Source organism: Nelumbo nucifera, chromosome 1 (genome assembly GCF_055504915.1).
Source record: "Nelumbo nucifera cultivar China Antique chromosome 1, China Antique-T2T, whole genome shotgun sequence".
NCBI classification, from domain to species: domain Eukaryota; kingdom Viridiplantae; phylum Streptophyta; class Magnoliopsida; order Proteales; family Nelumbonaceae; genus Nelumbo; species Nelumbo nucifera.
Genome location: NC_142649.1, coordinates 78998968 through 79143146, shown reverse-complemented (window position 1 = coordinate 79143146; position 144179 = coordinate 78998968). Strand labels below are relative to the sequence as shown.

General features: G+C 40.3%; 4 protein-coding genes and 1 long non-coding RNA gene across 12 annotated transcripts in view; 2 read left to right on the top strand and 3 right to left on the bottom strand.

Annotated features, from left to right (window-relative positions):
- The window catches only part of LOC104605643 (3',5'-bisphosphate nucleotidase AHL-like), a 5421-nt gene extending 3836 nt beyond the window's left edge, over window positions 1–1585 (bottom strand). For 2 of the 3 annotated variants that reach the window (XR_016070751.1, XM_088886740.1), the window contains exon 1: window positions 760–1577. Coding sequence is in view for 2 of the 3 variants with exons in the window: in XM_088886740.1 (XP_088742866.1) it covers window positions 760–1162 (403 nt within the window). In the remaining variant the exon portion in view is untranslated. Of the gene's footprint in view, window positions 1–759 lie in introns of all 3 variants that reach the window. The other variant, XM_010270487.3, reaches the window with a different exon arrangement.
- Window positions 1586–53649: 52064 nt separating this feature from the next.
- LOC104605644 (internal alternative NAD(P)H-ubiquinone oxidoreductase A2, mitochondrial-like) lies at window positions 53650–63439 on the bottom strand. 4 transcript variants are annotated; one of them, XM_088886737.1, is made up of 10 exons: window positions 63260–63409; window positions 59149–62705; window positions 58285–58949; window positions 57183–57396; window positions 55547–55707; window positions 55366–55431; window positions 55097–55260; window positions 54899–55013; window positions 54525–54704; window positions 53650–53986 (listed from the first exon to the last, which is right to left on the bottom strand). In XM_088886737.1, the coding sequence occupies exons 3-10, from the start codon at window positions 58867–58869 to the stop codon at window positions 53828–53830; spliced, it is 1644 nt and encodes a 547-aa protein (XP_088742863.1). In that variant the 5' UTR covers window positions 58870–58949; window positions 59149–62705; window positions 63260–63409; the 3' UTR covers window positions 53650–53827. The 4 variants fall into 4 exon arrangements, with proteins under 4 accessions (XP_088742863.1, XP_019054708.1, XP_088742864.1 ...); XM_019199163.2 differs by lacking the exon at window positions 59149–62705 and having other exon boundaries at window positions 63260–63439; XM_088886738.1 differs by lacking the exon at window positions 59149–62705 and having other exon boundaries at window positions 63325–63378.
- An 18776-nt stretch (window positions 63440–82215) lies between these two features.
- LOC104605645 (uncharacterized) lies at window positions 82216–87797 on the top strand. 3 transcript variants are annotated; one of them, XR_016070685.1, is made up of 4 exons: window positions 82216–82755; window positions 82990–83097; window positions 86364–86539; window positions 86682–87797. It is a non-coding gene; the product is annotated as an uncharacterized LOC104605645 (long non-coding RNA). The 3 variants fall into 3 exon arrangements; XR_016070679.1 differs by having other exon boundaries at window positions 82279–82755; window positions 86452–86539; XR_736657.2 differs by having other exon boundaries at window positions 82279–82755; window positions 86402–86539.
- Window positions 87798–90957: 3160 nt separating this feature from the next.
- LOC104605646 (Pentatricopeptide repeat (PPR-like) superfamily protein) lies at window positions 90958–97734 on the bottom strand. Its single transcript, XM_010270489.3, has one exon. It carries the CDS (start codon window positions 97439–97441, stop codon window positions 95486–95488), a length of 1956 nt encoding a protein of 651 aa, XP_010268791.1. The 5' UTR covers window positions 97442–97734; the 3' UTR covers window positions 90958–95485.
- Window positions 97735–123686: 25952 nt separating this feature from the next.
- On the top strand, window positions 123687–124211 carry LOC104605647 (uncharacterized). The gene has a single exon (XM_010270490.3). It carries the CDS (start codon window positions 123797–123799, stop codon window positions 124001–124003), a length of 207 nt encoding a protein of 68 aa, XP_010268792.1. The 5' UTR covers window positions 123687–123796; the 3' UTR covers window positions 124004–124211.
- Window positions 124212–144179: the final 19968 nt, after the last annotated feature.

The following is a 144179-nucleotide window of genomic DNA, read 5'->3' as shown; positions in this document are numbered from 1 at the left end:
AATTGTAATACATACATGATACAACAAATGCATAAGATTATTTCTGCTTATAGAAAGAAAATGGGTATATGTAGACTTTTGTGCCCATTCTTTATGTGATAAAGAAAAATAAAGGATACTAGAATATGAGAGACACAGAAGTTCCTCTCATCACCAGAAAAGGGTGAAGTCATCCCTGTTTCATCCAAAGACTTGTCAAGATTCACATTCTTAATTCACACCTAGGTTCTCCTTCATTGGATGAGACATTAGCTACATAAAAACAGTACCAGAAATCAACAGAGCATTATAAGCCAATTAGTCACCTCCCAGAGAATCAACCGACCAAACCCAAAACCAATCAGCAAATTCGTGATGGTAACCACTTGAAATGAAACGAAACCCACAACCCCAGAGAACATGGAAAGTTTCATGTTTTGGCATCATATGTACAAGAATTGTACAGCACTACCGAATCTTTATGTTTTAGCATCATCTCAGCAATCATTTTCCAAATAAAATCCCAATAAAGCAAACAATTCGACGCCAATCAACTAACTGACGAAAAAAAAAAAAACACCCGCCAAAACCAAAGAAAAAAAATGGTGAGAAGGCTAAAAGAACAGAGATCCCATTAACCACAACTGTAATAGGCAAAAGGAACATCCCGTTTCCCCATTTAGATGCATCTCAAATGCAAGCCAACACTAACCCAAAAACATACAGTCAAACATAATCACCAAAAAGAAATTGTATTGGAGAAAGATTTGATCTAATTACCTGCAACTGTGACAGGAGAATCATCATCCTTGGATTTAACCTGATTGATGCCCTTGGTAATCAAGCTCTCTTGCACCCTCTGACAGAGAGAGCAAGCCATTTGGACGACTCTAACAGCAACATCCAACTCTTTTGAATATCTCTCTGATTCAGGGGATCTAAGCCCCAACTTCGCATCCTCCATGATCGATGAAGATGAATGATGATACCCAGAACGAGAAAAAGCGTTCTCTTGAGAGACCGACCTTCCTAAAACATGATAAGCAGCATTTACTACTGGAAACAGAGCTCCTACGTACTTGGATAGTTGGATGTCAGATTCTTCCTTCCTTCTATATGGGAGTTGTTGCCTAACTTGTGTTGTGTGGCCAGTAAGTTGCAACCCTCCACAGAACAACGGCATTAACTCGTCTCAATTTAATATCGTTTTTGCCTAGTACAAAAAAAGTCTAAATTGTTTTCGCTAATAGATGATTTTATCCTTGGTTGATTATGTGGGTCTTGTGATTTGTGAACAATTAAAAAAACAATTGAAGATCAGAGTGCCACATCTCTCTCCCTATCTTATATGGCATATGCCCTTCACTACAAGGATGGACCAACACTTGATTAACGTGACATTTATGACTAATTCATGCACGGAGAGAGTGGGGATGAATGGGGAGATTAATTTTTATTATCACCGTGTAAGAACATGGAGATCTCTCCCAAAAAAGTGTAAGAACAAAGAGAGGGGGAGGAAGGACGAATAGACCGAAGTTTTTTATTGCAACCATGTAAGACATAGATTACAAAGAGGATAATTTAAGCTAGGATGTATGAAATGCATGTAGAAAGAATTCCTTTTGGGCATTGTATATGGTGTTGGGTTGCCGTGCTGTTTGGTTCAGGGCAGTGTTTGGAATATTCTCTTCTAATTTTGGCATCTTGTCTCGATCCTTTCCCCCTTTGAAAGGAGTGCCAACAAACAGATTTTATTCTTAAGGGGTGTTCTATTTTTTTTTTTTTTGGATTTTGAGAGAAAGAAAGTTGGTCAATAGGATTTTGGTTCCCATTAACTAAGAATTTTTTGTTTTTTTTTTCAGATTAATGTGAGAATTAGGAAAAGTTTATTTTCCTATGCATCACTTATCCAGGTAAGTGAAACTCATCTCTTAGGTAGATAAATAGATTTTCCACTTAGGGGGAAAGTTGCCAATACAATGATACAAAAATACCCATTTTAATAATAGATTTACATAACTAAAATGATCATTACCTTTTTTATTTGGGAAATAAAAAAACATACGTAAATACACATACCCAATAAATATTTTCTAAGAAAAATTTACTCAGATAATTCCATTTACTCGGTCATTTTATGATCAGTTTTCTTTATATCATATGAACGGATAATTACAGAAAACCCCGTTTCAGTTGACTGGTAGGGAGACATCAAAATTCAACCCAACTTTGGTACTCCAAATTGCACAAGAAAAACATTCATACCAAAACACTGATAGTCATTGTGCCATTGTGTATCTTGTGCACTAGAATCTGATGATGACTATTGTTGAAATTAAGATTGAAGATTATATAAGATTTCTTGCATTTAGAAAATGATGATGACCACAAATAATCAATTAGTTATTTGGTAATTGATGGGATTCAGTGTTGCTGTTGACGATTGTTAAAGAAAGAGAATGAAATTTGAAAGTAAAACCTCCTGTAATAAATTAATCAAGTCTTGTGATTAATCAATAGCTTGGAGACACACGTAGGCTTCCTGGAAATACCCTAAAGTGTTCCAAATTGGAGATTTTTAACTGAATTTAAACATTGAGATGGGCAAAAGCCTTTGCACCACTTTCTCCCTACTGAGATCTTAGATTCTTAGGATCCTGGGTCCTGTTCAAAAATCAATTTTATGCCAACTTTACCTTGTAAGCAAACCAATGGTTGGCCTAGTATTTGGAAGGTGGGCTAGTATCCTCTATACTAGTTATTTCACCTCTATATAGCTGAAGTGGGTGAACTGAATGTTTTATTGTTTTTGTCTTTTCAGTTAAGTAATCATACAATAAGGGAAAGGAGTGTCAATTAGATTAGATTTGGTTCAACCCGATCCAGTCTAATATGCGTCCATTATATATGGATCAGGTCTAAATGTCCAATCCAATCTGATGAATACTCTGGACCATTTTGGACCAGTTTAATTCAATGTCTAGATCATCCAATCTGTTCAAATTGGTTTTAATTTAGATTGGTTCCAACCCTAACCTGGTCCATTGACACTTGCATTCTTATCTTTTATCAATGGACTGGATATTTATTCAATCTAACCCAATCTAATATAAATCCATTACGGATGGACCAGGTCCAATCCAATCCAATAAATACTTTAGACCGCATTAAGTCTGAACAGATCCAATTCAATGTCTTGTTGGTCTGTCTAATCCATCTAAATTTATTTTGATTTGGATGAATCCAACCCAATACCGGTCCAACATGCTATTCAGCCATTAAAAAACAAATTTACAAGTCATTCAGTTCACAGCTTCTTCATACTTTAACAATTATCAAACGCCCTCTTAATTTGCACAACTCAAAAATTTAGGATCCGTTTGGCGTGTCATTCCGTTCAGTCTTTTTTCCGTTTAGTACGTGGAAGATCTAGCCGCCAAAAGACAAGATGCCAAAAAGATGTGAGAAGCCCATTTTGGGCTGATTTCGAGAAGCTCCAAAAGAAGCTTCTCGCGTCTTTCGCATTTTAATCTCATGCGGAAAGACGCGAAACGATGCACAAAAAGATGTACATCTACCAAATGATCTTTAGGCTGCTCAGATCTTTATGCATCTACCAGACGTGCATCTTCTCAAAAAGACTTGCCAAACGGATGCAACAATAAATAAGAGCAAGAACAAGATGAGAAAGTAGATGGGTCCGACCACTAAATATATATATTAATTAGTAGCAACGTGTCATCTATGATATTAAAATATTTTTTGTTCTAATTAAAGGTTAGTTTGTATCTCCATTCTTTCTGGTTCTTCCTTACCCATTTATCTTTGTTGTTCTATCGTGTTTGTGTCTCTTTCTTGGAGATACTTTTTAGCTAATTCAGTTATATTTATAATTACAGGCTTAACATGACTGAATATTTATTGATGGCCAAACATCCTCCTTATCTGTAATCAATCAGTGGAGACAATTTTTTTTTTTATGTAGTGGAGACTATTGCACTAGTTCTATTTTACTCGTATATGATCAATCAGGGTCAAGGGTTAAAGTATCGATATGATACACTCGATATGAGGTGTATTGTATATGTATTCATGTTCATCGATACATGATATGTTATAACTCTATGTATATCATCTCAGTCATGTGTATTGGTACGATGTCATTGTATCGGTGCGTATCACACTGTATCGGTAGATACGGCCCGATGCTCACTAATACAGAAACATATCGAATCTTAATTTGATGACATATTTAAATTTTGATTTAAGATTTTATTTTTTCCAAAAAATTAAATAAGAACTGAAAATTATAAAGTTAATTTATTTTATTTATCTTAAACGATTTATATATTTTACTTTACATATAATTTATATGTTAAAAATGAAAACATATTTATTATTTGAAAAATAGAGTTATTTTTATATAAAAATTCTAAATAAATAAATTTTCCCAAAAAATTAATAAAAATGGTAAGTTATAATTATAAAAACTTAACTAAGTAATTTAATTTAATTTTCCCAAAAGAATAATAAAAACTAAAAATTATAAAAATAATTTATTTTATCTATCTTAAATGATTTACATGTTTTATTTTAAAATTATATGTAAAATAAAAAATTGTATGTTAAATGTAAAAATATATTTATTATTTTAAAAATATAGGTTAGTTATATAAAAATACTAAATAAAAAGTTTTCCCAAAAAATTAATAAAAACTGAAAATTATAATTACAAAAACTGAAATGGAGTGATAATTATTGTATGATATGTACATCTTCTAGAGTCCCGATATTGTTGATTGTAATGTTTCTCTTTATATTAAAGTGTGCATTTCTCATGTATTGATATGCCATTCATAGTACTTCCGTTGGTTTCTCTCCCTTTGATTTTAGGGTTAGGGTTTTCGTTAGAGGCGCTCTCACGGGGATTCCTTTGGGGGTGGCTCCCTTCAAGCCTGAGGGGAGCCGCCCATCTGGGCTCTCCTTCCCCTTCCTCCTTCTAGTTTCTCTCCCTTTCTCTGTGTTTTGAGAGAGCCTTCCTCTTGGGGGCGGCTCCCTTCAAGCCTGAGGGGAGCCGCCCATCTGGGCTCTCCTTCCCCTTCCTCCTTCTAGTTTCTCTCCCTTTCTCTGTGTTTTGAGAGAGCCTTCCTCTTGAATTTTCTCGAGACTTCATCTTGAGTTTTCTCATGCTTTTGGGTGATTGTTATTGGTGGATGTGGCTTCATGATTGTTGTCTTTGTTTGAATTTGTTCGCGGTTCTCCGGCAGATGCTGTTCAAGGTGAGTTTCGTTCGTAGTTCCTCTAACAATGGCAGTCGTTTGGATTTCTACTAGAAGATTTGCTCGCCGTATGTGGTGGATTGGAGATGTGTTTTTCTACTTCTGTTGGTGATGTTTATTCACCTTTATTTGGTTGCAGAAGTTCTTTATGTTCTTCTTCATCCATTTCTATATTTTGTTCTCTTGAGAAATTGTTTCTGGGTTTTTCTGATGGGCTTTTTGGCATTTTTGTATCAATTTCTTGATTGAATGAAATATGAAGCCTATTAGCGGTTAAAAAAAATATGCCATTCATAGTTAATTCAACTTTAGAGTTAGTGTTATAACATATTTATGTGATTTGTATGCATTTCCCTACCGTATGCAAGCATTTTTTTTATATCTTTTGTTCATATCCATATTCATATCCGAGCCATCTAATATGATATTTGATACTGATACTTTAATTCCTGCTCAAGGTGTAATTTATCTTTAACTCAATTCTTTCCTTTAGATTTCAATTATTTGTTCTTTGATACTATATGCAAGCATTTTTTTTATATCTTTTGTTCATATCCATATTCATATCCGAACTATCTAGTATGATATTCGATACCGATACTTTAATTCCTACTCTGGGTGCAATTTATCTTTAACTCAATTCTTTCCTTTAGATTTCAATTATTTGTTCTTTGATAAAGTCTGGATAATGTATATATAATTTTCCTCTAAAAAAATGAAGTATCTACGTGATGTTAACACACTCCAAAAGGAATATCTTTTTTCGTAATAGCCAAAAGGAATATCTAAAAACTATTAAAAATGAGCAGAAACAATTTCACCAAAAGCAAGATGACAAAAGGATAGATGGGTTCAGATTTATTATCAAGTCTTTCTTGTACAATATTTCTATTGTTTTCCTATACAAATAAATAGGGGGTCTCTCTGTCTTCTTATGGACATGATTAACTTGTTAAAAGGAGAAGGGTTTACCCAAAATAAATAAATAAATAAATAAAAGAAGAAGGGATGTGCCCAAATCACTTTTCATATAATTGTTAGACAATTTTGTATGCCCTTAGCTTCAATCGGAATGATGTACTTTATGAGTTTATTGTAAATGAATAAAAGTGCATATTTGATTCATGTTACCTTGGTATGTTTTTGTGTAATACCCTTAAACTGGACACTTAATGAGACTCGTGTTAGTTTAGAATGTTCACAGCCAGTGGATCGGTCTAGGGAGATCTATCCTGACAAGGCTGACACTGTGGTGCCACCAAGTCGGTTGGGGTGGCCTGTCTTAGCTGCCAGGGTGAGACCCCAGGCACATACAGTGTAGGATTAATTGAATCTTTGAACTGGACCAGATTTCCAGTATTGCCTTGGACCTTGGAGATTGATGGGCAAAACTGGAAAGTTACACCCGACCCCAAGACTCGATTATGATACTGCACTAGGTGTCGGATTGGGCTGTCTTTAATGTACCAATCAATGAGATCATTAGCGGGGGTCAAAACCTGGGTATGTTGGGACAGTCCGAGAATTCATCTGAGTGGGTGATCATAGTGATAGGATCAGCCCCTTTGTCGGACAAAAGTAATGATCGGGGATGCACTCTCATTGATGGAAACCAAGACTGCCGGCAGCCGATTTCAACCGTTGAGATTTGTTTTGCAAAGTATATTTTATATGAGATATAAAAGTATATATATATTATGGTTTCTAAAATGTTTGCAAGAAGGTTTTAATTCCCAGGATCCATATAAGTAGAAAGTGCAACACTGTTCCTTGCAGTCGAGGGAAATGTCCTCTTTTGTCGGGCAGTGTATGATCATTATGGGCTGAGAGGTTAAGTGTAAGACCATTAAGAATAATACCTGATGGGCTAATATTGCATCTGCCCACAGTCCCTAGGTGTTACAAGGTGGCTTGGCCCAGGGACCATTTAGGGTAAGTGATGGGCCCATAGAGCCCATTTGATGGGTTTCAGGGGGTGCACTGTCCTTAACAGTGTATTCGGCCAGGCCTTGTAACAAAGCCTGGGCCGAACCCATGTGGCTGATGTGTAGATCAATGCTTGGTTCCCACGCCATACAAGGAAGCCCAACTGGGCAGCAGTTAGGAAGGTTAAGTGAGCACATAAGCTTAATGGGCCTAAAGCCCATTTCGAGCTGGGTTATTTTATTAGTTAATAATGGGGCGAATTCTGAGATGGATTTGCAGATAGGATAGGGTCTTGACCCTATCCACTCATAGAGTCCAGATCTGAATGTGATTCAGATCTAGAAACCTCCTAATGAGATTAGGAGAAAGCTAATCCAATCTGCAGGTAAGATAAGGGTTTATTCCTATCACCTAAAAGGAGTCTTATCCAAATATGATTTGGATAAGCAGCTCCTAATTGGATTAGTAGCTGATCTTTTAGGTTAACAAAAGAAGGAGGGGGCGGCAGCCTTTAGAAGACACACAATCAGATTTTCTTCAGTGTTGAAATCACAAGTAGGAAGAATTAAGCATCCCTGCAGAATTCTTTCTTGCCGCCTCCCTGTTCTTGCCGCCCAGTTTGCTAGTTCGATCTCCAGTTGTGGGAGAAGTCAAGATTTGATCTTGACATCAGTTCTTGGAAGAAGAATTGATAGGAAGTTGTGCTCACGTACCATCCTGCTGTTTCTTGCAAATGGCAGAGTTCTTGGAGAAGAACACTGCTGATTCTGCTCCATCCTGCACTGCGCCATCTTCAGTGGGAGCAGTCTTTGGATCCTTCCTTGGGCGTGAACACCTTCGTTGGGGGATACTGTTTCTCTGTATCAGGTATAATCCTCTCCTACTCCTTTTGATTCAGATCTGGTCCAGTTTATGGTTCAAGAATGATCATTGAAAATATGATTTTCTAAAATAGGGAATGCGATTCTCAATTGAAGGGAGAAAAAATTTTTTGAAATTCGCCCCCTTATTCCGCAATCTTAGGGCGTCCATACGATGGATCTCTCATCCCTTCAATAATAATATAATTCTTTGATTCTTAACTTTTTATTATATTTTATTGTTAATTGAATTCACTATTTATTATTAACTCATTAATTATGCATTCTCTTAATCGGTTTTGTGTCACTTTCCTCTATGTTTCTAATTTTATTCTTAATTATAGCAGGGCAGGTTAGACCAGCCACCTCACATTCTCAGTGTCACGATGTGTTAATTATATTTATAAGGGTAAAATGCTAAAACCTCCCTTGAAGTTGGGTAATTGCAATTACCCCTTTTGAACTTTCTAAAATAATTGTAAGTAGCCTCTTTGTTAGAATCCTCCAAAAAAGGGCAAGAAAATGTCTAAAATACCCATGTAGTAACTTTTAATCAACACTTTTATTTTCTAAATTTTCTCCTCATATGGATGGCTAGTCCAAACCCTTCCAATCTCTTTTTTTTCTTGAAAAAGATTTGTTTTCCAAATTTACCTTTCGTATCAGTTGCTCAAAGGTAAAGCTACAACTTGAAATTCTTTTTTTTTTTATAAAGTTTGTATTGTTTTTTGGGAAAATCTTGGATTAGTATCCTGTACTTTGGGTCTAGTGCCACTTTGGTCCACAAACTTTAAAATGTGATAATTCAATACCCGAACTTTCAAAACATGCCAATCCATTACCTGCTATTAACTAGTTGTTAACGAGCCATTAAGTGGTCGGCATTTGAAAAAAACACAAATGCCCTTCCAGTGTCATCTAATTTTCTTTATCAACCATCCAAACATTGACAAAAAATTAACAGTCTCAAATCCTTGCCTCTTCTATTTAAGAAAGTTGGGGTCACTAGAATGCCCGCTCGAACGTGACCCCAACTTTCTTGAATGGAAAAGGCAAAGATTTGGGACTGTTAATTTTTTGTCAACGCTTAGATGGTTGATAAAGAAAATTAAATAACACTTGAAGGACATTTGTGTCTTTTTCAAATGTCACTTAACAACTGGTTAACAGCTAGTTAACAGCAAATACTGGATTGTCACATTTTAAAAGACTAATAAACATGTATGCATTTGCACGTGGCAGTATCTCAAAGACAAAACTATTTACAATTCATGGATAGTTTTTGAACAATTAGTTATAAGTGGACAGTTTTTGAACAGTTATAAGTGGTCAGTTTTTTGTGTGAGAGTAAATGACATATATGCCCTTTATTTATGCCCGTTGTATGTTACTTAGATAAGGGGTAAAAATGTCTAATGAAAAGTCCAGAAAATGGGGCTATTTGCTCTTTTATTAGTAGTATAGATTGGGTACTGAGTTGTCGCATTTTAAAATTTGGGGACCAAAATGGCACTAGACCCAAAGTACAAGGTACTAATCGGGAATTTTCCCTTGTTTTTTTTCTTATGTAGAAACCAACCTCAATAGTAGTTGCATGGATATTTTGGATATTTTTGTCTTTTATTAGAGAGTTGTAATAGAAGGGACCTACTTGCAACTGTGTCAAAAAAATCAGAAAAAGTGATTGCAATTACCAAGCTTTAAGAAAGATTTTAGCAATGGACAAAAGTTTGAAGGGAGGTTTCAGCCATTTACCCTACTTATAATTAAGAAGAAAATGGAAAAACGTTGTGCACGCTGTTTCTCGCCATGGAATGCGGTGGCTCACTCAATTCAGCTTCCTAGCAGAAGAAGAAAGAAAATGATTAATTTGACATTGTTGGGACATTTATTAAGATGGTTTTTCGTATCATGCTCGTTTTCTCACAATCCGTTTGTACTTGACCGGGTGAGTGGTATCATGGTCATTTTCTCACAACCCGTTTGTGCTTGACCGTTAGACTTATTCATGGGTCGGGTAGCTCGATGGCCTGGCCCGCACACCGGTCGGGCTTGGTCATGTAATTAGGCCCACGGGCCTGACCTCGGGCCTAACACAGTAAGCCCGACTGTGTTTCGGGTTGGGCTCGGGATTTGCAAAAAAGCCCGGCCCGACTCAACATTATATATTTTATAAAATATATAATATGTATTTTATATATTATATAAAATATATAAATAATATAATATTTATTAAAATATATATTTATAATTTAATATATACATTTTTTATTCTTTTCTTTATAATTTCTCTCTCTCTCTCTCTCTCTCTCTCTCTCTATTCAGCCGCTTCAGCAGTAGTAACAGTTAGACCTATTCATGGGCTGGGTAACCCGATGGCCCAGCTTGGCACGGCCCGCACCCCGATTGGGCTTGGTCATGTAATTAGGCCTGCGGGACTGACCTCGGGCCTAACATAGTAAGCCCGACTGTGTTTCGGGCTGGGCTCGGGATTTGTCAAAACAACCGGGCTCGGCTCGATTCAGCATTATATATTTTATAAAATACATAATGTGTATTTTATATATTATATAAAATATATAAATAAATATAATATTTATTGAAATATATATTTATATTTTAATATATATATATATATATATTTTTTTTTTCTTTATAATTTCTCTCTCTACTCAGCCGCTTCAGCAATAGTAACAGAATGGGCTAAATTTCGGACTCAGGCCCAGGCCCGGACTTTGGGCTTTTTATGAGAATGAAAGCCCGGCCCGGCCATGAACAGGTCTATTGACCGGGTGAGTTGCTGGATTGTGCATATAATCTAAACGTAATTTGTCTATTGTTGTTTATTCCAGCTAAGACACCACACTGCAGGATAAAAAGCTGAAAATGCTCCCTAGCTTGATATAAGCAATACGAAAAAAAAGTTGTTTTCACTTGAAGTTATTTTCACAAAATTCGAGGCACAATTATAAATTTATAGTTTTGCTTAAAATAACCCAACCAAACAAAACATAATTCTAGATAAGATTAAAAGTCTACCAATATGGCGCTGATGTGATGCAGTAGTACAAATAAGTCGTGAGGAAACAAACACAGTACCAAACACCGCAGCCCAAAAAAGGAGAGTCAAAAGATTGTAGCAAACATATTAATTAAAGTAATAATAGAATATTAATATATTCATTATTAAATAATAAATTAATCTTAAAATAATAAAACAAAAATAATAGGATATTAATAAATTAATAAGAAAATATAAATTATTAATAAAATATAATAACAAAAACATTATTAAATTAATAATAAAAAATAGATTAATATAGAATTGAAAGTTTTTAGTTAATTCCAATTTCAACTCCAAATGAACGAAACTGCAATAATAGAAATCCGAATCCAATTCCCAATTAAACCAAACAGATATAAGGAATAGATGATTTTAATTCTAATTCTGATCCTGTCCACAAACCAAATAGACCCTAATTTTAAAATCTCCATTCTCCTTAATTTTAAGCGTTGTTGTATTGTTTTCAAGGTATAGTATTCTTTTTATATATCCGCATTTTTTTTTTTTTATATTTTAAAAAGTCTTAAAATTTTAGCGTTCTCTTATTTGTTACTATTTCCTCTTCAGTCAAGGATTTTGGCATTGATCATGACTTGACTTATTTCAGTCTTCTATTATCTGAACTTTTAAACTGCCACGCCATTCTAGTGGAAGAAGTAAAAAATAAAAAGTTATTTCTCTTATCGGGTCAAGTAGGAAACTTCTCTACACGAATAATATGGCTTTATAAACCTTTGATGTTTTAATATTTAATATAAAAGTTAGCAAGCTACCTTCAAAATTAGCTACTTTAGATGACACTCAGCAATGTTTTTTTTTTTAGAAAAAACCAAATTTGATTTATTTATATCAAAATTCAAATCAAACCTTATCCATAGGATTTTTGTCAGACTGGAATTGAATTTGGATTTCCATAGAATATTGAAATAGTATAAATAAATCAAACCATAAATAATGAAAATATTATGCATTATCAACAAAATGAGTTAAAAAATATCTTTGATATTCTACTTCGTAGACAATAAAATAAATTGAAAATTATTTGTATGAAACTTAAGCTTATTGATAATTTAGTAAAAACATCACATTCAAACTAATTGTGTTGGATTATAATGGATCAGATGATTTATAAACGTATCAAATTTGAATCACTTTTAAATTTTAATATGATGGAATTTAATTCGAATTCGGATAATCGGATACCATAAATTGGTTTTGGAAAATGCCACGCTTATTGAGTTCATGTAAGGGTGTTGCTTATTTTGAGACCATCCACACATGACACATGGCTCTCTGATCCATAAAATATCATCCATTTTCGTCAATGGAAAAATATCGTGGTTTCGTCTATGGGTACCCATAGATTAGATGATCATGAAACAAGTCATAAGAAGTAGCATAATTCAATTCCAACCTTGTAATTTGATTTCAATTACATCAACAATGGAGCCCAGTATATTCAACCATTATCATCACGTCCTATAAGATGATGCCACAGTGACCAACACCCGTTGTTGTTTTGAGAAAACAGTGTCACATCAGAATTAAATGTATCATATTTTGAGAAAATAATAAAAAAATGCATTGGCATATGCTGTTTGGTTAGCTGCTTTCTCATTAATAAATAGTTAAATAAAACATTTTACCGTTTTATCAAAAAAAACATTTTTGCTGTTTTTTTCTTTCCAAAAGTGTTTTAAGGTTTGATGGCTGGTGTAACATCATTTTTTCAGAAAATAGCAATAATACCAAACAGCACCAAAATCATAAAGAAAACATAATGGGAAAATTGCAATGGTCCCAAACGCCCCCTGCGATTTCAATTCTTGGCACTGCTTTTTGCAAGAAAACAAAAAGGTGAACGTATTTGTTGGGAGGAGATCTCAACTCATAGCTTTCACATATCAAAATACCGGCCCGATAAATCAGAAAATGTCCGGTGGCCATCATAAACCAAATCCAATTATCTATCATTAGCATTTGTTAAGTTGTAAAGGGCCAAACAGACGAATTGATATCTCCTCCAAATAATCCCTCATAAAGCCCTCGACCCATATGGGTACCCAAATTCTTTCTTTCAAAATTATTGAAATTGTGTGGGACCCAGTGTAGTAGGGGGTGTAGACATGTGAATTTTAAGCCAAACAAATGGGCTTAATTTACATGACATCTAAATAATATGGGTCTCCACGGGCCCAAGGCCCAAGTTTACATAAATATGTCTTGATGGCCTAAGGATCGAAGTGTATCAAGTCCAATTTCGCTCATCTCCTATTGTAATAGGGTGGTCTTATTGGCAAGACCATTAACCCCTACATAATAGTGCATGCATAGGAGTTAATCCTAACCCAACACCCCACTCACATGGGTTGGTTAGCTAAGTGGGCTGAAGTGGCAGCCTTAATCCTTGGCTATAAATAGCTTTGCCTAGGAAGAAAAAGGGGTCATTTTTCTTCCTTTTGAGAGAATCACACTGTAAGAAGCTCTCATACATCAACATTGAAGATTGCAAGCAACCACAAGTTCCTACAAACTCCAATAACTACAAGATCAAGAGAGAAGAAAGAAGGGAAAAGCTTCTTCTTCTCTACAATGCACTTGGATTCAAGCTCTCCAAAGAAGATCAAGCCACCACAAAAGGGCCCTTCTTAGAGAAGCATCCTTCACAGCCGATCAAGTGTGAAGCCTGGAGTGAAGAAATCTACACCAAACCTCTCAAAGCACCAAAATCAAGGAAATCTACATCAACACTTCAAGAAGTACGAGAAACACACCAACGGCCCTCGTCTTCACCAAATTCAACCGTCAATCAGAGGTTGCTCATGTCATCGAACAAAAATTAAAGAGAGTTCATTCCCTTGTTTATTTTTCTTTATTAGAATTTTATTTTTGTAATTTGTCTCCATATTTTGTGCTAATTGGAATACATGAAATTTGTGTCGACAAATTTCTAGCATGCCCGTGGGATGCTCTCTTCCTCTCACCTTTCGAGTCGACATCTGCAACAATCAGCCAATGGCTACCAAGAAGGCTGCAACCTCCTTTAACAAGTCCTCTGGCCTTTTTGGTTCTTCCTACAACCGTCCTGTCACACGTGCCATGGAAAAATCCAACAAAGCGCAGCTACCATCTCCAACAGAGCTTCCTATACGGAAAATCACCAAGGTGACTACTCTACAGAAGGAAAGCCTCCTCAACTCTCCACACACTGATGTGAAGGAAAAAAAAGCATTTTCTCCCAGATGACCAATCCAGTACTATGTCGAGGATGGAGTCTCACTCCACTCCATCACACAACTCCTACTCTACTTCTAGTGGCGTCATACTAGTGATGACGACAAAAGCCGTGACGATGGAAGAACGACTCCAGAAGATGGCTGAAGCCATTGACAACCTCAAGAGCTCCAATGCTGAGAAGGATCTCCAGATTGCCTTCCTGATGAACAAATTGAAGATACAAAAACGCCAAGCAGAGTCCAGTCAAGGACCTTCTCACCCTCCAGGATTAACTCCTCCAATGGCTCCTAACCTCCAAGAGCAGTAGAAGCAGCAACAAGAGGAGCATGATCAGGTTATAGTGCAGAACATGATGCAAGACACCACCCAAGGGCTCAATATGGAGGAATTCCACAAACCTCTCTAGTGTATGCCAAACCATACACTCGCTGCATTGATGAGATGCGCATGCTAATCGGCTACTAACCTCCTAAGTTTCAACAGTTCGACAGGAAGGGCAATCCGAAGTAGCACATAGCCCACTTCATTGAGACTTGCAACAACGTGGGAACCTACGACGACCAAATGGTGAAACAATTTGTTCGCTCCCTCAAGTTTACAGCGTTTGATTAGTACATTGACCTCCAGCCCATCTCCATCGACAGTTGGGACCAGCTTGAGAGAGAATTCCTCACTCGCTTTTACTGTACACGACAAACTATTGGACTTCCAAAACTCTACACTACAAGGCAAAGAAAGGATGAGTCCGTCATTGACTACATCGAGCAGTGGAGGAACCTCGCCCTTTAGTGCAAGGAACAAATCGGCCAATCCTCTTCCATAAACACATGCGTCCAAGGGATGCATTGGGGACTAATCTACAACCTCAAAGGGAACATGCCTACCACTTTCAAAAATTTAGCTACTCGAGCTCATGACTTGGAGATCCAGATAGCCAAGCATGGGAATCCTCAACTAAGTGACCCTTGTGAAAAGAAGGAAGGTAAGAAGGAAGCCAAGAAGGACCTCAAGACCTCCTCCTCTAAAGGAAAGGAAGTCGTGAACATTACCACTGCACCAGTTAAGATCTCCGGCAAGAAGAAGAAGACAGAGATCAAAGTGAAATCTTTTGTAAATCAAGGCCAAGAGAAGTCTAGGCCTACTCTAAAGGAACTAGAAGAGGAGTATCCATTCCTTGACTTCGATGTTCCAGAAATGCTCAACCAGCTACTCCAATCAAAGTTGATTGAGCTTCCACCGCCCAAGCGACCTAAAGAGCAAGAACACATGACTGACCCCAAGTATTGCCAGTACCATCGGATGATAAGTCATCCAACTGAAAAGTGTTTTGTCTTGAATGACAAAATACTCCATCTCGCAGAACAAGGAAAGATTGAGATAGATCTTGGTGAAAATTTTGCTGCTACTAACGTCACCATAGTGACTTTTGGGTCTTTAGAACCAGTACTACTGTAACCCTCTATAGGTTCTTCCTCTTCTATTCAAGCTACAGTGAGTGTCCAGACCTCAAGGAACTTTGCACCCGCAAAAGGGAAGTCAGCACCACAACACAACTTAGCAGATTCTCCTAAAATTATGGAGACTGGGGGCAAGGTAGTTGGACCCCCAATGACGTTTTTTCCTACAGTATCCCTCCCAGAGGGGGCAATTCCTGTCCAGTTTATTGTTGATCAAGAGGTGACCACGGTTCGGGAATCCCGACATGCCAAGGCTTGGGAATCCCGACATCCTAACTCTCTATGAGCTAATGACTGATGACTTGGACTATTGGGAAGAGTCGTCTGTTTCAGAAGATGAAATAGAAGATGGGTGGTCCACCTTCACCAACAAGAAACCCAAAGAGAAGATACGACACCAACCCAAAGGAATCATTTTGAGTGGGGGCAAGACTATCTTCGTCTACTCTAGTGACTCAGAAACACCTCCTCTAGACAAGATCGGATGGATTATCGTCTCTCGACGTAAGAACAAGGCTCCTCCTCCAAGAAGAATAAATTGCCAAAGAAGAAAGCACCTTAGGTGCCCCTAGCTAGTGAGGAGGAAGTGCTTCAACAGCCCCATCTATCTCCAATAGCCCTTTGGGAGTTCATGCCTAGAGAACTTTTCCTAGAGGAGTGTGTAGCAACATACATGGTAACTATTGATAAAGAGGAAACATCACCATCAGTAGAAGAAGCTTCATCTGACGAGGACAAAGACATGACAATGCCTTTTCAAGAGCACCCCATGTGTGACGAAGAAGTAGCAAAGCAACTAGAGGAAGTGCCATCCCAATTGAGCCTTACCCAAGTGCTATAACTACCGCAGAAGGTTCACTTTGCAATGGCGAAGACCCAGATCCTCCCCAACAACTACCAAAGCAAAGAACCAAAATGAAACAACTGCAATGATTGCATGGCGACAATTACCTTCACAGATGAGGATTTACAACTTGGGTTACGTCCACATAACAGACCCTTGTATGTTGTTGGATATGTTCGTGAGAAAAAGATGTCACGCATCCTCATTGATTGTGGATCTGTCGTCAACATCATGCCAGTCTCCACTATGAAACATTTGGGATTGACAAGGACGAATTGCTAAAGAGAAAGTTGACAATCCAAGGCTTTAATCAAAAGGGACAACATGTCATGGGCATGGTGCGTCTCGAGATAGAAATAGGGGACTTAACATCTTCGGCCCTTCTACATGTCATCGACGCCAAGACATCCTACCAACTACTTTTGGGATGTCCTTAGTTGCATGAGACAGGAGTGGTTCCTTCAACGTGGCACCAATGCTTCAAATACTATCGTAATGGAACACAGAAGAAGTAGTTATTGAGCTAGAGCCTTTCAACAAAGATGAACCACATTTTGCTGACACAAAGTTCTATGCTGACAAGGTCATTTCAGAAGCTCTTTCGGTCTTTGTGCCAAAATCTTACACAATGAAGGTTTGGAAAGAAAAGGAAGACACAACACATGAAGAAGAAAATGCATCTTCAAGTGGTGACAAGAAGCATCTATAAAACCAACATGCATCTGCTACCTTACCAACAACTCTACCTTCGACTTCCTCTTCTTGTAACCAATCAGCCCCCGTGCTTCGTTACACACCAAAGTCAAGGAGAAGGGAAGGGAAACTACCTTTTGAGGTCATGACTGCACCAAGTACTACACCGATTTCAAGGAGTGACATTGAAGTTCTTGAGAAGGATCTTGTGTTTCCAATCTCCACAGCATCAAAGTCAGTGATTTCTAAACCTTCACTAAAGGGATTTGTTAGAGCTTCATCAACCAGTAAAGTAGGGCAACATCAAGAAGAGTGGTTTGACCCCAACGTTGATAAGCTCCTCAAGAAGGTTGGTCACAGAGAAGGTGAAAATCATCAGTTAGGGGACCTTGAGTCAGTCCTTACAAGTGGACAAGCCTATGGCTTAACAAAGACGCAAAAAGCTTTACAAAGTAGAGGCTCCCACATCCCTCAGCAAAATGTTGGCTTAGGATGCCATCAAAATCCACCAACTCAAATTTCAGAAAGGAAAGCACCGCCCAACCATATCACTGTGGAAGTGGTGGACAAGAAGGAAAAGAAACATAGACAATGGAGCTCAGTCTTCGATTGCATAGGAGAACCAAGAGAAAGACAATCAGTGTTCGATAGGCTTGAAGGATAAGATGTTGCTCCAACGTCATCTGCTCAACCACAAAGCACTTCGGTACTCTCCTGCATAGGACCCAAGGGTACCAATATGAAGAAAAAGGGCCGACAACAAAGTCAAAGCCTACAATGTGCCATCGCTACAAAGGAAAAGTTAGAGCCTCGGAGTGTTGTTCCTTCTCGTATGAAGAGGGTGGCGAATTTGGAAGCTTCCTTTAATGAGACATTGACAGTTAGACAACAAACTATTTTCATCACATCTCCATCATCTTCTCAATCAAAGTTCAACCTCCAACTAGGACAAGACATGGAAGAACAAAGTGAAGGGCTAACCAAGGATGAAGACATTGTCTCAGTTAATCACATCATCATTGAGGAGAAGGAGGACGAAGATCTGTCAAGCACTTCTTCAGATGAAGAACTTGAGCATGCTCCACCTACCTTTGAAGAAGGAGGCTAAGCAACAGTTGATGTCCTGAAGGAGTTGAGCCTTTACACTAAAGAGGAACCTAGACCCATCTACATCAGTGCACTCCTTAGCCTTGAAGAAGAAGCCAAATACTTCAAACTGGTTCCGGAGCACAAGGATGTCTTTGCTTGGACATATAAGGAAATGCCTGGGTTATATCCAAAGGTTGTTGCCCACCACCTCTCTATTAGGCACGGGGTATGACCAATCAAGCAAGCACAACGTCGACTCTAACCCGAGTTGATTCCACAAATTGAAGTAGAAATCAACAAGCTCATTGAAGTTGGTTTCATTCGGAAGGTGAAGTATCCAACTTGGATTGTAAACATTGTCTTGTGAGGAAGAAGAATGGTCAAATTCGGGTCTGTGTTGACTTTCGAGACCTAAATCAAGCTTGCCTAAAAGACGACTTTCCTTTTCCTATCACTGAACTCATGGTAGATGTAACTACAAGCCACGAGGCATTATCCTTCATGGACAGTCCATCTAAGTACAATCAAATTCACATGGCGCCCAAGGATGAAAAACTCATGGCCTTCCGAACATCAGAGGGAACCTATTGTTACAAAGTGATGCCTTTTGGGCTTAAGAATGCCAGTGCTACGTACTAGCGCGTGATGCAATGGATCTTCGATGACATTCTTCACAAGGTTGAGTGCTACATTGATGACTGGGTTGTCAAGTCTAAGAAGAGAGAAGACCATCTCGATGATTTGTGTAACATCTTCAATCGGCTAAGGAAATATCAACTAAAGATGAACCCTCTCAAGTGTGCATTTGGAGTCACCTCAGGAAAGTTCCTCAGGTTCATTGTTCGCCGTCGAGGGATTGAAATTGATCAATCAAAGATTGATGCCATTCAAAACATGACAGAGCTGCGGAACTTACAAGAGTTGAAGAGTCTCCAAGGATGACTGGCTTACATTTGACGATTCATCTTCAACCTGGTAGGACGTTGTCAACCATTCAACAAACTAGTGAAAAAGGACGTCCCATTTGAATGGGATGAGACCTACAAAAATGCCTTAGAGAGCATAAAGAAATACCTTCTCAAACCCCCAGTACTTGTCGCACCAATCCCTAAGAAGCCGCTCATTTTATACATCGCTGCACAAGACCAGTCATTGGGATCCTTATTGGCACAAGTCAATGAGGAAGGGAAAGAGAATGCACTCTACTACCTCAGTCAGACACTAATAGGAGCCGAGTTGAATTATTCACCCATAGGGAAGACTTGTCTTATTCTCATCTTTGCCACGAAAAAGTTACGGCATTACATGTTGGCATATACTGTACACCTCATCTCAAGGGCAGACCCCCTCAAGTACATCATGACACGACATGTACTTTCAGGGAGATTGGATAAATGGGCTCTCATCTTGTTAGAATTTGACATCACATATGTCCCATAGAAGGTTGTGAAAGGACAGGCACTAGCAGACTTCCTTGCAAATCACCCTATTCCAACAAGTTGGGAACTCTCTGAAAACATTCCTGATGAAGAAGTTTTCTACATAGACATCTTACCAGCACAGATAATATTTTTCGATGGTGTAGCACGCAATGATGGTGCGGGTGCCGGTGTGGTATTTGTCTCGCCACAAAGAAAAATCCTCACATACTCATTTGTCTTAACTAAGATTTGCTCTAACAACATGGCAGAGTACGAAGCTTTAATCATTGGCTTAGAAATTGCTCTTGACTTGGAAATTCATTACCTCACAATCTATGGGGATTCAAAATTAGTAATCAACCAGTTGAAGATAGAGTATGAGGTACGCAAGGATGACCTAGTTCCCTATCACCATTATGTAATCTAATTACGGAAAGAGTTCAAGCATGCTACCATTGAACAAGTACCCAGAAGCGAAAACAAGCAAGCAGATGCCCCTATCAATCTACCAACAGTGTTAGCATTTACGGGTGATGAAGCAACAACAATACCCATTTGTGCAAAATGGGTTCTCCCCCCTAAGTCACCTCAAGAAAAGATAGAGAAAGAAAACAATGTGGCTTTTGTATTCACTATAGATGTTGAGAACTGGAAACAACCCTTCATCGACTACTTGCAACATGGGAAGTTGCCCGAAGATCCTAAGCATAGAGCTAAGATACGGTGTTGAGCACTCCATTTCCTATATTGCAATGATAACCTCTACAAATGCTCATTCAATGATGCCTACATGAGGTGTATCCACGGTGACAAAGTCCAAAGTGCATTTGACCAAGCACACTCTGGAGTTTGTGGTACTCATCAATCAGGACCTAAGCTCCAAGATCATTTTAAGCGAAAGGGATTCTATTAGCCAACAATGGTACAGGATTCAATTGAATATGCCAAAAGATGTCAGGCATATCAAATTATGGGGATTTTATTCACCAACCACCAGAACCTCTACATCCTACAATTGCATCATGGCCATTTGATGCATGGGGACTTGATGTGATTGGTCCCTTGCCTAAGTCTTCTCGCTAGCACCTCTTCATCCTGGCAGCAACGGATTACTTTTCCAAATGGGCTGAAGCAATTCCTCTTTGAGAAGTAAAGAAAGAAGATGTTGTCAACTTTTTCCGGACTCACATTGTCTATCGCTACGGTGTTCAACGTTACATAATCACAGATAACGGGAAGCCATTCTCAGCAGCATTGGTGACACAGTTTTGCAAAACTTTTGGCATTAAACAGAGGTTTTCAACCATGTACAATGTAGCGGCCAATGGACTTGTAGAGGCCTTTAACAAAACTCTCTATAAGTTACTTGAGAAGATTGTGTCCAAGTCCAAGAAAGATTGGCATGAACGCTTGGATGAGGCCTTATAGGCTTATCGAACATCTTACTGCACCGCTACAAATGCAACTCATTTTGCTTTAGTATATGGTCTATAAGTTGTACTTCCCCTAGAGAGACAAATGAACTCCTTAAGGATGACTATCTAGGAGAGAATTACAAAAGATGAGAATGCAAAGCTACGACTAGCTAAGCTCGAAGCACTAGATGAGAAGAAATTGGAAGCTCAACAAAGAATAGAGTGCTACCAAGCTCGTTTGGCTCATTCGTTCAACAAGAAGGTTCATCTTTGATCATTTCAGAAAGAAGATCTTGTCCTTGTTGTTCGACGACCTATTGTTTTCTCACACCGTTCAGGGAGGAAATTTGACCCTAAATGAGATGAGCTTCACGTGGTGGAAGAAGTCTACACTAATGGTGCTTATCTCCTTGTTGCGCTAGAGGGTCTACATCTTAGGCCCATTAATGGAAAGTACCTTAAGAGGTACTATCCTTAGTCTTTTTCATTGTAACGCTTCTGGCCCGAATGAGCCTAAACTGTGAATGGCAAAAAAAAAAGTTTTTTTCATTGTAATGCTCCTGGCCCGGATGAGCCTAAACTATGAACGATTTAAAATAAATGTCAAACATAAAGGTTTCTTCTTTCTTTTTAAAGATAGAAACGAGAACTTTAACTTTATTGCTCAAATACATCATGTACAATGCAAAAAAAAAAAAAATGAAAGTGGAAAATTGTCTCTCCAAAACATTCTATTGCTTAGAACCTTGGTGAATCCAATCGGCTTCCGAGAGAGCCTTGAATGCTTCTAGAAGTTCAACCATCATTTGTCTATGCCCTACACTTCTTCTTTGTTTGCAACCTTCACTTGCCTTAGCTCATCATATTGAGCCTTTGCAGTTGCAAATGCCACCTCAGCCTCTCGCTGGTCCTAGGCAAGAACACTATCTTGAGATAATAAGGAAGAATGTTTCTCATCTATTTTTTGCCTTTCATCCTCAAGTGCTTGAAACTTTGCCTCGATTTGACATCGTGCATCTTCAACAATGGCAAGATTTGCTTTAATTTGATTCCTTTGACTACTGATAAAAGATGTGTTCTTCACATGTGTAGCTACCCTTGTGGATAAATTTGATAATTCCTTCTCCTTTTGCTTTTCAGTTGGAGCATTCTTAATGATATCTCTCTGAGCAAGGTAATCATCTACGTGTGATAACAATGAATTAACTTTTTGAATTAAGAGAGAAGTATCAAGGTGGAAAACATCCTCAAGGGCCTCTACAATCGAAGGAAACTTGGTTGTCCGCCAACCCTTCATGTAATTGAAACATTTCTTGCTTACAGGCTCTAACTCATCCTTCATGAAGCTTTTTATTCCTTTCATGTTAAGGAAACGTGCACGTGCTGCTCCAATAGGACTAGCAGACCTCTTGGAATAACTTGAAAACTTTGGCACTGCTTGATTTGTGAAAGGACCTCTTGAACAAGGAGATGAAGAATTATGAGAATTGGAAGATATGGCACTATGAGAATGGTGGGATGGAAGGGATTGTGATTCCTCAGTGTACTCTCTGCTTTGCATATTAGAAGATGCATGCCCAAGTGCTTCATCGTCAAGAAGAGAAAAGTCGTTGATGCTATCTTCCAATACATCCACTATATTCTCTATGACATCTATGCCGATAGTGTCGTCATGAGGTATCTCTGGGAATGACTCCAAGTGATGATCATATGGCACAGGCGGGAAGGCTGCAAGATAGAGAGGCTACACTAGTGACAAAAACTAAGGAAATGGAAACAAGATTAAAATATAAAGTATAGATCTTGCCACTAGCAATGATACGAGGCGATAGATCAAAGGAAGGAGCTGAAATTAAAGAAGGTGGACTAATCACTGATGATCGGTTAGTTACCAAATCAACTGCTACTTCAGTCTCCTTGTCATGGGTCACTAGTGGAGGAAGATCTTCTCTACTTCCTAGATTCTGAGAAGCATCAACATATGTGACTATATGTTGTTGGGATGTTCTTGAAGTTGGTACCTCTTTGGGATCGCCACCCAACTCAACTACATTTTGGGACTGTGAGAATGGTGCCTTAGGTTCATGTATCTTCACTAACTTCCGGCGAGGATGCTCACTGTTGGAAAGAGAAGTGGCAATAGGGTTATCATCATGACCACTCTTTAAAGGAGGACCTGCAGGCTGCTTGCTTGAATTCACTGCCTTTCCTTTCCCTGTGATCTTTTTAGGAACCTGTACAACTTTACTTTGATCTTTGTCCCACTTAATTCACTCAAATATAAGGTCCTCACAACGATGTCTTCTAACACTTTTCCTGCACCTTACATCCACCAACTCAAATAACTAGGGTCACATTGGCGATCAATATGTCCAACAAGCTCTGGAATATAAAATGTAGCACCAGTATTCACCTGAGTAAGGGATAACCGCAAGCTATAGAGTTGGTGACGACCGGCCTTATAAAATAAGTGCTTCGGAGACCCCAGAAGTCTTTGATAGAAACCTTGCTAACGAGCAAACTTATGTGGGCTATACATTTCCAAGCAACATTGAGACCCTTGACACAACATCACATAGCCAGGGCGAATGCTGAACATAAATTCCCTAGACTCTGTGGAGCGAGTCTCTAGGATTCTCCCGGCAACATTTATGCTGAACATAATTTTGAACATTATACTACAGTATAATGTTTTGGACATTATACTACAGTATAATGTTTTGGACATTATACTGAACATTATGCTGAACATAAATTCCCTAGACTCTCTAGGATTCTGAACATTATACTGTAGTTTTTTGGGTCTCCAACTAAAATCGTCATCTAACATGGCTCCACGAAGGAGGTCTCGAGCTGACTTGGCTTCTACTTCATAGAAGAAGTTGGCATTCAAGAGCCCTTGGAACATCTCAATGAGAGGTCATCCGTAAAACAACAGAACATCAGTGAATACACCTCTGACAAAGTATAGTCCAGCCCAAGCATACAAGTAATGTCCAAGAAATGTGAGCGTTGATGCCCCAAGGAAGTTAGATGATCCCTTTACTTGTGCATATGTGTTGGAAAGACCCTGATAAATGCTTGCTAGCACAAGAGGAACCAAGCTATATGTAATGCCATGAGCCATTCGTGATGCTGCTTTGAATGTTCCAGGACAAAGAATGTTATGGTCATTTGAGGGCAAGACAAAGCGACACAACCACAAAGCTAAGTAGGCTGCTATCTAGGCTTCATTCTTAACTACTTGATCCCTAAGAAATCCTAACCTAACAAATGGATTTTCTTTGCACCTCTTAGAGTTGACATGCTTTCTTCTCATTTGCAAAGGCCTATTGATTTTCCTGATTGCATAATATTCCTTGGTCTTCTTGTTGAAATCATATCCAAACTTGGCGTCTTTGTAATCCTGGAGAAAGTGAGGATTCGAAATCCTTTCATTTGTTGTAAACCAGAACTCGAGCCAATCTGCATGAGTAACTCGGTCAGATCCTTTTTCGAAGGCAAGCTGAGCATAGGATTTGAACAAATACTGGCATGAACGAGGCAAACCATCTGGACTAGAAGACATTAGATCCTCTAAGCTGGGAATTACTTCCTCATACCAATGGAAAGGCTTGAGACCTGTCGAATGTCCCAAAGAGATATTTCGATTTCACCTCGACTGGTCACAAAGGTGTTCGTTTCAGGGCATCAAACCTCAGATAGGGTTCTATAAATGTTGTCGGGCCGACTATACACACAAGTAGCTGCATGGACCGCTCGACTCAACTCTCTCTTGTTCCCTGATGGTTGAATACTTCATGACCCCAATCCCAAAATCCACTAAGATATTGAATCTCTCCTCTTGGGTTCAAATTAAAACCCCATTTCATGGACGTTTGTTGTATCTTCTCTGCAATATAGGGAAATGGATGATTGTTTGTAGTGGTATGCTGGAAGGGATGTTTTAAGCATGGTTGCCTAGGCGTAGTAATATGATCCCCTTGGTGCATTTTATGGCTCCTGGGGTACCAATTAATCTCTGTCATCCTCGAAAGCGGTTCTGGTTCAACTCCACTTCGACCATAAGGACCTGTCATCGAATCATCAACGACAAGTACGAGTTCTGTGTGATGAGCACTCATCGACCCATGAGTTTTTACCAATACTCTAGGAAAGCAAAGGAACTATCCCTTCAATGTAGGATCCACATGCTCCATCACCCACCCATCTTGAGGCAAACTCCTTAGTAGAAAAGGTGTAGGAGAAGATGAAGAGATATCGTGACAAGGTGAACCAGAGGAATCCATTACCTGCATAAGCAAAAATAAGAGTGTCAGTACCATATGAAATATTCATTTTAAACTAAAGAAACAAGATATTTATGGTACTCTTTGGCGAAGAAGCTCTATACAAGCTAATCTCTAAACCCAAGAGACTTCAAGCTCAAAAGCCTACGAAGCTTTGGACCCAGGGACCCCGGACCATTGAAGATCTGCGAGGGCCCGCTACTAATGAAGCTCCACATGTTGTAACTCTCTGATGAAGAAGCTCTGTGCTAGCTAATCCTTAAGCCCAAGAGACTTCAAGCTCAAAAGCCTACGAAGCTCTGGACCCAGGGACCCCGGACCATTGAAGGTCTGCAAGGGCCTACTGCTAATGAAGCTCGGCATGTTGTAATTCTCTGGTGAAGAATCTCTATGCAAGTTAATCCCTAAGTCCAAGAGACCTCAAACCCGAAAGCCAACGAAGCTCTAGACCTAGAGACCTCAGACCATTAAAGTTTGTGAGGGCTTGTTGCTGATGAAGTTCTGCATGTTGTGACTCTCTGGTGAAGAATCTCTATGCATGCTAATCCCTAAATCCAAGAGACCTCAAACTCAAAAGCCAGCAAAGCTCTGGATCTAGGGACCCCGGATGGCCGGACCATTGAAGGTCTACGAGGGCCTGCTGCTGATGTGCCAATTGGTGAAGTTCTAACTCGTCAAGTCTTATAGAAATGAAACAGTCGATGGCACTTTGACAGCAAATGACCCACAGTTGACGTATCAAAGTTGTAGTCCTGCATGAACAAGATTACAGGTCATAAGACTTCACGTCATTGAAAGGAAACAAAGTCATGTGTTGGTCTACTACAGACATCAATGCTTGAAAGTGTCGACATGTATAAAAGCCTAGTTAGGTTAATAAAAGGAAAGAAAGGGGGCGATCATTTCATTCAGTTTCAAATCATGACTACAAGGCCATAAAACGAGAAGGTTTGCCCAACTCCAAGATTGTCAAATCTACTAATGCATGAGATGCGACAATGCAGTTCAATAGGTTTCTTGCAAAGGAAACTTACAGATCTAAGTGAGGGAATACATGCCAAAACAAACGAAGTGTAGTCGGTCAGTTCTCCTTGTATCACTCTCGGTTACTCAGTCAAGAAAAAGTAATTATGTGAAGAACATTATCAAACTGCCAACACTAAATTCCTAAATGCATAAGTGAGAAAATTCGAATATATAGACCTTCGATAAATGAAGATTCAGTGCAAGTCTGAAATGTTTAAGCATCAAAAGGGAAAAGTAGACACATGGGTCAAGTGAGCACAATGACATAGGTTGATAGCATCGGATTCATGTTCTACTACATGGATGGGTCAAGTGAGCACAATGCGCAGATTTGCATGAATTGAAAATTTCAGATGAGAAGGTGTGCTATGATTACTGTGTACAATCCAGCATCAAGGGCTCACCGTACCGACCAAACCATTGGGTTCATCGTGATCACTGTATATGCAAGAAAAAAAAGTGTTTAATGGGGAAGACCAAATATTTTGATAGCTAATCAGTATGACAAATTAATGACAATCCCATTATAGGAGTTAATGCTAATCCAATACCTCACTCACATGGGTTGGTTAGCTAAGTGGGTTGAGGTGGTAGCCTTAATCCTTGGCTATAAAGAGTCTTGCCTGGGAAGAAAGAGGGTTTTTTTTCTTCTTTTTGAAAGAATCACACTGGAAGAAACTTTCAGACATCAAGACTAAAGATTGCAAGCAACCACAAGCTTATACAAACTCCAGCAACTACAAGATCAAGAGAGAAGAAAGAAGGTAAAAGTTTCTTCATTCTTTACAATGCACTTGGATTCTAACTCTCCAAAGAAGATCAAGCCACCATAATAGGGCCCTTCTTAGAGAAACATCATTCATAGCCGATCAAGCGTGAAGCCTGGAGTGAAGAAATCTACACCATATCTCCTAAAACACCAAAATCAAGGAAATCTACATCAACACTTCAAGAAGTACGAGAAATATGCCAACAACCCTCGTATTCACCAAATTCCACCGTTAATTAGAGGTTGCTCACGTCATCGAGCAGAAATTAAAGAGAGTTCATTCTCTCATTTATTTTTCTTTATTACAAATTTATTTTTGTAATTTGTCTCCATATTTTGTGCTAATTGAAATACACAAAATTTGTGTCGACAATGGGCAGTGAAGGAATTTTTTCAAAAAGGCACTCTCCACAAGGACCTAAACAAAACATTCATAGCCTTAATACCCAAGTGCAAAAATCCTGAACTTTCTTCCCAATTCAGACCAATAAGTTTGTACAATTCCATTTATAAAATCATAGTAAAAGTCCTAGTGAATAGATTGAAACCTTACTTGTCAAAAGCTGTCAGTCTAAATTAGAATGCCTTTGTTCCAGGTATAATGATATTTGATAATGTTTTAATTGCACATGAAATAATTCATTTTATAAAAACTACAAAATAAAAGCAAAATTTTATGGCAATCAAATTGGATATGAGCAAAACTTACGATAGGATTGAATGGTCTTTTGTCAAAAATGTTCTGAATAGATTGGGTTTCGGTGATTCTTTTATTAATTGGATCATGGAATGTACATCCTCTGTATCTTTTTAAATCGTTGTGAATGGAAGCCCAAGTGTAAGTTTCTCCCCTTCTAGAGGCTTGAGGCAGGGGGACCCTCTCTCCCCTTACCTCTTCTTACTCTGCTCTGAAGTCCTCTCATTGATACTTCATAAGATGTTTCTAACTAGTGAAATCTCTGGCATTAAAATGAATCAATCTTGTCCTGCAATCACTTATTATTTCTTTGCAGATGATTCATACATTTTCTCCAAAGCAAATGTGGAAGAAGGGAAGATAGTAGAAGACCTAAAGAAGTATGAAGAAGTTTTCGGGACAAAAGGTGAATTTATCCAAATCTGAAATATATTTTAGCCCTAACATGCATCCAAAACTGAAAAAAAAAAAAATTGTCTATAAAATCATGGGCATCAAGAATGTAGTTCACCCCATAACCTATCTTGGCCTCCCATCCTCCTTTGGAAAATCAAAGAAAGTATTCTTCAGATACCTTTGTGAAAGGATGGACTCTAGGGCAAATGGATGGAAATCCACCATTCTTTCTTCGACTGGAAAAGAGGTGATGATCAAGTCGATTTTAACCTCCATGCCTACATACACTATGTCATGCTTTCTAGTCCCAAAAGGAGTTAGTGCACAGTTGCTAAAACCCAAAAAAAGTTCATGTGGGGAGATTCAAGTTCCCAAAAAAAGGTTCATTGGGTTAGGTGGCAAAAGGTTTGTAAGAGCAAATTCAGTGGGGGGGTTGGGTTTTAGAGACCCTCATGTCTTTAGTCTTGCTTTGCTATCAAAACTATCATGGAGATTCCTTACAAATAAGGAAAGCATTTGGGTCAAGGTGATTAAAGGGAGATATCTAAAAAGGAAAAGTTTTTTGTCCACTAGGGTTCCCTTCAATTGCTCTTGGGGTTTTAGAAGCCTTCTTGCAGGTAGAGAAATATTGAAAGAATGTGTTGTTTGGTGTGTAGCAAAAGGGGAGAATATTAGCATTTGGGACGACCCGTGGATAAATGGTTTGACTGGTTTTAAGCCTATGGGCCAGAGGCCAAATTCATGCCATGTTAGAATGATAAGCGATTTGATTGACCAACAAACACATGAACGGAATTCAAGGGTAATCCATGACAATTTTGACAGCATAACAAAATACTGTCAATAGACCTTCCAAGAGCGGGTGGTAGGGGTGTTCATGGGTCGGGTTGGGTTGGTTTGAATCATTTTCTTCAATTGATTGATCTCCGGGCTCAAAAGGTAGATTTTCAATTAAATCTGCGTACTAATTGGTAAATAGGTTGAAGTTGACCCCAGAAAATGAGAGAACCATGGGCACAATGGAAGAAAATTTGGGCTCTTAAAGTCCCATCAAAGATAAAACACTTCATCTTTGTGGTGGTTCCAGTGAAAGTATCAACATTCATGCTCTTTTAGATTGTAGTCATGCCAGAGCTGCCTGGTTTGGTGGTGCACTCAACAGTAAATTTACAAATTTAAATTCGTTTTCATCCTCTGCAGAATGATGGTGCTGGTGGACATCTCAATTAGATTCCCACCTGTCCTTTGTTACATATGCGTTGGATTACTCAGCAATCATGCTTTGGTCGATTTGAAAAGGAAGGAATGATTTTGTTTTCAACTGTGTCAGAGCCCTAATGTTGTTTATACAATTTTGTGTGCCAACAGGTTGACGAAGGAAGTGCAGAAAGCTTCCCAGCAAGAATTAGCAAGTTCTTTGCATCTTAATCCTCCTCTAGATCAAGCTACTGCTCCCCGCTTTTTTGGATCTTTTTGTAAGCATTTACAGATGGAAGTTTTTCGAATCTGAGTTGGAGTGGTTTTGGCTATGTAGTTAGAGAAGCTTCTGGCTCTTTTTTGTTTGCTGGTGATGGGCCATGTAAAGCTAAATCAGCAGCCTATGCATCAAGTGTGTGCTATCAGAGAATGCTGCTACTCTGCTACTGAAAGGGGTGTTCAAAACCTTTTGATCAATAGTGACTCAAAAACTTTAGTTAAATCTATTAATGAGAAGTCCTTTAAATGCTCTCTCTCCAGAGACTTGGCCGATTCTGATTGACATTTATAATATAGCGGATCTGAACTTTAAGCTTACTTGGATTAATAAAATGTTCAACAGGTCAACTCATCTCATTGCAGCTCAAGGAAAAGAAGGTGTGGTCTCTTTTTGGGACTCCCCCCTGACTGGTTAATTAGTCCTCTCACTGAAGACTTTGATGGCAGCTTGGTTTCTTGTTTTCTCTGTTTGTTGTTTCTGTTTTCTCTTGTCATGTTGCCTGATGATTTTAAAAAAACAAACGAATTGAGATCTTGGCCATCACAAACGTGGGACCCATCATGTATGAGATGTGCAGTATAAGATCAGGTTGGTATACGGGTGAAACGTATTTTGTTGGCAGGTGATCTCGACTGGCTAAAATCACACTCCTAGTCGATTCCTTGATTTTTTAGTAAAACCGATTCATTGTCTATCTTTCCTCTCTCTTTAGATTTTTTTTTTTTGTTTTTTTCAAAAACAAAGAGGAGCTTCATTCAACAAAATTACAGAAGTTCCAGGGCATCCCCTGTTCAGTGTTCACATACTATATGGTTATATTTACAGGGACTATATGCTAGTTCGTGGGCTTTCAAATTCAATGTTCTGTTGATATGGTTTATACACCGCTTGGGGTTGGGCTTCGGGCCAGGTTCATTAAGCCCGAACCCGGCCCATAACCATGTCTAATAATTATGTTGGCGTAGGCTTTTCTTTTTCACGGTTCTTTGGCATTTGTGGAGCCAGACAGTCTTTTAAATCCAATTTGGTCTACCAAATGCCAATTCTGCGATGAACTTCTGCTTCATTTTCTTCGATGCATATTAGGCACGTAGGACCTAAATATTCCACCGCTTCCTGCTTAATCTGTCTTACATAGATATTCTAGATCTCCATAATTAGCATCCATAAAATATATATATATATATATATATATGGGTTGTATATCGAATTTTGGTATAAACTTTTTCTGACGGGGGAAGGGGGTGATGAATGTTAATTTGCAAGACTCCAGGTTGCCGTTTTAATGGAGAATTCTCCATTGGGATTATGTTCACAACATAATTTATCTTTAATGCGATTGCTTGGGATGCATATGCTTTTTAGAATAAATAGGGATGAGTGGGTGACAAATTTTCCTAATTTTCCGATATCTGCGGGGATGAGAAAATTTTCCTATCTGTTAATAGGGATGGAGAAAACACTGGGGCGGGAATGGGAAAATTTCCCCGCCCCGTCCCGTTGCTATTCCTAAAAGCATATAAGAAAGAATAAGTGAATAACATTTAATTTGATCTATGAGAATGGTTTATTTTCTTTTCTTTTTTTTTTTATGTGGAACCAAATGGAGCCTCCCATCACCTCAATATTACATAAGAATCAGATATCACAAGACCCAATTCTTACAAAATTAATTTTCGGTGTGAAAGTTACAATATCAACTTCAGTACATAACTTTCTCCAAAGCAGCCAAACATGGGATGGACAGAAAGACCAAACCATAGAATAGTGTGGACCTGGACAGTTGAAGACTAGGAAGCTGTCGAAGCTTACGACTGCAGCATGAACTTTGACGGGAAATCTGCTGAGGAGAGTCGGTCGTCGTCTCGTCCCAAAGCTTCCTCAAAGGAAAATTGGAGGCCTCATTACCTTTCACCAAGACCAATTCACTCTCCTGTGGGGCAGTTGGGAAAGCAACTGAGATTAAGGCCCACATGGACATGGTGGGACTGGTATCTGTTGAGTGTTGTGTTGACCCACATGATCTACCAGTAGAAATTGGACTGGACTGATCATTGATCAATGACCAAACTTCTGAACCGGCCGGCTGCTTTTCTAATGGGCATATGGGCCACTTCTCATAACTATGTTCACACAGTAAGTGATGGGTTTTGTTGGATGGATCAGTGGATGTCATAATCTATCGCTTTGAAATTAAAGGTTAAATAAAGCAGCTAGGTAGGTCGAAATCCAATTGGATACGAATCAATCCCTCTTTAGTCTTTAGTCTTTACGAAACCAACAAAATCTCTGTTTTAATTTACTTCACCTAATGTCACGTTTTTTATCCCACCCTAGGTGCATTGCATATATCCATTTTGAGTTTTCAAAATTATTGGTCAGTCAGTAGAGAAAGCCACTGACTCAAGAGTCAATACTACTTACTGGCTGCTACAGCTAACTATATTAAATAGATACAACAACAGTCACGTACGCCAGTAATTAATAGTGCCTCTGGCTGACTGGCTCTGGTCTATTTCAATTTTTTCTTTGATGGGGACAGGATACTGAGGGTCGCTTTTGGCTTCAAGCTGAATTCCCAATTTGCCATACGGAAGATAAGATTCTTTGGTTTTAGACTCCTTTCACTAGGTCATCCTTCGTCAAGCTAGCAGTGAGATCATCTGTGAAATTATCATCATCGTCATATCTGAACTTAAGCTTATCCCAACAATATGGAGTCAGCTATTTGAATCATGCACGAACCTTAAATCATTTATTATTGTTGCTGGTAGGGCTGCTATTATTGCATGTTTAAGCAGCTGTTGCTTGGTAACAGATAACTCAATGACCTTTTGTTTCGTATTTTAGTGAGAATATATTAAGGAAGTGGTGAGCTACATGTATAATGGTAGAAAGTGAAGCTGATGGGTTGCTTATCATATATTTGAATATTTTATCTGTTTAATTATTCATCAATCAACATCAAAAGGAAATTGAAAAGAAACCCAAAATATATGCACATTTCCTTACTCTCTCTCAATCAACCTTGCCCAAAAGCTTAAGCAAAACAGAACAATGGAAAACGAAAGCAATAAAAGTAGAAGCCATTAGTCAATTCACCAAACAGAGATCTTCACATAGTCTATAGTCTTCCCTCAAGAGATTCCTGAGGTGCCTCTGAAAATCCTGAACTGAGTTAAATACCTGAAATCTCTTTTGAGATATGTCCACGTTAGCTAAGAAATCAACACATCTATTACCAAACTTAACTTTCTTAGATTTACACTTATTCCTTTATATCTCTTAAAACCCAAGTAATATGGAGAAGAAACCTTCTCGAGAATGTCAGAATGATACCAATTAAACTCTTTATCACTTAAAATTTCAACCTCTACTTTTGGTGAGTCCATTATGGTTAATCGGATTGATCCATTCAACACTCTGATCGAACCATTTTCGACAAGGTTATTACTTGTCAGGTGTAAATCCAACAGGGTTTTCGTTGTTATAAATTTATAACTGGAGTGTTGGGTTGGGACCCCAGAATCACTGAGAATTAAAGAGGGATGGTTATCGCTAATTGGATTGAGAAAAGTTAATTGATAAAAAAAAAAAAAGGAAGAGGAGGAGGAATCCACTAAACTGCTAAAGGCTCCTCATGTCATGCCAACTCACCATCTCCAATAAATTCCAAAACACCACGTGATCCATATGAACCACGAAACCCATCTTTGCTTTACTTCTCCAAATAAACTTTGCTTTTGCAATCACATTTACTAAATTGCCCTTTTCTTCATTCTTCCACAGATTGGCTGAATGACAAAACCACCCCTTCATCTTAACTCTTGACCCAACCGTTTTTCTTTTCAAAGTCAGTCTAATCTAACATTTCTTTTGTTTCGACATCTTAGGTACCTCGTTTTAGCTCTCGTCAGTCGTCAAATGTGGGTTGCACAAGCTCTGCCCTCTGGGTTGCTCAAGCTCAAGGTCAAATGTGGCCCCATGTCCAACACAAACCAATAAATTATATTAATTGATTCCTGCTGCTTGCAATCGATCCTAGCGTCCATTACCAGCTGGCAATTTCTGTGGGTCCCATCCAGCAAAGGGATGTAAAGGACGGTTGGAGTTTTACTTTTCCCCTTGGCAATTCATGGGAAACCTATTGGCTTATGGGTTTGGTATTCTGGTGGCTGGTGGTGTCTAGGGCTGTAAGAAGATCCAATCCGACCAAACCGATCCAATCTGAGTCGACCGGGTTTTCTTTAATATCGGTTGGTTTCGAGTTATAAAAAATCATAAATTGATGATTCGATTCAGTTTCGATTTTTATATATGAAAATCGAAACTGACCTAAATCAAACCGACTTAATAGTTAGTTTCTAGTTAGTAGTTATAACCTACTTAGTTCCTACTTAACTAAGTTGTCTTTATTCTAATGTATAATAATTAAGTCACCACTAAGTAGAACTTAAACCAATCAGATCGATTTTACTTAATACTGGATCGATTTCAGTTTCAATTTTAGATATCCCAATCAGGTCGAATCAGTTGAAAAAATATCAATAAATCGACTCAATCCGACCCATGAAAAGCCCTAGTGGAGTCAAAGTATCAATATCATCTGGAATACAAATAAATTAAGAAATACAGAATAAGCTACAGCCTACAGACGCCGTTTTAACTTTTTAAGGGGTTGCCCTTGTTAGACGAATCTAGCAGTAGCAAAGTTGGAGACCAATGGAATCTCTGCACGTGGCAACTTACGTGGAACCCATCATCCACCAAAGAAATCTGGATGACTAATTGAGTAATGGGAGTTCTTTTTTCTGACATAAATCAAATGGTATAGCTTTTTATTTTTTTGGTTTTTGAAGCCAGAAGTATCTAGAAGACTAGAAGTATAGCAATTTGAATTGAACATTTCCTTATTTTTTTATTCCTTGGGGAGGCAAGTTCCAGAAACAATCCGAATGATAATCTGAATATTTTCACTGGTCAGCTCAGCTGGGTCCAATGAAGCAGGTGTACGCACATCTTCTCCAGCTGGCTGGTTATATTGATAACTGAAGTGGGCCCTAGCAGATCGTCAATCTGATGCATTTTGGGTGGGTGGGATCACATCAGATATAAGATAAGGGTCCACCGAGACGAGGGTCTAAGATGGAATGGGACATGCGAGAGAGCCAACCATAATTAGATATATATATATATATTACAATCTCAATCTCTCTAATATCCACTATGAAGGGTAGTATGGTCAATATGGATGTCCCAATGAGTCCAAATCTAGGGGTATGCCGTATTGGGGCCGAGGTTGAGATTAAAAATAATTCAAAGGGCAATTTGATACGGGCTCATCTATATAAAGCAGCACTCTTCACTCACAACCACAACACACCCAATTCAATCGATCCATCTCGTTGGTTTCCACTCCGGTTCCACATCCACTGTTGCCTCTTGTTTGTTTGTTGGCGAGGAGATAGGGAGAAAGAAATGGCAGGTGCAGGGAGGACGATGATGAACAGCAGCCAGAGGTTCTCAAGCCGCCCGATACCAAAGCGAGGCCAGGTGAAGGTCGGGATTGTAGTTGGGCTAGCTCACTCCTTCGCTGCTTTGTTCTCGTTGAGTAATCGACGGGCGGGTGGAGCAGCTGATCACTTGTCTCCGCCATCCGCCCGTACCCACTTCTAATTTTTTATGGAACGACAGACAGAGAGAGAGAGAGATTTCTAGCAGTATGAGAAGATTGAAGGATGGGTGTTGCCGTCCTTGATTGAACTCTGAGTCGTTATTTTATGTATCAAGTCTTTGTGTACAGTGTAGAAGTTGCAGATAATTGATTTATCTAACCCTTTTATTTGGTTTTCCCTTATGGGTTTCTTCTTCTTCTTCTTCTGTGATAATTCAATCAGAACAATTAGCTAGCCAACCTGCTATCTGACGTCGATGGCAAAGCGATCAACTGCAGTGGGTTGGTTAGATACCAGATGCGGTTTAGATTAGGGGGGCTTCTTTTTCATCATGTTAAGATAAAAAAATGGAAGGCGACTGTTCAGGCGTTCAAGGAGAATCGATATCAAACAGTTCGATCGGATTCATATCTACTAAAAACAAGTTCGGAATCATAAATCGGTGCGCCCAGATATCCAGTTAGATTTTCAGTGGAGAATGATTGAGGCCTCTGATCTGAAAAGGGCCATATTTTATCATTGAGAAAGGCCCAGGGCGCCCTGAAGAAAGAAGTGGATGCACGCAATTTGGCTAGAGGTGTAGGGACATGAGCCCAGATTTCTTTCACTTATTATTTTCCTACACTACCCAATCACTGTGTGTCAGCAGGAGGTCTACCTACATGCCCCATACACGTGAGTGTCGTCTGTTTTGAGTCGTACGTGGTAAAAACAATGGCCTCGTCATAAATTGGAAACAGTTGTAGTGTGTCACATGGCCATACATTTGGCCACATCAACCCCTTGAGTGATTCATCTGCGCGCGATATAATGGATGAATCTATAATGCCGGAAAGCATTATATATATATATATATATATATATATATATATATATATATATCGCAAGAGCAGAAGCTTTTTACAATCAAAACCCGGACTGGTACGGGTGTCAATAGACTGGTATTGGGTTGGGCCCGTTGGATGGACCAATAAGGTATTGAAATCGACCGGTCCAGACTTAATGATGTAAAGTATTTATTAAATTGGATCGGATTTAATAGGTTTATATTGAATTAGGTCGGATTGAACCAATATCAAATTCATTGATAGAAGATAAATAAGAATGCAGGTGTCAATGAACTAAAAGTTCGGGTTGGGATTGGAACCGGTCAAAATTAAAATCAAATTGAATTTGAATAGATTAGATGGTGCAGACATTGAATTGGATTCGTCTAAAATAATTCAAAATATTCATTGAATTGAATTGGACTTGTCCGCATTTATATTGGACCAGATTGGATTTCACCAATATGCGATGCATTGGCAGTCCTAGGTACTGGGTGATCTAATGGGTAAATCTATGCTTAGTAATTCTATGATACCCTTTGATCGGATCAAGGTTTTCAAAATTAATCTGGAGATCGAACCGGTTAGGGGTCCAGTTATCGGGTTGAATGGTCTGATCATTCGAACTGAACAGTCAATTTGTTCTAACAAAAATAAATAAAAAATTAAAAAATAAATAAAAACGATTAAAACTATTCAAATGATTAACTGTCCAAATCAGCAGTTTGTTGACTAAAATCAACGATATTTGAAGAAAATCCGATTTTGAGGAAAACCAAAACCGATCACCTGACCCATTCATGATTTTCTGGTCTGTCTGGTTTTGAAAACCATGGATCGGATAGTCAAAACCTAATTTAATGGCATACAAAATCCATGCTCACTACTTCTACGATACCCTCTTCCTACTTGTATAAATAGATGGAGATCACATCATTTTAATTTTTTAATTTAAACAAAAAAAAAGACAGAATTAATTCAACACTCAATCCATTTCGCACTGCAAACAAACAGAGAGTAAAAAGGTGAGGATCTGGAAGGAAATGAAATGCAATTACTATATCATTCCATCACTCAAGTCAAGACAGTATTATAGCAGTAGCACTTCAAAAGGAGTATATATCGATGCATTGAATATTGAACCCATCAATATGCTTAAATTAAATGTTAATTAGGAGTTAAGACATGTGACAACTTTTGAATATCATATTCTGCTCAATTCTTGAAACTTATGGTGGTGTACGTGTAATGTATCATCCTTCCAATGGATACTTAATTTGAAACTTGCCCGACATAGCGTTTCATTCAGACCAGACCTTCACCGGGAATCCCCTAATACAAATTGAAAGATTCTTTCACATTTCAATTGTCGGGGATATGCCTGTTTAATATCTATATACATCGTCGACCTACTTCAAAGTTGTAACTCCTTGTTTTCTACCACTATTTTCATATGGATATTAAGTCTCAATTAGCAGCCCGCAGTTGGACGTATTCCAGTTTTGGTTCATTGTTCAAATTAAAAAAAAGAAAAAAAGAAAAAATTGATCCCTGCAGTGTGCGTATGGATGGTGACTGCACCGGAACTGTTACCGGACAAGACCAGAAATCGTGTCGCCTCTGCCCCTCAAATTGTTCCATGCATCAATGCTTGGTTCTGCATCGAAATCAAATGAAATATTGCCGCTAATTAATTTAATGAGAGTGATATGATAGGTATTATTTATTCTTTGTTTCAGAACTTTTCATCGTCAAAGGGGATGAGCTACATATTGTCATAAGTAGGAAACTACTGGTTCTAGCAAAGCAAGTGGGGGTTTCTTCTCGTTCTGGCACAGAAACAGTGCCTAGCCTAGACACATGCTGTGAACCTAATTCCATTTTCTTTTTGGAGGCTTTTCCAGATACATGTGACTTTTGGATGTCATCTACTATCAAAACCATATAATACTTGAATTTGAATTAAGAGCCTGTCTTCTAACCCAAAAAGAAAAAGAATCAAGAGCCCTTCTTCACATAAGAACAATTAACAACTAGGTTACAACAGAGAAAGAATGAACAGAACAATATATAAAGGATAATAGATTGACAGAAATTATTAATTTAATTTATAACATCCATGACACTGCAGTGGGTGCTGGTTCTTATCATAAATGCAATCTTCAACAAACGTTGGATGTATTTTTCTAACTTCCATTGTTGCAACCCGAATCCATAGGTTGTGTAGTCCGGATGAGGTCAGAATTTGGAGTGTAATGTTTTTTTTTTTTTTTGGTATTTCCTTGATATGCCGGAATCTGCGATAGGGGCAGTTTGAATAGCACAGCACCACGCTAGCTAGTAACCGATTTCCCAAAGTCTGATAATTGCAGGAATAGAACCCACATCTCTACAGGAATAAATCGGCCAATGTACCAACTGAACCACCCCTCATACATGTTGGAGTTCAAATCAATCCCACAACATCCCACAGCATATCCCTGTTGTGTATTAGGAACATCTCCCAATGATAATGTCAAGAATAATAATGTCATCATTGGGAGATATTCTCAATACACGGGGGAAATATACTGTGGGACATTGTGGGGGGTTGATTCGGTCTCGACTCGTTGGTGTTAAATTGGAGCAGAACTAGAAAAAAGATATATGCTCCCCTTATTCCTTAAATCCTTGGATGCATGTCAGGTAACAATTTAATATATCACCATTGGCTGATAAACGTAGGGACGTGTTCACTTTTGCTTGGATTATGTGGCCGAGGTGTTGAGCCCTTGGCTATTTTTTTTTTAAAACCCCAAACTTTATTCCAGGTGGAGGGGCGACCACCTTAAATTTTATTAACCATTTTCAAAAGGAAAATTTGTAATAACAAGGGAGAACTTAGCCTGCCTTACCCCATTACCCAAGCATACATAGCTCTCCCTCACCATCTCAGGTCCACCAAAAAAAAATGCTAGGCCCTTGGCTATAACATAATTATTATAAGTCGTTATTCCTTCAAGGAAAAATTCAATGCACATAGCATTCAATCACACATTGGGGAATATCTCTCACATGTATGTTAAGTTTAGGGTAAATATCTTAAACTATTTCTATTGTTTACGAAATTGACAAATGGTACTCTTACTATTTACATATTGTCATAAAGTATCCTGAATTTTTCTGGCAATTGTCTAAAATTTCCCTTTATCGTTAATTTTCCTAAAATACTCTTATTGTTCACTGCCGCTACATCAACCCTTGGACACAGCAATTCCTTCGTAAATACCAACAGCATCGGAAGTTCCTCACCTCCAATATACCAGCTGGTCTAAAAACCTCTGGTATACCAACGTCGGAACCCCATTCCTCCAACGAGCTTCAACTTAGAAATGATTTTCTTATCACAAAAATTGCACAGTTTAAGCTCCGGCAGGTGTTGCAGTTTTGTTGTGCAACACCAGGTGCTTCATTTGAGTGGTATTTGTGTTGCAACTCAGAAAGACAGGAGAGGGTGTTGGATTTTAATCTCATAAGAGATTAAATCCAATGGGTTTGATTGGTCAATAACATGAGAAATTGCACCTACACACTTGATTGAAAAATTAGCTTTTCTCTTACAAAACCTAGTTTTGAACTTGTTCCACATTGGAAAATTATAAGTTTTGTTTTCAGTATTTTAATAGGAGCTGATTTACACTCCTTAGAAATAGTAGAAGAGAGTATGGGGGTTTGATACCGCGCAACGCGCGCGCACGCATGTGTGCGGCGCAATGAGGCACTTTAGAGGCGCACTTGCTCGCACTTCGCTCACACCCGCGTGACTCGCGAAGGGCGACTTTGGTTTTGGTTCGATGCTGACCGTTGATGAGATCAACGGTCACGATTCGATCGGGTGTGATCAAGAGGCACAATTCAAAGTTAACAGTCATTAACTGTTAACTACTTTTTAAACAGTCACAATGTTTGAAATTGTGACTGTTCAAGGTGCCTTCTCTAAACCAGCACCTACCTTTTCTTCATACTTTTTCATAAACTATTTAAGGAGCATGAATCGGACTTCAAAAACACACATTTTTGAAATTCACTTTCTCTCTCTCAATCTGGTCTGCTATTGTCTCACAGAAGGTTTCTCCTGAGATTCTTCAACTTTGTTGGTTACAGATTCTCGCCCAAGGCTTTGTTGTATCTTGGGAACGGATTTTCCTGTAACCCAACAGCAAACTCAGTGAAACTGAGTGGGGGCAAATAACGTTCTAAAGATAGTGTCTTCAGACGCGCCTTAGAGCTTCTCCTCCAAACTTCTTGAACCCACTAACAATGACTCAGAAAAACTAAAGAAGGAAAGAGCAAAACGAGAAGATGACTCACTTTTGTGTCGATGACACATACTGAATGCCTTATCAGACCGGCTCTACAACTTCTACAAGGAACTTACATCTCCAAAAGAAATCTAGAAGGCCTTGGAATTCAAATACAATGTGCAAGAAGCAGGTACGAATAAGTATCTTATTGTAGAATACTTTGACTTCACCATGAACGACCATAAACCCATACTGGAGCAAGTTCATGAACTACAGGTGATAGTCAACAAAATTCGATCCCTTGACATCATCATTCCTAAATCTTTCCAACTGGGAGCAATCATTTCCAAACTTCCACCCTCTTGGAAAGATTATAGGAAGAAGCTTCTGCACAAGGCTGAAAAACTTACCTTGGAGCAAATTCAGCAACACTTTCGTATTGAATAAGAGTCTCAGATTAGAGACAGTAGGGATAAGACCCTGACCGGTATGCTGAACTCTAAGGTACAGATGGGAAACCAAACATGTGCCAAAGATGCTAGAAGAGGCAGCGTAGAGTTGAACTTCACCTCCAAAAAGACACTGACTCTCCTGAATGTCCACCATGTTCCTGACATTAAAAAGAATTTGGTCTCAGTAAATCTTGTTTGTAAGAGGGGATTCAAAGTTGTCTTTGAATCCGACAAACTAATCCTATTCAATAATGGGATGTTTGTTGGAAAGAGATATGGTTGTAATGGTATGTTCAAATTAAGTATTAATGAAGAAAAAGTTTCCGCTTATATTGTTGATTCTTTTTCTTTATGGCATGATAGATTAGCACACTTGAATTTTAAATCCATAAAGAACATGAGCAAATTTGGTATAATTGCTTACAGTAATGAATCAACTGAAAAATGTGAGATACATGTAAAATAAAAAATGGCTAAGGAACCTTTCCCTACTGTTGAGAGAAATTCTCAACTTCTAGAACTAATTCATTCTGGCATCTGTGAACTCAATGGTGTATTAACTAGAGGAGGTAAGAGATACTTCATAACATTTATAGATGACTTTTTTATGTACACCTATGTCTTCCTTATGAGAACTAAGGATGAAGCCTTTGACATGTTTAAACTGTATAAGACTGAAGTTGAAAATTAACTAGAAAAGAAAATTAAAATTCTTAGAAGTGATAGGGGTGTTGAATAGTTTAAAAATGAGTTTAATTCTTTCTGTAAAGAATTTGGAAAAATACATCAGTGTTCTACTCCCAATACCCCTCAATAGAATGGCCTGGCCGAAAGGAAAAATAGAACACTTACAGAAATGATAAACTGTATATTGATAAAAGTTAATGCACCCTTAAACCTGTAGGGGGAAGCACTCCTAACAGCTTGTCATTTACATAATAGAATTGTTTCTAAAGTTAATAACAAATGCCTATATGAATTATGGATAGGAAGAAAACCTAATTTAGCATATCTAAAAGTGTAAGGGTGCTTAGCATATTATAGAGTTCCAAATCCTAAAAGAATCAAGTTATGACTCAAAAATAAGAGAAGTATGTTTGTTGGATATGCAGAACATAGCAAGACTTATGGGCTTCTAGACTTAGAATCCAACATAATAATTGAAACTAGAGATGTTGAATTCTTTGAAAATAAACTATGTTTTGAATCTATAGAAAATGAATCCATAGAAAATAACAGAGAACCTGAAAGAGAAACTCAGATGTCAATACCCGTTGATAATAATGAGACTGAAAAAAAAAATGACACAATTGTAACACCTACAATAGGACCTAGAAGAAGTCAAAGACAAAGAACTGAGAAACACTTAGGTTCAGATTTTATCTCTACTCAGTCAATTGTATTTTTTGTTGAAATTGATAAAGAGAAGATTTTAAATAAGATACATATTGTTCTAAACATTGAAAATGATCCAAAAACCTACAGTGAGGCCATGACCTCTAGAGATGATGCTTTTTGGAAGGAAGTTATAAATCATGAAATGGATTCAATAATGTCAAATAACATATGGGTACTAGTAGACCTGCCTCCATGATCAAAACCACTAAACTGTAAATGGGTATTTAGAAGAAAATACAACACTGATGAAACTGTACAAACTTTTAAGGCTAGATTGGTAGCCAAATGATTTAGTCAAAAGGAAGGGATTGATTACTTTGACACTTATGCACTAGTGGCTAGAACAACTTCTATTAGAACATTCATAGCATTAGCATTCATTTATCACTTATCTGTTCACCAAATGGATGTTAAAACTGCTTTCTTAAATGGTGATTTAAATAAAGAGGTTTATATGGAACAACCAGAAAGATTTGTTCTTCTTAAAAATGAGAAGAAAGTCTGTAGACTGGTTAAATCACTATATGGATTAAAACAAGCACCTAAACAGTGGCATGAGAAATTTGATTATTGCATTCTAGCTTTTGGTTTTAAACATAATAGTGTTGATAGATGCATCTACTCAAAATTCACTGAAAATTATGGAGTAATTGTATGCCTTCATGTTGATGATATGCCTATTGTGGGTACAAATATGGTTGGCATAAATGAAACTAAAAGTTAAAAAGCATAGTAGGGGCTATGTATTACGCCAATCACATTATATTGAGAAAGTACTTGAGAAATTTAAGCATTTAGGGTCTAAAGAATATAACACGCCATATGATTTTAGTATAAAGCTAGTAGAAAATACTGGTAGAGCAATTGCACAACTTGAGTATGCTAGTGCAGTAAGAAGCTTGATGTATGCTATAATTTGTACCAGACCTAATATTGCATTTGCAGTAAGTAAACTTAGTCGGTTTACAAGTAATCCCGTTAAAGAGCATTGGAAGGCAATTGGGAGAGTTCTTGGGTATCTCAAGAGAACCTTGAAATTTGGCTTGTTTTGTTGTGATTATCCAGTTGTACTACAAGGGTACACTGATGCAAGTTGGATTACCAGTAATGAAAATAACAAGTCCACCTCTGGATGGATTTTCGTCCTTGGTGGGGGTGCGATCTCTTGAGCATCCAAGAGACAAACTTGTATATCTCACTTGACCATGGAATCCGAATTCATAGCCTTAGCGGCTGCTAGAAAAGAGGCTGAATGGATTATAAATTTATTATTGGATATAAGACTTTGGCCTAGTCCTACGCCTTCAATTTCTATTTACTGTGATAGTGAGGTAATTCTGTCAAGAGCCTACGGTGGTACCTACAATGGTAAGTCCAGACATATAAGTCTGAGACACGAATTTGTTAGGCAATTAATTCAAGATGGAGTCATCACTATAACCTATGTGAGGTCAAGTAAAAATTTGGTTGATCCACTTACCAAGGGCTTGGCCAGAGAATTAGTAAGAATGACAACCAAAGAGATGAGATTAAAACTCTTTATTTAGTCACCTGTAATGGTAACCCAACCTGAACCGAAAAACCATCAGTATTGGGTTTAATGGGTAACAACAAGTTACAACAATGTGACTGTTAGCACTAACATTGAGGTTTCCCATCACAACATAAACAGTGTTATCCGTTATGATGAGAGGTTGAGTTAAACTCTTAATGAAGTTCTGAAATGTGTCAAATAACGGAACACATAGAAGTGGTGCCGCTTCTCATGAGAGTTTGGATTTGCTCTCTGGATTGTTCATGAAACCAAGAAAGAAGCACATGGTCATAATAGTGTTAAGCAAAACTTGAAACTCTTGCAAAGACTAGACATTATTGTGTGTATGGGTGTCTCCGGTCTATCTTGAGAGTAATTGGTTTAAGGTCTTACCACCAATAACTTTGACAAGGCTCTGAGATATCTATACTAACAAAAGGTTTAAGTACAAAAGGTTTAAGTTGATAAACACCTTTTGTATGCATAACTATGTCATAGTAGTTTGGATTGAAAGAAAACTATGTAATTAATTAATCAATGTGGAGGATTGTTAGATTTTAATCTCATAAGAAATTAAATCCAATGGGTTTGATTGGTCAATTACATGAGAAATTGCACCTACACACTTGATTGAAAAATTAGCTTTTCTCTTACAAAACTCAGCTTTGAACTTGTCCTACATTGGAAAATTAATAAGCTTTGTTTTCAGTATTAAACCCAGTTTTGATCACCATTGATGAGATCAACGGTCATGATTTGATAGGGTGTGATCAAGAGGCACAATTCAAAGTTAACAGTCATTAGCTGTTAACTACTTTTTAAACAGTCACAATGTTTGAAATTGACTGTTCAATGTGCCTTCTCTAAACTAGCACCTACCTTTTCTTCATACCTCTTCATAAATTATTTAAGGGGCATGAATCGGATTTCAAAACACACATTTTCGAAATCCACTTTCTCTCTCTCTCAGTCTAGTCTGCTATAGTTTCATAGAAGGTTTCTCCGGAGATTCTTCAACTTTGTTGGTTGTAGATTCTCGCCCAAGGCTCTGTTGTATCCTGGGAATGGATTTGTCTGTAACCCAATAGCAAACTCAGTGAAACTGAGTGGGGGCAAATAATGTTCTAAAGACAGTGTCTTCAGACGTGCCTCAGAGCTTCTCCTCCAAAGTTACAGTGACCCCATTTTCCAAAAGAGGGGTCGGAGAGGAATGGACGGAAATTGAAAGGAAATCGATGGGTTCTAGTGAGTTAAGTTGGGGTCAAAGGGTATTTTTGTCAGTCGGAACCTCTTGTTGCCATTAGAACCATGGAAGTTTCCCAGCCCAAGAAGAAGAGCCGGTGAGGGCCAAGCTCTAGAAGACCACATTATCGTGGTGTTACCTTTTACAGGAAAACAATAATCTGGCCGCACCTCTTGCCCCTTAGACAGTCGCATTAATTAGAGGGAAGGAGAACAAAGTTTGGCAATGCTCGGCTCGAGACAAAGAGTGCCCATCACCAGCTTTTGAGTTTCATTGCGGAGTTAACATTATCTAATTAACTCATTGATCTTAAAGGTCTAAATCGGGCCATGCCGCCCGCGGCTCGGCACGATGGTCCAAGGGTTGTGTTAGGCCCGGTATGATCATGCGGGCTGTGCTGGGCCCAGCATGACCTTTATATATTATATTTATAAAATATTATATAAATTATAATTATATAATAATATATTAATAAAGTAAATATTTTTTTTTATTTTATTATACTAATTTATTTATTTATTATATATAAGCAATTGTATATACAAAATTCATATAAAATTAAAATTTTAAGTTTTTTGTCAATTTTTTTAAATAAATAGCTTTGGTCTGATGCACGGCCCAACCAAGCCCAAGGCTCAGCCCACGGGCCAGCCCGACCTGTGGCACGGCATAGGCCTGGGCCATGGGCCATGTCGGGCTAACCCCCAAATTTTTCACCAGGGAGGGCAGCATAGCCCGTAACGGCCTGTGGGCCAGGACAGCATGGCTCGCACTTTGCGCGGACCGCCCACGGGCCAACCTAGCATGGCCCACTTTACACCTTTAAATCTCTAATTGATCTCAAAAAGCTTGCCATCTTTGGATATATACGTGATTGCAGAAGAAAAGTGTTGAATGATGGTTTTGGTCCTCCTCCATATAGCCTAATCTTTGTAGGGTAGTCGGTTCGAGCATCAACCCAACTCAATGAAGGGTCCAGTTTGGACTTTGGAGATGGAATCGTGTGGTCATTCCGAATTTCTGATTCTTATGGCTATGGCTCAACGTCGAAGAGCTGCAGCATAATCTACATTGATGAACAGGAGGTAGGGTAGGAGTAAAGCATGGTGTCACATGTTACAGTTATAACAATCTAAACTATGGAGGTTTTGGGAGATGTCTCAAATATGGTTTTGGGTTTTGGAGGTTGTAACTGTTGTATTTGGAAAATATTGGAAATCATGAGTTTTTCATCAGTTGGGTTTTATTTTGAAAATTGGATGAATAGTGAAGGGCAAATTTGATATTTCATTTTTTCCATAATTAGTATTTACCGGCATGTCAATTGTTAAAGAACTTAAAGGTATTTTAAGATAATATGTAAACAGTAATGATACAATTTGTCAATTTTGTGAACAGTAGGGGTAGTTTAAGAGATTTACCCTTAAATTTATCTTCTTACCGTTATAATGGATGCAAACATGAATTATCCCAATAAAATATATACCTTTTTTAACAAAAGCCCACATTGAATGCAAATTTAATTCATTTTTATGGATGTATATTTACATCTCATTTTAAATGTAAATATGCATTGAAAAATATGTTTTCTGTCATTTTCCAGTGCATAATTATATTCTTGCCAAACACCGGTAAAACTGAACCTGAGTATATATTTATTGTGAACTAAGGTTTACACTCCGTTTGCATTGTTTGCAAACGAAGCCTCAAGCTTTACCTAATTGACTAGAATTCTGCTTAAATGGGAATATATGATCCAGACCATCCGGTTGCATGTTAGGAATACCTTCGTACATATATGTTAAATTTATGGAGAGAGAATTCTTAATAAACGATTCGATTCCCATGTTTTCATAATGTATGCATAATTTTTTACTTGCAACCGTGAAAAGGAGGTGGTGATAGTGGAGTGGGTGTCGTCAAGATTTGAGAAGTCAATGATGGATATTTTTAGAGAGGGAAAAGTCGATAAGAATAACCACGTACGAGACCATCTTACATTCTTGTGCAAATAATTAAAATAATATAGGTTTTATTTGACTTGGGAGCCACATGTAATTCAAATAAGTAATGTTTGTCTATGAACATTCAACTAAAAATTAAAAATAAAATGATCATTAAAATCAGCATTTTATAAATATTACTGAAATTAATGATTATTTCAAATAAAATGATTACTGATTTTTTATGTAATTTAAAAAAAAATAGGGTAAATTACAAAGACTCCCCCTGTACTATGGGGTCTGTGACAAAGACCCCCTTGTACTTTGTTTTGCGACAAAGACCCTCCTGTACTATGACCATGAGACAAAGACCCCCTTGACCGTTAAGTCAGATGACGGAATGCGTCAAATTACCAAAATACCCCACTAAACTTTTTCTATTTTCTTTTTTTTGCCATTTTTCTCTTAAAACCTATTCAGCCTATTGTTTTCCCTTTCTTCTCTTCTTTTCCTCTCCCTCACCATCTTCTCTCATTCTTTCTCTCTTCCAACTCTTCAAAATGAATGGACAGAGGAAACTCATTTAAATTCTCTACCCTGCACAATCACCTGTTAGACCCAGAAAGTCTCTCGTCAGACCTAGAAAGTCACCTGTTAGACCCAACTCTCCCAACTCTCATTCTTCTCTTCTTCTCTTCTGATTTTCTTGTTGTAAGAGATCTGATTTTGGTCCTAACTTTGAAACTATGTAGGTTTTAAATTCTCTGCCCTGGCACATAATTACCAAGCAAAAGAAAATGGGGAAGAAGGAAAAGGTGGAGGAGGAGAGTGGCAAGAGCATAAGAGTACATGATGAAGATGAAATTACTCATCCCTCTCAACATGGACACTTTTCTTGGTGTGATTAAGCCTACACTTGAACATTCCAGGGGGATCTTTGTAATTTACCCAAATAAAACTTTAAAATCAAGTTGGGCATTATATAGACTTAAAATAGAAACTATTGAGCACAGTAGAACAATGGAAGTTCGATAGAAGATCGTTTGCTTTAAAAGCACTCACTGCTTTTAATCAATACATCTCCAAAACTAATTAAAATTTGCAAAAAAGAAAAGATTGGCAACAATAACTTGAAAACACAAAACCACAACAACAACCAGAATTAAGTCCATGAAGCAAAATCAATATTGTCAACATAGCCAATAAGCATCTTGAGCTTGCTCCCTCCCTCAGAAACAAGGCCAACATGCATCTCAACGATCATGGCATCGGCCACCTGTCTGAGCTTCCCAATCGGCATCACACACTTCTCTTCAAATTCCTTCAGTATGGCCATCGCCCGGGCCCAACGACCTAAGCATTGCATCCGATGACACACGATAAGTATTGCCGCTGCGCATACAGTCGCAGCACAAATCACCGCGGCTCCAACTGCCACCTTCCCCTTCCCCATTAGATAAAAATAAAATCTCAATATTATCATCCCTTTTCAATTCCACCAAGAGAAAGAAAAATGCATTTCCATCGACGACAGATCTGAGATCACTGTCTTTGGGGTTCCTTTTTCAACCACTCCAACCATGGCTACCGACGGCTAGCTCCGCTTGAGAAGGCATTGACCTTAGCCATTGGCTGAAAGAAGAGTTGAGCATCGATTCAATCGTGGCGCGAGCTTCTTCAACCGATCCGTCACTCTTCGGATGACCGGCTATTCACTCACTCTCTCTCTCTCTCCATATAAAAATCGAAGAAAACCTTGTCAAACACCTCTATTCCTTCACAATTCACACTCTTTGGCTGGCCATAAGATCCCTTCCAATGGCTACGACCTTTCGATTTCGTGCTTCTCTTCTCGTCTCCCTCATCCTCATTACCACCCCATCTTAGTGCCCCTCGTTCACATCGCCTTCGAACCCCAATTTCGAATCGAAGGCCGACAGCAGTGGCTCTGACACTACCAAGTACTGGTGTGCAGCGAAGAACAACGCCGAAGATTCAACTTTGCAGACGGCGTTGGATTGGGCTTGCGGAGCGGGAGGCGCCGATTGCAGGGCTCTACAGCAAGGTGGTCCCTATTACAATCCCTAGGATGTCCAATCTATGGCCTCCTACGCCTTCAACGATTACGCCCTCAAGAATGGCTTGTCCAACACTACCTGCAATTTCGACAATAGTGCCACCATCATCACTCTCACAAAGCAGTATCTCTGCATACGATGCATCTTTCGCATTCCAACAGGAAACCATCTTCGGCATCCATTGCTTTTGAGCGGAGCAGAGAGAGCTTCTAGAGATAATTATGAATTTGCCCAGGAAAGGAGCTCGACGTCACTCTCTGGATCATCTTCATCTACTAAGATGAGGTTTCTGTTTGGGTTAATATGACAATTATTGAGCTGCTTTGGAGAGGAAGCTAGCGTTGCAGCTGGAGCAGGCGACGTTGTACACTTAATAAGGGTAGTATGGGGATTAAAAAATATTGTAACGGCGGATCTAAACGAAAAATTAACTGAAGGGGGTCTTTGTCTCACAGTCATAGTACTGGGGGGTCTTTGTCGCAAAACAAAATATAGGGGGTCTTTGTCACAGACCCCATAGTATAGGGGGTCTTTATAATTTACCCAAAAAATATTATTTACAAAAATATTTAAGAATCTAAAGTTTGTTTTTCTTTGTATAAGTAATAATAAAAAATAACTGATTTAGTAATTGAAATATTATAGCTACATATGATTGCATTTGGATCTTCTACATTCTCATATGTTTTTCTTTAAAATTAGTTATATCACTATAATTATCAATTAATAATTTAATTTAATAAATATAACATATTAATGAATTTATCAATATTTCGAACCTTAATGTTGATTGAGGCTGATTAAGACCAAATCGGATATACTGACATAATGACATTCAAAATTGGGTTTAATTTTTGATAATTTCAGAAGGTTGGGTCAGGTTTCACATCAAAGACTTTCGGCATTTCTGGTAAGATGTCTTATTATTGTTCTTTTTGGAACACAATATAGTAAGTATGTTGATATCCGTCAGAATATCTATTTTCCATTGGATATGATACAACAGCACCTCACATCTGTCTTTCCTTCTATCAACAACCAAGGTAAGAACAATATTGATGTTCTGGTGTAGTGTTCTCTCTCTCCCTCTTTCTCTTTCTTTTTCTCTCTCTCATTCTCATCTCTTTGAGGTCAAAAGCTAATGCAGAAATAGACTGGCATGGAGAGACTGAGATGTGGCACTCTAAAGTGTGAAGTCTTTTATCTTGCGAGGAAACCATTTCAGTTCACAGTTATAATCGCAGATCTCTGTTTCAGAGGATGATTGAGTTTCATTTTGCAAGGAAACCATTGTTTGGATTTCGTATTGGAAATGGCGATTTTCACTTGGAGATGTTGAATCCCAGTTCCGATTTGCAGAGAACAGTTACCACCGCAAACAGGGGCACACCGGTCTCTACTTGAAACAAAAATGGGTTTGATAATCCACCATTGTTTTCTATATCGATTCAAATGCCCAATATGAGCGCCTCTTTGCATTATTGGTTATTGATGAGGGCGGATTTGGCCCTCCAGTGAAATTGTGACACCTGGCACCTCATGCAAACCAAGTGCAGCCTCTTGACAACTGAGCAGCTCGGGCAACTCGGCACAACTCGGGCAGCTCAGTATAGCTCGGGGAGCTCGGTATAGCTAGGGGCAGTTCGGCATAGGCAGCTCGCCACAGGCAGCTGGCCACTCCGCAGGCAGCCTGGCGTCTTACGAAGAGCTCGCCACTTAGGGGCAGCTCGGCACTTATAGGTAGCTCGGCATAGGTAGCTCGCCACAGGCAACTGGCCACTCCGCAGGCAGCCTGGCATCTTACGAAGAGCTCGCCACTTAGGGGCAGCTCGGCACTTACAGGTAGCTCGGCATAGGTAGTTCAGCACTTAGGGGCAATTCGGTGTATCGTAGGAAGATCTCCTACCTGACAACCATACCTAACAGATCCGGAGGCCTGCACCCACATCTCTCGCTAGGCGGCGCCGTGCCTGTCAATCCTGAGAGCTGTCCCTTGACTGGTAGAGCCGTACTCTGCAGCAGTCGCCTGCACCCGCCACCTCAGCTTTGGCAGTAACGGCTGCGGCAGAGAGACAGAGGCAGTTATGCCTGACTTGACAGAGGCTGTTACGCCTGATTTGACAGGACACCACTATATAAGGACTCCGACCCCCAAAGACAAGGGAGAGAAAATGAAAAAATGGAGGTAATCCCTGCTCTCTAGCTCTCTCATTCCTCTAATATCATCTTCAAGATCTTGACAATCAGAGTGCTAATTTAGGCATCGGAGAGCCCCCGTCGGGTAAATACCCCCGGGCCCCCTGGTTCAGTTCTCGCAGGTTCCTCATCTCTCGCCGCCTAAAATGATGAGGAAAAAATGGAGTTCTCGCAGGTCCCTCATCTCCCGCCGCCTAGAAAGGAGAGGAGATCACCTCATGCAGAGGGCAGTTGGGTTGCGCTACACCAGGGAGCTCCACCATCCTCTGAGTTACAGGCCGCCTAGGAGCAGGTCAAATGACGAGTCCACCAAGTAGCTCTCCACCAGGGAGCTCGTCACCAGGTAGCTCTCCACCAGGGAGCTCATCACCAGGTAGCTCTCCACCAGGGAGCTCGTCACCAGGTAGCTCTCCACCAGGGAGCTCGTCACCAGGTAGCTCTCCACCAGGGAGCTCGTCACCAGGTAGCTCACCACCAGGGAGCTCGTCACCAGGTAGCTCACCACCAGGGAGCTCGTCACCAGGTAGCTCACCACCAGGCAGTTTGCCACCAGGGAGCTCCATCATCCTCTGAGTCACAGGCCACCTGGGAGCAGGTCAAATGATGAGGTACTTAGCCAAAAAATTGGTACATCACAAAAAAATTGGTACGTGACCAGAAACGGTTACATCAGTTATCAAACGAAATGAACGCAAATGGGTCTAATAATCCAGTCCCCATTTGCATTTTCTTAAACTGGTACGTGATTCATTTTCATCAGACATATTTGCATTTACACCACTATCAAATAGGGACATGCCCCTTACGGTGGTGTGGCCGAATCGAGATCGCATCTCCGCCCCACAAGGGGTTGCCTCACAACACATCCCCGCCATGTATTGGGAACATCTCCCAATGATAACATTATCGAGACTGGTATTATTATTGGGAGATGTTTCCAATACACAGTGGGAATATACTGTGCGACAGTGATATGAACTCAGCCGAATCACTCCCTCCAATCTTTTCCCTATGGTTATTATTTTTTAAATTGTCTCTTAATTTTTCTATTTTGACTTGTAATCTCATACTTGTTGAATAAGAATAAGAACGCGTTATAGCTCTGATTTGTGTGCAGTGCCTCCCACCCCGCCCCGTCGATGCGTTTAAAGTTAAATAATGATGATCAGTTGTAATGGAAGAGTAGAGTTGGGATCAGCTACCAACACACAGGTGCCAACAATTAATGTTCCAATCAGCCATTGCAGCCTTATATCAGAAACATTTCTTCATAAATGGAAAGGCTGTGTTTGGTTGGGGTGCAAATTTATTTGTATTTTTATAAATGCATGGGAGTGCAAATGTAAAAAATGCAAATTTTTGTTTAATTTTATTTTGGATATTATTTTATTTTGTTTTATGTCTTAATTTATTTTATCTGTACTACAAATAAAATAAATTAAAACTTGAAATAAAAATATGTTAAAATTTACACTCAAATCATTTGCACTGCTATGGTTTTGCATCAGTGCAAATTTATTTGCATTGCAATCAAACATAGCTTAAGGGAGATGTTCCCAATGTGAAACTGCAGTGACCTGTTGGGACAGGATTGGGAGTGTTCTATTGGTATGGTAGCAGATCCCTATCCCTATGGACTTATTGATGGGCAAATAGAATGACAACAGCTCAGTAGATATTTTTAAGCCATTAGCATAGAGTAGTAGATCTGTTTAAATGGAGAAGGTATGAAGGGATTTACTCAGAGTGTTTTTCATATCAACCTCAGAGCACATCCCACCATGAACAAAACCATGGTGTGCTTATTATGCAGAAATTATATTATTCGATGACGCATGCAATGTGGCATGCCTATTGATTGCCACATATCTTCCTCATTTCAAATGCCTAATGGAAATCAAAACATTAGGCTCAATGGAAAGTTATTCCCATTAGTGAGTTAGTTTTAGGCTGCATTTGGCGTTCCTTATTTTAAGTACTTATCTGTTTGCAGTTAAAATGTCCCAATAAGCATGGAATTTTTAACTGCAAAAAAGAGCCAAATCCTTAAAATAAGGAATGACAAATGCAACCTTAATGCTTCCACGACAAAGGATCAATTGACCTTCACTTAAATTTCAGATGAGTAAGGCGAAAAAAAAAAAAAAAAAAAAAGCTCAGATGAGCTTCCATGAATGAGGACCTCAAGATCAGTAATTGGCTCAAATAGAGATAGTAGGGCCTCCAATTGCATTACTAGATGCCATGTGGAACCCAATTCACTGATGTAACATCAGCCTATGGCCCTATGCGTGAGTTATCCCTGCCAAAAACTAAAGTGGTCGCCCAATTCACAGCAACATAAAACCTGTTCCTCCAGCTAACAACACGTGTTAGATAAGCAGAACGCCACATCATCCAGCTTAGAAAACCTGCAAGGGAAATTCCGTTTGCATCCTGACAAACCAAAAGGAAATTGAAGCGTGAGAATGATGAGAATTAGCATTTAAATGTGGCTAGCAAGTTAAAACAAAAAACTAGTCTAAACAAAATGATCAGTTATCACCAATGTGATTCGTTTTACTTGTATAACGCATTTTCCTACTCTAAATAGCTCCTGTGTGTTCCAACAAGAACTGAATCAAGATACTAAGCTCTAATCCCATCTCATTCAAAATTCAGATGCACGATGGACAGAAATCTCCCAAATTCCTTTCTGGTATTATGAATTGGGATCATACTCTAGCTGACGAGTTAACTCAATTGAACTACGAGAATAAGTCTGAGATGGAATTAGTTCTGAAGATTGGTACAAAGGCACGGAATCCAGATTGAGTTTTGGACTTGTATTTTCTGAATCCATAAGTGGCATTCCTATGTCTTTCTAGCCTGCTCTTGACTTATATTCTCTCCATATGCTACTTTTTTAGTATATCCATAGCTTAACAAACTGTGAGGCAGATATGGAAGCATATAAAAAAAGGCAAGAAACTACCTTGGATTGGCGCAAATCAACTAATGCTTTGTACCGTCCAACAGATGCCATACTCCCAAGGTGCTTGTAAACAAAAGGCTCACCAAGGGGAATGTCTTTTGAACAGAAAGCCTTGCCTCCATTCTGTTGCCCAATCCTGTTAATCAACTCTACCAAAAATTTGCCTTCTCTTTCTGCAACCTGTTAAAAGAATTGAATTGTTTGTATGATGAGAAATGAAGAAAAAGTTATTGAACCAAGGTAATGAAAGAGGTCACATTGAGTTATCTCTTCGTTTCAGTTACAAGGTATTTGTAATCCTTAAATACATTGATTTAAACAGCAAAAGAAAATAAATATGGCTGATAGGAAAATATACACAAGGGATACTTTACCTGAGCTAAAGCTGGAAGTACTTGCTTCCCTGTCTGTTCCAAGAAACCAGCACAATCCCCTAAAGCATATACATCTTGCACCGAAGGAACACGAAACCATTCATCAACACCTATCCTGTATCATTACAATCATAATTAATATAATCTGTAGTAGATATTGGAAGAAAACATGACTAACATTTGAACAGAACAATGTACCTTCCACCAGGCGACTTGGGAAGATCAAGTGATTTTACAAATCCTGATGGGCCAACACCTGTAGACCAGACAAGTAGGCCATATGGGACATCAGTTCCATCACTGAGAACTATCTTCTTGTCTTGAACTTCTTTCACAACACCCCGCGTAAGCCGAACCCCAGACTGATACATGTTTCAAAAATCCTGGATAATTATTCAACCATTGTGGCAGAAAGAAGAATAAGAAAAGAAGATTCCGTTGAAATACATAAACACAACTGCAATCACCTTCGTCAAGTGCTTTATTGCATATTGTCGTAATCCTATATCAAATGACGACAAGATTTCATTTGCCTGACCAAACGAGAACAAGAAAAATTTTAGGTACTTGGATATCTTCCTCTCAAATTCCATGGGAAGAGACATAAAAAGAAAAACAATATAAATAAGAAACAGAAATACATAGTACCTCTATTAGGGTAACCTTGATATCATCCTTAACATGAGAATACCGCTCACAAACATCTTTTATAATAAAATCACTCAATTCTCCACTGAACTCCACCCCAGTAGGGCCACCTCCAATAATAACACAGTGTAATAGGCGCTTCTTTTCTTCCTCTGATATGCCTATGAGATGGATAGAACCGGCATTACAAGTCTACAGGGAAAAGAGCCCTACTTCTAAGTCATTAAGACAAACAGTCACGGCTTATGCATCCGTCAAGCAGATTTAGGACCAGAACTAGCTATATCCTCTATATCAGATTAAGATGTGTCATCATGCCCACATACATGGGGGACAAAAAAAGTCCTTCACATGTAGAAATGTAGATAGAGAGAACAGAGAAGTAATCAAATTATCAAAACAAGAAAGAAGCTTACCTTTTCAACCATAAGAAATACACAGGGCAACACTTAATGACCAAGAAAAGTTGGTTAAGTAGCTTGCATTCAATACAATGATTTGGTTTAGCACTGGTCTTCACCATTTAACTTGTTTATTCGCTATAGAGTTCATTATGGAGAAAACAATGGCATTATTATCTCATCCTTTGGCAATTAAAGGAAAAGGCTCACTATCTTCAACTTTAAAGATCTTGGATTGCCTAAACTCCTAGATACATGACCAAATTGGATTATTGAAGCTAAAGGCTTTTATAGGTTTAGACCATCCTGTAAAGATAATCGACAATTTGGGCTGCAACTTGAGCAGGCCTAACCTGAGTGTGACATAATCCAACACAGCCCATTTTTTCCGGGCTTAGGTTCAAATTTTTAGGCTTCAATCTGGGCTTGGGAATGAAAACTCAGGCCTAGCAAAATCTTTGGCGGGCTAGGGTTAAAGGCATCAAGTAGACCAAGCCTTTTCTAAGTCCAACCCGAGTTTTCTTTTGCTCGATTTCATTGAAGTGAAATGCTAAAAATATGATATAAATTACAAATGTAATGTCAAATTACTCATCTAAAAGGATCTGAACCTTAAATACATTACCCAAGTTGCACTCCTAATATTTAGAAACCCTTCAATTAGAAGTTCATTGGATAACTTGCTCAATCACTGAGAGAGTCGGTAAAGTTGCTAATAGTTTATGAGTGAAAAACAAAGAAAATGCATAAGAATGGCCCTACCCTTTTTCTCTGGATTAACACCTTCCTTAATTCCTTTCGACCTGTTACTATGCTTCAAAAGAAGAATCAACATTTCCCTGCTTCATTAAGGAGATTGAACTGCTATACATAGCCTAATTGGACCAAACTGGGCAAGAACTTTTGTTGGTTTGGACTAATTCAGTACTCTACATTATTGTTGAGATCTACGCAAATTATTAAACCTACTATTATGGTTGGGTTTGTCCTTTACCGTTATAGCGGGTTCTTGTCTCTGTAAAAGAAACTTCTAGGCTACATCATCAAGTTGCTATGGATATCAATTAAGCTTTTTAACATAATAAACCCATTTTCTTGTCCTATGCTTAACTTCTCCCTTCTTCCTACGTACATGTTTTTGCCACATTAACAAAAAAAAATACAAATTAAGTTATATGAAAATTAAGGGATTCCAGAAAATTACAGTGAAGAATCATTAAGAAAACATGGCTAACCTGGATTTTCAGAGAGCATCAGATTCAAAAGAAGCTTCCTTCGTATTTCTTGTGCATGATTTACTTCCCGAAGGAAAAATGCATGTTCCTTCACTCCCTTAATATTGAAAGTCAGCGGGTCAGCACCAGTAGCAATGACTAGCTTGTCATATGCAACTTTAAATCTGTAAGGCTCATGAGGTAGTCCAACACTTCCAGCTGTTTCACAGTGTACCTAATTCAAGCGATAAATAGTGTTATACAACTTTCTGATTATTATATCTTCAAACAGAATGATAAAACAGAAAAATTCTATTCCTGTTTCAGCAGTTATCCATTCCACATCCACATTAAGGAATCCTTCTATAACTTTTTAACTAGGTCTAAATGTAGTTTTATTTGGATTAAATCATACTTCCAAGGTTTGTAGTGTTTTCATAATTCATATACTGGTTTCTTTCTCTTATTTTCTTTTTTGCGAGGGTTCAATTAACACACAAGGCAGTAGAACTGCTTTAAACTCTTGAAAACCTAAAAACCTCAATTCTTCCACATGCTTCTTTTCTTCTTTTTCTGGGACAAGAACAAAGGCTCCAGCCCTTTTTCCTCTTATTTTCCAAGTTTTTCTTTCCTTTTCTAGGATATTTTTCTTCTTCTTCATAAATATGCTGATTTTCTATGTTTTGATATGCACTGCATACATATTTGATGAAGAGTATTGCCAATTATCAGTAAGACGATATTTGCTATATAACCTAGAAAATTAGCCTAAGAATCAGGTTTCATTTTTTTATAATAAAATCTCTCTCTAGGCAAGGCACTCTCCTGTAGCCTAGTTTCTCCTTGGCACCTTTACAATTACGGAGTTAATCCCTGTATACGACTGAAGATGTCTCAAAGCAGAAGTAGGCAGGGTTCTTAAACCCTGGTGTTAGGTTGTGAAATACGAAGCTTTTGTATCTATTAACTTATAACCTTGTCTCTACGCGTAGGAAATGTGCTGGTACAAGCCAATTGATGTTGGCATCTATTGTGAGCATGCGTGCATTTTCCCACAGGGCTGTGGTTATGCAGTATATGCACTTAATCCAAGTAAAAGAAACAGAGGAATAGAGGAACTTACTTCATGTTTATCAGTATTGATTCCTATGCAAGAAGCCAAGTAGAAATATGAATTAGGACATGTTGCTAAAGCAGATTGAATTCGACTGACAGGCTCAGAAACCGAACGGAATTCCAGGGTTCCGACACAAGTAGAAGCAAGCAGAGGAGTAAACACCATATGATTCCTTGGCGATATGCAAACAGCATCATATATCTTGGTGTCAAGTCCCTTGAGAAAGCGACAAGCAGCCCACCCCGTACCCAAAACAACGACTCTTGGCTTTTCACCGGGATTAGTAGCTTCAAGTCCCGGTAACTTTTCATAATAATCCTCTGAATCTAAATCTTCTAAAATATTCTCAGGTGAAGGAAATTGGTATTTTGGAGTAATCCTTATTCCTCTGCTTCCAAAGACTAAAATATATATATTTCCAATCCCAGAAAGGTACTTGAGATTGCTACTGCCTGTAATGTTGCTAACTGATGAAAAGTAACGCCTGCTTGTGGATACTCCCTCACTGAGAATACCCGTCTCAGTCATGTAGTTGCTAATGGCTCTTCCTGACTGCTTCAAATTGCTCCGTGCAAACCTTGACAATGCCATGTTGAAGACTGGTAGACCGGGAGAAGGAGAACCTAATGCTCCTTTTTAATCCTTTGTCTTCAAATAACAATGCTGAGCACCTGTAAAACAAAAAAAAAATGCTGAGCTGATCCAATCTTTAACTTGGCCCGATAGAGGGAACAGAGAAGTGAGAAATGCATACAATATGTACCGGCTACGTAACCTATCAAGAGTAAATACGCCAGTGATACGATCACCTGGGCCCTACATCCTATGTGTATGGATCACTACCGTGTTTAATCTTGATTGACTACGTACCATTGTATACGTCTTTGTTTCTAACAAATCCAGCCGGAGTGATGCCAAGAAAACAGCAGAGAAAACGAAATCCAACGGAGCTTGGTTGGTTCGCCAGCGCACCATAGATGACAACACTCGGAATCTTCAGGAAGGAGATGGAAGAAGATTCGATCTATTGACAGTTTGACGATGCAAATGGACACTCTCGTATAGTCTTAACGATTATATGGGATATGTAAAAGGACTAGAATACATGTACGTGATAGTATCTCCAAGACAACTATTTACAATTCATAGACAGTTTTGAACAATTATAAGTGGTCAGTTTTTTAAGTGTAATAAGTCAGCATTTTTTGGAGTGAGAGTAAAGGACATATATGTCATTTTTATGCCCGTTGTAAATTGCTTAAATAAGGGGTAAAAATGTTTAATGAAAAGTCCAGAAAATGGGGTTATTCATTCTTTTATTAGTAACTAGTAATTAAGCACATGCGTTACACCTGAAAAATTTTTCATATTAATTACTTAAATTTTAGATATATCATAGTTAAGATAGAAATTGAAAATTAACAAAAGTAACAATATGATTAAATAACTTAAATATTTATTATTCAATTATGACATAATGGGTTTCTTTGAAAAGTTGGACCATGGACCCACCATCTAGATAAGAGAAAATAGTTTTGTTTTTGGATTAGTTTTAAATTAGGGAAAATTATAGTGAGAGTTGACTATGCAATTAAAATTAGGTTACAAGTTGGTCCATAAACTAACAAAACTTTGACAACTGGCTCTATATTTCAAATTATAAAATCCTTCACGATGCCATCAGAAGTTTATGTGGCGGTTGCCAACATGGGACTCTTAATCCATGTTGGACACACCAAAAAGCTTATACTAAAATTGTCCTTTAATGTTGGGTGATTAGAAAATAAAAAAGGGTTTTTGCTCTCTCTCAATCTCCCTCACACTCTCTCATTCACAGTCATCTTTATCTGCTCAATGATAATGTAATTTGAAAATAAATAAAAATGGTTTTTGGTTTCTACATTTCGTTCTCTATATCAATTTCTCTCATTCTCTCTCTCTACCTATCATTCTCCCTCAACCTTTCTCATTCTTTTTCTTGATCATTCTCTCATTTTCCCTTATTTTTTATCATTCTCCTACTCCCTCTCTTGTTTTTTTTTTAATTTTCTTGCACACTTGGTATGAGACCAACTTGGTATGGTTCAAAAATCATTACACCAATTTGATAAAAAATCACAAGAAACCCTTAGTTATGAAATTTTCAATAACTGGAGAATGATAGAGATTGAGGGAGAAGGAGATATTGATCGAGAGGGATAGTGAGGGAGAAGAATGAAAAAGATTGAGGGAGAATAATAGAGAGAGAGAGAGAGGTTTTGATTTATCTACAAACTAAAGCTAAGAGCGAGAGAGATAGAGGGAGCGGGATATCGAGAGATTATGAGAGTGTGAGAGAAGGATGGGAGTGAGAGAAAATGAAAACCTATTTTCGGTATAGGTTTTTTGTTGTGTCCAACATGGACTAAGAGTCATATGTTGGCAATAACCACATAAGCCTCCAATGACATGGCATGGGATTTTATAATTTGAAATATAGAGTCAGTTGTTAGAGTTTCGTTGGTTTCTGGACCAACCTTCCACCTAATTTTAAATGTACAACTCACTTTGACTATAATTTTTCCTTTAAATTATATATTTCATTTACATTATATAAAATATTTTTCTACTTATCACACTTAATTTTTGTTTGTCTATGGTATCATTTGACTCAAACCACTAACCCACCATCAAAAAATAAAAATTGTTTGATTTGTAAGTTAACATTAAATTTTGTATTGCATTTCCATCATTGATAAAATTATTTCTTATGTATAAAACTTATTTTTGTTCAATATAATAAATGCACAATATTAGAGATGTACCTAATATTTTATTTTTTATAAACACACAACATTAGATATGTGCCCAAAATTTTCTCTACCTTTTTTTTTATTTTTGTGATTCTTTGTATTTTTTATTATTAAAAACTTTATTATTCGATTATGACATCATTTAATTTCTAGGTAGATTTTGAGTTTCACATTCCATTTTCATCATTAATAAAAATATTTTTTTTATGTTTTATAGTTATTTATTTTAATTTTGTATTATTTAATTATGGCATTATTTATTAATCCATTTGACCCCAAATGGTCGAATTGCTTGCCCACCACCGGGAGGGAAGAAAATGGTTTTGTTTTCAAATTACTTTTCAGAATATTTATTTCTATACTATTAAAATTAATATTGTGTATTTAATTACAAGAATTTAATGATAAGAAAAATATATCTTAAATATAGGATTTAATGAGAGAGTGAATAGGAAAATAGTTTTTAATTTCAATCGGTTTTAAATTTTACACTCCATTTCCATCATTAATAAAAATATTTCTTATTTCTCATACTTATTATTGTTTAATATGTATAATAAAAATGTTCGTAATTTTTTAATTTCTATTTTTTTTCATTTTATCTATTTTTTTAATTTTATTATTTAATCGTGACAACATGGATTAACCCATTTGACCCAAAATGATTTAATTCCTTACCATCACTTAGATGAAAATACTATTTTTGTTAGGTAGATTTTAAAAGTATAAGCTTTTATGTTATTGGAATTATTAATTTATTAAGTATGGATGTAATTAATAGAACTTAACGATGAGAAGAAACAAAAATTACTTAAATATATGATTCAATAGGCATGAAAGTAAGTTAATAAATTAAATGTTGGATTTAATGAGAGAGAATTGAATGCATTGAATATCTTTAGATTATCTCTTTTCAAGTCATTTAATATCAAGAACTGATTACCCTATTTTCCCTCATTTTTTTATCAATAAATTTAAATATATAGGGGTAAATTTTGTCCTTAAAAAATTTCAGAAATATTCTTAAGGCTATTTATGCTTATTAAAACAGTATAAAAATAGAAGATAGAGAATTAAATTAAAAAATCAAGTTAGGTAGACACGTGGTAAACGAGGAGATTAACCTACTATTTGAGGAATAAAATAACGTTCTTTACAGATAATGATCAACTGGTTAGGATCATCAAGAATTCAAGATGAGTCAATTAATCTTCAAACTAAAGGTGGCTGTTCCTGTTAGAAGATTTCCCATCGATATTTTTTCAGAGGAAATGCAACTAGTCTGTCGAGAATTTTTGAAGTCCTATCTCTCTGTCTATCTATCTACCTATCCATCTTGACGTCTAATTGAACATATGACATATAACGAAGAGATGGACAGGAAGAATAATCAAACCATCTGCCGTATAAGAGATGAAAGAATTGATATGACACCTCCCGCCAATTACACAGACGAGAACAGAATTTCAGATCTTGACTGCAACTAAGCAGAAAATAAACAGACATTACAATTAGAAAAGATCAGAAGAATTTGAGTATTTAACACCTCCGTCGAAGCAACGAGGTAGTGTAATCCGCTTTACAAAAAACAGAGAACCGTGGTCGCGACTCGCGAGTATCAAAAGAGATATATTCCTAGGACAAGGCACGAGTATAGGAACGAACTTGCATTAAACATCACTAGATTGAATTTACTATAGTGAGCTCCAAGCAATGAAAACCAATAGAAAACATAAACAAGTAAAAGACATTCATCTATGTGCAGAACAGAAGAAGTCCCATAGATGTTGAGAAATGAGAATTACAGAACAAGAAATCTCAACATAATTTTAATCTACGATAGAAGCAGTTGAACAAAAAAAAAGACATAAATCTACTCTGATACTGAAGCAAACCAAATAAAATGTGAAACGCCAGAAAAACAAAATGTTGAAGAAAGAGCAAGGAAAGAGCAGAGAGCAAAAGTTATGCTAGTAAGTTTGCTAAAAGTAGAAATCCTTGGACAAATGTTCCTCAGCATATACAAGATCTGGATCTCAGAGGAATAGATCAATAAAACAGTTCATCATAATTAGCTTAACCTCTGTTATAATCTAAAATATGAACATCACAAGCTCAAACAATCAGCAAATAAACGATAAAGAAATTATCATATACATTCAAACTAATCTGAAAGCTACTTAATCAACCTGCTATCCGTTTTACACTCGCTGGAAGACCAGAAGATACAGAGAGAGAATCTTCGAATGGTTACACGAAATAAGGACCTGAGAAAGAAATGGTGAAGAAGCAATCTGATCGTCCAACTAAAGCTTGGGGACCAAGAAACCGGAGATTGCCTTCTTCTTTAATAACCGATCGCTTTTTTATAGGCAACTCTAGATTCTAGCATTGTATGTTAAATGATATTTCTTGGGTAAATTAGAGATTATCTCACCTGTACTTTGGTGTAGTGGTAATTACCCCTAAAGTTCCATTCCCAATAAAGAGCCCCCCCTTAACTTTCAGATTCCAATAAAGACCCTCTCTATCAGTATTTTCTCATTTAACTTTGAAAATTTTCTCATTTGATTGTTTAAATTTTTCTAAATTTTCAAATTACCCTATTTTCAACGATTTTCTAGCATTTATTTTTTATTTACATTTATTACTGGTTTAATTGATATTATTTGTCTCTTTCATTCGTTACAATTCCATCTTTTCATAGATTTTTCTTGCTTATTTTTTGTTGCAATTTCCATTTCACATAAGTTTCTCAAGTGAATATTTTCATAAATTAACTTCTTCTATCATTCAATTTAATGAAGAGGGAGTCTTTATTAGAATGTGAAAGTTCAAGGGCCTTTGTCGCAAATGAAAATTTAGGTATAATTGCCACTGCGCCTGAAATACAGGGTAATAATCTATAATTATCCTAATTTTACGAGTTGGTAGATGGATTCAGCAGAGAGAACGAAACGCAAATTACAAGCAGTCCAATAAAGGAGGACGACAATGTAACGTGACAACGTGTAAGGCATGGTGTCAGCTTACCAGTTTAGTTTTTATAATGGACGGTCCATCTTCTCCCCCATAATTTGGGTTTCCTTTTAGGGAAATTTAGAGTCAGTCCACCACAAAAAACACAGGATGGGGGAATGGTACACCTTTTCTTATAGGAAAAACTTGTGGTCCACCAAGGAGCCCGTATGTGAAATAACCCAAATTTCCTACTCACTTGCACTACACTGCAACCGCACATCCCACAATGTATGACAGCAATTCAAGGTGTGTAAAGTGTCGGTAGAGACCGTAGGGGTGTAAACGGATCGAACTTGAATCCGATTAAAAAATTTAATATCCGAATTTGATTTGACATTTATTGGATATCGAAAATTAATATTCGAATTCGAATTCGATTAAATATTTAAATATTTAATTTGATTTGAATTTGATTAATTAATTACTTTAGCTAATTAATAAATATATAAAATAATATTTTATTTATATAAATTATTTATTATTATTATTATATGATGTAGCGTCATCCGGTCACTCCTATCTGGCACTCACGTGGCTCCTGGAAGGTACCTGAGATGAGGAAGAAGAAGAATCCCCGGGGAGTTTACCCGGTGGGGATACTCCGATGCTTAAGTTAGTACTACGTAGGAGAAGCAAGAAGGAGACGAAGGCTAAGAGTACAGATAGTGCGTTCTCACTATACTTTTGAGATTAGAGGTCTCAAGAAGCCGTTTCTCTTCTGCCCTGAGAGCTTTTATAGGGACATTTACGTCAGGTCGGGCATAACCGCCACCGGGCTCCTGCCACAGCCGTTACCTGCCAGGGCTGTGCAGGTGGTCGTTGTAGTGTACGTCTCGCCCGGGTGAATGACACGTCTCCGGAGTGACAGGCACGCCCTTGCCTGCTGTGAGACGTAGATGCAGACTGTCGAAAAGACTGGGACTGCGTTGTCAGTAAGGGATATGGCGCAGTCTGACCGGTACGGTCTGTCAGTCGGAAGCTTCCTGGGGTGTGCTCGTGCGGTTCATTCACGAGCTATTCTGTAGTGAACTTGGAACACTCCAGGGTTACCCTTAGTAGAATTGGCCCTAGGGATGGCTCGTCTGCTTGGGAGCTCGGGCGAGCTAATGACCTTAGCTCGCGAGCTAAAATTGCCTCGGAGTATCTCTTCAAAGGTAACCTGGGGCGGCCCGGGGTTCACATCGTGGCGAACCCCTTTCGCGAGCTACAACCTAGCGAGCTGCTTTGTAGGCCCATCACTTGGTTGCACTAGGCTACAACGCTGAGCTGCCACTCGTGCTAAGTCAGTGTCCATGTGTCACCGTTTCATAGGTTGGGTCAAATCATCCTCCATCAATTGCCCCCCACTCCTCGGGCTAAGAGCACTACCTTGGCGCGGGGAGTTTATGAAGCACGACGGACTAATTTGACTGAAATTCAAACTTGATTGATTGCCCACATTAAATGCATTTGCGGGAATCAAGAGATTTATTTACTTTCCTGACTTTTTAGATTCCGAAAACATGCTGAGGTGGCTTTTAACTCTGAACGTCGTGCAGTCGCAATTACCTTAATTACGGAAGACGTGCCGCCAATCACCTTCGGTTTTCAGGAGGCCGTTGGATTTTCCTTGATCCGGACCGTCAACTTGGAAGGGTGGAGACTATAAATAGGGGGGCCCTTAGGCCTCGCTTTCTCCCACACCATCTTGCTGTCTTCAGATTCTGAGGTCGCGCACTTTATCTAGTCTACCCGAATTCCTCAGTTTGCTTCGCTCCATCTCTTCTGGTGAGTCCCAATCGCTGTCAGCCATGTCTGGGTACCCGTACCATACCTACCATAGGGGCGATAGCCAGGACGACGATGCTCCCTCGAGCTCGGGGAGAGCCTGGGAGCAGATCCCGGAGGCTCGGGAGGCCTCCAAAAACATAGCGTCTACTTCTAGGGGGAGGGAGCCTGACACCTTTGGCCCTTCCTTGATGACAGCGGAGAGACTCAGATCTCTAATCCGCTACTTTTGCCTCCCTGGGGACCTAGTTTACAACCTCCCTACTGGCAACTTCCCTTGGGAGCATGGTCCCAATGACATAGTAATCTTCCAGGAACAATTCGAGGCTGGCTTGCGTCTCCCCCTACACCCCTTGATAGTGGAGGTGTTAAATCACTTTAACGTCACCATTGACCAGCTTCATCCCAACGCCATTCGAAACATGGTTGGGACTATATCTTTGTGTTATGAGTATTGTCTTCCTCTGGACCTTGATATTTTTGTCTCTATCCTCTGTATAAAAAATGCTGCTCCTGGGGTTCCTCCGAAGAGGCGCTTTTACTACCTCTCTCCCCGTCGCGGCTATAAGCTCTTATATGAGCTGCCGAACAAGATTCCCACCTGGAAGCAGGATTACTTTGTGGTTCATAACCCTGAGGGGTGGCCCTTCCCAACTGCTTGGAGGGGCGCCATCCAGGACCCCGGGGCCGAGCTGGACCCCGAAGTTCAAAAAATGATGCTGTCCTAGGCATCGATAGGCTTCCTTTGCTCGGACTACTTGGCCGAGGAGAAGCTCGTACAGGCCGGCCTGAGCCCGAGTAGGTTGTCTTTTTACGTCGTGTGGTTTCTGTGACGATGTGGTACTCACATTCGCATGCATGTATTTCATTCTTGTCGGACTAACACTGATGCTCTTCTTGACAACCATCATGTCCAGTGCCGATTCACGCCGCCTTCTCTCGAGCAGCCAGAGGCGCCATGCGAAGAGGACGCGCCCCGACCGGACTCCCCCCTCAGGAGGTACTGAGTTCGGGTCTACCGAGCCGGTTTTATCCTCCCCTCCGCCCGAGATTCCGGCACCCCCTCCCGAGGGAACTAGTGGGGTTGACTTCGGAGGGGATGAGCTCCCTCAGCAGGGGGAGGCTCCCTGTAACCCCCTCCAGCCACGCCCTTACCCCCGGTTCCCAGTGGGGAAATGAGAAGGGGTGAACGATTACCTTGTGGCTCGCCAGAGGAGCCGGAAAGCGATTACTAACGATGAGGTCGCTCAGTGGGGGAATATGGAGCCCAGGGACCTCACCGCGTTCGCCTCTACCCATTGCATGGTGGTAAGTGACCCCTTTCCCTTTTCTTCTCTTGTTTTGCTCCTCTCTGTTGTCCTCTGATCTTCTCTTTTGTCGGCAGGTGAATTCCACCATCCATGCCATGGCTCTCCAAACACGCGTCCATCGTGTCAACGCCCTCAACCAGCGGGCTGCTAACAAGAATCTCCAAGGCGAGCTCAACCGGATCTGGGGTGAGCTCCATCACACTCGCAAGGGGAGCGAGTCTCAAGAGCGGCTCGTCCACGACCAGGAGGCTCAAATCATTCAGCTTTCTGAAGAGAGCGCGCGTTACAGGGAGGAATCGTCGAGGATGGCAGCGGAGAGGGAGCTCCTCAGGCAGTAGGTGCGGGACTTGGAGTCCACTCTTCTAAATCGAACTCAAAAATTTGATCAGATGGTGGAGGCTAAACGAGAGAAAGCGGTCTGGGATTTTAAAGACTCCTAGGAATTTCACGACCTCCAGGCGGAATATGGTTCGAGTTCATACTGCTCTGGGTTTAAGCTTTTCTGGTGGCTGGTTCGGAAGAAGTTCTCCGGACTCAACCTCGACGACATCACTATGAAGGGTCTGTCTCCTGAGACGGCGGACCAAGCGGAGGAAGAGGAGCCTAACTCCCTAGAGGATGAGGAGGCGGATCCCTGAGGCGGTGTTTCTCTAGACTTCTGGTGGCTTTTAGGTGCCGTAAACCCAGTCTTTCACAAGTCTTTGGTTGGGCAGTTGTGCCCTGTGATAGTCAGACTTTCCCGAGCTGTTTAGCTCGGTTATTGCATTGTTGTCTCTCTTTTCTTTTTTCTTTTTTTTTGAAATGATAACGAAAGTTCTTCCTTTCTTCTTCCAAGTATGATGGGCTCTTTGTATCTTTGCTAAGGCGATCTCGATACCCAAGCTATCAGAGCTATATACCCGAAGTAAGGCATCTCTATGGTGCACGACAAATCGATTACCACGTGTGCCCGAACTATATGCTCGTTGGTTATTCTTTAGTTCGATCATCGTACTAGAACAAGCTATGCTTGGTGGGGTTTAAGCCCGAGCTGTTTACACTCCTCTCTTGAAGTTCGCCCATGTCGTGAAGACAACTGGGTCTGATTGCACCGAGATCGTGTTAGCTCGGCATTTTGGCCCTTAGGCTATGGGAGTGATTTATAGTTCACTTTTGAAGTTCGTCCGTGCCTCAAAGGCGACCGGGTCTTATTGCGCCGAGATCGTGTTAGCTCGGCATTTTGGCCTTTAGGCTTTGGAAGTGGCTCGTGGCCTACTCAGTTGTTACAGATAGTATTGTCTTAAGTTGACAATATTCCATGCCCGAGGTACTTGCTTCCCTTCGAGGGTCTCGAGCTCATACGTTCCTTCCCCGAGTACTCATTTCACTCGGTAAGGCGCTTCCCAGTTAGACCCAAGCTTGCCAGCATCGGGCTCAGGTACCATAACCTTTCGAAGAACCAGGTCGTCGATGCGGAGGTTCCACTTCTTGACCCTGGTGTTATAGTACCGAGCTACTCTCTGCTGGAAAGTTGCAGTCCTGATATACGCGAGGTCTCTTGCTTCGTCGAGTAGATCGAGGTTGGTACGGAGCTCGTCTTCATTCGTCTAATCACTGTATGCTTCTAGTCGCAGCATAGGTACCTCGATCTCTGCGGGGATCACTGCTTCGGTGCCATAGGTGAGATTGAAGGGTGTTTCTCCCGTGGCAGTCTTCTTCGTGGTCTGGTAAGCCCATAGGACGCTAGGTAACTCATCTGCCCACAACCCTTTAGCCCGGTCCAGCCATGCTTTCAGTCCACGGAGGATGGCTCTGTTCGTGACTTCTGCCTGACCGTTTGCTTGAGGGTGCACGACTGAAGTAAAATTATGTCAGATTCCCATGTCTCAGCACCAGTCTTGGAATTTGATGTCCTCGAACTGCTTGTCGTTGTCGGAAATCAATACCCGAGGTAATCCGAAGCGGCACACGATGTTCTTCCAAAAGAAGTTTTGAACATTTCAGGTTGTGATCGTTACGAGGGGTTCGGCTTCTACCCACTTGGTAAAGTAGTCCACTGCTACTACTAAGAACTTCTTTCCACCCGTTGCTGGCAGGAATGGTCTGAGTAGATCGATGCCCCACTGTGCAAAGGGCCACGGGCTGGTGAGATACTTGAGATTGGCGACAGGTCGGTGGTGAATATTGGCGTGCTTCTGGCATTTGTCGCATTTTTTAACAAGCTCAATGGCGTCTGCCTTCATTGTTGGCCAATAATACCCTTATCGAAGTGCCTTCTGGGCGAGGGCCCTACCACCCAAGTGTTCGCCGCACAATCCCTCATGAGTGTCGCGAAGTACGAGCTCGACTTCGGTAGGCCGCAAGCAACGCAGATAGGGGAGTGTGTAAGATCTCCGGTATAGCCGTTCGTCTATCATGACATATCTGGCTGCCTGGCGCTGCACCCTTCTGGCTGCATTGCGATCTACAGGGAGAGTCCCGTGTAGCAAGAAGCTCGCGAGCGGGTCAATCCAGCTCGGCTCTGCTTGAATGACGGGAGCGACCTCCTCTACCCCCCCGAGAATGCTAGGCCGAGGCAAGTCCTCTATGTACATGGTTCTCATGGTGATGTCGTTGGCACTAGCTAATCTAGACAGGGCATCGGCCTTAGTGTTCTTCGACCTTGGGATTTGCCTGACAAAGTGTGACTAGAAGTTGAGCAGGGCCTGTCTGACTTTGGCTAAGTAAGCTATCATGGTTGGCTCGCGAGCTTCGTACTCGCCAGTGACTTGGTTGACCACGAGCTGGGAGTCGCTGCAGATAACGATGTGCTTTGCTTTTACTTCTCTGGCTAGGGCTAGTCCAGCTATCAACGCCTCGTATTCCGCTTCATTGTTAGACGCCGTGAACTCGAAGCGTAGCGCGTACTCTAGTTTCGTGCCACTTGGGCCGTGCAGAACTATTCCGGCTTCACTGCCCTATTGGTTCGAGGAGCCATCTACGTGAAGGATCCATGGCTCCTCATCCCAGCTCGCGGTTGGCCGAACTAGGAGAGATGTCACACTGGCTGCTACCTCACGGGGTTCGGACTCGACTGGCCTGGAAGCTTCGGGCTCATCCGAGTTGGGAGCCTTGTGCTCAACCGGCCTGGGGACTTCGGGGCTGAATGTGCATTCGGCTATGAAATCTGCTAAGGCTTGGGCCTTGATGGCAGTTCGCGGCTTGTACTGGAGGTTGTATTCGCTGAGCTCAACGGCCCACTTCGTCAACCGACCAGAGACATCGGGCTTAAGTAAGACTTGCCTCAGAGGCTTGTCGGTGAGAACGATAATAGTGTGAGCCTGGAAGTACGGGCGGAGCTTCTGGACTGCAATTACCAGTGCGTAAGCCAACTTTTCTATCTCTGGGTATCTCGTTTATGCTCCCTACAATACTTTACTAACATAATAGATGGATCGTTGAACTCGATCTACTTCTTTTATTAGTACCGAACTGACCACTTTGTCGCTTGCCGAGAGGTACAGTTCTAAAATATCACCCTCCTCGGGTCGGGTTAAGATCGACACACTAGCGAGGTATTTCTTGAGCTCGTCAAACGCGAGCTGACAGTCTTGGGTCCATTCGAACCCTTTGCTTTTGATTGCTTTAAAGAACGACAGACAACGGTCCGCCGATTTGGACATGAAGCCGCTTAGGGCGGCTATGCGGCCATTCAACCTCTGAACCTCCTTCAACTTCCGGGGTGGTCTCATATCTAAGATGGCCTTAATTTTATCCGGATTGGCCTCAATGCCGCGTCGGTTGACAATGTATCCTAGGAACTTGCCCGAGGTCACACCGAATACACACTTATTTGGGTTCAGTCTCATATTAAACTTACACAAAATTTCAAAAACAGAATGCAAGTCTTGTATTAATTCATGTGAGAATTGAGTTTTGACGACCATGTCGTCTACATAGCATTCTACTTTTCTGCCAATTAATGGTGCAAACAACTTATTTACAAGTCTTTGAAAGGTTGCCCCTGCGTTTTTCAACCCGAAGGGCATAACCTTGTAACAGTATAGACCGAACTCCGTGATGAAGTTAGTCTTTTCTTCATCCGCCGAGTCCATCCTAAGGTTGCGTCCACTAAGCGGTCAATTCTAGGGAGCGGGAAGTAGTCTTTTGGGTAGGCCCGGTTTAGGTCGGTGTAGTCGACGCACATGCGCCACTTGTCGTTGGCCTTCTTCACTATGACGGGGTTGGCTACCCAGCTAGGGTAGTGGACTTCCCTTATGAAGTTAGCAATGAGGAGCTTCTCGACCTCCTCGTCAACCGCTTTCCACCGCTTCGGGGCTAGGTTGCGTTTATTCTGTCTAACGGGCCTAACTACAGGATCAATATTCAGCTTGTGAGTTATGAGTTCGGGGTTTATGCCGGGCATCTCTGCCATGGACCATGCAAAAATGTCCAAATTTTGAAGTAAGAAACTTACCAGTTCGGATCGTAGAGGCTCCTGGACGGAAGCGCCGATCTGAAGCGTCCGAGATGGATCTGCTGCCGAGGTCGGAATTGCGACTGTTTCCTCCATGGGTGTGGCTCGTTCTTTGCCTTGCTCCATGGGCCGCTCAAGTTCGAGGTCGTCGGCTACCTTGGTCTTTCCCTTCAGGGCAGCGACGTAGCACTTGTGGGACTCGAGCTGGTCGCCCCACGCTACCCCCACACCGAAGTCTGTTGGGAACTTCATAGCCAAATGGTAGGTGGAGACCACCGCCCATAGGACATGGGTGATCGGTTGACCGATTATGACATTGTAGGGGGAGGGGGTCACAACCACCAGGAAGTCGTGTTTGAATCTAACCACGCAAGGCCACGCCCCGACTTCCACAGGTACTATTATTTTCCCAAGGGGCCGGACTTCTTCTCCGCTGAAGCCCACCAAAGGAGTGTCTGCAGACTTCAGGTCGCTTCTCCGCAGCTGAAGTTGGTCGAACGCAACTTTAAAGAGGATGTCGGCCGAACTGTTTGAGTTGACAAGTACGCGTCTGACCTCGAAGTCGTTGATCCTCAGCTTTATCACAAGTGCGTCATCGTGGGGGTAGTGGACCCTTCCTGCGTCGTCTTCTGTGAAGAAAATTGGCTCTTCTGTCCTTGGCCGCTTTGGAGGGTTCTACTCTTCTCGGGCGGTCTCGCGAACTGACGTCCGAGCTGCTGCTAAAGTACAACCCGCGACGATCGAACCTCCCACTATCATGTGGATGGTCCCCTGAACCGGCCTCTCTTCCGGAGGCTGCCTCTATGGCTATTCGGCCGGCCTGTTGCTGGACTCGGGAGCATCCTTACCGTGCTCCCCTTGCCGACCTGCTTTGTTATTACTATTACTATTATGTACAAAATTTCTTAAATACCCACGACAGATGAGCTCTTCAATCTCGTCGCGGAAGTTTTTACAATTTTCGGTACTATGACCGTGATCTCTATGAAAACTACAGTACTGATTCTTATTTCTTTCATTGGGATTCCCCCTCAAACGAGGTGGCCATTTCACATACGGGGCATCCTTGATTGCCATCAGGATTTCGGCCCGCTTCGCATTCAGCGGAGTGTAATCAGTTCGATCCGCTATAGGAGCTCGGAACGACTGACCCGACTTGAACCCCCGGGCTGCGTCCTTTTTCTTTCGGCTGTCCCCTTGACTGGAAGGCTCTCCTTCCCTCTTCCTCTTTTCGGGCGCGCCCTCGCCCTTCTGGTTGATCTCTTCCTCGGTGGCTATAAACCTGTCCGCGAGCTTAAGGAATTCGGTTATGGTCGTTTGTTGGTTGACGACCATGTGCCACTTGAACTCCTTATGCGTTACGCCTTTCTTGGCTGCTGCAAGGCGCACGGCGGGGTCCAGGCGCGGTATCTGCATACAAGCGTCGTTGAACCGCTTGATGTAGCCCCGGATGGACTCTCCCTCTCTCTGCACTATGCTAAGGAGAGACTCTCTTCAGTTTGCGGACACCGCTTGCTGGTGACGAAGTGGGACGTGAAGGCTTGCGCAAACTGCGCCCAACTTCTTATCGACTCAGGTGCCAGGTTCCGATACCACGTACGGGCTGCTCCTCTAAAAGTGGTGGAGAAGGCCACGCACATGCACGACTCGCTGACCCTTGCCAGGTGCATCTGCGATTGAAAGACATCTATGTGATCATTTGGGTCGAACGACCCATCGTACTTGTCAAGAGGGGGGAGCTTAAAGTCTTTAGGCATTAGGACTGCCAGGAGCTCGGGAGATAGGGGGATTGAACTGAAAGGATGGGGGCCTTGACTTCACCCGAGCTTACTTCTTCTTTGCCTCCGAGCTCTGACAGGTCATGGGTGGCGGACCGGCGAGCTCGGTGGTGTCGTCTCTGTTTCTTAGTGGGCTCGGCATTTGCACTACTTACCTTTGTACTGTCAGGAATGGTGTGTGCAGGAAGCAGCTCAGGCCGCTAGTGATGGCTACGGACAGAGGGCTCCTACTTGGAGCCTGCGGCCAGGATCTCGAACCAGTTCTCTAAGAACGAGGCATTGGGCTTGGTGGGCTAAGACGATGTTGGCTTGGCGAGCTGGGGTCCTTTCGACCTGACCTCCCGTGGCGAGGCCGGAGTGGCCGGCCTTTCCTGTCTGCTGTGGGAGGAGGCCTGGCTCCTTGGAGGGTTCCGGGGGGCTTTTCCTTGATGATTAAGGTGCTCCTCTTGACGATGGGACCTAGCCTGCTGTGAGGCTGGGTGCCGAGGAGGGAGTTGTGATTGCTGAAGCTGAGGTTGTGGTAATTGGGGAAACTGCTGTTGATACTGATACTGGAGACCTGGTGCAACACATGTTGTTGATAGAGCTTAAATTGTTGGAATTGTTGCATTTGGGCCTGCATGGCCCGCATGCACTGTATCAAGTCCTCCAGTTGGTTCGGGCTGGCCGCTAGGGGCACGATCGAAGGTTCGGTGAAGGTCGCTTCGACTGTAGTAGGGAGCGGCGCGACGACATGTGCCACTGCAAGAGGCACATTCAAGCTGGGGATTCTGTCCGCCGAGAGGGGGATGGTGAACTGTCCAATGCAGACAGTAGGAAGCTGGGGTTGCTCCCTGAAGTCATCCATCTCGGTGCTTCATCCGATGTTGCTAGAGGAATCTATGAGTGTTGAGTTTCTGGGGAGTAAAGAGACGTGAAAGTTTGGAGAAAGGCCTTTTCGAAGCGTTTCCCACAGACGACGCCAAATGATGTAGCGCGATCCGGTCACTCCTAGCTGGCACTCACGTGGCTCCTGGAAGGTACCTGAGATGAGGAAGAAGAAGAATCCCCGGGGAGTTTACCCGGTGGGGATACTCCGATGCTTAAGTTAGTACTACGTAGGAGAAGCAAGAAGGAGACGAAGGCTAAGAGTACAGATAGCGCGTTCTCACTATATTTTTGAGATTAGAGGTCTCAAGAAGCCGTTTCTCTTCTGTCCTAAGGGCTTTTATAGGGACATTTACGTCAGGTCGGGCATAACCGCCACCGGGCTCCTGCCACAGCCGTTACCTGCCAGGGCTGCGCAGGTGGCCGTTGTGGCGTACGTCTCGCCCGGGTGAATGACACGTCTCCGGAGTGACAGGCACGCCCTTGCCTGCTGTGAGACATGGATGCAGACTATCGAAAAGACTGGGATTGCGCCGTCAATAAGGGATATGGCGCAGTCTGACCAGTACAGTCTGTCAGTCGGAAGCTTCCTGGGGGGTGCTCGTGCGGTTCATTCACGAGCTATTATGTAGTGAACTTGGAACACTCCAGGGTTACCCTTGGTAGAATTGGCCCTGGGGATGGCTCGTCTGCTTGGGAGCTCAGGTGAGCTAATGACCTTAGCTCGCGAGCTAAAATTGCCTCGGAGTATCTCTTCAAAGGTAACCCGGGGGGCCCGGGGTTCGCGTCGCGACGAACCCCTTTCGCTAGCTACAATGTAGCGAGCTGTTTTGTAGGCACGTCACTTGGTCGCACCAGGCTACAACACTGAGCTGCCGCTCGTGCTGAGTTAGTGTCCATGTGTCACCGTTTCATAAGTTGGGTCAAATCATCCTCCATCATTATATATATTATATAAAATATTTAAAAAATTTATATAATATATACGAAATAAATAATTGTTGAATTTGGATATTTTTCAATCGAATCAAGTCATATTTGAATTCGATCTATTAGATATTCGAATAATCCAAATTCGATTCAATCATGTTGAATCTCGAATTCGAAATCGGATTTTCGAATACTGTTGACACACCTAGTAGAGAGTAGTGGGCAGAAAACCGATTTGCATATGAAAACAATGTCAAATCCTTTACTTTGCCTTTTTTTGTGGTGATTGGACAGTTGAACCCTCCAGTAGGTCGTCCCTAGAGTGTTAAATGTGTAAATGTTTGCATTAAGAACTTAAGGCTCGTTTGGTTTGTGGAATACGGGTCTGGAATTTGAATTAGGATGGATAATTTCAATTCCAACTATTTGGTTGGGCAGAATCAAAATCTCATTCTTATTGGAATGACATTTCCTCATTTGAGGGAGTAGCCATTTTCGCACCCTCTTTTGGGAATGAAACCCCATTCCAGTTTATTCCAATTTCTATTTAAACCAAACAAATTATAAGAATATGCCATTCTGATTCAATTCTGACTACAAACCAAATGGACCATTAGTTTTTGAAAATGATTTTGGTACATTCCATGTAAAATGAAAGGGGGCACACCCCTAATCACTAGTCCAACCAAATGACTACTATGTGTGGATTTTCTTACAAGGAGCGGTGGTTTCTTTGCCTTCTCACCAGTGATGTGCTTTAATCATTCTTATATTTTTAATAAAAATAAAAAGGAATGATTTAAAAGCCAAAACATTTTAAGGCCTCGTTTGAAATCATTTAGAAGAATTTATACTATTGCCCAAAAATATACATTTTTAACAAGTCAATGTTAGTGAGGAGAGTTTGTTATTATTTATTTATTCTTTGAAGAGAGCTCCAGCTTTCACATTTTTGTAGATTAAGAGTTTAAGTCAATGTTATTGAGCATAATCGAACTAATTCTTATATGCCATTTATTAAAACACCCCTTATAGTTTCATGGATTTATTAAAATCTACCTTGTAGTTTACGTTTTACTAAAACACCCCTTATAATTTGCAATCAATTTACTTAATCGAGCTTCCATTAAATGATAGTTGTGATCTTAATGTCCATTTGGATAAATTTAAACAAAAGAAAATAAGAATGAAAATGTACATTTTCCATTTAGTTCGGGTGATCATGTTACTACTTTCAGATGAAAAAACAAACACTTCCTAGTGAAATATTGATTAAGTAAAGAGATTGTAAGCTACAGGGGGTTTTTTAATAAAGCGAAAACTATAGAGTAGATTTAAATAAATCTATGAAACTATAGGTGGTATTCTAGTAAATATCCTATTTTTTTTAATTATAAAATTAACCTTAACCAAATAGCCTACCCTATTGACTAATTTTTATATAACAAAAACACCCTTAAGTGAATGGATAGACACATTTATGTTCAAACGATGGAGTTGAATAGAGGCTCATCATTGTAATATTTGGAACTGTGTTTCGGATAAATAATGCCACAATAAAAACTTGTTGGTGAGATCCCTCGTTTGTTGACAAGAAATTTAACAAAAATATCTATGAACTTCACCTCCACTTTTTGTTTCTTTTTTATTTCCTATCAAACCAATACAGCCTTAGATTTGTTTGTATAAGTACATCTCCTTTTAAAACCACAATTAACTAACAAAGGTTGAATAGAAAGCAAGGTATTTAGTAGAAAGAAAAAAAAAAGGCATACCAAATCCTATATGGTTAATGTATTACATATATATCTATATGCAATTTATAATTCTATTTTAGTGATACTTGGCAAGGAAATATGGAACATAAAAACCCTATTCTTGATGAAACTGCTATATTAAAATTGGATTTTTGGCTCTAGCAATCCTTGAACTTTGTAAAAAATCCATTTTTGACCCTAAAAGTACAAAGGGTTTAATGCTGCATTTTCACCATAATTGAGGGCGAAAATGGCCCTTCTGAATCTTTAAGATGAAAAATGTCATTTTCGCAAAGTTCAAGGGTCATCAGAACTAAAAATTTCATTAAAATTTGGCACCGAATTTATATCATACTAGTGTAAGACATGTGATACACACATGTACAAATAAAACTTAACTTTTACGACCAGTATAAAACTCACAATAAATAACCACTTTATATAGTAAAGATACGCAATGCCTTTGATCTTAATGGATTATCCAAAGGACATGATAAAGCAAGTCTACTTGAATGATAGGACAGAGCTGTAAATTATCATTTGAATATGGGTTCAAGTAGGTAATTAAAAGGAGTTTTTACCTGTTTTGACTATACACCATTACTAGATTTTCAGAAATGTGTATAGTTTTGTTTTTGGAAACGAAAACTAACTGCAAACAGAATAGGGGTGTTCATTTCAGTTAGTGATGGTTCCAGAATCATATGTGAGTATTAATTATGTGATTCATGAGTATTGATTATACTGCTTTTGAAAGAAAATTTTGAGATTGATTTGTTGGTATTTCATATGTGAGTATTGATTATGTGATTCATGTATCGTATAGTCATTGAGTAGATTCCTGGAGCTATACTGCATTTCATGCTCACATTGGCAAACCATGTTGCCTTTTCTTGGTAGAAATTAATGGTAGGCAAACAAAAGGCTAATTCCATCGTAGCGTGTTCATGAACCACATAAAACACTAACACCACCACAAACCAAACACTCCCTAACTCAACTTCCTCATACGTTAGAAACAAAGAAAGTATCCATAGGCAGAACTAAAAAGTGTATAAATTAAGCGGGTCCTACAAGCCATCCGGTGAATCCATCCACGCTACAAAGGACAATCGGGTTAAGTCAAGCTACAGTCCAAGGCGAGTCCATTAAGACTCAGTTTGGAAAGAATATAAATGCAGATATTTTGTATTCTTTGCTGTATATATTGGTAAGGATGCACGTGAGGAGCTACTTAATTGGCCTTGATATTATAGACTTGACTTTGACATCTAACGAATTCTGAGGAAACGAACGGATCACAGTCATATGATCAGGTTTTTGATGTATGACAAACTGTTTAGCTTTTTGGTGGCCATGACCTAACTACTTGTTAGGCATGTGCACAGATCGTACTGTTATTATCAACCGCTAGTGAATGACCCGTATTAAGATGGAGAAGTTAAGATATATATATATATATATATATAAATAAATATTAATGATTTTTATTACTATTTATAAATTGCCATTTTTTAAGACATTTATATAATCTATGGGTCCATATAAATTGACTCATATGTCAAACCCATAAATTTATATGAGTCATTAAGTTCAACTTAAACCGTTTATTGCTTTAATTTAATCATTATTATTATTAATTTATTTTAGTATTTAATTTAAAAATTTTGTTATATAGTAATAATATTAACTAAATTTGTAATTATTTAAATGTTTACTTAAAATATTTTTTCCAACCGACTATAATTATTATATAATAGATTTGCTAATTAATATTTTGCATTTAAGAATAAACATTAATGATTTGACTTAACAATTTTAATGACTATTAATAAATATTGATTCTTATTTAAGGTTTAATTACTGTATTCGGTAATTATTATGGGGCATGATCTGAATAAACATTAATGATAATTGATTATTGTTATTTTGTTTTTTATTATTTACTTAATTCAGTATTTTTCAGCAAGAAATTATTTGATTTAATTTGAATTATTTTATTTTTTTATTATTTATAATAGACATTTAGGATAGTCTATTTATTTGATTTAAGAGACTTACCAGGTTTTATCTAGACAATGACCCCATACTAAGTAAGGGGCAACTACAGTATCATTTAATTTGAAATTTACTATTTAGCAATAAAAAATCAATGTCCTGTTGAGCAACCCACCCCCGAAAAAGTATCAACAACTTGGAAATCATTAATCTATTTATAAAATAATAAAATTAGATGGATGTTTACAACAATATCACCAATACTGTTTAATATTTAGGGACATATGAATTGATAAAAAGCATTTAAATGATATCCATTCAAAGAGGCAAAGAAGGAAGAAAACCATTCAAAGAACTGCTAAGAAAAACAATCCATGCCAAACAATATTCGTAGATGCATCCATCCTCTGAAGTAAGAGATGAAAAATATATGACTACAATCAAACCATCATGTATGGCTACAATCAACTGATCATTTAATTAGGATTCCAAAGTCCATCCAATAGAGGAAACATGAAAGAAAGGGGAATAATGGGACCATCCTATATATGGAAGTCACCTCCAAGTTAGGTGGCAACGCTTCTTTTGGTCGATCATGGTTATGGATTTTAAGTCTAAGCTCCCCACAATGTGCGTAGATTGGTTAGAATTTATCTTTAGGAAAAAGGTAGGGAAACATGTACATAACATAATGGTATGTTTGAATTATGGGAATCAGGAGATAGAAATAGGAAATGTAGGTTGAAATTATAATTTTGGGCATATTGATGTGTCAAATTCAAGTCAATTAGAATACTCATAGATTTTTAGTTCATTCATTTAGTAGCAATTTGAATATTTTTTTATTCCATGTCTTTATTGAGTTAATATAGATTAATAATTATGAAATCAATAATAATAATAAGTATATTATTATTACTATTATTTACTAATAATATATTCTTATTATGTGTGTATTGATTTTGAAATCAGTAATATTAAATTATTATTATTATTATGAAATAATTAATTTGTTATAATTATGAGTTTTAGTTAATTCTTGAAATAATATTTTTTTTATTTCGTTTAGTTTAACAATAATGGATACTTGAAAGTTTATATTTTAACTTTAACCAAATGAAATATTTATTGGAGAATAATAATAGTATTAATTATAATTACTTATAATAACAATAACGTAAATAAGTAGCACTAATTATATATTTATAAAATCATTAATATGAATTAATATAAATATAAAATGATTTTATCCCGATTAATAATTAACATTATTAAAATACTTATTAATTATCATTAATTAATTAACATTCCGAAGTAATAATTATCATTGTTATAATTAAGGAATTAATTATTAGTAAGTAATTATAATCTATAATTAAATTTTATCAGGAATCATTATTCTTAGTAATAATTAATTATAATTATTGATAATAATATAAATATATAATTATATTAAGTAATATAAGTATTAATTATAATTACTGATAATAATAATATAATTAATTATTTCATATAAATGTATGAATTATAATTTCTGATAATAATTCTAGTATAAATAATTAACATTAAATATTTATTTTCAAAACAATTAATATGAGTTATTATAATTATAATATGATTATTTTCAAATTATTAATTACCATTATGAAAATCGTTATTAATTATCATTCTGAATTAATAATAAGAAATATTATCAGTAATTAAGTATTAGCTGTAATTATTATAAGAAATTATTATCAGTAATTAATTAATATCAGTGAATATAATTAGTAATTAATAGCTGAAAATAATTAATTAGGAGTCATTAATTATTATTAGAACTCCTCTCTTTCAAAAAGTTGACTCATCATCATTGTCATCATCAATGACAACAACTTAATAAATACATAATATGATAAAAAAAGGTAAATAAAATTATTATTATTTTTTTTTATCTTTTGAAAAACCGAATAAGAGAAAAATAAAATGGTGAGCATTGCAAATGAAAAATTATTTGGATTTTTGCAAAAATATTATTGAACATAAAAAACCAATTATTCAAAAATAAGGTTGTTAATCAAAGACTATTTAAAATTATTTAGTAAATAATAATTTTAAGAAATTAAAATTATTAATTAATTATCTATCTGAATTAAAATGGGTAATTTCAGCAAATAATTTTAAGTAATTAAATTTATCTATTAACATTTTTTTAATAATAATCAGTACTACTAATAGATTAATAATTATGAATTCATTAATATTTATAAGTATATTATTATTATTAACTAATAATATATTCTTATTATGAGTGTATTGATTTTGAAATTAGTAATATTAAAGTATTATTATTATTACTACTTTTATTATTATTTTATTTTTATTTTTTAAGTAATTAATTTGTTATAAATACAATTTTTGGTAAAATAATTAATATGAATTAATATTAATATAAAATGATTATATCCCAATTAATAATTAACATTAATTAAATACTTATAATTATCATTAATTAATTAACATTCTGAAATAATAATTATCATCCTTAGTATTAGTAATAATTAATTATAATTATTGGTAATAATAGTAATATAATTATATTAACTAATATAATTATATTAATTATAATTACTTATTATAATATAATTAATTATTTCATATAAATGTATTAATTTTAATTTTTGATAATAATTATAATATCAATAATTAACATTAAATATTTATTTTCAAAATAATTAATATGAGTTAATATAAATATGAAATGATTATTGCTGAATTATTAATTACTATTATGAAAATATTTATTAACTATCATTCATTAATCATCATTTCGAATTAATAATGAGCAATATTGTGAGTAATAAATTATCAATAATTAAGTATTAGCAGTAATTATTATAAAAAATAATTTTCAGTAATTAATTATTATCGGTAAATAATTATTATTAGTAATTAATAGCTATAATTAATTAATTAGAAGTAGTTAATAGTAATTAATTAGTAATTAACAATAATTATTATTATAGATTAATAGTTGTAATTAATTAATTAGAAGTAGTTAACAGTAATTATTATTAGTAATCAATAATTGGAATTAATTAATTAGTTTAGTAGTTAACATTAATTAATAACACAATTTCTTTTTATTTAAAGGATTGAAAGTGAGAGCTTCCCACTTCTCACAACTCTACATGGTGTTAGGCTCCACTCTCCATGTTAGTGGGCTATTTCTTGAGCTACCAGTAATCAAAATTTGATATAGTAGGTTCTGTTCTTGAACTACCACTAATCAGAATATGACATATGTTCATTTTGTTTAAATCTTTAGAGGTGTCTGAATGTAAATGAGCCATCTATGGGGTTTTGGCCTGAAATCATTACTTTAATATATATATATATATATATATATTAGATTTACTACAAAAGAAAAAGTCTAAGCCGGCGGTTTAGATCCGACGGTCTTAATGGTCGCCACTATAGTGATACCTGAAGATCCGGTCTACATTGGGTTTAGGAACAGATGCGACGGTCTAAAATAACAAACACGGCAGACGGCGATTTTAAAATTAAACCGGTCTAATACAATCACGCGGATGCGGGGAGTCCAAATTTTTTTCCCGCACAAAGGCAATCTGGTTCTAGCTAGGTTTTTGACAAAAAACCTTACAAAGGGAGAAACATTGATCGGATGGAGAATGAGAAGGAAATCTAGGTTATAAGTGCCATGCGACTCTAAATTAGCATTTACCTTTGTTCATTGTTTACTTGAGAAGGGGAAGACTTCTTTTGCTTTGGAGATATTCAAGCCAGCATCGACTCTTCGTTCGAGCAAGAGAAGAGAAGGTACTTCTATATAAACCCTTCATGGCTAATTGTATTTTGGAAGTAGGAGGTCGACGGGTATAAGGGATTTTGAATAGGAGGTCGAAGGGTTTTGGAGAGGCAAGCCATTTAACTACTTTTTGCTTTCCTGCATGCAATGCATATTTGTGCTTAAATTAGTGTTTTTTCGGCATTCTTAGGGTTTTAGAATTCTGTGTTGTGTGGTTTCTGAAAACCTTATATTTTCTTTCACAGTTGACAGTGGCCTGGCATAATGTCTCGAGTCTATGTTGGGAACTTAGATCCCAGAGTTACCGAAAGAGAACTCAAAGATGAATTTCGAGATTATGGTGTTATTAGGAGGTATGGTTTTTATTTTTAAAGGTTTAATATGTTATTTTGATAAAGATGATTTTTTCTTACTTATTTTTAAAGGTTCTACTCATGTAGAACATGATTCATCAGTATTGGAATATATATAAATTCTTTTTTTTTTTTTGTTTTTGCTTAATGTTCTTATATATTTGATGGGGATCATTTGCTTCTTTGTTATGGTTCTGATCATTGTTCTTATTTTTTAACCACATGAAGTTATTTGCTTGGGAGGCTACTCATTATAAGGTTTATATGTTTTGTATGCTCATGTTGTTTTTCTCTCTTTTTTTTTATCTAGTTCTTTTGCTAAAATTTTGTGCACCTATTTGTGAAATTCTCTTTTGTTTTGGTAAGAGGAGCCATTTATTTATTTATTTTCGACTCCACTTTATGTTGGGTATTTGGGTGGAAAGAGGCAGGGGAGGCATCATTACCTCTATCAATATGATTCTTTGGATTGGGGCCTTTATGTTGGGTACTGGGGTCATCGATCCATATCATTCTTGTTTTCATTCTTTCTTTGGAGCATTTGTAGAGTGTAGTCCACCCACGAAAATAAAGGGTGCTTTTTTGTTCCCATTTTTGGTAAAACAAAAGGAAAGGGTTTCTAGCTTCTACTTGTGTCCAAACTCGGTGAACACACTGAGTGTGCTGTGAGAAATGAGAATACACATGGAGTGATTAGTCAGTACTAGATCCAGTCTCCATCAAATTATGAAAATTGGTATAAATTAAAACAAGTCTTCTTAATTTTTCCTTTCAATTACCCTGCTAGCTAGGCTGATACCTAGCCTGCCACGACATTGGACACTTTCCTTGAGAAGCATGTGAAAACATAGAATTCCTTCAGAATAAATGAGTGAGGAGTGAGGAGGCCTTGAATGTCATTTATGATATTGAGTGTATCTACCACCATGTTTCTAACTCACCCAATGATGTTGTCGGTTACCCCCTTTAGAGTTTCCTTCTTAATTTCTTCTTGCACCTCCATTGCTATTGCTATGATCATGCTCTTCTCACTTCTAAGGCTTTGGCTGCAAGTATGAGTGGTGACAATTTATCCAGAAAAAAAAAATAGTTGGCTTTTCCCATTATTGGTGCTCCTTACTGATTCTTGCAACATTACATCTTCCTATTTGTTTTAAGTAACATCAAAACTTATTCTTATATATTCCCTTTATTTTTTCTGGTTGCCTTTAATGCAATACTTGCTTTGTTAATCAGAGAATACAGATCAGTTTTCTTCTTGCTGAAAACTATATGGCTTTTGCTTTTTGAATAAAAGCAAAACCTATGAAGAAAAAAATTGGTTGAATGCGATGGCAAGTACACTTTGTTTTGTTTAACCTAAACATGAATCAAGAAAAAGTAAGCAGACTAATTCACTGCATTGTACAGTAAAAGATGTGATTGATTGAATGAACGTGATGAAAAATACACCTTAAAATTAAAATTACACTTTAGGAAATATGAACCAAGAAAAATTAGGTAGGTTTTAACTGATTGGTTGAAATTTGGATGTAATGTGCAGTCAGCGTTGTTGGATCTTACATAAACCATAATGCAAAAGCAAGATTAAACCAATGACTTGATGACCAAGTGACCATTTGGACCCTGGTTAATCATTCAATTTTCTCCAATTTTAATGGATTTCTACTTGGTAAAACTGTACATGTTTGTATTTATACTCTTTCCAAACAGTTTGGAAAGAATGCAGATACATATATGTTCAGTACAAACCTTATATAGTATATTTAAAGCATATTTTGTATTTATACTCTTTCCAAACAGTTTGGAAAGAATGCAAATACATATATGTTCAGTACAAACCTTATATAGTATAATTTAAACCATATATCTACAAAGTACATATTTATATCTATACTCTTCCCAAACTGAGCCTGAAGAATATAAATGGATGGTAGATTCTTCCCAGGACATATTGGATGTAAAATGAACTTTGACCCAAATCACAAGCCTTTACATATATAGGCCAAGTACTTGTGTTTGCCTTTGTAAAAGTTCCAACCACATCCAACTCTAGTGGAATCAACATCTAGTCCAGAAGCTTTGCTCCAATAACCACATCCAATCTTCCCTTTCTCTTCATCTTCCCTTAAAATAATAATATAATTTTGTAAATGGTTGGTTTTGACCAGCAATGTAAAAATGATTTCCTGTACAAAAATCTCCCTTACATGATTTACTTATTTGCATTGGCTTTGAAAAGATTTAAAACCAAAATGAAGTTGCAGACAAGCAAGAAAAGCTCTAAGTTCCTGGCATCTGTTTCTGAAGAAATTTGGGTGCAGCTACAAAATGTTGAGTCTCAAATTAAGTCAGACTTGTAGGTGTCATAAGACCACTGGTTTACCTTTAATATTTTGATATTGATTGCATGCAGCTTCATCATATGAATGAAGTAGGTGGCCTTAAAGGGAGAGGGCATGGGTGTTAAATCAGGAAATTTTCAGCCACATAATTTTGCAAGCCAATATCTAGCATATCATGCTTTCATCATATTCTAGTTGAAAAATATTTGGAAATACTAGTCATAATTTGAGCAAGAGACACATAAGAACCATGAAGTCGACCTGCCTGAGTCTTGTTTTTATAGTTTGATAAGCTAATGAAGATTTAGGAGGACCCAATGATATTTAACTGTTACAACTTCTAATTGTTGAGCCTTTGCATAAACATTTTAGGAAGGTAAACCAGATTCCCCAGGTGTTGTACCCCGTGTAATTGAAGCACTCTTTAAGTAGGTGGAGGATACCAGCCATTTGTTTCTCCTTACTTTTAGTATGCTTGAGATTTAAATGGTTAGTCTCAGGGATATGTTAGTCCCTCAGTACTGTGGTTTTTAAGAATTTATTAAGTTTGTTTTCTTTATTCCCGTAGTCTTTCAATCCAAACAGACCCAAGAGGTGGTATTATTCTTTGTTTTTGTTGATGTCAAATTAATTCTCAAGCTAATCCTAATAAAATCAGCAGTTAGTTACCATATATTTAAGCATTTTATATCAGAGCATAAGTTTGATATCCACAATTTTCCTTTTTTGTCATATACTCATATTTGGCTGGCTTTCTTTCAGGGGAAAATCTAGCGATGATTTTTACTGATTTAGAAAATAATGGGTTATTCAGCTTTAAGACAATTTTCCAGTAGTGTAGACTGTAGTGTAGTTTAACCCTGAAGAAAGATTTTGTATTAATGACTTTGCTCTTGTTTATTTCTGTTATTTTTATTTTAGGAGTCGCAATCCATTGCTCTTGTGTGTTATTGTTGTAGTTTAAGCCTGAGGAAATAACTGCCATCATGAATGACTTTGCTGAACCTAGATCACTTGCTCCAACTGGCTTACACCTTGGTGGCACAAAGTATATGGTGATCCAAGGAGAACCAAGAGTTGCTATTTGAGGGAAGAAGGTGATACTTTCACATCCTTTCTTAACCCATCAACTTCTTTATTTGTATGCTAGTAGATGATATTTAAGGCTTAATGTAAGGCACAACAGTTCACATTGCTCAAATGATTATTGCTAATGGGGCCGAAATTCTCAAATTGCAGGGCATATATTAGATTGGTCAAATCCTTTTTTTTTGTGTGTGGGAAAATGGGCTAATGGGGTAGCTCTCTCCCAAACCCAGGTAAAGGCAGGATTCAACCTCAAGTCTCTACAATGTCCAGCCATACATTACATACATTACAAGAAAGTTAGCTGGCACCTTCTATCAAAGTGTCTATATATTTAATTTGGATGGTCAAACAGAAGGCTGTATTGATAACATGGATTGGGGTAACAACACACACACACATATTAGGACATGAATATTTTAGCATTCGAGGTGATTCAAGAGGTACTTAGATCAGTTTCTTCTAGCAGTAACTTGGGCTCTCTAAAGTGCATATAATAAATCAAAGATGTTTTGACATGACAAATAAGCATGTGTAAATATGGCTCAGTTTAAAGTGCAAAGCCTTATATTTTATATTATTTTGTATATATTTATACCATGCACATTTTTATTTGTATTCTTTCCAAACTGAGCTTATATGTTTATCAAACTTAGCTCTAATTTTGTATATATATGTTTATCAAGCTTGTTGGACCTGATTTTTACTAGGGAAGGATCATAAGAAGCTAGTCCAGTGACCCATATGCTTTGGGTCCATCTTTGACGTGAAATTGGATTTGGTGCCCACAAAATTGTGCTCATACTCATTCTTACAACCATTTTCATCCGTGTATTAGAAATATCTCCCCATAAATAAAAAGATACAAATATGGAGATGTTCCCGGTGCATGGCTGAAAAGGGCTGTGAGAACGGTGTGAGCACAGTTTTGCGAGGACTGAATCCACCCACCTTTGGTGTTGTTTGCCCTTGATAAGTGATACATTGCTAATATGCCCTTATGGATGCTATAGAATATTTTGAATTACTATTGATATTCCAATTAATTGCTTATGTGCTTCATTATTAGAGAATTTGATTATTTTTTTAAGTTCATGTACTATTTATATGTCAATTGGATATTGTATTTGAACAATGTCTTTTGGATATTTTAAAATGTAATCTTTGAATTAATAGATTTCATTTTAAATTGATTTTTATCAAATTGTTTTGCTATATTAAATAGGTGTGAAAGTTCTAAGTCAATAAGCAATTCAGCTACCAGAAAAATGATGCAATTAAGCGGGAATATGATTTTTTTTTTGAAAAAAATTGGTTTATGCCGATGGTCATGTCCGCTGGCTTAGCTATCAACATGGTATGAATAAAAACGAAAAAAAAGATCTATGCCGGTGGTCATGCAACCGTCAGTTTAGCCACAAACAACACCTAAGGCGGTGGTCATTTAACACCTAAGCCGACGGTTTGGACCGCCACCTAAGAACTCAAAGGAGTTTGACAAAAATCTAAGGCGGCGGTCTTTTGGTATCTAAGCCGATGGTCAAAACTGCCGCCTGATTAATGCTAAGCCTATGGCTCATTGTGACTGCCGCTATAGAGCAATTTAAACCGCCTTTGATCGGCCCTCTGCGGCGACGGTCCTAATCTAGGGCGGCGGTGGCTGATAAGGGGGCGGAAGCTTGACCGTCGCCTTAGACTTAAGCCGGCAGTCTGAAGGCCTAAGCCGGCAGTTCTAGGATCGTCGGCTTTGACCGTTTTTCTTGTAGTGTATGGACAAGGATTAGGATTGAAATGATACAAAAAAAAGTATAAATCCCATATAATCTCTAGTTTTAATTTTAATTCTTTTTTCATACCTTGTGAAAAGGTATCTAAGTAAGCAGAGCAAAATGATAATTTTTACTTGTGATTTCTTTCCAATGTAGCAATTTCTATCAGCCATGGCCTGATACCACCGTGGGCCTTTAGCAGCTTGGGCATATGTCATGGGTTCAACATCAGATATGAAGGTGGAAACATGAGTACTAGAGGATAAGTGCATGGAGGGTGGAAACATGTGTGGCTTGTTGGATTTGTTACAACAATGTCATCGTCATGTATAAGTGTTAGTGGTGGTGGGAAGATAGGTGAAGGGACTTGTTCTGAGGTAGATGAGGGGAATTGGTAAGGGAATCCAGACATAAAAAATGACATCTCAAGCTGTGAATATGTGGAGAGTGTGGATGTCATACAAACGGTATCCCTTTTGACCAAAAGGGTATCCTACAAACACACAACGGACTGCTTGATTGGCAAATTTGTTAGATGGTGGGGGGTCTTATTTGAGCATAACATAGACATCCAAAAACCTGTAAATGATCATATGCTAGAGGATGTTTGAATAGGACTTCATAAGGGGATAGCCCGGACAGTAGAGGGGTTGGTAAGCGGTTAATGATGTATATTGAAATCATTAAGCACTAACCCCAAAATGAGATAGGAAGGTGTGCTTGAAATCGAAGAGTACGAACCACTTCAAGTAGATGGCGAATTGGCGATGTTTCCTTTTGGCTACCCCATTTTGCTGTGGGTGTCAATACATGAATGATGATAACCCATGTGCATTTTGTGAAATCATCATTTATAGTAAGAAAAGTGTGTGCTCCGGTATGGGATGGTGTCTTGTAACCCCCCCCTCCCCTCCATATCGCAATGAACAAGTTGGAAGGGTATAGTGGACTTGTTGTTGCTAATAGGAAATGGTATTCGATGCTGTTTTGCTTGATGACAAGCATCACAACAAACATCCGAGGGTAGAATTGGTATACCAGAGATGAGAGTCAAGCATGATCTGAAAGTGTGTCCAAGTCGATGGTGCCAAATGTTGGGACTATTATTGGAGACTGCCATATGAAATGAGGATCTCTTTGATGGAAGAGAGAATTGATTAGATGCCATTATGTAGATGCCCCACCCCAATCACGGTTCTCGAGTCTAAGTCTTGAAGCACACAAAATGTCGGGAAGAATACCACAACACAGTTGAGTTGTTGGGTTAATTTGTTAATAGAAAGAAGGTTACATGTAAAGTTGGGAAGATGTAAAACATCAGTGGTGGTGTGTGATCCTAGGCAAATGGAACCTTTGTGGGTAGCAAAAATGGTGCTACCATTTGGTAAGTGTATAGGTTTTGGCTTGTCAAGAAGAACAACATCATCATAAGATGACAGTGAAGAAAGCAGTCTTTGTTCAAGAGGGATATCAGTTAGGCATACTAATAGAGAGAGAGAGTCCAGGGATTGGAGAATTGGTATTGTTTTCACAAGAATCCGTTGTTGCATTTGAGCTTGAACAATTTGTATTGATTGGAGTTTTCTCTTGGCAACGATTTGAATGTGACTTGTCCCGATTGGGTGGATAACCCACCAATTCACAACATCTGTCTTTTGTGTGCCTATTGCATTTGCACTGGTTACAACGATACTTTGATAATTGTTGTTGGTTAGTGTTCGGATTATGGTTGAGCTGGCTTCGGACATCACGTGGCCGCCCCATCTCCTTGGCCACGTCAGCACCACACTGCATCCGCAGCCTACCTTATCTCCTCAGCTACTTTAGCACCATGTCATCTATGCGGCCCCACTCCACCTTCCTAGCCACAACGACTCCATGTGGATAGGCACAACCAAGACAGGAGATCAGATGGGGACAACCCCGCTGGAGATTAGGTCTTATCCCGAAGACCTCTGCGGTTAACCTCATCTTGACAACCCCGGAAGCCTAATCCGATCAGGACACGGATCTTCGGCTATAAAAAGGTACCTCCCACTCAAGGTAAGGGATCCAACTTCTGACTCTCATATTGTTACTCTACTCGGATCAGCACTGTTTTCTAACTACTCGGCCCAACCGCCCACTACCTTCTACTGACTTGAGCGTCGGAGTACCTACCCGGGGATAACTCCTCGGGCCTCTTACTTTTTTTTGCTCGCAGATCTTATTGTGCGGCTTTGTCCTTCCACCTCGGCTCCGTCCAGTTGGCAAGGATTATCTGACTGTAACCTCAGTTCTTGCACCACCTAGGGTCGAATAGTATCAGTTAGTTATGGTGGCATTGCGTTGTTTCTGTTGTGAAGACGCATTTAGAGCTACTGCTTCAAGTGAGGTTGGACCTCAAAGGGAAGATATCATTTGATGTCATTCTTCTTGAAGAATCAGGGCATAGACTTTGTTGATCGACGACAATGGATCATGACTCGTGATGTTTTCCCTTACTGTGTTGTAAGATTCATTAAGCCCCATCAAGAATTGATGTACTCATTGCTTTTCTCGTTCTTCAATCAAGAATTCCATGTTGCATGTGCATTCAGGTAGTCGAGTCATTGCCGCCAATTCGTCCTGGTCTTTAATTTTGTAAAGTAAGCCATTACAGTGAGTTCTCCCTGTTGCAGGCCATTGAGATCTTTCTTGAGTTGGTGGATGTGAGGTATATCACCTTGAGAGAATCGATCTTCAACCTCCTTCCATATTTCAAAGGCCGATTCAACAAAAGCTACACTGCCATATATATCCTTTGACAATGAGTTATATATCCAAGATGCAACCACGGAGTTGTATTTTAACCAGAGATTCTCTTCTGCTAAAGCCATCACTGGTCGGGGTAATGATCCGTCGATGAAGCAGATTTTATTTTTTGCTTGGAGGGTAATTTTCATAGCTTGTTGCCACAACGAGTAATTTTCTCCATTGAGCAAGATCGAAACTAGAGCCATTCCTCGATTGTCCGAAGAGTGTAGAAAATACGGAGAGCCAGGGTTTACCATCTACATCGCATTTGAATTCATGGCTCCATCCATTTCCATGAGAAGTGGTGATCAAACAGACTTGCAGACAACAGGATCTGTCATTGCTCTGATACCATGTGAACAAGTATCTGAGTAAGCAGAGTAGAAGACCGAACAAGTGAAAATTAACTGTCTCAATAGACCGAACAAGTGGCAAGGCAAGTGGGCCAGCTAGACAATCGATCCAAGAATTCTAGAATGCTCGATTAGTTCAAGAATTCCATAATGCTCTGTTATACATTAACACTCCTTTGATATTGCTAGAAATTCCAACTGTAGACCGAGCATCTGAAAATGTTGCCTGGTGCCAAATACTTCTAGGAACTCATTTCATTACATTTCTTGGGCAAACGTATACCTGCAACTTTTTTACTTTTTTAGGGTCCGTTTGGTTGGCAGCCAGAATCGGAATCGGAATGGTCTATTCCCATAGTCTGTTTGGTTCAGACAGAAATGAAAATGGGAATTGAAATCAGCAGGAATGAGATTTCATTCTCAAGGGAGGGGCAGGGAATGACCATTCCCTCAAATGGGGGAATGCCATTCCAGCAGGAATGGGAATGAGATTCCAATTCCGCCCAACCAAATGGTTGGAATCAGAATAGCCCATTCCAATTCCGATTCCATACCCCTATTCCTGTGAACCAAACAGTTCCTGGGACAAACAGTCTGACCATCCGGTCTGGTCCAGTTTTCAAAACCATGGTTCCAACTATGAAGCCACCCTCATCATAGAACTGCTCTTCTTATAATCTATGTAGATGAGAAGGTAAATATAAATCATTGGTAAAGTCATTGCTCAATGTTCTGGGTAGATGGCTATGGCACTCTAATGAAATGGATCGATGTGGGGGGTGAGTCGGGTGACAACCCTCTTTCTCTCTCAAGAAAAATAGTTCTGAATGGTTTTATAGTTTTGGAAATTGCTTCAGATTTAAAAGGAAAGAAAGAGAAAATGTTCCCTTCCATGTTAATTCGAAGGAATTGCGGATTTTGGGTATTTGCACCAATTTACACTGCAAACAAATGACGCTGAAGGAAAAACGAAAATATTCTTCATGGAGAGAGCTCTAATATTTTAAATAATAAAGGGATTCTTTAAACATTTATCAAGTTCATAAAAATGGCACTTCTATAAAATTTGTATGGAAAATGGTTAAATTTGTATGGAAAATGGTTCCATTACCTGGAGGTGGAGTGTACCACAGAATGTTCTTGCATACTTGAAGCACAAATATAAATCAACTAACATATTTGAAAAACCTGTACAATGTTTGGTAAAATGAAGCATCAATGTTTAATTAAGCTTGTGATAATTGAGGTGTTCGAGTTAACTTATTGCGTAGAAGATGCTCATTTTTAACTAACTAAAAGCAAACTGAAGTGTCTTGCTTATGGCAGTATTATCATACTAACTTGTTGCATAGAAGAAGAAATAAAAGGAACTTCACTACAATGAGAAGAAATAAGACATATGATATCATTCCTCCACTATGAATAGGGTCATTTCTGTGGAGGTCTGATGTCTGCATTTAGTCATCTAGGATATTTGATGCACCTTTCCACCCCTCTTGAATAAAGGATTTGGTAAAACCATGGATGATGTCATAAGCACATGGGATCTACTGAAGAAGAGTAAATGCAGACATCAGATGAGCCACCCAGCCACCCACATGGGATCTACTTAGAGATGCATAACCATTAAAGTTATAAACACAAAGAAGTTTGTGCCAGAACAAAAAGAAATAAATACAGAAAATAAAGAAGCTGTTACAAAAATAAACCCTAGGAAAGTGACCTGAGCTAGAGCTACAGGCACAAGTGATTGGAAAAACCTAAAAATTAATGCAGTTTTATTCTACCTTTTTACACATCACCTTGTGTGTCAACTAAAAAGAATCTGAACCAGAATGACCTATACAGGTCTTAATAGACAGGATGAAATTGCTTTTAGAAAAATATACAGATATTGCAAAAAAATAAATTAAAAGAAGAAAAATAAGAAATTCTAATTTTCCAACAAAGAGTAATATAATTTATTCAAGTTCAACCATTTTTACCTCTTAGATTTGCAGGCTCCTTCATGAACTGAGATTAAAACTAGTAGTGCAAAAAGTAACCTTGCAGAAGCATGATGACCTCTTTCTGTTTTTCGATGGCATCAATTAATCAGGAAAATGATATTGCAAGTTTCTTACACTTGCAATAGAAAGAGAAAGAAATGGATAAATTAATGTTGACCATTCATTGCATGAAACCATTTCAAAGATACTAGAAAGCTCTATGCTGAGAGTCTGACATGAGCAGATAAAAATTTCAAGGCTACTTCTACAATAATCAACTTAATAACACAACCTTGGAAAAGTCTGAAACATACCCAGAAAATCTACATTCAAATGGCTAAAATCACCGTTTGGCTAAAATCTCACAAACGGTGCTACATGCAGTTCTGTGGGGAGTTTGGGAGGAAAGAAACAGGCGCTTATTTGACAACAAAATCAGATCTCTTGAAGAGTTCATCTCAGATATCTCCTTTCATTGTAATTTCTGGACTGATAATTCTGAGATGTTCCAAGGACTCTCTCAATGACCTTAATAGGATATCCAAACAATCTTGTTTCTTCCAACCTACCCTCAATCAATCCAGAGACTACAAGTACCTCCTAACGAAGGAGGGATGACTTTAAACTTCGACAGAAGTGCTGCAGGCAATCCTGGTGTAAGTTGGATTGGGGGTATTTTGAGGGACAACCTGGGTAATATCTGTTGGGTTTTCAGTGGCCCCGGTTATGCTGACTCAACTAAGGCTGAAGTTATGGCTGCTCTCACCGGAATCAGAATAGTAAAAAGATTGGGCATTCAGAACTTATCTATTGTAGGAGAGTCTGCTAAAACCATTGAATGGCTGAAGGACAAGGGGGGGGGGGGTCCTTGGAGGTTGAGTCATTATCTGGCTGAGGCAAGAGAGTCCTTGGAAAATATAAACGCAAACTTGCTGTCTCCACCAAGGGAGCTGAATCATATTGCAGATGGATTAGCTAAAATTAGCTAATCCATATTGCAGATGGATTAGCTAATTTTTTATTTAGCTGTTTGGGTTTTCTTTCTTCTGTGTAGTACATCTGCTCATGGACTCCCTGTTTTATTAATAAAATATGGTTAACCTTATCTCAAAAAAAAAATGAAAAAGAATACATAACAGACACTGAGATTACTGCAATGGATTCTTTACAGGATGAGGCTATAAGTCTATAAAATCTGCTCATGGACTCCCTGTTTTATTAATAAAATATGGTTAACCTTATCTCAAAAAAAAAATGAAAAGGAATACATAACAGACACTGAGATTACTGCAATGGATTCTTTACAGGATGAGGCTATAAGTCTATAAAATCATATATTATAAGACAGCCATAATAGCCCACTTGCCAGAAAAGACCCCCATCAACAATGCAAGCTTCTCACTTAGATTATCTTAAACTCCATATATGTTGCTGTCAGCTGGAAAACTGCTGTTATCTATTAACCACCTTTACCTATGATTTCTATTCCTTTTGTATTGCAAAAGAACCTGAAAAGCCATGCCAAATTTTTTGGGACATACAAAAGAACAATGAAACTGATTGAAAAATGACACCATTTCATATAGGCATGTGACAAGAGAAAACAGCTCCAGCTCCCATATTTATTATGTCCAATAACAATCCTCCGGCTTCTTTAAGAAGTGTGTGATACCATGACCAGTTGATATATTTTTTCTTTCACCCACTTTGATCTACTCTAGATTTTATGCTCTGGATCTCCAATACAATTACATGTATATAATTATTGAAATGACATTTAAGATATCTCTCTCTCTCTTGAAGAATGGTTCTCTGTAGAGGTGCATAATGCAATTTAGCCAAATGAAAATACAAGAATTCATGTTATTGAGCTCAGCCAGCCTCAGTCCAACTGTCAATTTGGTGCTTCAAAATTGTATTTACCCCAAGACCTCTCACCTGCCTTGGGATTGTACCATGCATACTCCAAACATGTTTATGGATCCATGCCATCCAGTTAGTAAAATCCTCATTTTCCAGAACGTAGCTAAATAAAGCATAACAAATGGGCAACACTAATCGTCAAATCAAGCCTATGCTTCAACAAGGAGTGTGACATTCACATTTGATTCAGACCCATTTCTTGTATCCTCCAAACCGAACCCTTCAATATCTGGGCGGTTCTTTCCTTGAAGACCTGAATGCACTTGATTAGCAGGCAATCTAATGTTGTTCTTAACTTCAATCCAGCTCTTACCGGGCATTTTCTTGATCCCTCTATCTCTCATTAACAACCTAATCTTTAGAGCATCATCCCACCGGCCAACAGACCTATAGACATTAGCTAAAAGAACATAACTGAGGTGGTACTCTGGTTGCAGTTGCATCATTTTCTTTGCAACTCGCTCGGCTACAACTGGGTCCGAATAAGCTGTACAGGCACCAAGAAGAGCTGCCCAAAGAGATGAATCATCTTTAAGATCTGCATTGTTTATCAAACCTTCAGCCTCCTCTAATAGTCCAGCTCGGCCAAGAAGATCAACCATGCAATTATAGTGCTCAATTCCAGCTTTAATCCCATAATCACTCATTGATTTAAAGTGCTTTTTACCTTGCTCAACAAGACCTGTATGGCTACAAGCAAAAAGTACCCCAACAAAACTAATATAGTCAGGTATAATCCCTTCTTTAACCATCTCATTGAACATCCCGATGGCTTCCTCACCTCTACCATTTTGTGCAAACCCACAAATCATAGAATTCCAAGTAATTAAATTTCTAAATGGAATTTCCACAAAAATTCTGTATGCATAATCAATAAAACCACATTTTGCATAGAGATCAACTAAAGCTGATTCTACAATAACATCTCTCCAACTTCCCATCCTCAGATACTGGCAGTGGATCTCTTTGCCCTGACGCACAGCTGCTAGACCTGCACAAGCACGAAGAACAGTCCCAAAACTGTAGAGATCATCCACCTTGTCCATCATCCTGAAAATCTTAATAGCAGATTCAAAGTCACCATTTTGGCAGTATCCCCCAAGCAATGCACACCAAGAAACAGAATTCTTTTGGGGCATCCTATCAAAAACCTTATGAGATTCCTCAACCAACCCACATTTCCCATACATATCTACAAGGCTACTCTCAACGACCAAATTGCCACATATTCCAGCTGTAACAACCTTTGCATGAACTTCTTTACCTTGCTTCATCCTTCCCAGATTACCGCAAGCTGTTAGAACAGTCCCAAATGTAAACCCATCTGGCAATAGACCATACTTCCTCTGCATCAAGTAAAAGAACCCTAAAGCCTCCTCAAAGCGATCGTTCCTGGTGAAAGCAGAAATAACCGAAGTCCAGCAAATAGCATCTGGTTGAGGCATCTCGACAAACAAGAGGCAGGCGTCTTCCAGGTAAAAATTCCTGCCATACATATCAATAAGGGCACTTGCTATAACGCAATTTGAATCAAAACCACGTCCTAATACAACCCCATGAAAGCACCTGCCAAGCTTTAGAGTGCCAAGTTCAGAACATGCCTTAATTGCGGCAGAAAGTGTAAATGCATTTGGTTCAACCCCAAATTCCAACATCTTCTCAAACATTTCAAGAGATTCCATGGGTTTTCCCACATGAAGATACCCTGAAATCATAGAAGTCCAAGATATTACATCTTTAACTAACAAACAATCAAACACTTTTCGAGTTTCTGAAAAATCAGCGCTCAGTTTGAAGTACAGTGACAATAAGCTGTTCCCTACAAAACGATCAGACTCGAGGCCAGACTTAATTATGTGCGATTGTATTTGGAGCCCGAGGTTGAAAGAATGGGCTTTGGTGCAAGTCTGTAAGAGAGATGCATAGACGACGGGTTTAATGGAGATTTCGCTGGAATCTGTGGAGTTCAGGAGTTGGAGAGCTCCCAAAAGCGAGCCCGACTTGCAGAGAAAGAGAATTTTGGATCCCAGTGATGGGTTTCGCTTGGACTTCTTGAGGTCGAGTGGAAGAAGAGAGCTGTAATGGCGCCTGTTAAACAACTTCATCGACAAGTACAAAGTGGGTAACAACGGATTTTTGAAAACTAACGGTTGGGACTCAAGCTACCCACCTCCTCGTTCCTCAAATGGATTAACAAATAACAAGTACAAGTGAGTAAAAACAGATTTTTGAAAGCCATGATACCTTCCTCTTAGTGGGTGTTTTGCGAGATCGGCTTCGATCACGTCAGGGCAAGCCCGTGCTCACACCGTAACACCTCTTACAACATTGCATCGGGAATCTCTCTCCAAGAAATAATGCACATGAGTAGGGAGATGTTCTTAATGCAATGCTGTAAAGGCTGTTCGAACCGGCATTGCCCTGACAAAACAGCATCACGTAGGCGCCACATCAGAGAAAGCAGTGCTTTAAACAACATCCTCTTGTTTGGTGTCATTTTTTCAGAAAAAAATGTTGCTCTAAGTCATGCCTTAGAAATCGGGAAAGTGTGGTTTAGAGCAACACCAAATTCAATGTTTTTTGAGAAAATGGTGCATTGCTACCAGTGGTGCAATGATATGGCATCATCTTGAATGTTGGATAATGTAGATCAATGTTAAAAATGTTGCTTCCAACACTAGGTCATTCCCTCAAATGGGGGAATGCCATTCCAACAGGAATGAGGATGGGATTCCGATTCCGCTCAACCAAACAGTTGGAATTGGAATAGCTCGTTCCGATTCCGATTCCAAACCCTTACTCCCACAAACCAAATAGGGCCTAAGTATCTTGGATAATCTCACTAACATGATATTTTATAATAATTTTTTTTGGTAAAGAGTAAGCTTTATTGCATCAAAAGTGCCTACAGGCCAAGATTACAACAGAAGAAACAACCAAATCTAGGGGTGCTTTGAATCCGATGAGGTGAAATTAAGAGGGTATTTGGAACCGTGGGCATTTATTAAATAAATGCAGTCACATAGGCGCCACTTTAGCATTTCCCCCATTATATGAATCCGTACGCATAGGGACTTGCAAAAGTAGGCTTCGGTTTATGTGTGCGCCTATCGATGGGGGAACCTTCATTTTAGAGCTTCCCCTAATGGGTAGGCATTTATTCACTATTTTATTGATGTGGCGCCATTAGGCGCCTAAGTGTCAATAAGCGGGTTCATTATTGCTTTTCTCAGTTTTCCAAACAAATCAAGTATAAAACGTTTAGTCAATAAACGCCCACGGTTTCAAACACATACTAAATATAAAAATGTTTTTTCATACATTGGCTTGCATTCCATGTGTAAATGAACTTGACTCATCAACTCAGCTAAAAACATTCATCAACTCAACTTAAGACCAACTATTTGGATTTAGCTACGGGAGTCCTGTCTTGCCACTTTGCTAGTGTTCTTCATCAGGAGTCATATTTTTTGCCTATGGGGGATCAGTTTTGGATGGGACCCCATCCAAACCAAAATCAATTTGGACATATTGGATGGACCAATAAGACATATTGAATTGGACCAGTCCAGATTTAATGGTTCAAAGTATTTATTGGATTGGATTGGACCTGGTCTATCCATAATGAATTTATATTGGCTAGGGTTGGATTGATCCAATATCTGATCCATTGATAGAAGAGAAGAACATTGGTGCCAATGGACCAGGTTTGAGTTAGAACCAATCTAGATTAAAACAAATTTGAACATATTGGATGATCCAAACATTGAATTGGATTGGTCTAAAATATTCATTGGATTGGATTGGACCTGGTCCATTTGTAATGGATTGACATTGGACTGGATCGGATTGAACTAAATCTAGTCCAATTGGCACCCCTATTTCTACAAAATACAAAATACTGGGATTTAAGACTAAGGCCCCATTCGCTTTTCGGTAAGTTACTTATTCGGGTAGACACATTTCCCATATTCTTTTATTTCCTAGGTAAATGAGACAATGACTGTGTTAGCCATAAAAATCCATTATTAAAAGGGGCATTTTTATTCCATCCAAGTTTTGACAACTTTTCCTAGATGGGAATAAGAAAATAAATTTTCCCTGATCCCCATATAAATTTGAAAAAAGAACATGAGTTTCTTAGTCAATGGTATTGGGGCCTCACAACAACCATCCATAGTATAAAATTACAAGGTATTTGAAATAGAAACCACGAGAAATCTAATAGTAGCAAAAATGATGAAATCCAAGCAAAGACAAATAAAAACAAGCACCACAAAGAACACAAAGGTTTATGTGGTTCGGCCTAACTGCCTACGTCCACGGGAGAGACGAAACCTATTCATCACTATGAAAGAAATCTGAGAAAAATACAAGTACCTTGTGGCTTGGAGCCCAAACCAACCCCTAACCCTTGTACACCCGTTCTCCCTTTCCTCTTAAGTCGAAAAACAAAAACAATAGAAAAAACCCACTCACACACCAAGAGAACTCTGCATTTTTCTCTCACACATTCTCTCCAAAAGCCTTAACCCTATATACAAAAGAAAACTTTTATATGTAAAACCTCTTTAACCTAAAGATGGACCACACCAATCGTTAGATTAAAATTAATCCAGCGGTTGTAAAATAAGACACAATCCCAACAATCTCCACTTTGGCTTATTTTTCAACCACCTTAGAGATATATTATTTGTGCCTCCACATTTTTGCAAATACCACAGACCTCCATTGGCCTTGTAAAATACTACTAGCAACTACACATAACATGAATCACTCGATCTTGACTCCACCTGATTCAAACAAAATAGCCAATGTACCTGTGTAACTGTACCCAAGCTAATTATCCTAATTAACTTCAAAGAGGGACCTCGATCCTTCCTCTCTTCCAATAGGAATCTTCCTCTCACCATTATCTATACCTTGGAAACTTACAACACTTGTCTTCACTCTATTCGCAAAAGAGATCCTCCATTTGGCCACACTACATTACGCATTCCGTTTCTAACATCCCATCGAGGTCTTGAGAACCACTGTACTACAAACTAGATGATACAAACCCTTGCATTTTTCTCCCTTCATCAGGACTATACCGCCATGTGTGATTTTTATGGCTCCACCTACAGCAAAAACCTTGCATCCCTTGGAGTCTAATCGGCTTAGTGATATTAGATTCCTATACATTTTTGGGACATATATATGCCATACCACCCATAGTGTGAACACTCCATCAAACATTTTAATTTTCATTGTCACAACACCTGTGATGTTACACATAGATCCATCACCCAAGGAGACAAAACCTATCTTCCTATCTTGGAACGTGTTAGAATATTCCTTCCTAGAGCAAATATACATAGAACATCCAGAATCTAAAAGCCACTCATTTGGAGAAAAATTGCACATATCTTCGAAGACTGTGAGAACATTTCTATCATCATCAGATGCAATTGCCACACTTTCAAATTCATCCCCACTCCTTTTTTGTGCAGGACAATCTCTCTTCATGTGACCTAATTCTTTGCATCTATAACATTGTATCTTGCCCTTTTCCTTAGCCTTGGATGTAGACCTGCTGCTTCCAGACCCCCTGTCAAACGACCTTCCTTTTCGATCCATTCCTAGCGTAACCAATGCAGAATTTTGCCCGCTCTTATACTTGGGCTTCCTCCTAACCTCATTGGATAAAAGAGTCGTAGTAACTTCTTCCAACTTCTCTGTATCTTTCCCGTACAACAATGTTGACACCAAGTTTTCATACGAATCAGGAAGTAAGGTAAAAAGCAAAAGGGCCTTGTCTTCTTCCTTCACCTTAACATCAACTTCCCTAATTGATCCAAGATACTATTGAACACAATTAGGTGTTCCAAGAGATTCTTACCTTCTTCCATCTTCAACCCGTACAACTGCCTCTTCAATTATAGCTTTGTAGTCAAGCTTTTTTCCAAATAAAACTTCTCCAGCTTATCCCACAATTCCAGTGCAGAATCTTCTTCCATAATGTTAAACATAACGCTATCAGCTAGGAGCAACTGAGTCATACTAGCCTACCTTAACTCGGTGTCTTCCCAATCAGCATCCTTCATGTCTTTTGGATTCCCATCCTTTCCCTTCAATGCTCTATCCATGTCTTGCTGAACCAAGACATCCTTTACCATTCTTTGCCATAGGCTAAAATTGCTTTTGCCATCAAACCTCTCAATTTGGAACTGATAACTTGTACATTTTGTTGCCATTATTTTTCAAGCAATTTTTACAAATACCTTGTAAACACTAACCTGGGAGCTCTGATACCACTTTGTTGGGGCCACACAACAACCACCCACAGTATAAAATCACAAGGTATTTGAAATAGAAACCATGAGAAATCTAATAGTAGCAAAAATGATGAAATCCAAGTAAAGACATAAAAACAAGCACCACAAAGAACACAATGGTCTACGTGGTTCGGCCTTGATGCCTACATCCACGGGAGAGACGAAATTTGTTCTTCACTATGAAAAAAAACTAAGAAACAATACTGATGAAGGGTGATTTGGCCTGACCTCATAGCCCAGGGACACGTGTATATGACCTGGCCCAACGTACAACTAAGCCTGACAACACGAATGGAACTCGACAGGAGAAACACGCCGAGTCCAACGCTGGCCACTCGGCGAGTTAAGCAACTCGCCGGGGACTGACGCCTGGACAATTTTGACTCCCACCAAGTGTGGAAGATCTCGAGATCACCCTAAGGGGCCCGGAGTTCTCCCTTCCCGAAAAGGGAGCACCCTGGCTCGTGGTTGTGTCCCGACTGCACCTCGGGGCAGCATCGTCCTCCCTCCCCCTAGTGCAGGCACCTCGGCACCTCGGTACAGGGACAAACCTGCCCCAGACAGTCCGGTAAGTGGTAGCTCAGCAAGCTGTGGGGAGCCCTGTCTGACATCCGTACCCACCGAACCCAGTGGCAGGGCTCTGATCCCTCGCTAGGTGGCGTTTTGTTTGCCTCCTCTGGAAGGCATGACACGTCTTTCAACCCCGTACCTGGCAATGGCTGTTTGTGGCAGAAACCTGCGCCTGCCACGCCTGCCCTGGCAGTAATGGCAAGGGCAATGGCGGTTATGCCAGGTATGGCCTGACTCCAACATAAGAGGACCTGAACCCACACAGAAAATAGGTATTGAAGCTTAAGCACTTTGAGAACTCTTACTCACTGCTCTCTTTGAGATTTCCTCCGGTTCTAACTTAGCCATCGGAGTGTTCCCACCAGAACAACTCCCCAGGAACCCTTCACTTTTTCCTTCCTCTCAGGTGCCGTTCGTTCCAGTTAGAAGCCAGGTCACAATTAGTTAGGAGTGCCCAAATCGTGCGACATCATTTGGCGCCATCTGTGGGAATCGCTTCGAAAAGCCTCCCTCTAACCTCTACGAAACTTTTCTTTCTTACTCACCGACGCCCATGGCTTCTTCTAGAAACTCCGAACGCCGAAACGCCCCAGAGGAGCAGATCCAAGTTTCCACTGTTTGCATCGGGCAATTCACCGTTCCCCTCTCTGCGGACAGGGTTCTTAGCCTGAATATGCCTGCAACGGTGGCACCCGTAACTGTCCCGCTACCCCCTGCAGTCGGGATGACCTTCGCCGAACCCACCATTCTCCCTCCGGTGGCCGGCCATGGCCAACTCGAAGACCCGATGCATTGTATGCAGGCCATGCAGGCCCAGATGCAGCAGTTTCAATAGCTCCAATTTCACCAGCAGCAAGTGCTGCACCAAGTATCCCAGTACCAATACCAGCAACAGTTCCCATCACTCCCTCCCTGGCATCCGGCGGCGCAGCCAGCCAAGGCTTAGCGCCGCAGTGAACTCCCTTCCCGCCGGGGAGAGACTTCGGCATCATCTCATGGAAGGAAGGGAAGACTCCCTACCCCCGAAGCGGCCTCCCAGCCAGTTAGGTCGGCGTCACCCTAGCACTCGCAGTTCAAGCCTCTGCTAATGGGGAACAGGTTCGAGGTGCTAGCTGACGACTTGGAACAAGGTCCTTCTGTCCGCAGCTACTGGCAGCCATTCTTGCCTCCCCCAGGGCCCATCGAGCTCAGCAATACGGAAGCCAGCAACACCAACGCCGAGCCGGCCAAGAAGTAGCGAAGACTTGTCGGGCTCGCCGAACCACCACCGCCCACAACCTGCCTGAGCTCAAGGGCAAAATAGAAATAAGCTTGGGAGAGGTAAGAGCCGCACCACTTATCTCAGTCCCCTCTCCTCTGTCCCCGGAGCTCCTTGCGGTCCCCATGTCCAAAGACTTCCAGCACCCACCGTTGGACAAATACGATGGGTCCTTCGACCCCAACGACCACGTCGACACCTTCTAGTCCCAGATGCATCTGGCCAGGGCGAGTGAATCTTGCATGTGTGTGGCCTTCTCCACTATGTTTAGATGAGTAGCCCGCAGCTGGTACCGAAACCTCTCGTCGGGCTCGGTAAGGAGCTGGGCGCAGTTCGTGAAGGTCTTCACCTCCCACTTCGTCACTAGCAAGAGGTGCCCGAGGACCCAAGAGAGCCTCCTCAGCATAGTCCAGAGAGATGGGGAGTCCATCCGGAACTATATCAAATGGTTTAATGACGCTTGCCTGTAGATACCCGACTTGGACCCTGCAGTTCGGCTCACTGCGGCCAAGCAGGGCATCACCCACAAGGAGTTCAGATGGCACGTGGTCGTCAACCAACCCAAGATCGTGACCGAGTTCCTCGAACTAGCAGATCGGTTCATAGGAATAAAGGAGGAGATCAACTAGAAGGGCGAGCATGCCCCCCAAAAAAAGAAGAAGGGAACCGGGACCCCCGGCTCCCAACGACTACAAGAAGAAGAAGGATCAAGCTCGGGGGGCGAGCTCGGTTCAGCCTTTCCGAGCTCCAGCGGTAGAAAGGGTGTTTACACCCCTCAACACAAAGCGGGCAGACATCCTCATGGCGATCAAGGACGCCCCATATGTAAAGTGGCCACCTTGGATCAAGGCCGATCCTAATGTTAGGAACAAGAACTTGTACTGTAGTTTCCATAGAGATCACAGTCACAACACCGAAAATTGTAATAACCTCCGCAATGAGATAGAAGAGCTCATCCATCGTGGATATTTCAGAAATTTTGTACAGAATGACAATAATAATAAGCAGGTCGGCACGGGGGGCAGATTAAAGAAACCCCCGAGTCTAGCAGACAGGCAGAGCAACCGCAGAGACAACCCCCAAACGAGAGACCAGTCCGAGGGACCATCCACATAATCGTGGGAGGATCAATTTTCGCGGGTTGTACCTCGGCAGCAGCTCAGTCATCAACCCGTGAAACCGCCAGAGAAGAGTTAAACCCCCCGAAGTGGCCAAAGGTGGAGGAGCCGATCTTCTTCACTGAAGACGACGCACAAGAAGTCCACTACCCTCACGATGACGCGCTCGTCATCAAGATCAAGGTCAATGACTTCGAAGTCAAGCATGTCTTGGTAGATTCGGGCTGTTCGACAGACATCTTTTCAAGACAGCCTTCGATCAGCTTCAGATCCCAGAGGGTGACCTGAAGCCCGCAAGCACTCCACTGGTGGGATTCAACGGTGAGGAGGTCAGGCCGTTAGGGAAAGTCACCGTGCCGGTGGAGGTCGGTACTTGACCCAGTGTGGTAAGGCTCAACCACGAGTTCCTGGTGGTTGCAACCCCCTCTCCATACAACGCGATAGTGGGCTGACCCATCACTCACGTCCTACGAGCAGTAGTCTCCACCTACAACCTAGCAATGAAGTTCCCTACAGGCTTCGGGGTCGGAGTGGCGCGGGGCGATCAGCTCGAATCCCGCAAATGCTATGTAGCCGCCCTCAAAGGAATGGCCAAGGTAGCTGACGACCTCGAGCTGGGATGACCCGCAGAGCAGTTCGCAGAGCGGGCCACACCTACTGAAGAGACCATCCCTGTCCCGACCTCGACAGACGATCCAGCGTGGGCACTTCAGATCGACGCTTCTGTTGAGGAGCCCCTACGGTCTCAACTGGTAAGCTTCTTACTCAAAAATTTAGATGTTTTCGCGTGGTCGGCGGCAGAAATGCCCGGCATAGACCCCAACATTATCACTCATAGACTTAACACTGATCCTTCAGTTAGGTCCGTTAGACAAAAGAAGCGCAACCTAGCCCTAGAGCGATGAAGGGCAGTCGATGAGGAAGTCGGGAAACTCCTTGCAGTCGATTTTATCAGGGAAGTCGATTACCCGAGCTGGGTAGTCAACCCCGTTCTGGTGAAAAAGGCAAACGGCAAGTGGCACATGTGCGTCGACTACACCGACCTGAACCGGGCTTGCCCAAAAGACTGCTTCCCACTTCCCAGGATTGACCGCCTAGTGGACGTGACCTCGGGGCACGAGTTGCTGAGCTTCTTGGACGCCTATTCGGGCTATAACCAAATAAAAATGGACCCAACTGACGAGGAAAAGACCGCCTTCATAACCGAGTTTGGCCTGTACTGCTACAAGGTCAAGCCCTTCGGGCTGAAGAACGCTGGGGCTACTTTCCAGAGACTTGTAAATAATCTGTTTGAGCCACTTGTTGGCACCAAAGTAGAGTGTTTTGTAGACGACATGGTCGTCAAAACCCAGTTTTCAAATGAATTAATACAAGATTTACGCTCAGTCTTTGAAGTCTTGCGAAGATTTAATATGAAGTTAAATCTGAATAAGTGCATCTTCGGTGTCACATCGGGTAAATTCCTGGGGTTCATTGTCAACCGGCAAGGCATTGAGGCCAATCCAAACAAAATCAAGGCCATCCTACAAATGAGACCACCCTGAAAATTAAAAGAGGTCCAAAAGCTGAATGGCCGGTTGGCCGCCCAAAGTCGCTTTTTGTCCAAGTCCGCAGACCGCTGTCTGCCTTTCTTTAAAGCCATAAAAAGAAAAGGCTTTGAATGGACTGAAGAGTGCCAGCTCGCGTTCGACGAGCTCAAAAGGCACCTCGCCAGCATCCCAGTCTTGACCCGGCACGAAGTGGGCGACATTTTAGAGCTATACCTCTCGGCGAGTGATGAGGTGGTCAGCTCGGTACTAATAAGAGAAGTAGATCGGATCCAACGACCTGTCTATTATGTTAGTAAAGTGTTGCAGGGAGGAGAGACATGGTACCCAGAGATAGAAATGTTAGCCTATGCACTGGTTATAGCGGCCCGAAAGCTCCGCCCATACTTCCAAGCTCACACCATCGTTGTCCTTACCAATAAACCTCTGAGGCAAGTTTTGCTCAAGCCCGAGGTCTCAGGAAGGTTGACAAAGTGGGCCATCGGGCTCAGCGAGTACGAGCTCTAGTACAAACCGTGAACCACTATCAAGGCCCATGCCTTGGCAGATTTCGTCACAAAATGCACCTTCAGCTCCAAAGTCCCCTGGCCGGTAGAACACGAGGCCCCCAGTACGGGAGAGCTCGGAGTTCCTAGACCGGTTGAACACGAGCACCGTGAAGTAACAACCAGCGCGGCATCTCTCCTAGTTAGGCTAAGCCCGAACTGGGATGATGAACCCTGGATCCTTCATGTAGATGGCTCGTCAAATCAGCAGGGCAGCGGAGCTGGGATCGTTCTGTACGGACCAAACAATGTGAAGTTGGAGTATGCACTACGCTTTGAGTTCGTGGCATCCAACAATGAAGCAGAATACGAGGCGCTGCTAGCCGGGCTGGACCTCGCAGGGGAAGTGAAAGCCAAACACATCGTCGTCTGCATTGACTCCCAGCTCGTGGTAAATCAAGTCCTGGGTGAGTATGAAGATTGCGAACCAACTATGGTAGTATACTTAGCCAAAGTGAGAGAGACTGCTCAACTTCCGGTCACACTTCATCCGGGAAATCCCGAGATCAGAGAGCGTTGAGGCCGACGCCCTGTCACGGCTAGCCAGCACGGGAGACAACACCATGAAGACTGTGTATATAGAGAACTTACCTCGGCTAGCATTCTCGGGGGGGCAGAGGAGGTCGCTCCCGTTGTTCATGCAGAGCCGAGCTGGATTGATCCACTCATGAGCTTTCTACTACACGGGGCCCTCCCCGCAGACCGTAACACCACGAGGAGGGTAGAGCGCCAAGCAGTCAAATACGTCATGATAGATGGACAGCTGTACCGAAGGTCCTACACGCTCCCCTACCTACGCTGCCTGCGACCCTCGGAAGCCGAGCTCCTCCTCCATGACACTCATGAAGGCCTGTGCGGTGGACATTTGGGGGGCAGGGCCCTCGCTCAGAAAGCACTATGACAGGGGTACTACTGGCCAACCATGAAAGCAGATGCGACCGAGCTTGTCAAAAAATGCGACAAGTGCCAAAAGCACGCTAACATCCATCACCGCCCTGCCGCCGACCTGAAATACCTCACTAGCCCTTGGCCATTTGCACAATGGGGGGATTGACCTACTCGGGCCATTCCCGCAAGCAACAGGGCAAAGAACATTCCTAGTGGTGGCAGTGGACTATTTCACAAAGTGGGTCGAAGCCAAACCTCTCACGACAATCACAGCTCGGAACGTGCAGAACTTCTTCTGGAAGAACATAGTGTGTCGTTCCGGATTACCTCGGATACTGATCTCCGATAATGGCAAGCAGTTTGAAGACATCAAATTCCAAAACTGGTGCCGAGACATGGGAATTTAGCAGAACTTCACCTCGGTGGCGCACCCTCGGGCGAATAGCCAAACGGAAGTTACGAACAGGGCTATCCTTCAAGGACCGAAAGCACGCCTGGACCGAGCTAAGGGACTGTGGATGGACGAGCTACCCAACATACTTTGGGCATACCGTACCACGGAAAGGATTGCCACGGGAGAAACTCCCTTTAACCTTACATACGACACTGAAGCAGTCATCCCAACTGAGATTGAAGTTCCCTCGCTGAGACTAGAAGCATATGAAGACAGAGCAAACGAAGACGAGCTACGCACCAACCTCGACTTGCTAGACGAAGTACGGTACCTCACATACATCAGGACCACGGCCTACCAACAAAGTATTGCTCGGTACTATAACGCCAAGGTCAAAAAGTGAACTCTCCGCATTGGCGACCTGGTTCTCCGCAAGGTTATGGTGCCTGAGCCCGGCGTTGGCAAGCTCGGTTCGAACTGGGAAGGACCCCACCGAGTAAAGCGAGTACTCGGGGAAGGAACATACGAACTCGAAACCCTAGAAGGGAAACAAGTACCTTGGGCATTGAATATTGTCAACCTAAGACTATATTACCCATGAACCACCGAACTGAGTGAACCACGAGTCACTCCCTTCTACCCTTAGGGCCAATTTGCCAAACAAGCGACAACCTCAGCAACACGGGGTCCAGTCACCCCCTCAACAGGGGCAGACTCCAGGAAAACAGTTTGGTATGACCACGAGTCACTCCCTCCAGCCTAAGGGTCAACGCGCTAGGTTAACTGAAGACCTCGGCGCTATACATGACTCTACCACCTCACCAACATAGGCTTAGCTCGCTAAAGACCGAAGGCGTCTCGAGAACAAACCTTTTGACTCCTAGCCTACCTCGGTATACGTGGCTAGAGGTAAACGCCAACCTAAATAGCCAAGTAGGCAGGTCAGGCACGTGCCTTACTATGCCTACCTCGGCGTACGTCGCTAAAACCTGATGATCACCCCTTCTAAGTGCAGGAAGACTGTTCGGGGTGACAGCGGTAAAGGGTCGCTCACCTCAAGGACTGAATTTACTAACTCAACAACTCAGATAAAGCAAACACTCCGGCAGAAGTGAATCACACAAAGGAGAGTACAAAGAAACAAGAAATGTGATTTCATTACATCTGATTTCATTACAAACGTGAATTCATTACAGAATCCCAAGTACAAAGAAACAAGAAAAGGGGAATACAAGGAGCACACAACTATTTATAAGGCTTATCAACCTTACTCGGGCCTCTTTGGGGGCCTCCTCGGGGGTGTTAGCCTGGTCGGTAGTATCGGCCTCCTCGTCGCCGCCCTCATCGTCGGAATCTGGGTCATCCGTGGCCTAACGAGCCATGTCGTCTGTAATATTGTAGGTGGTGAAGGCACTTATGTCAAGGTCAAGGTATGCGCGCCTTATCCACCACCTACCGAGCTTGAACCCCCTACGGTAAGCCTTCGACATTACGTTGTCAAATCTAGACGACTTGACATAGTCGATAACGGCCTGGGCCTTCGCCTCCTCGAGAGCTTCGTCGAAGATCTCGGTCTTCTCCTTAATGTCGGCTTTGAGGTACTCCACCTCGTGCTCTAAGGCCCCCTTGGCTTCTTTAAGCCCCTGCACCTCAAGCTGCGAAGCCCTCTGACACGCCTTGAGGCTCTCCACCTCGAGCTTTAAGGCTTCTTGACCCGCTCTGAGCCCGTTCACCTCGGCCTTCAGCCTATCCCTCTCGCGGGGCAGCTCCTCCTTCTCCAACAGCAGGGCTTTGGTAAAGCTCTTCTGGGCGGTAGCGTCACTTTCCAACTGGTGAATCTTGCCCCAAGCTGCCCTCAACTCAGTGTGAGCCACGCGAGATGACTCCTCAGTAGCAAGAGCACACCTCAAGTGTTTGTCGGACTGAAAGGTCAGCGCGTGCACAATGGTGTTCACCTGGCAGAAGGGGGTTGGTCAGTACTAAAGAAAGAAGAAGGAAAGAAGGGAGAGAGAGAGATGGCTATTAGGGGGTGAGCTCACCACCATGGCATGGGTTGCAGCGCGAGCCCCGAGCTGACCAGGAGAGAGTTCGGCCCAATCTACAACCTCCGTGGTGATAACAGCCCCCTTACTTCCTTCAAGGCTGATGTTGGGATTCATAATGCTCTTTGCCTCCTCCTCAGTCCCTAAGCTGGATGCCACCGTATCCGCGGCAAGATGGGTTGATCCCTCGGAAACTTTGGCAACAGCCCCGGCTAGCTCAGCTATCGACTCTGCCGCTATTTCAGGCCCCCGAGGTGGTAAGTCCCCCTCCAAGTCTATCACGGGAGGGGCGTTAGGGAGCTCAAGCCCCGAAGAGAGGACCTGCGGGAGATCGGGTTCGGGGGTAGGGGTCCTTGAGGGTTCCACGCGCGCCTTCTTGGCAGCCCGCTTCTTCCTCTTCTTCATCTGACGGAGGAGCCTCGGACCGGTAATCCTCTCTTCCTCCATAGGACCTGTAACAGAGCTCAGCGTTAGTAAAATTCGAAGACACTATGCGGATTGAACAAAACGCTAAGGTGGAGATCGACCTACCCGGGCTCAAACCGGCCTGAATGAGCTTTTCTTTAGCAATGTAGTCCCTGTGATCGAACCCGGCTTGAGCCCATGAATGAAAGGTCTCCCACGTCTTCCGGTTAAGAGCGATGCTGGGAGCTTGAGTGGCCACCCTCCAATTGGTAAGGAATGGCCACTCTGTGCTGCTCCGGACTACAAAGTAGTCCCGCTTCCAGGCCAGGACCTTGCTTGGGAACTTGTGTAGCATTTTGAAACCCGGGCGAGGGGACAGGTAGTAGGTCTGCCCGTGCTCGGGTGGAGCGCCAGAAGCACTCTTTTTTATTAGCAGGATGGAGCAGAGAATGTCTGCGTCCAGAGAGAAGTTTTGTTCGGAACAGAGGGAGACAGTCCCGACCAGGTTCCGAATAGAATTGGGGTGGAGCTGGTCCAGCGTGATGCTGAAGCGCCTCAACACCTCGGGAATAAGGTAGTGGAACGGGAGACGAAGCTTGCCAACTAGTTGTTCCCTGAAGATCACGATCTCGTCTGGACCGTGCTCCCAAAGGAAGTTGTCGGTGGGAAAACTGTACGAGTACTCCTGGGGTAGGTTGAATTGCTGGGTGAGGTGCTGAAGACTCTCCTGCTTCATGACAGATGGACCGAACTGGTCCAGCACCCGACCTCGACGAGAGGTAGACGCCAGTTTGCCCAAGGTCACCTGAGCGTTGTGGGAAGGACGAGCGACGACAGGGTCACCCCGACCGAGGTACCCACCTCGGGTTCGTCTAAAAGACTGTCCTCGCTAGACATGGAAGGGGATGAAGTGAGAAAAAAGGAGAAAGGGAAACTCGAGGACTCACCAGGAAAGCGACGCAACTGGACTAGGAGACCCGAGCTGAAGACCCCAGACGCGATCTTATGGTAGACAAAAGGTACTTAGCGGCGAAAGAAAAGGACCAAGGTTCCTTGATATTTATAGCCGATGGGTCTGTGCGCTAACGGCCAGGATCGAAGCGATCTAACAGTCCTCAAGAAAACCGGCTGCAGGACTCTCAAGGCAAAATCAGTTTAGCATGTTTTTTGGCATCCGAGAAGTCCAGTTCGTGTGGCGTCCATGCGTAAGCTGAACGCGACCCAGGTCTTCCTTCCGAACGAACCGAGTGTCGGAGCGGTCCGACCAACGAGCCACCCGACAGGATGACACGAGAACCAAGTCAAATCCACCCGGCGCGTCATGAACTCCCCGCACTGGGTCGCCATCTCCAGCACGGGGAGTGGGGGGCAATTGATTCAGGGTGATTTGGCCCGACCTCGTAGCCCAGGGACACGTGTATATGACCTGGCCCAGCGTACGCCTGACAACACGACCGCAACTCGACGGGAGAAACACGTTGAGCCCAACGCTGGTCACTCGGCGAGTTAAGCAGCTCGCCGGGGACTGACGCCTGGCCAATTTTGATTCCCACCAAGTGTGGAAGATCCCGATCTCCCCTTAAGGGGCCCGAAGCTCTCCCTTCCCGAAAAGGGAGCACCTTGGCTCGTGGTTGTGTCCCGACTGCACCTCGGGGCAACATCGTCCTCCCTCCCCCAGTGCAGGCACCTCGACACCTCGGTACAGGGACAAACCTGCCCCAGACAGTCCGGTGTGCGGTAGCTCGGTAGGTTGTGGGGAGCCCTGTTTGACATCCGTACCCACCGAACCCAGTGGCAGGGCTCTGATCCCTCGTCAGGCGGCGTTCTGTTTGCCTCCTCTGGAAGGCATGACACGTTTGTCAAGCCCGTACCTGGCAATGGCAGTTTGTGGCGGCAACCTGTGCCTGCCACGCCTGCCCTGGCAGTAACGGCAAGGGCGATGGCGGTTATGCTAGGTATGGCCTGACTCCAACATAAAAGGACCCGAACCCACACAGAAAAGAGGTATTGAAGCTTAAGCACTTTGAGCACTCTTACTCACTGCTCTCTTTGAGATTTCCTCCGGTTCTAACTTAGCCATCGGAGTGTTCCCACTGAGACAACTCCCCGGGAACCCTTCACTTTTTCCTTCCTCTCAGGTGCCGTTCGTTCCAGTCAGAAGCCAGGTCACAGCTAGATAGGAGTGCCCGAATCGTGCGGCATCAAATACAAGTACCTTGTGGCTTGCAGCCCAAACCAACCCTTAACCCTTGTACACCTGTTCTCCCTTTCCTCTCAACCCAAAGAATGAAAACAAGAGAAAAAACCTACTCTCACACCAAGAGCACTCTGCATTTTTCTCTCACACCTTTTCTCCAAAAGTCTTAATCAAGACCACACCAACCATTAGATTAAAATTAATCCAGTGATTGTAGAATAAAACACAATCCCAACAAATGGTAACCAAAATCCCATTCACAACTTTTTCCCTCTCAAAATCTAAAAAAAAACAAACCCTAAAGGCCCTTTTCAAATATGTTAACACCATTCCCAGGGATGGCTTGGTTCAAATCATGAATTTGAAACTATTTTGCAAACTATGAGTATCACCCCTTTGAATCGCATACATGTTAAAAAAATGGCAGCCCATATTCATACATGTTCTCTGCATGTAGGGGTGCAAATGGATTGGGTCATGATTCGATCCTATTTGGTCGAATTCAGATCACCCCTGTTCAAATCTTCGGATTCGGATCACCCCCTTATCCGATCTAAGAAGATCTGATCTGATATATATTATATATTTATAAATATATATAATACATATATATGCTATTTATTTATAAATTTGTTATATTATTTATTTTTTTATAAAAAACATGTATATATATATAACAAAAATAATTAAAACATACTTGTATTTTTGTTTTTACTTTATTTAAATTAGTATTTTTTCTTTTGATAGTTTATTAATTTTTAAAGAAAATAAGTCAGATTGGATCATATCCAATGATTTGACTTACCAATAAGATTCGAATTCAAATCGAGTCCTATCGGATCCGAATAGATATTTAAATCAAATCGGATCCAACATAAACAGTATCAGATCAAATTTAAATATATCTTGATTTGAATCCAATCCTATCCATTTACATCCTTATCTGCATGCAACACATTAGTTACTAGAATCATACCTTCAGCACTGTTACTATTTCAAAGAGATCCATAAGGGAGCAAGAGCCCTATGGCAGCATAGTCTGTCTAACTTAGACGAATAATCTTGGGTAATTTTCAACTCTGATTCTGCTACAAAAATCAACTTACCCACTGATGGATATATTACTTGCTCCTCATTAGGTTTTGTAGCTCATTTTACAAATATAGTTTATTGCAGATTGGATATTTCTTAAAACACCAAGTTCACATGGATAAACCCTAGAATATAATTAACAATACAGTTGGGGTGGAAACAAGGATGTACTACTCTCACCATGGGAGGTGTTTCAACTTTCAAGGAAACAAGCGTGTACAGGTAGGTGTACTAGGTACTCTCACCACTACATCTTAAACACAGACTCAACCAAATTCCACCTTATATCAGTTGAGGCTGATTGAAACCTGTTAAATTGAATGCCAACCACCCTGATTGAAACATATAATATCGAACAATCACGTACGTCAGTCCTACAGTGATCGGTCGACACTGTGGCCTAGTGGCGTACTGGCACGTGCCCGCCCATTCACATCTCAGGTACACAGGTACTAGGAGCCCAGAAGCTTAGCTACAGTACAGCATAAATTACCCCCACCGATATGTCTGTCTGTCAAGTCTTTGGACCCTAACCTCACCAGACCCATCCAGTTGCCTGGAAACATGTAGATTAATCTTGTACAGCTCGTTTAATTTCTCTGCGTACGTGTACCAAAGGTTGTGCTAATGCTACTGCTTGTGTGTTGTTTATTCAAAATGAAAATACATCAACAGCGATTACGGATCTACTCCTCACACAGGGCGCCTCACAACAACCTCACACGCATATTCCACCGTGCATTATTAACATTTCCTGTAAATAATTCACTGCAGGCACTGTGATGTGTGATGTGTGATGTGTGAGCAAATCCTGGTCCCCATTTCATTTCTGATAGCAACTAACAAGAGTTCATTGTTGGTACTTGAATTAATACTTGACACCTTTGCAGTCTTTGGGTTTTGTTTACCACAAGACTTCGATAGCATAAAGCTTGGAAATAAATTAATCCTTTGGAGTCCACCAGGAAAAGCAAAATATCTTTTCTTATCTTTTTATGTTATTAAACACAAATAAAAATTATTAATTTCAAGAAGACTACCAAAGGCCTGTTCTTCCTATTTGGATAATAATTCTAATTTTGTATTTTTTTGTTCAATTTTGATATTTTTCGGGTTGAGAAGGTGAAAATTAAAAGCAAATTTTGTATCTAGGTTTTGGAAAAACATACAGCTTCAGCCGAATAGGCTGAGGGCATGTTAGAGAACACACATACCTATTAAGATGACTAACAGCTTAAGCATTTAAGTTAAACCGTTCTTTGAGTTGGCATGCTTATATAAGAGGATCCATATTCATTCAGATGGGTTATACATCAGCTTGTCAAAGTATCTATTTGACAGGTCAAGGCGCCTATTCCCTACTATGTGGTCATGGGTTCATAACAGGAATTCGGATCATGTAGTGAGAACATCTTTTCATGAATAAAAATTTACAATTAAGGAGATGTTTCAACTGTGTGGCATAAGCGTACAGTGTGAGGCACGGTCTGTGAAGCAGCAATGGATGGTAACCTTGCAGAGCAGCAGGTCCCAATTTAACTTGTGCAATACATATGCATTCTTGTCCCCACTGCTCGGGCTGTTCTGGTGTACAAAGCAATAGTATCCACATGATCCCAGCAATGGTTTTAAATTTTGCCACGAAATTTTGATCCAAATTATGGTAATGGGAATAAATCCCAAAAATTTGGTTTGAAATTCTGGATTTTGTATGAAAAATAGATTGGACCAACGTTTTAAAAACCGACTCACAGAACCATTTTTTTATTTTTTCCTTGCCACAGGTCAACTGATTATACCATATTACCATGCCACATCAGCATATGTTTGTATATATATCTGTGACTATGTGTATGGATATATATAAATATGTATTTTATCAATAAAAAATGTATAATTATTTTTTAGATGTAATATATATATATATATATATATATATATATATATATATATATAAGTTTCTATTTTTTTAATTTTTTATTTATAATAAATGCTAAAAATTGCAATTTGATGCCAAAAAATAGGTTTTTGCAAAAATAGTAGGGCAGGACATCTATGGAGTCCTGAGATGTATATATATCAAATAGTTACCCAAATAAATTAAAAAAAAAATGAGCACCCCTATTGGACATCCAAGTACAATGTTATGACCTCTGGAAGTATACACATACATTTAGTGTGCAACCCGTGACTTGATGACTTGGTCAAATGGATCAACAATTCAACTGCCTAGGTTGTACAATTTTTTACCAGGTCAACAGTTTTTAACCAAATGGTAGGTTTCTTGCAAACCAGACCCAAAATTTTAAGGTTGCATATGGAAATGATGCAAATATGTAGTGTAAAATGGTTCATATAAATAGTGAATTCCAATAAAGCATATACGTTTTTTTTATCAAAAGCCCACTTGAATGCAAATTTACTTCTTTTTTATTGATATACTTTTAGGCTCAGTTTGGAAAGAGTACAAATACATGCAAAATAATACAAAATATAAGGTTTTGCATGAAGGGATGAGAGATCCATCATATGGATGACCGAACCCTGTAGGTAGGTTGGGCGAAATTTCAAAAATTTCTCTCTCCCCATCTGAGAATCACATTCCTTGTTTTAGAAAATTTGCATTTTCAAGGATCAATCTTGAACCAAGAACCGAACCAGATCTGAAACCAAAAGGTAGGAGAGGGATATACCTGATACAGAGTAGCAGTAACTCTCAATGAAGGTGTTCACGCCCAAAGAAATCTCCAAAGACTGCTCCCGCTGAAGATGACACAGTGTAGGGTGGAGCAGAATCAACAGTGTTCTTCCTAAGAACCGAATCCTTCAACAAGAACTCAATGGAGGTTGTGAGCATGACTTCAGATCAGTCTTTCTCCAAAGACTGATATCAAGAACCTTTCTTGATCGCTCCTACAAGAATGGAGATCGAACTGGCAATGGCGGCAATAGGAGGAGGACGTAGGGAGAAGATGGCGCAGTCACATTGTTGTTGTCTTCTCTCTCTGTGATCTAAGATCTGAAGAGATGATGTGTAGAATGGTTCACCCCCTCCTCCTTTTATAGCCTTAAAGAGAGCTCCTAATCTCATTAGGAGTTTCCTAATCCAAATCTGTATTTGGATCAGGAGTCTCTTTAAGAGATAAGGATAAGCCATTATCTTATCTGCATATTAGATCAGCCCTCCTAATCTCATTAGGAGCTTTTCAGATCCAAATCTCTATTTGGATCTAGACTCTCTGAGTGGATAGGGATAACTCCCTATCCTATCTGCTGATCCAAATCCCAAATCCGCCCATTCTTTAACTAATCAAATTAGACCAGCTCGAAATGGGCTTTAGGCCCAGTAAGTCTATGTGCTCACTAACCTTCCAAACTACTGCCCAGTTGGGTTTCCTTGTATGGCGTGGGACCCAAACATTGATCTACACATCAGCCACATGGGTTCAGCCTAGCCTTTGTTACAAGGCCTGGCTAAATTCACTGTTATGGGCAGTGAATCCCTGAGCCCATCACCATGGGCTCTCAATGGGCCCAACACTTACACTAAGTGGTCCCTGGGCTAAGCCACCTTATAAAAACCTAGGGAATGTGGGCAGATGCAAGATTAGCCCATCAGGTATTACCCTCAATGGTGTTACACTTAACCTCTCAGCCCATAATGATTAAACACTGTTTGACAAGAGAGGACCTCTCCCTCGATTGCAAGGAACAGTGTTGCACTCTCTACTCACATGGATCCCGGGAATTAAAACCTTTTGCAAATATTTTGAAGCCATAATATATATATATATATATATATATATATATATATATGTATATGTATATCCGTATATAAATATTTTTTGCAAAACAAATTTCAACGGTTGAAATTGGTTGCTGACAGTCTTGGTTTCCATCAGAGAGAGTGTATCCCCGATCGTTACTTTTGTCCGACAAAGGGGCTAATCCTGTAACTATGATCACCCACTCAGATGAATTCTCATACTGTCCCAACATACCCATGTTTTGACCCCCTCTAAGGATCTCACTGATTGGCATATCAAAGACAACCCAATCCGACATCTAGTGTAGTATCATAATTGAGTCTAGGGGTCAGATGTAACTTTCTAGTTTTGCCCACTAATCACCAAGGTCTAGGACAATACTAGAATTCCGGTCTGGTTCAGGGTTTCAAGTAAACCTACACTACATGTACCTCAGGTCTCACCCTAGCAGTTGACACAGGCTACCCCAACCAACTTGGCGGCACATCAGTGTCAGCCTTGGCAGGATAAATCTTCCCAGACTTATCCAACGGCTGTGAACATTCTAAACTAACACGAGTTTTATATATGTCCAATTTAAGGGTATTACACAGAAACACACCATAATAACATGAATCAAATATGTACTTTATTCATTTACAGTAAATGTCATAAGGTACATCATTCTGATTGGAGCTAAGGGCATACACTGTCTAACATTGCACTCTACAAATTTGCATTTGTACTCCTTCCAAACTGAGTCTACATCTTATTATCAATGTAAATATGCATTGGTTTGTCATTTGTCAATACAAAAATGTAATATTTCCAAACATAGAAAAAAGTGAATCGGAGTGCAAATTTACCCTGAATCGAGATTTACACTCCATTTGCATCGTTTTCAAACGCAGCCTAATCGAGTGACAATTATTTGAATGGTTGAACCACATAATCAATGATGGGTTGAAAACATTGGAGTAGACTATCTAAAAGCTTCTTCCACATGCCACATTAGACATTACCATGGCTATTGGGTAAAAGAGTGTTATTCACTATTTTTTTTAGTGAAAAAAACATGGGATGGGGGGTTGGGTCGGGGTTTTGTGAAAATTTAAATAGGTGTAAAGTGGGCCATGCCGGGCCGGCACAACATGGCCCATGGGTGACCTACACAAAGTGCGGGCCGTGCCACCCTCCCCAGTGAAAAATTTGGGGGTCTGCCCAGCACGGCCCACTGGCTCGTCGAGCCTTGGACCAAGTCGGGTCGTGCATCGGTTCAAAGTTATTTATTTAAAAAAAATTGACAAAAAACTTAAAATTTTAATTTTATATGAATTTTGTGTATACAATTTCTTATATATACAAGAATTAAATAAATTAGTATAATTAAATTAAAAAAAATATTTATTTTATTAATATATTATATACTATATATTATTATATAATTATAATTTATATATATTATATAAAATATATAAATAATATATATGGGTCATGTCGTGGGTCGTGCTGGGCCAGGCTACAGGCTGGGTCGTGCTAGCTCGGCCCATAGACCTAAAACCCCAGGCCCAGCATGGCATGGACCATAGTGCCGAGCTTGACATGGCCTGCGAGCTATTGTGCTATGCTGTGTTGGGCCACAGGCGGCATTGCCCGATTTACACCTATAAATTTAAATGTGCCTGACTTAAAATCCAAATTTGAAGCCATGTAAAAATGGTAGTGTAAAACGATACAAATAATCGTGAATGCAAATATATAGAGTGTAAAACGGTTGTTCACAGTTAGCCCTTAAGTATAACTATAGCGCAGCAGCCAGACAGATAAAGAAAACTTTTGGGAGCTTTTTGAGCGTGCAACTCGGTTGGCCCAAGTTACCGTTTTTACACAGCTTCAAGTTCAGATTTTAAGTCGGGCACATTTAAGTTTTCACAAAACCGACCCAACCCATCTATTACTTTTGATAAATATCATGTGATTCGCTATCACGATTCTAGTTTGATCAATTGTTTTTCAGAAATAATATTTTTCGAACCCCTTTAGCCTTTACTTTAACGGGTGTTGTCAACAATCAAACACGATGTGAAGGCCCAAACCATTTGATGAAGGAAGATTTGGCCCGACCCCGTGACCACTCAACACGTGGTAGAGGCAACAGCTCGACACGACAGTACGCCCAAGGCGCAAGCTCCGAAAGGAGGAACCAGCGGTCCGAGCTCCCCAAAAGGAGCCCGAACTCTCCCTTTGACCCTGAGCCTTAAGAGGAGCGCAAAGGGCAACAACCCAAATTGGCCCGCCCCAAGGCAGTTCGGGCCACACCTCTATCCGAACTCAAGACTTCACCTCGCACACCACTCCAGCACTTCGTCTCTAGGATGCCGAACTGAACAACCATACCTGACCTGACACCAAAGGAGTCCGTATCTTGAGGCGGCGCACCCGACTGACTTAGGATCTGACACTTGACAACCGCACTTCAACGGCCACCTGCCACCGCCACTTCCAGTCACAGAGACGGCTTCGACAAAGAGAGTAGTGGCGGTTGTCTGCCCCAGCAGAGGTGATGACACCCGAATTGGCAGAAGTGCAGAGGTAATGATACTCGACCTGACAGGAGCTTGGGAGTGAGTGCGCGAAGTGGTTATAAAAGGCTCCCTTCCCCCCAAGAAGGAGGTATGTGATAACTTTGCGCCATCTGGTTTTTTATCTTGTCTTTGAGGAAATACTAACTTGAGCTTCAGAGCATTCTCACTGGGTTCTTCCCCAGAGATTACTCGCTTTTTCCTCCGTTTCAGGCACCTTTTGCTCCAGCCAGAGGCAAGATCGTTGACAGTTAGGACTTGCTGGGTTGCACTCCATCACCATTAATCCACATCATGGTGCGCTTTCAACGACACTAACCTCACTTGTATGGTTGAATGCATGTATTTATTTTTCTTTGAAATTGAAAATACTGAACGTGACACACAACTTAAGGTCCGTTTTATTCACAGTTGAAATTAGAATTGGAATCAAAATCAGTTAGAATCAGAATTGGAATGATCTATGCTCATAGTCTGTTTGGTTCAGACAGAAATTGGAATCAATTGAAATGGATTTTTCTTCTCAAGGGAGGGGGAGGAAATGTCCATTCCCTCAGCTGAAATGTCATTTCACCAAAAATGGAAATATGATAACAATTCTATTCAACCAAATAATTGAAATCAGAATGGTCCATTCCAATTCAAATTCTAAACCCCATATTCTCACAAACCAAACAGGCCCTTAAAAATTGTGAAACTCCATATTGATCATTGAAAAAGTCGAACGTGGCACAATTATCTCCTATGCGACTATTACTGAATGGTAAAATCTCTCGTCTCGGCCATTGATATTAGAGAGACTAGGGAGTTGGTCAAGACTCAAGAGTAGTGGTAACCAAACCAGAGAGTAGAGATGTGGTGTGATTTTGGGTATAGTAATCAGGCATTGGTCGAAACAGTCAAACTTATAGATTGTACCTCCATCTTGGTCAAATAAATTCCTACCTGCCATACATTTGACATTTTCTCGCTATTCATAAGGATAATTTATTATAGAAAATTGATAAATCCTTAAAATAAGGAGTGATAAATGCAAACGTATACAACTTATCCATGAAAAACCCTTTTCACCAGTCCTATTTTTGAATTAGGATCTTCTCACACAGCAAACTTTACACTGGTTCATATGCACATCTCACCGTGTATTAAAAACATTTCCCATGAAATATGGTAGATGTGCGTATGAGGTCAGTGTGAGGTACGCTGTGTGAGAATTCGTTATTTTCAATGGCCAACTCAAGCTTCAAATTCAACACAGCTCATCAAAGCATACCCATAAAGAAAGGCTTTACTTAACAACCGTGAATATATGGCAAGATTTTTCGAGCTGAAATTTTACTACGTATCCCATGAATGAAGGATAGATGAATCTCTTTTAGTCTAAATTAAGCAAAGTTGACACTAGGTGGGAGGAGACTTTGGTTGCTTGTCTGGTCTCATTCAGCTATTTATCGTCTCTGTAACTGTAAACAGCGCAGCTTCACGTATATAATATAACGACCTACTACATTATGTTTCCATCCTAGCTAAATCAATGAATCGCGTACTTTAGAAGATGCTAGCAGCATAGCCTTGATTGAATTTTCCTTTCGATATCAATGCATCTACCTTCCTGTATATTTATACTCTTAAGAAATAATAAATTAAACTGTCAAATTTGTCATTATATGACATTAACCATAAATCACTTGATTAATTTGTTCCTTTAGACTGTGTCGTTGCAGTGCAAATTTATTTGTACTAGTAAAAATGCATGGGAGTGTAAATGTAAAAAATGCAAATTCTTGTTCAATTCTGTTTTGAATTTAATTTATTCTGCTTAATGTCTTATTTTATTTCATTTGTACTGTAATCAAACAAAATAAACTAAAGTTTGAAATAAAAATAGGTCAGAATTTACATTTAAGTTATTTGCACTGTCATGGTTTTGTATCAATACAAATTTATTTGCATTGCAACCAAATACAGCCTTAATTTCTAACTCTCATTAGTGACTTCACATCAGCCCCCACAAGGAGGTGCCCCACAATGTCCCACAGCACATCCCAGCCATGCATTGGGAACATCTTCTGATGATGTTTCATCATTTCTTGTACTTATCATCATGAGATGTTTTCAATACACAGCTGAAATGTGATGTGGGACGTTGTGAGGGACGATGCAAATGCCTCATTAGTGATTGTGTACATTCAATGGATCACCCCTTTAATATTTTCAGTCTTGAATTTTGATGGATTAATTCACTGTCACCAGGAAAAAATTAGGACTATTTTGTTCGGTTTGAAGGAAAAAGTAGGGAAATTTATATAAATCCTGTATAAATTTCTTAACCTTTCTCTTCCTTTCCCTACATTTTCCTTCAAACCAAACATAACAAAGCAAAAAGAATTGTGAATACTCTCATTGACAACCGCAAAGCTGCAGAAGTACTGAGGCAGCTGGTATGAGTGATTTCTCTCTCTCTCCTTCACAGACGTGTTCAGAGAGAAATGTTTTCACCCTCCGTTTTCAGAAACCACATCTCCGCCCCACCCCACAGCACATACCACCGATGATGCTATTATCAGGAAATGCTCTCAATACTTGGCGGAGATGTGCTGTGAGTTTCAATATTTTATTTTTCGGCATGATTAACATTGAAAGCTGACTATTGCTCCTTTCATTTTTCATTACAGTTTGTATAAATCAGGGATCAAATGAAAGGAATACACTATAGGCTCCGTTTAGTTGCAAAGAGGACGTAAGAAATTAAAAGAAAATCAGAAAAGAGAAAAAAGAAAAGAAAAATTTAAAGAAGGGCAATAGTTAGTGGGTTCCATCCACCCATTTTCACTTAAAACACAATTTTCTTATATTTTCAAGTATAGTTTTACAAGGAAATTGTTTAAAAGAAAGTTTTTGAAATCATGAAAACCCAGCCTTAGATCCCTCAACTATTTTTATCAAATAAAATACTTGTTAAAGAATTTTCATTGACATTTTCACTATATGTTAATATGTTAATGACCCATTTATCTTGGCTTCACATCTATACATACCACCATGTGAAAATTTTAACCCATTTCCACCAAAAAAAAAAACCCTCTGATAATCTCCCCTGAAAGTGGTGAACGAAATTTTTTATTTTACTTCTATTTCTTTCGGTATATATTTTCTCCTTTTTTCTCTCTAGCTCTACGGTTTCGTTTTTCTTCCGTTTTTGATTTGCATATTTTAATCTTCTTCAAAAGCTTGTCGATTTCGTAGTCAGCTCACAGGATTCCATTATTCTTTTCTTTCGTTGTTCTGTTTCACTTACAGTGAGGTAATAGAGGTTGTTCGTGTTTCACCTTGAATTCGGAAGACAGACGATCCCAGTCCCACTCTTCATACACCCAGGACGATCCTATCATCCTAGTCCCAGAAGCGCGCGGACCAATTCAACCCTCTTATTTAAAAAAAATACCACCTGCACGTGGCATCATCAACGCAATGTTGACGTGACGAGCAGTTGTTGAGTTTTCTGCGAACTTGCGAAGAGTACAGTGAATAAATATCGAACTACTTTCACATCTCGAGTGGCCTGTCAACCATCTAAGTTAGAGTCGGTGTATGAGTAGCAGACAACCAGCTCGACATTTAACTCGTCGCCTCTCATAAGTCCAGCCAAACGGTTCCGGCTTGTTAACTAGTATCATACTATCATCTTTCGTTCCCCCAAAAAAAAAAGTGAGAGAGAGAGAGAGAGAGAGAGAGAGGTAGAGGCTGATCAAAGGAGCAATGGTGTTCTTTTGTTTCCTTGTGGATCAGAAGCGGGAGGTGTGTAACAGCAAACCAGCGGCCGGAATCTGCTCGAGGTGCGGAGGTGGGGCCAGCGTTGCCGATATGAGAACGGCGACCAGATTCTGTTACGTTCCATTCTACTGGAAATCCTGGCGAGCTATCATATGCACTTTCTGCGGAGCCATTCTTAAATCTTACAGATAAAATGTTTCTCTCTGGAGCTCTATTATAATTCCAATTTTAATCTCTTACTTTTGTTTTTCATCCGATCGAGTTGTATAATCTATATGTATATGTATATTGAATCTAGGGCTGTTTTGGCCTTCGTGGCTACTTGAAGAGATATAATTAGTGTTTAGTGTTTGTTGCTGAAAATATAGAACGAAAATACAAAATTTATGCTTCTTCTTAATTAGCCTCTATCTCTTTCTTTGTTCTTTTCCGTATTGCGTTGAGAAAAGGAAGTGTACATTCACGGGAGAGCGTAGAGGGATAAAGATGATTAATTCGATGGATTCGATGGACTGAACTTTACCATGGCGATTGATAGCAGGAAGAACTGAAACTCCAAAGTAGCGCCCTGCAGTGCTCTGTGATAAATTAAAAGATTCCAATAACAGTTGTATCTTGTATGCAATTGCGATGGATCACCCGGTATTAATTTTTAAATAGTCAAGTTCCAGTTCCACATAGGAGAGCGTGCATGGTCCATATATATAATAACGTCGATAGTCGATACGACAACGACGAGACGAAGTTGAGTAACTTTATTTGGAGCTGTAGAAGATGATTAGCATGCCTGGTCTACACTCTACACTATACGGTTATAGTACTCTAGCCAGGAGACAGTGATGACGCCCGCGGCCCGGCATATATATAACAGATTAACAGGGTTTTTCTTAGACCTCAACAGGTTAATTAATTGACCAGGATCTTTGTGTTCATTAATTTGCTTCTACATTGGATCTCACGGTAAATGAAGTGTGAAGATATCGAGGAGTATGGGTGGGTATTCATAATGCTCTCTTCCTCTCGCCTATGCCGAAATCAAACTTATCCCAACAAGTTTTATCTGATAATTATTTGCTTGTATAAACTCACTTACGCAGGTAAGTGAAAACCAATGGAATCTTAATTAAAACATATTGATCCCACCATTGATGGAGCCCAAGATGGCGTTGTATGTATCTTGGTTTTGGTTTTGATCACAATTGTTTATTTTGTTTGGTAGGTGAATGTGAATCAAGCATGCATAAACAGTCCAGCGCGTGATACGGGGTTAGTTGCTGCAAAAATTATTGGATGGTTGAATGTATTCATGATACTCACAAGCATTGGGTCGTTCCGTCAAAAACAAGAATTCTTCTTAATTTTATTGGTTTCTAGATGCACATGTTACAATTAGACTGGGCCGGGAACATTGGAATGATACAAAGCATGTATTTTTTATTTCGTTTAAATTTGAATGATACAAAGCATATAATGGTTGGATGAATGGAATATGAAAATTGGAAAATGGACTAAATTAATAAAATATAAAAAATACAATATAGTTACAGATTGAAAATAAAAAATTACGTTACTAAAAAAAATCAAATAAATTAAATAAAATTAAAACAAAATTTACAATAATTTGAAAAAATGCTATACAACTATTGAGTATAGAAAAAAATATTGGATTCATCATTTTCTCCTATCGTTCTTGTCTTTGATCATCTGCTTCAGGTGAAATATCAGGTGTCATGCCCTCCTTTGTCTTATAATCTGTTTTTAGCATCTAACCAATCTTTTAAGCAGATGCACATTGCTAGAGTTTCATCATTCATACAACTTCTCATGTCATCCAACACGTTAGTACCTATACTAAAACAAGACTCCGGTGGAACTGTAGACACCAGAGGGATTAGTAGATCACGTGCCATGGTGGCGAAAATTGAAAAATTTTTTGCATGTTCACTCCACTAGGCTAAAATTAATGTCAAAATTATTTGTTACCTCCATGGTGAAGGAAGAATCACCTAAAGTAGAAAAATTTGATTGTAAATAAAAATTAAGTTCAGTAAATGAACTTATTGCTGATGCAGTGGATTTCTACCTCTTATTAAATAAAAAAGTTTTTCTCTTCCACTAGTGGACTCAGGCTCAAAAGTGGAAGATGCAGTTGTACAAGTTGTAGAATTTTTATTATTCCCTGTTACTTTAGATTCATATAAATTATACATTTCAAATAATAAACTATTAATTTCTTCTTTTTTATTTTCAATTTCAATATTCATATTTTCACAATATGTTTCAAGTAAAATATCTAAACCATCTTTCCTAATCTTAGGATCTAATATTGTAGCTAAGCAATAAAGAGGAGAAATGTTCTCCCAAAATTTTTAAAATTATTTTCCATTATTTCAACAATACTTTTAAATTGTGGATTCTTTTTATGTTTTGCAAAACAATCACAAATCATCATTAATTGATAAGCTAAATTACAACTAGTTGGACAATAAATATCCGATAATTCATTAGTTGCATCATAAAAATATTTTAAAAAATCTCTTATACAAATTGTCATTTCCCAGTCTTTCTCAAATATAATATTAGTAGGCATTTTTGCATTATAAAAATCACCAAGAATTTGTTTGTGAGAAGTACAACTTTCTAACATAGCATAGGTGCAATTCCATCTATGTTTAACATCTAATATAAAATGTTTATATTTTAAACCATAATTTTGACATAAATGTTTAAATTCTTGTTTTCTTGCTCTAGAACTTTTAATATATAATACAATTTCTAATTTTAGAAATATGAGTAGAAATAATATTTAAAGCATCATGAATACATAAATTTAAGATGAGGCTTGCACATCTGATATGAAATAATTTACCATTTAGATATGGTTTTAATTGAGATTTTAAAATATTTATTGCTGAATCATTATTACTAGCATTATCAAAACTAATAAAAAATAATTTATTGCCATTTCCATAAGCATGTAAAGTACTTAAAATACTTGTAGCAATAGCAGGGCCAATATGTGGCCATTCAAGCCTAGTAAAACATAAAATTCTTTTATTTAAAAGCCAATTTTCATTAATAAAATGACCAGTAACACAAATATAATTTATGTTAAATTTAGAAGTCCAAATATTAGAAGTAATTGCAACTTTAGATTTAAGATTTGATAACATATAAATTAAATTTTATTTATATGAATAAAAAATTTTTAAAGCATATGATCTAATTGTATTCCTAGAAACATTTTTAAATTGCAGATTTATAGAATTACATAACCATTTTTCTAGTTTATTATCTTCAGTTGACAAAAATGGTTGTTCAACATGTACAATGTATTTTGCTAATTCTTGCCTCATTTTTTATTGACAATATTTAAAAGTACCAACCCCCCCCCGGCCCAATTTGTGTTTGTTTTGTTCTTCTTCCTCTTCTTTTTCTTTCTCAAGAGTGAACAATTGTTTTCCCAAATGGTCAAAATCACCCTTGCTACAATAGGTAAAGTCTTTCCTACATTTTGGCAAACAGTTATTTTTCCCTTCTCCTAAACCTCCTCTACTTTAAATATTTTCCAAATTAGGCTAATCAACTTAGCGGCCTTTTTTTTTCTTTCCCCTAGTATCAGTACTAAGGGTGCAAGTTCCGTTAATATCAATAGCATCCATATCGGTGCTAATACTATCATGTCGCAATTGAATATTGTCGACATTGAACATGTTGGGGAATTGGTTTCAGGAGAAGCCAACCATTTTTTTTTAATTCGAAAAAAAATAAAAAATAATTTAATTACACTTACCCGGATTGCCTGGTCGGAATCCCAACTTAATTTCAACGGTTGAAGCCTTTCAATTCCAAGAGTCCAAGCCTTCCAAATTGCTAAATTGAGATGCTTGAACTGTTGAACAAGCCTTTTTCTTGCTGAAACTTCAATAAAGTTGAGAATTGAAGAATCAGAGAATGTATGAGAGATTGAGAGATTGAGACTTTAGAAAGTATGAAAGCTAGAGAAGAGATTAAGAGAATTATTGAATTGGTGTGATAAGAATGGTAGAGGATAGGACTATTTATAGGAATTGAAAATAATTCAATTGCCCAAAATACCCTAAAAACTAGTCATTTTTAGTTGTTAAGAGGGGTATTTTGGTCATTATAAAATTATTTATCACTTTACCCAAAATGTCCCCCCAAACTAGCTGTTATATAGCTATTGGGGGCATTTGTATCATTCCCCCCAAAACCAAAATACATAAATACCCCCCTATATAACTGTTTATAGCTGTTGTGGGGTATTTCTATAAAAAAAAAACCCAAAAAGTTAGAAATAACCGTTGGGGCATCAGGCAGGCTGAGCGCAGCCCGCTATGGGCCTGCAGATGGCACGGTCATACCGGTCCGTGGGCCTCGAACCCCAAGCCCAACACGTGCCCATGTGCCATCAACAGCACCTTATTTGACTTTTTTGAATCACGATCAGAAGTATAATATTCATTAAAAAAAAAAAATTAATCAGGACACCAACATCTATCTACCTATCTATCGAAACAAAACGGTTGAAATATCATCTCTAGCTACCAAACAACTAGTTGATGATCTTTGAAAGCTACATGTGATATAGCTCCATTGATCTTGTCGTGCTAACAATGGTCCTAATTTTACATATGCTTTACCTCAGAAAAGTGGTCCTGTATAATACATATGAGTTTTAGATCCATCATAATTAAGCTTGGTTATGTGGCTGAAAGACGTTTTCTGGGTTCATATAACTTGAAGGCTCAGATTGAAAAGAGTAAAAATATAAATATGTACAGTGCAAATATATATAAAATATAAGGTTTGCACTCTATATATTTGTATTTGTATTCCTTCTAAACTGAGCCTAAAGTGTTTTAATCTTCTGGAAGACCGGAGCCACCACCGAATGGGTTTGATCACAGAGATAAATCATCGGCTCGAAACGTGTTCATGACTGTATGGTCTTACTTTTAGCATTCATTCAACTCTTAAAAACTAAATGGGAATATCTATCTCTAGAGAGGGACAATGTCTTGTAGTCTATTTAGCGAAGGTGGATTCAGTACTCAAAATTATCTCGTTTTCAAAGCCCTTTTTAATCCTGTAGTGGGAATATTTTTATACTTGCATCTTTTTATTTATGGGTAAATGTTTTCAATGTATGACTGAAAAGGACTATAAGAAAGGTGTGAGCATCAAACCTGATTCCCTATTTAGCGCCTGAGTAATAGGATTAACTTAGCAGCACAAAAAAAGGCCAAATAGGATCGTTCATTCCTCCGGCTTTAACTCATCCAAGATGACTTCATAAATGGAAGAGGAGCGGTCTCCATCTTACTGGTTGCCTCAAGAGCCAGGAGGAGTTACTGAAATCAACATCGAATTCATTTGGGTGGACCATTTTTCTACAACGGTTCAATGTACTGTCAGACTTGTCATGAACCGAACCAAATAAATGGTGTGTATTCTAAGCATCGACGAGTTAGGTCCGAGGCATCAAGGAAAGTCATTCCAGTAAAAATTACAATAAATTAACAGTTATCGTACATCAAGGGTTTGTTGAATTCTGAATTTTTGACCCTCCTGCTCATTGGAGAGTTAGACATCTCATTAAAGATTGCAAACTTATGTTATCTCATTTCCCTCATTGCTCAGTGAATTGGGTTCTTAGGGAAGTTAATAAGTTAGTTAAGCAAACTCTATGTATTCTGAATTGTTTTACTTGGTATATATTTGGCATTGATGCTGCAGATATGTCATGCTGATATGTGGGTTTGGAAGCATCATTTTCTCAGAAAACGGTATTTGTTTTTTTTTTGTTTGGAAGCATTTCTGATAGATAGGACATTTTCTAGAGCAACAGCGACACTTTCTATTTGGTACTAGTGCTCTATATCTATTTTCAGCATTGGTACTCATCATTAGACTTGTTCATGGGCTGGGTGGCCCGATAGGCTGGCCCGGACCCCGGACGGGCTTGAACAAACGTTTGAACTTGTAGGCTTGACCTCAGGCCAAAAAGCCCAGCCCGCAATAAATTTGATCCAGGGTCGAGATTTGCCAAAATAGCCCAGCCCGACCCGACCTATAGGTTAAACCCAAAAAACCCTAACCCTAAATATCCTAACCCCTCTCTTCTCACTCATCTCTTTCTCTTAGTCTTAGCCAAACCCCAGTTCTCTCTTCTCAATTTTCACAGCCGAACCCCAGTTCTCCCTTCTTAGTTTTCACGGCGGAACACTAGTTCTCTCTTCTCTTGGTCTCTCAAGTTTCTTTCTCCCTCAGCCAAACAATATCACAATTGGTAAAGAAGGCTAATGGAATACCAAGCTTCATCTGCTCCTCCCTCACTCTGTCGAACGAGATCGTTGTCGCAAGATCGCCGCCGATAGAAAATAGTGTTGCATAGCAAGGTTCGTTTGCTCTTCCCTCACTCTGTCAAACAAGATGTTGCTGCCAAGATCATTGTCGATGGAGAACCCTGATGGGATAGCAAGATTCATCCAATCCAGTTAAATAGGAGTTTTTTTTCTCTCTCTCTCTCTCCCTCCTCCATGGTTGCTCGTTCAATTTTCTTCTTTGGGTTTCTTAGAAAACAGGGGTTCTTCCTCCCTATGCTTTATTAACGCGAACTCAGCACCGGCGAACTCAACACCGGCAAGCATCTTTCTATTAGGTCGGCAACAGGTTGGGCTTCGAGCTCGGGCCCGGGCTTCAAACTTTTTATTAGGGTCAGGCTTGGGCCCAAGTTGTAGGCCCGTTGGTCAGGCCGAACTCAGGCTTGGGCCTAAGAAAGTCATATTTATGAAGAGTAAAATCCCAGCCCGGCCCATTAACAGGTCACAGCCACATCATGTTCTCATTGGAAAGAACAAGCTCCAATTTAAGAAAACGTTTAATTCAACGTTACTCTAAACCACACCTTCTCAATTTCTAAAACGTAGCTTGAAACACCATTTTTTTCAACGTAACGCTAATATGTCACCATTTTCTCGACCAACAAACAGACGCCTAAGTCTTTGGTCTTATCTTTCCTAGACGAGACTCAATTAATTGATTGTACTGCCAAGCTTGACAAACCTTTTAAAAAATATATATATATCTTACATGAAGGGGCCTTAACTGCAGTTTGGAAACCAATACAAAAGAAATTAATAACATACCCATATATCAGCATGCTAGTCAGATGCTGAAACCATCAAAATAATAGTTTCAACGAACGTAAATAAATTAATTTTGGAATAGAGATAGAAACATGATATCCAACATAAGATGAAAACATATTCTTCAATATATATTGTTTCAATTTTGGAAACAAAAAAGTGCGTATACAATCAACCATGTGTTTTCTATGCTTTTCTCTTGCTAAATTAATTATTTTCAAGCCCTTTGGCTGTTGTGTTTGGTTTGAAAGAAAAGATAGGGAAATTTATACAATGCATTTTTTCTATTTTTTCCTTCAAACCAAATACAGCTTTATAGAATTAATTATTTCCACTAAAAAATAATTAACGCGAGGCTTAATTGACTTCAGATTAAGCCTGACCCATTTGCTCCTCTACCCAATAGGATAGAACTTACTGCATGGTATGGTGAAGATTTGTTCTAAGCCACATGTAGTAGTTGTAATTCTGATGAACCCCTAATACTAAGTCTGAATCTAATCCAACCCAATCCAATCGGACTTAGATTAATTTAAGGGTACATCTCTTAAATTATTTCAACTGTTCATGAAATTGATAAATTGTATCCTTATTATTTAGATATTGTCTTGCGGTACCCTTTAGTTTTCTGATAATTGACATTATCGTTAAGTGTTAATGGAAGGAAACGAAATATCGAATTTTCCCTTCATTATTTATCAATTTTTTAAAATAAAACACAGCTGATGAAAAACCCCCGGTTTCCAATTTTTTCAAATCTTTGCTTGAAAAAGAAATCAGTGCCTCTTTGTTCTGGAGTGGTTGTTCATCCTACACCTTGCCCAAGGTCAGAGTAATGGCGGATTTGGTGGAAGATAAAGAGCCAACGAGTAAGCAGGGTTTGTTGGGAAACGCAGCAGTTCTTGCCTTAGATTCATGGGTAGAGAAGGAAGTCAGCCATTCATGAGCAAAGAACAAACTGGTAATGGGCTCAACCCGCTCAACCCTGTTTCTGTCGCTTCTGGTACGGAGAGCACGGATTTGGAGAAGCCATCGGTTTCGCCAGATTTTCTCGCTCTTTGATATTGAATGAAAAAATTCCATGCAAGCTCATCTGCATGACTTCAATCTCTCACGATGTATGTCTCTTTTGCGTTGCCACCGAAGGATCAAGTCCTGGGATTACCAGTAGGGAAGCGGTCTACCATAGACTCACGACATCTCTTCTGCAAGACTTCAATCTCTCTGATATCGCATTGTCGTCTCACGACGTCCGTCTCTTCCGCTACCATAGACAATAAGCTTTGCATTCGTGCTTACATCCCAACAAGCCCAGTAACGAAGTGGGCTATTTTGATCTTGTCGTCAAGGTCTACTTCAAGGGCTTGAACCCTAAATTCCCCAATGGAGGGCTCATGTCACAGTTCTTGGATTCTCTCTCCCTAGGCTCCACCATGGATGTTAAGGGTCCATTGGGACACATCGAATACAATGGCCGCCGCAGCTTCACCGTACACTAGAATCACACCCATCTATCAGGTGATCCAAGCAATCTTGAGAGACCCAAAAGATGATATGGAGATGTACGTTGTGTATGCGAATTGCACCAAAGATGATATATTGTTGAGAGAGGAGCTTGATGGGTGGGTGATTAAAACCATCTTCATATAAAATTACTAGGAGTTACGGAATGGGAGAGTCATTCATTCTTCTTTTTTTCTTCTTCCTATCTGTTCCTCTTCTTTTATTTTCTCGGTCGACATGTGTTAATGAACTCTGATGGTGTTACAGTCATCTACGACTACGGCCTATGGGGACCGATGAAGTAAAAATGAAGGGAGTGACCTCTCCCATAGCGGGTGAGATTCACACATATAGGGTGAAAGGGTAGTGGAGAGGGAGGGGAAGAGGTGGGACGGTGATGAAACAAGGTCCTCTTCATCTCCTTCCTCCATCTTCATCTCTGTTAATTGTCTTCTTAATGGTGAACAGAGAACTACAACCAGTGAAGGGCTTATTCATCTGAACTGAATGCCCAAAGACTGAGCACTATCATTGTTGTAGGCGACAACGACCATTGCAACTTCCGAACAATAAGGGTATCTTAGGAATTTTAAAATAATTACCACTCATGTAAACGAAGTGTGACGGAAAATTAATGGCAAGGGAGGTTTTAGACAATTGCCAGAAAACTTAAGGGTACCGCAAGACAATATCTAAATAGTAAGGGTACAGTTTGTCAATTTCATGAAAAGTATGAGTAGTTTAAGAGATTTACCCTTAATTTAATTTTTCTTTTCACACTTCAAGGGCATTCTTTTATTGGATTTTGAGAGGGAGAAAGTTGGTCAATGAAATTTTAGTTCCAATTGACCAAGAAATTCGTGTTCTTTTTTCATATTCATGTAGGAACTAAGAAAGTTTAGGCCATGTTTGGTTCGCTGTCATTGGCCTCATTCTTTTAATTCTTACCAATTCTAGAAAAGAATGGACAAGAATGAATGAGACGTGGGTGTTTGGGTAACCATTTCTTGTAGCAAGACTCATTCTTCCTAGAATGAAACTTGAGTCTCAGGCAGGGGTAAATCTCTTAAACTACTCGTACTATTCACGAAATTGACAAACTATACCCTTACTGTTTAGATATTGTCTTGCGGTACCCTTAAGTTTTCTAACAATTGGCAAGTCGTTAAACACTAACATAAAAAATGAAATATCAATTTTGCCCTTCACTATTCATCAAATTTTTAAAATTAAGCCCAACTGACTGTGTAGACCAGTTCATTGCTCTTCGTGGGAGAGGATGTCGGTGTTTCCATCGTCACTATAATTGCCATCGGTGACGGTGCTGCTTTTCTAGGTTCTGAGCTACGGTGTTCTCTCCAACCTGAGAGAAAGGTGAATAAATTAGATGGATGAGAAGGAACACAGAGCCTTCTTGAATCGAAGTTAGAAAAGGAAAAGCAATCTCTCAAAGTTAGAAAAGGAAAGGCATATGCTTTGTCTTTGGTGGGAGTCTAAATCAATCTCCATTATCCTACTGGTTGCAACATGGTTTTCAAAACCGGACTGGACCGGATGGCTGGACCGTAAAAACCAGAAACCAGTCAGGTGATTGGTTCCGATTTCCCCCAAAACCGGATTTTCCATAAAAAACTATTGATTTTGGTTAGCAAATCACTGACTCGGGCGATTAACCATTTGAACGGTTTTGACCAGTTTTCATTTTTTTCAATTTTTTATTTTTTTGTCAGAATGGACTGACCATTCGGTTCAACCTGATAACCAGACCCTGACTGGTTCGGTCTCCGGGTCGGTTTTAAAAACCATGGTTTGCAAAGATTACCCCTCTACTCCAAAATACCACTATTCCTACCATCCATCTTCGACTCCCGATTCAATGCTAGGTCCCATCATACAGCACAATTGGCTACAACCATCAAATTTGGTTCAATATCTGAATATTTAAAGATGTGATCCACATTAGCTTCGGTCCCACCTAAGAAATGGGGCCGCCTGATCAGCACAATTGCCTTAGTTGTTATCCCATGTGTCACTATTGATGATGCATGCTTACCATTCAGAGGATCCCACTTAATGTCCTAAATAAACCTTTGTATGCAAAACAAACGTTTCATTCTCTGTGACTCATCTTTAAGGTTGGCCCACTGATCAATCTGAATTATTCCTCTGCCTTCGGCGGTAACATGAAGCGGAGCGCGTCGGAACTAAAGTTGGAGGAGTTTCTGAGACGGATAATGGCGTCGAAGACCGGCGAGAATGAGAACAGGAGCACGACAAACTGGAGAAGATAACATCCAAAGAGCGAGAAAATCTTTTCCCATTATGCATTCTCTGCTCTCACCCGTGTTCTTGCAGTTAACTATCTTGATAGGTTCTTCTCTAGCTTCCATTTCCAGAGAGACAAAACATGGATGACCCAACTCACCGTTATGGCTTGTCTTTCTCTGGCTACCAAGGTGGAGGAGACCCAAGTTCCCCTTCAAACACTTCTCATTTCTCCAACAATCCGAACCCATCATCAACTCATCCTAACATTTCCGCTCTCAATTTTGTTTCCTCGTACCATATCAATCCCAAATTCATTGATTCCTTCAAATCCTCAGAGTTCTATCTTCTGAAACGCTCCTCAACAGTTCTCAATCACCCAGTTCTAATTTTGCGTTTCTCTAAGAGCCCCTGTCGCGAAAAGATGATGCCACCATTAAAATGCCCACAGCCCCCTTAAATGAAAGGTCTCATTCTCCGCCAAGGCATTACCAGACTTAGGCAAGAAACCCATAATTGCAATTCGGAGGTGGAGTTTCATAAATTTGCAAAAGAAGAATTCGCGTTGCGAGTGCCTCTTGGACCAGTTGGCAGCGAAGATGAAGAGGAATCAAAATCGGGTGGGAAGAGGCCATGGTCGAAGGCGGAGAGACTTGTTTCAGCTGCGACAGTTCCAACAATTCATGGGCGATGGAATCATTAGATTCGTCTTCGTCGGAGCTCTGCTTAAGAAGAGCATAGCTCAACGTGCTTAGCAGCCCTAGTTAGAACGGTCGCTTTGTCTCTAAATTTGTCTCTTTAGAGACGGGATCTGCTACTTACAAATGGGCGCTCACAGGCACATCCAACGTGCATTGAGAACAACTCCCGTGGAGACTGGATCTGCTCCTTACATACGGCGTCTCACACGCGCCTCACACGCACGTCCATGCATTGGGAACATCTCCCGTATTTATAAGTTGTTATTCACGGGAGACATTCCCAGTGCACGGTGGATGTGCATGTGAGGCGCCCCTGTGTGAGGAGTAGATTCCATTGGGTTCGACTTCAGTCAAAGCGTGATGGGTTCGAACACCATTAGAACATTATGAGAGGATAACACGTGTCCATAAGCGCAAGTGCATTCCTCGTTTGTACGGGAACGGTAAATGGCCATTAATCATCCATCATTCAAAGTATTTTTGTGAAAAACCTTTAGTTCTCTTCTTTCCTGCATCTTTTCATTCTCCACCCAAACCTTTGTTCTGCTATCCTCTCCAACCGGCGAAGACAAGCTTCTTTCGGCGACCGGCGATAGAGGTTTAGTATTTTTCTTCCTGCGGTGGTTCATTTGCAACTGAAACCCCAAAAAGCAAAGGGGTTTCAGTTGAGAAGTAGAGCCAAATCTGAATCTGTTTTACCACCTATTATTATATATTACGGTTATGTTTTTTACAAGTTGTTCCTTGTAAGTTGTAACTGAATAATTTGATTTTGAGAACTTGGGTAAAGTATAGCTGGCCTGATTCCTTCGCTTGTAGAGATTGATTCGATCTCATAGGTCCAAAAACTTTTTATAAATTGCACTCCTTCAAAGGTTCTGTTGGATTGATTGAAAGAGAATGATTGGTTTAGCAGTTGGCTGATGGACATTATTCAATAGTTCTGGGTTTTGGACAAAACAAGTGTCTGGATAATGCGTTAATGTGGGTCAATGAGATTCCCACTGAAGGAGTGGAATGGCAGGGTATTAGATATAAATGAGTAGTTCTATACATTGAGACCCTGTTAGGGTACCAGTAAGGAAAATCGTAATGTTCTTCAGTTTCAAACAAATCTAAAATCTGAACTAATTTCATCTCACGGTTCTGTTACCAATCATCAGAGGATCCACCTTCGATAGTGAATCTATGGTATAGGAATAAAAATCATTTCGTTTCATGTAGCGCCTTAACTCTAAACAACGTTTGCTTTGAATTACTAAAAATATGGAGACACTCTAAACAACGTGTGCTGAAAGCCTAAAACAGGGTGATTATCTTCCGTTTCAGAATTTTAGGGACCATGAAATTTATTAGAGAAAAAATGAGGGGAAAAAAGAACGATGATTCAATTATCTGCTCTTTCATTAAGTCATGATTCATGAGCGCACTACCCTATTTATTACTCATTAGTTAGATAACTCAGACAAGTTCTAGAATTTCAGTCCATCATAGTACAAATTTTCCATTTTCTTGTCATATGAACCCATATCCTCTCTCCACTTGCTCACCCCTTCCATCAACTTGCTTTTGCTTCGCTTTATCGTGTAGTTCATTGATATCTGCACACACGACCAGATCAGATCATCTCAAAGACAGATTTTTAGTATGTTGCTGCCTGGACATCCACCTCTAAGAATTTATGATCTTATTGCATCTGTCAATTACTTTCATGATCAAGGGTATAAAAATTTGCATCAATATCGAAATGATCGAGTAACAATGAATATGATGGCATTGGAGCTCGTCCTCTGTCATTATACTATTATAGCACGCAGAATTCAGATCGCTGTTCACAATACTTGATTGGCTTTAACTTTCCCAAAGGAAATTGGTAACATGCTTTGCATATGCTGTCAACCAGAGCCAAAGTTCCTATTTGGCACACTGTAACACATTGGCTGATAGATGGCAAATTAAGCAATAAACAATAAGCACTAAACAATAATAAAACCACAAACAAATTAAACAATTCAACAAACTCAGAAATGATTTTACATAAGAGAAGAAAAAATAATTAACCCAGAAATGATTTTACATAAGAGAAAAAAAAAATAACGCAGAAATGATTTTATAAAAATAACCCAGAAATGATTTTAAGTAAGAGAAGAAAAAAAACAGAAATGATTTTACATAAGAGAAATAAATTAACCCAGAAATGATTTTATTATTGTTCTCTTATAAAATATACCAAAAGTAAAATGTAGCTGTTGTAGATGAAGCCGTTGATGCCTTAAAACCACCGCAGATGAAAGCCGTTGCAGATGAAGCCGTAGAAGCACAAAGTTGCAGATGAAGCCGTTGATGCCTTTTGGGGTTTCAGTTGCAAATGAACCACCGCAAAGAGAAACTATCGTCGGTAGCCGAAAGAAGCTTGCCTTCGCCAGTGATGCCTTTGCCTTTTGGGGTTTCAGTTGCAAATGAACCACCGCAGGGAGAGAAATACTAAACCTCTGTCGCTGGTCGCCGGAAGAAGTTTGCCTTCGTTGGTGATGCTTTTTGCCTTCGCCGGTTGGAGAGGATAGAAGAACGAAAGGTTTGGGTGGAGAATGGAGAGACACGGGAAAGAAGAGAACAAAAGGTTTTTTACAAAAATACTTTGAACGAGGGATGACTAACGGCATTCATGTTAAACACCCATTTACCATCCCCGCACCAATGAGGAATGCACACGCGCTTATTGACACATGTCATCCTCTCATAATGTTCGAACGGTGTTTGAACCTGATGATGCACAATCCGGCCGATCTTAACTGTCAACGATCTTGCCTCTGAACTGAGTGGCAGGAACCTGAAACGGAAGGAGAAGAGAAGCTCCGGGGAGAACCCGGCGTAAGGGCTCCGAAGCTCAAGTTAGAGTCTTTCAAAGGCAAGATAGACCAGATAGCGCAAAAGTTAGCATACCTCGTTCCTGGGGGGTAGGAGCCTTTTATAACCACCTCGCGCACTCACTTCTAGGCTTTCGTCAGATCGGGCATGATTACTTCTGAACCCTTGCCAGTTCGGATGTCATTTCCTCTGGCCGGACAGAACCACCACTGCTCCTTTTGTCGGAGCCGTCTCTGCGGCTAGTGACGACGGTTGCAGGTGGCGGTAGCAAGAGGCCGTTTGAAGTGCGGCTGTCAGGCGTCAGATCCCAAATCAGTCAGGTGCGTCGCCCTTGGATACGGACGTCCTTGGTGTCGGGTACGTTTGGTCAGCCTGGTGTTTCGGAAGCGAAGTGTTGGAGTGGCGAGCGAGGTGTCTTGAGTTCGGTTTGGAGTGTTCCGAACTGCCTTAGGCCAGCTCGGGTCAGCTTTGTGAGGCTTGGGGCCCAGTATAGTTCGTGCTCCTTGCAGGGAGCTCGGGTTCTCAGTAGGGAGCTCGGACTCCCAATAGGGAGCTTGCTCTTAATAGGGAGCTCGGACTCAGTAGGGAGCTCGGGCTCCCAGTAGGGAGCTCGGGCTCCCAGTAGGGAGCTCGGGTTCTTATTTAGGGAGCTCGGACCCTTAACAGGGAGCTCGCTCTTAACAGGGAGCTCGCTCTTAACAGGGAGCTCGGGCTCCCAGTAGGGAGCTCGGACTCTTGGTAGGGAGCTCGGACTCAGTAGAGCAGTCTGGAGTTCGGGCTCGGTAGTGAGCTTGGACTTGCTTCCGATGTTCGCTTCGGGCGCTCTACTGTCCCGAGTTGCTTGCCTTTGCCACGTGTTGAGCGATTGCGAGGTCAGGCCAAATTTCCCTTCATCAATTGCCCCCCACTCCCTACGACAAGGGTCCTGTCTTGGCACGGGGAGTTCGTAAGGTAGCAAGAGGGTTTTGGTCCGTGCTGAGGGCGCTCGATTTAATTTGACTTTCAAAAAAGGGCGCGCGTTTGGGAGACGTGACGGCAGTCGTTCGAGAGTTGGGCTGTAGACACTTTTATTGCGAGGAGACGTGTGCCGACACCCCGTCAGTTTCGAGAAGGTGCGTGCTGATACCCGTCCTCTGACAGGACGTGCGCGACGCTCCGTCAGTTTCGGAAAGACGTGCGCTGATTGGCCTCGGAAGATGTACGGTTTAGCGCGGCTGTGGGCCGTTGGATTGGCTTCGATTTGGGCCGTCGCTTTCCGGCCGCTGTGGATATAAATAGTGCGCGGGGGGGGGGGGGGGGGGGGGCGTCCTTGCTACTATTGTACATCTTGAGCTCGCGCCTAAGTTTCAGTTCGCGTCCAGGCTTTTCAGCTTGCGTCCCAGGTTCTTTGTTCGAGCTTTCATGGTCTACTTCAGTCTTCTTCCCAGGTGAGTGCTTTTGGAATCCCGTTCCATTTCTCGATGTCTAGTTCGGAGGGTTTAGACTGTTCAAGCGGGTCTGATGTAGGTTCTACGAATCAGTTTGCGTCCCCCGGTAGTTCAAGTGAGCCCGATGTAGGTCCTGAGGAAGGGGTCGGGCCTACAGCCCGAGGTGCTTCGGGTAGGTCGGTGTCCACCTCCCGTCGTGGCCAGGTTGTAGATCAGTTCGGCCCTTCGACTATGACGCCTGAGGGACTTCAATCCCTCATAGACTACTACGACTTGCCCGGGGAGCATGGTTACTTCACCCCTACGGGTAGCTTCCCTTGGGAACACGGTCCTAATGAGATCGTGATTTTCCGGGAACAGCTTGCTGCGGGGTTGCGACTGCCCTTTCATCCTCTTCTCGTCGAGGTTCTAAACCACTTCGGTGTGACGGTCGGCCAGCTTCACCCGAACTCTATTAGAAATTTAGTGGGGACGATCTCCTTATTTTGTGACGAGAACTTTCCTTTGGATCTGGAGATTTTCTCCTCTATTTTAATGCTGAAAAAACAAGCGGGTCCCCTTCCTGGGCGTAGGCGAGCATACTACCTGTCTCCTCGCCCGGGCTTCATGCTCTTACACGGACTCCCTAATAAGGTCCCGACGTGGAAGCGGGACTATTTCGGGGTGCGAAGTGCGCTGAGGTGGCCGTTTCAGACCGGCTGGGGGATGGCCGCTCCCGATTCCGGCGTCACACTTGATAAGGAGACGGCGAAGGGCCTCCGGCAATGGGCGCGGCTTGGGCTGGATTGTCAACGGTATCTGACGGAGGCCAAGCTTAATGCTGCGGGCCTGAGTTCGGGTAGGTTCTTTCCCTAGTGATCCTGTCTTGCTCTTCTTTAACGTCTTACTGATGCCGAACTCCTTTTCGCAGGTACGATGGACTCTCGAGGGACCCGAGGTGGGCACTTGTTCTAGGGCATGAAGAGGAGAAAACGGGTGGCTAAGCGAGCTCCCGCCGAGCCATCCCAGGGTGCGGAGCCCGAGGTGCCGGACTATCAGGCGGAGGAGCTCGAGATGGTTCCTCCTATGCAGGAGCCAGCGGGGGTTCCTTATGCCGAAACCACACACACAGGGTCTCCCACTTACTCCAAGTCTGCCCATACGCGAGCTGGGCCGTCGGGCTCGAAGGCCCCGGGGGACTTCAGGAGCGTGCTGTCGCCTGTTCATGCTCTTCAACGGAGTAAGGAGGCGATGTTTCCTGAGGAAGTTGCGGCGTGGACCGAGCTTCCTCTGCACCAAGTGGCCTGCCGTGCCGTTACTCATGCTATGGTGGTAAGTGCCCCTTCAGAGTTCTTCGGCTTTTACCCTTCTATTCGTTCCTTTGATCCCGTTTTCCTTTGATAGGTGAACTCTTCCATTCATGCCTTGGCGAACCAGGTGGAGAGATGCTCGAGGCAGGCGCGAGCTGCCGAGGAAGCTGCTCGAACTGCCGAGGAGAATGCTCGTGCTGCTGAGGCTGCTGCTTGCCTCGCGCGGCCTAGGTAGGCAAGGTCTCAGAGAGATGCCGAGGCCATGGGAGTGGTGGTGAAGCATATGGTGGAATTAAAGCTAAACCTAGAGCACCAAGTCGAGTATCTTCAGGAAGATATCAGGGAGAGAACTCAAATCTTTTCTCAAGGCATCGAAGACGCGAAGAAGAAAGCTGTCAGTGATTATATTGCTTCACCGGATTTCGATGATCTGATGGTGGACTCCTACAGGAGGGGTTTCAAGCTAAGCCGGTGGATGATCCGGAATACGTACCCCGACCTCGATACCAGTGCCATATCCACTTCGCGCATTACTCAAGAGATGGCTAATGCTGCAGATGCCGAACCGGACTCCGAGGGGGAGGCAGGTCCTTCGGGTGTTGTCGAAGTGGCTTCTGATAATGATGAAGTAGCCCCTGGCTTGTAATGAAATGGCTTTTTGAATGTACACCATCGCTTTTTTTTTTGTGTACACATCTATCTGAAATGAAATGGCTTTTTGTTCCAAGTGCTGGTTGTCTTCGAGCTACGTTTTTTGCCGAACTGACCATTTCGGTCCCTCAGTTCATTTTCTAACAAAATGGCTCTGGTCGTCTTCGAGCTGCGTTTTTTGCCGAACTGACCATTTCGGTCCTTCAGTTCGTTTTCTACCTAGGCTTCGGGGTGTTTGCCTTGGTGGTTTATAGGTAGTATATTCTTAAGTTGACGACGTTCCATGCTCGGGGTACTTGTTTTCCTTCTAGGGTTCCGAGCTCGTATGCTCCCCCACCGAGTGCTTTCATTACTCTGTAGGGTCCTTCCCAGTTTGGTCCAAGTTTCCCTACACCGGGTTCAAGCACCATGACCTTACGGAGAATGAGGTTGCCGACGCGGAAGTTCCTCTTCTTTACTCACGCGTTATAATACCGAGCTACCTTTGTTGGTAGGCCGCAGTTCGGATGTGCGCGAGGTCTCTCACTTCGTCCAGTAGGTCGAGGTTGGTGCGTAACTCGCCCTCGTTTGTCTGTTCGTCGTACGCTTCTAGTCGCAACGTAGGCACTTCGATTTCCGCCGGGATCACCTCCTCGATGCCGTAGGTGAGGTTAAAGGGGGTCTCTCCTGTGGCGGTTTTTTCCGTGGTTCGGTGAGCCCATAGAACACTTGGTAGTTCATCTGCCCACAAACCTTTGGCTCGATCTAATCGTGCTTTCAGTCCGCGGAGGATGGCTTTGTTCATTACTTCTGTTTGGCCATTTGCCTGCGGGTGTGCGACCGATGTGAAGTTCTGACTAATTCCCATACTTTGACACCATTCTTGGAACTTGATATCTTCAAACTGTTTGCCGTCGTCAGAGATCAGTACCCGAGGTAGCCCGAAGCGACATACAATGTTCTTCCAAAAGCTCTGTATGTTTCGGGCTGTAACTATTGCCAGGGGTTCAGCTTCTATCCACTTTGCGAAGTAATCTACTGCCACCACTAGGAATTTTGTCCCGCCTGTCGCTGGTGGGAATGGCCCCAGGAGGTCGATGCCCCATTGGGCGAAGGGCCATGGGCTGGTGAGGTATTTGAGGTCGGCAGCGGGCTGATGGTGGATGTTGGCATGCTTCTAACACTTGTCGCATTTTCTGACGAGCTCGATTGCCTCTGTCTTCATTGTTGGCCAGTAGTATCCTTGTCGAAGTGCCTTTTGGGCGAGGGCTCTGCCCCCCAGGTGTCCGCCACACAAGCCTTCATGGATGTCGCGGAGTACCAGCTCGGCTTCGACTGGGCGCAAGCATCGCAGATAGGGGAGCGTGTAGGATCGTCGGTACAACCGTTCATCTATCATGACGTATTTGGCTGCTTGGCGCTGCATCCTCTTTGCTGTGTTGCGGTCCGCGGGGAGGGTTCCGTCTAACAGGAAGCTCGCGAGTGGGTCGATCCAGCTCATCTCTGCTTCGGTGACGGGAGCGACCTCTTCTGCCCCACCGAGAATGCTGGGCCGAGGTAAGTCCTCTACATACACGGTTCTCTTGGCGTTGTGACTCGTGCTAGCCAGTCGGGACAGGGCGTTGGCCTCAGCGTTCTTTGACCTCGGGATTTGCTTGATGAAGTGTGACTGGAAGTTGAGTAGAGCCTCCTTTACTTTTGCCAAATATGCAATCATTGTGAGCTCGCGCGCTTCGTATTCGCCTGTAACTTGGTTGACCACGAGCTGGGAATCACTGTAGATAACCATGTGCTTTGCTCCGACCTTGTGCGCTAGGTTTAGCCCGGCTATCAGTGCCTCGTACTCCGCCTCGTTGTTGGATGCCGCAAACTCAAAGCGTAGTGCATATTCCAGTTTTGTTCCGCTCGGGCTGCGTAGCACTATTCCAGCCCCGCTGCCTTGTTGGTTCGAGGAGCCATCTACATGAAGGATCCATGGCTCCTCATCCCAGTTCGCGCTTGGTCTAACCAGGAGGGATGCCACACTGGCTGCTACTTCACGGGGTTCGGACTCGTTTGGTTTGGGAGCTCCGAGTTCGCCCGAACTGGGGATCTCGGGCTCGACCGGCTCAGGGGCTTCGAGGCTAAACGTGCATTCTGCGATAAAATCTGCCAAGGCTTGGGCCTTAATGGCAGTTCTTGGCTTGTACTGGAGATCGTACTCGCTGAGTTCGATGGCCCACTTCGTCAGCCGGCCGGAAACCTTGGGTTTGAGTAAAACTTGTCTCAGAGGTTTGTCGGTCAGGACGATGACGGTGTGAGCCTGGAAGTACGGGCGGAGTTTCCGTGATGCTACCACCAGTGCATACGCTAGCTTTTCTATCTGCGGGTACCTTGTCTCTGCTCCCTGCACGATTTTACTAACATAATATATGGGTCGTTGGACCCGGTCTGCTTCCTTTACTAGTACCGAACAGACCACCTCGTCGCTAGCCGAGAGGTACAGTTCTAAGACTTCGCCTTCCTCGGGCCGA

Coding starts and splice junctions, on each gene's coding strand:
- LOC104605647 (XM_010270490.3), top strand. CDS start 123,797: ATGGTGTTCTTTTGTTTCCTTGTGGATCAGAAGCGGGAGGTGTGTAAC.
- LOC104605646 (XM_010270489.3), bottom strand. CDS start 97,441: ATGAAGTTGTTTAACAGGCGCCATTACAGCTCTCTTCTTCCACTCGAC.
- LOC104605644 (XM_019199163.2), bottom strand. CDS start 58,869: ATGGCATTGTCAAGGTTTGCACGGAGCAATTTGAAGCAGTCAGGAAGA. Junction 55,014..55,096: donor CCCAAGTCGCCTGGTGGAAG/GTACATTGTTCT, acceptor GTAATGATACAG/GATAGGTGTTGATGAATGGT. Junction 54,705..54,898: donor TACTTCCAGCTTTAGCTCAG/GTAAAGTATCCC, acceptor TTCTTTTAACAG/GTTGCAGAAAGAGAAGGCAA.